The 116,880-nt window shown below is 37.2% G+C and overlaps 9 protein-coding genes across 10 annotated transcripts; 6 read left to right on the plus strand and 3 right to left on the minus strand.

Annotated features, from left to right (window-relative positions):
• Window positions 1-278: 278 nt before the first annotated feature.
• Window positions 279-3,861, plus strand: rplp2l (ribosomal protein, large P2, like). The gene is made up of 5 exons (XM_038283703.1): window positions 279-370; window positions 2,280-2,403; window positions 2,492-2,540; window positions 3,402-3,494; window positions 3,742-3,861. Exons 2-5 carry the CDS (start codon window positions 2,281-2,283, stop codon window positions 3,819-3,821), a joined length of 345 nt encoding a protein of 114 aa, XP_038139631.1. The 5' UTR covers window positions 279-370; window position 2,280; the 3' UTR covers window positions 3,822-3,861.
• A 3,741-nt stretch (window positions 3,862-7,602) lies between these two features.
• Window positions 7,603-9,740, plus strand: LOC119782788 (ferritin, heavy subunit). Its single transcript, XM_038283938.1, has 5 exons — window positions 7,603-7,840; window positions 8,209-8,314; window positions 8,754-8,900; window positions 9,143-9,268; window positions 9,368-9,740. The coding sequence occupies exons 2-5, from the start codon at window positions 8,213-8,215 to the stop codon at window positions 9,524-9,526; spliced, it is 534 nt and encodes a 177-aa protein (XP_038139866.1). The 5' UTR covers window positions 7,603-7,840; window positions 8,209-8,212; the 3' UTR covers window positions 9,527-9,740.
• A 2,917-nt stretch (window positions 9,741-12,657) lies between these two features.
• mcee (methylmalonyl CoA epimerase) lies at window positions 12,658-17,321 on the minus strand. The gene is made up of 3 exons (XM_038283862.1): window positions 17,237-17,321; window positions 15,847-16,187; window positions 12,658-13,045 (listed from the first exon to the last, which is right to left on the minus strand). The coding sequence occupies exons 1-3, from the start codon at window positions 17,262-17,264 to the stop codon at window positions 12,893-12,895; spliced, it is 522 nt and encodes a 173-aa protein (XP_038139790.1). The 5' UTR covers window positions 17,265-17,321; the 3' UTR covers window positions 12,658-12,892.
• Window positions 17,322-17,361: 40 nt separating this feature from the next.
• On the plus strand, window positions 17,362-24,449 carry mphosph10 (M-phase phosphoprotein 10 (U3 small nucleolar ribonucleoprotein)). The gene is made up of 11 exons (XM_038283860.1): window positions 17,362-17,447; window positions 19,687-20,359; window positions 20,436-20,599; window positions 20,688-20,871; window positions 22,476-22,617; window positions 22,754-22,821; window positions 22,908-23,045; window positions 23,129-23,239; window positions 23,400-23,507; window positions 23,596-23,826; window positions 24,215-24,449. Exons 1-11 carry the CDS (start codon window positions 17,362-17,364, stop codon window positions 24,362-24,364), a joined length of 2,055 nt encoding a protein of 684 aa, XP_038139788.1. The 3' UTR covers window positions 24,365-24,449.
• Window positions 24,450-25,297: 848 nt separating this feature from the next.
• On the plus strand, window positions 25,298-31,390 carry ist1 (IST1 factor associated with ESCRT-III). 2 transcript variants are annotated; one of them, XM_038283819.1, is made up of 10 exons: window positions 25,298-25,421; window positions 25,921-26,017; window positions 26,120-26,300; window positions 26,382-26,469; window positions 26,665-26,748; window positions 26,872-26,982; window positions 27,081-27,269; window positions 28,116-28,217; window positions 30,056-30,101; window positions 30,333-31,390. In XM_038283819.1, the coding sequence occupies exons 2-10, from the start codon at window positions 25,930-25,932 to the stop codon at window positions 30,500-30,502; spliced, it is 1,059 nt and encodes a 352-aa protein (XP_038139747.1). In that variant the 5' UTR covers window positions 25,298-25,421; window positions 25,921-25,929; the 3' UTR covers window positions 30,503-31,390. The 2 variants fall into 2 exon arrangements, with proteins under 2 accessions (XP_038139747.1, XP_038139748.1); XM_038283820.1 differs by having other exon boundaries at window positions 30,095-30,101.
• Window positions 31,391-33,580: 2,190 nt separating this feature from the next.
• LOC119782663 (polycystic kidney disease protein 1-like 2) lies at window positions 33,581-53,650 on the minus strand. The gene is made up of 23 exons (XM_038283709.1): window positions 53,269-53,650; window positions 50,841-50,957; window positions 50,682-50,707; window positions 50,566-50,599; window positions 46,785-46,849; window positions 46,626-46,685; window positions 46,380-46,535; window positions 44,564-44,667; window positions 44,363-44,483; window positions 44,141-44,263; window positions 42,869-43,088; window positions 42,607-42,788; window positions 42,291-42,521; window positions 42,059-42,160; window positions 39,669-39,847; window positions 39,370-39,516; window positions 39,089-39,291; window positions 37,453-37,640; window positions 37,239-37,371; window positions 36,219-36,414; window positions 35,824-36,043; window positions 35,599-35,683; window positions 33,581-34,541 (listed from the first exon to the last, which is right to left on the minus strand). Exons 1-23 carry the CDS (start codon window positions 53,588-53,590, stop codon window positions 34,495-34,497), a joined length of 3,261 nt encoding a protein of 1,086 aa, XP_038139637.1. The 5' UTR covers window positions 53,591-53,650; the 3' UTR covers window positions 33,581-34,494.
• Window positions 53,651-55,488: 1,838 nt separating this feature from the next.
• dhodh (dihydroorotate dehydrogenase) lies at window positions 55,489-70,349 on the plus strand. The gene is made up of 9 exons (XM_038283702.1): window positions 55,489-55,598; window positions 57,898-58,110; window positions 60,650-60,849; window positions 61,861-61,943; window positions 62,282-62,469; window positions 64,570-64,683; window positions 67,984-68,137; window positions 68,224-68,383; window positions 70,085-70,349. The coding sequence occupies exons 1-9, from the start codon at window positions 55,581-55,583 to the stop codon at window positions 70,152-70,154; spliced, it is 1,200 nt and encodes a 399-aa protein (XP_038139630.1). The 5' UTR covers window positions 55,489-55,580; the 3' UTR covers window positions 70,155-70,349.
• An 18,278-nt stretch (window positions 70,350-88,627) lies between these two features.
• LOC119782789 (trace amine-associated receptor 13c-like) lies at window positions 88,628-103,531 on the minus strand. The gene is made up of 4 exons (XM_038283939.1): window positions 103,416-103,531; window positions 101,137-101,202; window positions 90,057-90,419; window positions 88,628-89,947 (listed from the first exon to the last, which is right to left on the minus strand). Exons 3-4 carry the CDS (start codon window positions 90,337-90,339, stop codon window positions 89,070-89,072), a joined length of 1,161 nt encoding a protein of 386 aa, XP_038139867.1. The 5' UTR covers window positions 90,340-90,419; window positions 101,137-101,202; window positions 103,416-103,531; the 3' UTR covers window positions 88,628-89,069.
• A 3,467-nt stretch (window positions 103,532-106,998) lies between these two features.
• Window positions 106,999-114,439, plus strand: LOC119782792 (haptoglobin). Its single transcript, XM_038283941.1, has 4 exons — window positions 106,999-107,252; window positions 107,602-107,673; window positions 112,478-112,745; window positions 113,308-114,439. The coding sequence occupies exons 1-4, from the start codon at window positions 107,233-107,235 to the stop codon at window positions 113,860-113,862; spliced, it is 915 nt and encodes a 304-aa protein (XP_038139869.1). The 5' UTR covers window positions 106,999-107,232; the 3' UTR covers window positions 113,863-114,439.
• The last annotated feature ends 2,441 nt before the right edge of the window (window positions 114,440-116,880 follow it).

A 116,880-nucleotide genomic window follows, 5' to 3' on the forward strand; every position in this document is an offset into this window, starting at 1 on the left:
AAAGGGTAATGGGGAGTTCAGTAAAGATGGCAGATTTATTAGGGAAGCATCAATCAGATAAGATAATTAAAGCACTTATTAAATATTTAAAAGATACAGAATTAGCTGGGAGAATTTAGTGTGTGTATGTGCGTGTGTGTAAGTATAGATAGAATTTAGTTTCATGAAGATATAAAGATATACAGACATTATATTTCTGAATTACATCTCCGTCCAGTTGATGGCGGTAATGCACACAGGATGCAAACTGCCAGAAAACTCAATAGAAGAAGAAGAAGAAGAAAGCTTTTTCCGCATTTTTCCAATGACGTAACTTCCTTTCTGTGTGTGCCTGCCGCGTAGTGAACACGCGTTATCCTTCTTAGCTCAAGTAAGTGGATCGATTTTAAACCAAAACCTGCCTTATTCTTTAATTAAACATTCCCGGTATCTAAATAAACAGAGAATCTTCCAGCACCAGCAGATTCGGGGCAGTTTTGATGGCTATTTTCACCTTATTTTCTGTATTTTACTGTGAGCTTATCTATTGCTCAGTTAGCTTATAGCAGCGAAAGGGGATGGCATGGTTGTAAAAATGAAAGTTTTATTTAAGACACTATTTTCCAGATTTTCCTTACACAAGTTTTTACAGATTGGCCTGTTCTACCATATATCGATATAAAGCGGATAACTGCTCATGTTGACAGATCTCAAAGTCACCCAGTCTGAAAAGCCCGTTAAAAATGAGAGTTAAGTCACTATTTGTTGAATTGTAGGTATTAATATATTTGTTTTGATGGGTAACCGATAATGAGGGTTTTTAAACTTAAGTTAGACTCTGTTCTCCCCGCCGACTTCCTTTAGTTCTTTCTCGAGCTTTCACTGCAGTAAAGTGATTTATTTGTTAATGATTTATTCTACTAAACAGACTCCTCTCCACAACCACAGCAAGGCAGTGTGTTTTTGTTTAACGTTGAATAAATGAAAAATGGCTTTGCTGGTCCATTTGATGTATGCATCCTACAAAACGTCAAATATCTTTAGTTGCACAACTTGTTAATGACAATTCACTGAGAAAGATATATCATTTGGTTCTTTAATAATAAAGAAAGTAAGTATGTTCCATTGTTTTGAACAGTTATAGTTTTACCAGCAGGGTGAGTGATGTATACAGTGATTTTAATGAGACTAAAGTTCATAATAGTGTAGTTATTGATAATTTATTCAAATAAAAATTCCCCCAAAATATAAAAAAGTATATAATTGATATAATAACAGTTATAGTATCACCAGGAGGATGTGACTGATGTATACAGTGATTTTGGTGGGGCTAAAGTTCAGTGTAGTTATTGATAATTATATACACCATATCATACCGTACCAACATCTTTTATGAAGCACTTTATACACTGGACAGGACTTAAGGGCTGTACACAATCATAAAATACAATGCAAGTATAAAATAGAAAAGATGGGTATAAAATACGTATTAGTATACAAACAGAATAAAATAAAGTAAAACCTCTCAAATTGTCCCACAAGCCAAGGAAAAAAGATGAGTCTTAAGAAGGGACTTAAAAATAGCAAGAGAAGAGGCCTGTCTTATGCTCAAAGGCAGATCATTCCATAGCTTAGGAGCTGCCACAGAAAAAGCACGGTCTCCTCTGAGCTTGCATTTTGTCTTTGTGACCCTCAGAAGCAACTGATCAGCTGACCTGAGGGAACGGGAGGGTGTGTAAGAAATGATATGCTTGTAATAACAATGAAAAAATCTAAAAAAAATAGTTTAGCAAATTTTCCCAAAGTAAGAGTTGTCTGAACTAGATGAGGCTATCTATGCGTGCTACAAGTTTGGAGGCACTACAGTGATCTATAGTGTAGTCGTTGCTCATTTTATACTTATTCTAATAATAAAATAGAGGTGCCATTTGTCATTAGGGCTTTGGGAAATTCTTCAAAATAAATATTATTTTTGAATCCAGCAATTATTTAGTATGAAAGACATGAGATACACATGAAATTAATTTGGTGGTAATCCACCTCTCCTTGGTGACGCTTTTGAATATTTCTCTCAGATTATTTTTATGGTGTTGCAACTTGCAGACTGTCCGTCTGTTTGGTAGAATAAATCATCCGCCAATGAGTTATTCGGAAAAGCCAAATCTGTGAATATGTTAATAACTTTACTGCAGTCCTTCTTCCCTCAAGAGGTTTCGTTCTCTGGAAAATGTGTTGAGATGAGGGGGGGAAAAAAATCATGAAAATATAGATCAATATCTAAATTAAAGCTTGTGTTTTAGGATGCGTTACGTCGCTGCTTACCTGCTCTCTGCCCTGGGAGGCAATGAAAACCCAGAAGCCAGTGACATCAAGAAGATCTTGGAGAGTGTTGGCATTGAGGCTGATGACACCCGTCTGAACAAGGTACTTCTCTTTCCCCTTGGCAACATCTCTTTGGTTTCCCCAGCAGCTGGACACAGCTTCAGTAATTGTTGTTTTCTGTTTCTAATAGGTCGTCTCAGAACTCAAAGGGAAGAATGTCAATGACGTGATTGCCACTGGTACATGTTTTACTTTAAAACATTTTTGTTTAAAATGTGGTGTTTGGAAGTTTTATGCAAATATTATTTGACTGGGTTTTAATTTTTCTTACTGTAGTTAAAATGTGGCTGTAACTTGTTCTGATCAGTGGTATAAGAACTAATTTAATAAGCAATCGTTAAATGGAGTATAGAGACTGTAGATCATGCCTTTAGCTGACAGAGCGACCATCTCAGAGCAGTAATTATATCAAATTGTTTAAAAAAACTAAAACATTTTGCGTTTAATATAAAAAAAGAAAAAAAAAGTTTTAATCTGTCATTATGCTCTATCCAAAACTCAAGTGGAAAAGTTTAAGTTTCACCTGGTTTAATTTCGTAAAAAAAATCTGTAAGGAACCTTTGGCAATCCAATTAGTCATTTATTAATTAAAAAAATTATTCAACAGATGAATCAATTTACAAAATAATTATTAGTGGCTGCCCTAATAGGTACCAATAAGAGTAAGTTGATGACAATAACCAATAGACATGTTAATAGGATTTTATTTACCTGTTTTATGAATGATTTCTGTTTAGATAATTTTGAAATGTCAAGGTTTAAGTAAAGAACGGTCCAGTTGTACAGTGTCTTAAATAACATGATCGATTTTTTCTTAACAGCAATTTATTAAATTACATACATTGAATGAAATACCCTTACATTTTTAATACTGTTTAGTCTTTTGTTAACCTAATAATTTTACATTAAATAGGTCTCAGAAACAACCAACAATCTATCATCTATGGAAATGCTGGATAATGCCCTGTGAAAGACGTGTTCTGTTGTTTTGCTGTCTTATGGTTAACATATCCTTTGTTTCTCTACATTTCTTTGTTTAGGTTATAGCAAGCTGGCCAGCGTGCCATCAGGTGGCGCTGTAGCTGTTGCCAGCTCTGCAGCTGCTGGCTCAGGTGGAGCAGCAGCTCCTGCAGGTGAGCATTTTACCTTCTTGCCTTTTTGGTTCATTCTGTTTAGACTTGGCACAAAAGCAGTATTAAATATAAGAAATGCATGGTCCCAAATTAGTTTGATATATTTATTAACTTTGGAAGATTATCAAATTTACGGGGTTGGTGTTATTTGGAAAATTGAAGTCATGTTTATTTTTGTTGTATTTTGATAACCTATAGAAAAACAGTTTGGTGTGTCTTTAAACATTCTTTTTTTTTTGTTTTGCAGCTGCCGAAGAGAAGAAGGAAGAGAAGAAAGAAGAGTCTGAGGAGTCTGATGACGACATGGGATTTGGCCTCTTTGACTAAAGTTTTAAGTCATAAATAAAAGCTGTAAAAACTAAACATATTTCCTGTCTCTTTGGTGAAATTTTCTTAGAAATCTAATTGTATTCCATTGGTTAACTAAATTAAAATGTAATGCTATAGTTGCAACTGGAATTTAAGCAACTGATAAAATGGCTAACAGCAAAGTGTTAACTGATCTACAGGTCTCAAGATATTAGCATGTTGTGATTAAGTTCATTATTTTCCATAATATAATGATAAAACTTGAACATTAATATACACTATATTGCCAAAAGTATTTGCTCACCCATCCAAATTATTGGAATCAGGTGTTCCAATCACTTCCATGGCCACAGGTGTATAAATTCAAGCACCTAGGCATGCAGACTGTTTTTACAAACATTTGTGAAAGAATGGGTCGCTCTCAGGAGCTCAGTGAATTCCAGCGTGGAACTGTGATAGGATGCCACCTGTGCAACAAATCCAGTCGTGAAATTTCCTCGCTCCTAAATATTCCACAGTCAACTGTCAGCTGTATTATAAGAAAATGGAAGTGTTTGGGAACGACAGCAACTCAGCCACGAAGTGGTAGGCCACGTAAACTGACGGAGCGGGGTCAGCGGATGCTGACGCGCATAGTGCGAAGAGGTCGCCAACTTTCTGCAGAGTCAATCACTACAGACCTCCAAACTTCATGTGGCCTTCAGATTAGCTCAAGAACAGTGCGCAGAGAGCTTCATGGAATGGGTTTCCATGGTCGAGCAGCTGCATCCAAGCCATACATCACCAAGTGCAATGCAAAGCGTCGGATGCGGTGGTGTAAAGCACGCCGCCACTGGACTCTAGAGCAGTGGAGACGCGTTCTCTGGAGTGACGAATCGCGCTTCTCCATCTGGCAATCTGATGGACGGGTCTGGGTTTGGCGGTTGCCAGGAGAACGGTACTTGTCTGACTGCATTGTGCCAAGTGTAAAGTTTGGTGGAGGGGGGATTATGGTGTGGGGTTGTTTTTCAGGAGCTGGGCTTGGCCCCTTAGTTCCAGTGAAAGGAACTCTGAATGCTTCAGCATACCAAGACATTTTGGACAATTCCATGCTCCCAACTTTGTGGGAACAGTTTGGAGCTGGCCCCTTCCTCTTCCAACATGACTGTGCACCAGTGCACAAAGCAAGGTCCATAAAGACATGGATGACAGAGTCTGGTGTGGATGAACTTGACTGGCCTGCACAGAGTCCTGACCTCAACCCGATAGAACACCTTTGGGATGAATTAGAGCGGAGACTGAGAGCCAGGCCTTCTCGTCCAACATCAGTGTGCGACCTCACAAATGCGCTTCTGGAAGAATGGTCAAAAATTCCCATAAACACACTCCTAAACCTTGTGGACAGCCTTCCCAGAAGAGTTGAAGCTGTTCTAGCTGCAAAGGGTGGACCGACGTCATATTGAACCCTATGGATTAGGAACGGGATGTCACTTAAGCTCATATGTGAGTCAAGGCAGGTGAGCAAATACTTTTGGCAATATAGTGTATTTCAGATTCATTGCACACTAACTGAAATATTTCAGGTCTTTTGTCTTAATACAAATGATTTTGGCATCCAGCTCATGAAAACCCAAAATTCCTATCTCATGAAATTAGCATATTTCATCCGACCAATGAAAGAAAATTGTTCTTAATACAAAAAAGTCAAACTTCAAATAACTATGTACAGTTATGAACTCAATACTTGGTCGGGAATCCTTTTGCAGAAATGACTGCTTCAATGTGGCGTGGCGTGGAAGCAGTCAGCCTGTGGCACTGCTGAGGTGTTATGGAGGCCCAGGATGCTTCGATAGCGGCCTTTAGATCATCTACAGTGTTGGGTCTTGCATCTCTCAACTGTCTCTTCACAATATCCCACAGATTGTCTATGGGGTTCAGGTCAGGAGAGTTGGCAGGCCAATGAGCACAGTGATACCATGGTCAGTAAACCAGTGGTTTTGACACTGAGCAGGTGTCAGGTCGTGCTGAAAAATGAATTCTTCATCTCCATAAAGCTTTTCAGCAGATGGAAGTGCTCCAAAATCTGATAGCTAGCTGCATTGACCCTGCCCTTGATAAAACACAGTGGACCAACACCAGCAGCTGACATGGCACCCCAGACCGTCACTGACTGTGGGTACTTGACACTGGACTTCTGGCATTTTGGCATTCCCTTCTCCACAATCTTCCTCTGGGTCTGGTCACCTCTTTTTCCTTCCCACTGAGGTGCCTTGATACAGCACTCTGGGAACAGCCTATTCGTTCAGAAATATCTTTCTGTATCACACCCTTTTGCTTCAGGGTGTCAATGATGGCCTTCTGGACAGCAGTCAGGTCGGCTTTCTTACCCATGATTGGGGTTTTGAGTGATGAACCAGGCTGGGATTTTTAAAGGCCTCAGGAATCTTTTGCAGGTGTTTAGAGTTAATTTGTTGATTCAGATGATTAGGTGCATAGCTCGTTTAGTGAGATAGAAATTTTGGGTTTTCATGAGCTGTATGCCAAAATCATCCGTATTAAGGCAATAAAAGACCTCAAATATTTCGGTTAGTGTGCAATGAATCTAAAATATATGAATGTTCAAGTTTTATCATTACATTATGGAAAATAATGAACATTATTACAATATGCTAATTTTTGAGAAGGACCTGTATACTAAAGCATACAGGAATACTTGGTTGACAGTAGGTGGCATGTTTTGGACACTTCCAATTTCTGTTGAATAAAACCTACTTCATTAAGATAAAGATTTTTTATATATATATTCTTACCAGAAGGCAAAATTGTAGTTTAAAAACTGTTCGCTCTTCAAAGCATGCCAATAAGTGAGTGTTGAAATAAAATATGCCACATTTGGTTCTAGAACAATCATTACCATTGGTTTATGCTGCTGAAATTGCAAAAGCAAAGTTGTATGATGAACCATAGTGGACCTTTCACAACTTAATGAAAAAACATCTGGAATTATGAAATTTATGGAAATATTGTTGAAATATTTCTACTAGATCTGACCCAGGTAACCTTATCTATGGGTGCGTGGACATGCTACTCTAAGGTCAGGCCTGTGGTAGGAGCTTCACTGCTTTTGAAGTCAAACGGCCCTCTTGAGTAATTTCAGTACAAAAAGAAACAATTGAATTAAGTTAGACCTCACATATAAGCCTAAATCTAGACTTTGCTTTGTATGCAGACCTGTGAACTTTAACATTTAATTTGTATTCTGTCTTTACAAAGGACATTTTTCCATTTGTCAATCAGCTGTAATTCCCCTGTTGTATTTGGACATACATTTATTATTAACCAAATAAGTAAAAAAAATATATATATATATTTCGTGATTAAACGAAACTCTTCAAATCCATGATTGTTTAAATGAGTAAACGCCATTGTTACACAAACCTAACCTTACATCATCTGAGCAGTCTCACGTGTTGAGTCGTCAGAAATGTGTCATTAGATTATTCAACAAAAATAAAATAAAGACAGCAGAGATCAAGGATCTAAAAGAAAGAATTAAGCTAAACTAAAAAAAAAACTTTAAGGAACTTTTGACGCCATTCAGAGTATTTTTTTTCTCAAAATATATAAATATATAATTTTATGTTTAAACTTGTGAAAATACATTTTTAATCAAACATTAATATTGTAATAATTATACTTTTTCCAAAGGTGTGTGTCAAAGATACCATTTTTGCGCTATTTTTGTTTTCATAAGTAAAAAAAAAACAACAAAAAATACGTCACTAACAGAAAAGCTCCGCCCCTCCGGGACGTTCCAGCTTTATTTACTGACGCTCATCACGTACGCTTACAGTCGATCATCGTTAGCAGACAGTGAAGGTTACCTGCTTCAACAGTGCTTGAACGGCAACCTTACAACTGTCTAAAAAGTCATTTATTTAAAAAATAGCATATTTTCAGCTTTCCATCGAGAAACTGCGAAGTTATCCAGCACGCTTTGCTTAGAGCTAATTGTTTTGCTAACAACGCAACCAACCGAAGGACACCACCGCAGTACGGTAAGGGTAGATTAGCCATTTGATTTTAATCCTTGTTGACTTTATTGTTAATGTTGGTTTGTTTTCCAGAAAGCAAATATATCCACTTTTATTTTTTTTTCCACATTGGCGCTGCTCATGTGGCATTTGGCGCAGTAGCGGTTTTACGACGCCCACAGCAGTTTATGGCGCACAAGAGCCTGGCTTGTTGTTTTATTTTTTTTTCTGTTTCTCCCTATTAAGGGAGATTTATTCTTAGTCATCACTTTTAATTTTTTTTCACAAATTATTAACAAATATAACTGCATTTAATTTTTATTTTAAACGCCCTAATTCCTACAAATATGTTGAGTTGATTGTAAATTAAACTTTTTTTTTTTTTTTCTCAGAACCATGACTTCCCAGGTGAGGCAAAACTACCACCAGGACTGCGAGGCTGCCATCAACAGGCAGATCAACCTGGAGCTGTACGCCTCCTATGTCTACCTGTCTATGGTGAGAGTCTACCAGATGAACTGAGGAAATAAAAAGCATCTGCTTTGTGGGGAAAGTTTGTGGAACAGGTGCTTTAACATATGGGGAACAATTACCTGAAAGAGGAACTGTAAACCAGCATTGTTTCCAGTTGAAAGGAAAAAAAAAATCCTCCTTTGTTGAGATGTTTTAGTGCAAATGTTAGACAAAAAAGTTTGATAGATTTAAATATGCAATAGACCAGAATTTAAGAATTATGTGACTTTATCTTTTAAACCAAAGGTTAAAGGTTTGAGATTGTGTTCTAAGGTGTGTTTTTTGCCAACCATGGTAAGATTTTGATCAATTTGACGCAAACGTTTTCATTTGCCATTGTCTGGATTAATTATGTCTTGGAAGACTTAATTCTAAATATTGAAACAAGAAATGTGTTAATTTGTATTTTCTTTTATATTTAAAGGGTTACTACTTTGACCGGGATGATCAGGCATTGCACAACTTTGCCAAGTTCTTCCGTGATCAGTCCCACGAGGAGCGTGAGCATGCTGAAAAGCTAATGAAACTGCAGAACCAGAGGGGAGGAAGGATCTTCCTGCAGGACATCAAGGTATAAAGCAGTGGGGGGGGGACAAATTCTGGTCTTTTTAAGGACGTTAGATAACGTGTTTGTAAAATGTCATTTGAGGAGTGGTAAAAGATAAATAAGGGTGGGAGAAGCTTATCTTGTCTGGCCACTCAAAGCAAACCCAAGTAAAACGTTGAACTGCAGAGTTTGAGGAGACTGACTCGTCTTGAGCTCTTCGAGAAGGTCTCCCGTGTTTATGACCGTCACACTGCATTGTTTTACAGAAGCCCGACAGGGACGAGTGGGGTAGCGGAGTCGAAGCTCTTGAATGTGCCCTCCAGCTGGAGAAGAGTGTGAACCAGTCACTGCTGGACTTGCACAAGCTCTGCTCCACTCACAATGACCCACATGTGAGTTTTTCAACACTAAATAAAATTTGGATGCCTCCCTCATCTAACAGAAAGTTTGAATATTTTAAAAACTTAATGTTCTGTCTAATTGTCTTTCAGCTGTGCGATTTCATCGAGACTCATTACCTTGATGAGCAGGTGAAGTCCATCAAAGAATTGGGAGACTGGGTGAGCAACCTGCGCCGCATGGGAGCTCCTCAGAACGGCATGGCAGAGTACCTGTTTGACAAACACACTCTGGGCAAAGAAAGCAGCTAAATCCGTCCAGAACGTTGCAAAGGCTCCCATCTATGGACATTTATATCTTGCTTAAGTTTTATAACAACTGCTGCTTGAAATTGGCCATTATATTCACATTGTAGCTCAACAGTTATTTGAAACACCTTTTGGATTTGTAGATGTAGTCGCTGCATGTTTGCTGTCTTGTTTTAAACAAAGTGAGATCAAATAAATCCAACCCTCTGGATTTTCACTTGTCTGGTTTATTTTATTCACTGTCACGAGTTAAGGGTTTGATTTACACTTAAATATACTAATCTATAAACCTTTCATATGGGGGCAGGGGTTTATTTTATGTTTTCATAGCGGTCTAAAAATAGAGGATCATGTTACTGAATTTGTTTGAAAATAAAATATAATCTCAGTCTGAAGTTTAGACCAATTCGTCATCGGTCTAAGGACTCAAAGTGTTGCTGCATAATTGCTGTTTACTTTCTCACTTCAAATCTCAAGTACAGACTTCAGCTCTAATGATCAACCTGCAGCGAGACTAATAACCATTTGACAATGGTCTTAAGTGCTATGGTCTAGTTCTGGTAATTGCTTCAAAATATCCCCTTTAACACATGACTTGTAGTTAAAGCTAATCCAAACTGAAAATGCCTATCATTAAGTTTCTAAAATATCAGTCCCATTGATTATTAGGTTCATTACTGGATGTTGGAAGGGCTATGAGGTGCAGTCTAATTCTGCACTATACATTCAATTTATTGTAGAAGAATTAAGTGAGCTGATCTGCTATAAATATAAGTTAATTATACAAAGGCAATAAATCCATGCTATTTACCTGTAAATCTCAGATTATAAACAATTTTGCTTGGGGTTTAGGTTTTTTATTTCCTTTTTATATTCACACTTCTATAAATTTTTCGCAACCCAGATTTCTACCATTATGGGCAACAAAAATGCTGCTCAATTAAATGCATTCGTCTTGTATCCTGCAACCTTCAGTGTTTCCAAGAAACATTTTTAAAACTTTAAGAAACCAGGACTAGGATTGTCTGTATAAACACATGTGGCTGCTGTTATCTTCACATTTCTGTTCAAAATGGTTTCCTTTTTGAATTCTTTTTGGACACTAGTGTTTAGCCTGTAACACGACTCTTGGTGTGTAATCATGTGGTTTGAAGGTAAAACTTAGCCTTTAACTACTCGTTCAAAGTCTAAAGAAGTTCAAATGTGTTCCACGTGAAACAAATGTCTTTATGACATTGTTTTCTATTGAAAAAAACCTTATAATGAACATGTTCCCTTTTTTGGGGGGGGGGGGGGAGGGGGTGGAAGCTGACTCTAAACATTTATCCCGCTGTTATGTAAAGGTTAGGTCATCGGGGAACTTCCAAGTCATCCAAAGAAACATTTTGCAGGAAATGTCTCAGCTGTAGCATGTGTCACCAGACTAGTGTTTTGCAATCTGATCTGTTGTTTTCCCCTCCAGAAACCTAAGCTGCTTTCTCCATTGGTGATTCAACAAAATTGTAATAAAAACCTATTGCATAGAAACTGGGAACAAATATATCAATAGAAGAAAGGGGTTTCTCTGGTGGAATAAAGTTTGTGAAACTGATTTAAAAATTCACACCAATTACAAACCTATATTTTATCAATCATGACACTCATTTATAGGTATGCTTTACAAAAACAAACACCCTGTTGAATCCTGTGAGGGAGGTTTTAGTGACACATTGTCACTGTCAGCTGAGCAGAGTCCCTCCCCTACAATCTCAGATTCTGAAAGTATTTAGATTAAAACTAGTACAAAGGGATTTATACAGAAAATGGTTTAAAATCATAGTGACACTTCATGATCATGTTAATAAACACCAAAAAATATATTGGCCTAAATTACATTTTTACCAAATTCAATGATTTAAATGGCAACTTAATAAATGCTTCGTTTTTTTTACTTCACTCACACAATGCAAATACTGGTCTTCCAGGCCTGTATAGGTTAGGATAAAACCATTTGAATCCACAAGTACCACTGACAAAAGAAACTCTCCGTGTTGCCAAACGGTGCTTCTTAACTAGACACTCCCTTCTTCTTGACTTGTATAAGAAATATGTTATACGTAAGGTTCTCTTCATATCCTTACATTATTATGTTTTCAAGGTCAGGCTAAAATCTTGGGTCTTGTTTGATTTTGAATTTCTTGTTTAAACATTCATTGATTATTTGTGACATTTGGTTGGTATTTAATTATTTTGCTTTGGATAAAATAATGTGAAACAGAAGGCCATTTTATCTAGACACTGTTTTGGGTGGTAACCTATATTTATCTTGCCAAGTGAGAAGGATTACAAAGACAAAAGAAACAGGGTATTAGAAAATTACAGGCTAGACTGCCCTTTGTTGCCCATTCATCATAAATTACACTCGACTTTTAGCTAGATGAGACAAGAATAAATTAACATACATTTCAGGTGTGTTTGAGGTAAAACAGGACTTATTAAACTCTGTTAGGTATGGAGGAGGATCAGTGATGCTGTGGGCCTGTCTCTCTACTCAGGAGGATGCAAATACCATATGTATAATGTATACTGATTTAAACATTCAGCCAAATCAACATTGAAAAGGGTCACCAGCCACAAATCCAACCTTCTTGCCTGGTTATCGATGCATATAACCAGGCAATATATATACCGGTATATATATATCCTGCAGAACCTTTGCAGAGTATCTAAGCTAGATAGATTATTTGGAGGGGTTAAAGAAGTTTGTTTGTGTCCTTCAAACTTGTGAAATAAATTAAAGATAAAATAAAAGATTTTTTTTTTTTACCCAGTTTACAGCTACATACAAAATAGGTGTCAAAAAATGTATTATACCAAAGCAATATAGTAGAAACTGAAACAAGGTTTTCAGGGTGGTCAAAATTCTGAGCGGTGCTGGTTTTAATTTTAACCATTTTCAGTTGAAAAATATTCTATAATGGCCGTATAGGATTGTTGGATGCTACCACTCAGATAAATCAGTGGAAGCATATGTTTGCCAGATGAAGTGGTGCAGCTCTCTGAATTACACCAAGATGTTAAACGTGTGGGTGTTTTCTGTTTTGCCAGGTACTATTGGCTGCAAACTTTAGATCGTTGTTTTCTTTTAGAAAAAAAAAAAAAAAACAGTATTAAAAGAGTAACTAAGTTGTTAGTATGAATTAGCTTTATGGAAACTGCCAAAAGTCCCCACCATTTTAAATGACTTAGAAAAAAAAAAAGAGTGGAAAACAGTTCCTGAAACTACAGGTGCTTTACAGAACAACACTGTTATCACTGTGTTATCAGAGTCACTGAGGGACATGTAGATGAACCAGAGACCCTCTAACAGTTCATCTAAAGCAGAGATGTTCATGCTTCTTCTAGCTCCACCAGCACACCATCACAGTCTTTAGGATGAAGGAACATGACAGGTTTCCCATGAGCGCCTATCCTTGGCTCCGCCGACAGGGTTCTGATGTTCTTTGACTTCAGCTCAGCCACTGCGGCGTTAATGTCGTCCACCTGCAGATAGGATTCAAATCTCTGTTAATCATTCATCTGCGGTTGGTTTATCGTAAACTTTACCCTGCTGTACCATAAACTGAGCGAGTACAGAATCGCCTCTGTCAATCATCTTCACTTATGCACAGTTTATTTATTTTTTTTTTAAGTAAAATTTAAGTGAGCAAACACAATGTGAACAAACACGGATTTCAGTAACATTGTACGTTCACATTAAGGTTTCTAATTATCTTCACTATTATTAAGAGATTGTTTTAAGTATTGAGATAAAAAAGGTGAAGCTGTTTGAGGTGGTTTTCTTTAACCTTCGGTTCCAGCTCCTGAATATCAAATAGTCACAAAGCTCCATACAATAGCAACCTAATCTCTAATGCTATAAATATTTACATGCTACTTATCATAACGAATTGTAACATTAAATTCATTTCAATGTTAACTTTTATTCTCCTGATTAGCAAAGTAAAGCAAATAAGTTAGACCTGTATCTTCATTTATTAAGAAAAACACAAACATGTGTAATGTTTGTTCTTAAGGAAACCTCAGAGAGTATTTGTTATAGAATGTATTCCCTAGGTTTGGCCTGTATAGCCAACAGCAATGCAGTTATCTGCACTGTACCATTACAGCAAGAGGGCTCTGGGTTACACTCCTGTCTATATGCACTTTACATGTTCTCCCTCTATAGACCAGGGTTCTTAATGGGTATTTAAACATTTATAGGCCACCTAAAAATATACAAGTTGGATTGATTAGTTATGAGAGCTTGAAAGAAGCTACTTTTAAAGCATGACAAGTCTAAATCTTTATCAAGTAAAAAATGAAAAATATGTTGAACTATCTGTACAGGAATGTCAGATGCTGTGGGCCTTGAATTGATAAAACTGAGGGAAGTTGCTTTTTCTGACTTTACTTTTTCACATCTGGTTGAAACAGCATATTGTGCAGATGATACAAAGCAAAATGAGGGTAAAGGGTATGTAGTGGAAAGGGAGGAGGTCTAAGACCTAAAAGCTATCGCTAACAGATAAAGGGTCCTTCTCTATGAAACCAGAAACAAAAAAATAAGCAAAGGCCTAACAGGACCTCGAGATGCAGTTTTAGAGATTTGGAAACCATTTGTCTTAACATCAGGCTGTTGTGATAAGCTTCTATAATCTAAAATGGGTTCTTAGTTTTTTTCTCATGTGATTTAACAAAACAAGAATATTTTGTCTTCAGAGGTCTCTGTATGCCTATTGGTGGTTCAGACCAGAAGCGGTATCCACGGCGATTGCAGGTGGATTCAGATAGAATTCCTATACAGACTGCACAGGGAAGGACAGTGAAATGGCAAATGGTGAACTCCACGTGATGAGAGAGTTCCCAGCCCCCCTTTTTTTATGGTGTGAATAGATAGAACCAAGTTGTTGTCAAAAAGCCGCACCGCATGGAGAGAGCAGAGCGGTGATTGCTGAAGTTGAAACGAGCTGAACTTTTCTATAAAATCGCATCACAGCAGCCAATCAGGAACTGGTTGTAGGTGAAGCTTTTTTCTCTTAAAATGGAATACGGAGAAAAAAATAAGGAATGCTCTGAAGAGGTTTTAGTCGGTTTAAAAAAATTTTTTTTTCATTTAGTTGTAGAAAGATTGTTAATCATCCTCCCTTACCTCCAGCACAGAGCCCGGTCTGTCCCTGTCCAATGCCCAGCATCAGTGCTTTCTGAGGGGGGTAGATTTACAGGGAAGTTTTCAGTGTTTTTTGAGCTTTTCAAAAAATGTATGGTCTCCCCAAGTTGATTCAAAAGTTTTTCACAAGGCACAATTTAGCAGCAGTCCATGATGTTAAGTTTCACCTGTGCTTTTGTTGTCAAATGCGGACAGACAGCGATACCTTGACAGGAAATGCTATGGGATTGTCAGGGTAACAGCAGGTCAAAAACAGAGGGTCTTGGAGGCTGGTGATTTACTAAATATTAAACATTCATTCCAGCCACTACATAAAAATGCCCGCCGACATATTCAATGCCAGCACAGGAATAACATGTGATGTTATGCAGTAACTTTATATCAGGAAAAGAGCGTGTCTGCTGGGATGGCGACATCGTCGACCATAAATAAAAATAGTTCTATCTTAAAAACCAAAGCAGCACATAATAGTTTTACCTGCACAAATCAAGTAGCACTGAAAAAGCGGTCTAGATAATTTTCATTTAATTCAGAGCTTAATGGGAGATAGTTGGCCTCTGGATGACCTAAAAAATGATCCTTATTGTATCTTATCTTACATTATATCTCTGAAACAACAGTAACATAATCTTTTTTGTTTTTGTTTTATTTTAACAAATGATCATGCTTGCTGAGTTTTTTGTCAGCTTCACGTAGCTGAAAATCCTATTTGCTGACGGCATTCAGGGTGTAAACACTTAGCATTTGAATTACAGGGCGGTGAACTCCCCACGGTGTTCGCCAAAATCCACCCAAAAACTGCGTTTGGTCTGAACGCACCATGAAAGATTTAAATGTCTGCTTCCTAAAAAAAGCAGCTTTTTGAAATTAAAATCTAAAATAAAGAAATAAAAAAAAAGTAATACTTCCAAAAATAACTCAATAAGAGAAAGTCCTGATATTAGCAATCAAAACAGCTTAAAATTATGGAAAAGTCTTCTTGGTTGACATTAATAAAAGGAATAATTCAAGTTTTTCTTTCCAAAATGTTCTAATAATAGTCACCTGCTTTGAAATATAACTATAATCTTTGTTATGAGCTTTATGGATCAAACTAAAAGTGTGTTTATTGAAATCAATATCAGTTTGATTTTACCTCAATACAAATGTGGTGCATGCCTCCTGACTTGTTTTTCTGTAGGAACCCAGAGATGGGGCTCTTTTCCCCGAGAGGATGGAGCAGCTCCAGCTTGGTGTTTCCCAGTTCCACAAACACAGTGTAGACGCCGTGCTCTGGCAGGGGGACCTTTTCGCTAACGGTAGCACCCAGCACATCTCGATACAGAGCAGTGGCCTTTTCCATGTCGGGGACGGCGATGGCTATGTGGTTCAGCTTCCCCAGCTTCCACAGGGATCCAGGAACACCCCCTTGGAGGGGGGTTGATGTTGAACAGGCTCTAAGGAGGGTGACACGAGAACATCTCGAAATGCCTGCCACTGAACAAACAGAGAATGATGATGAGAGCTGGCAGAAACTTAAAAACTGGCTTTCATCAAATGAGTTAAAACTGAGTTTCTCCATTAATGGTTCGTCATTTTCTTTTAATAAATTAAGGTAAAATTGAAGTCATTGCTGAAGATGGAAAAAAATTATAAACCTAGTCCATTATCTTTAGATCTAAACTAAAGGGGAAAAAAGCTTGCATTAATATCAGTTTGTCAAGTACTTATAAAAGGTATACCCTGCACTCAGAAGTCACAATTCTGAGAAAAAAAGTCAGAATTCTGAGATTAAAGTCAGAATTCGGAGATTAAAGTCAGAATTCGGAGATTAAAGTCAGAATTCTGATAAAAAGGTAAAAATTCTGAGATTAAAGTCAGAATTCTCTTAAAAAAGTCAGAATTCAGAGAGAAGTACGAATTCTGAGACTAAAGTCAGGATTTTGATTTAAAAAAGTCAGTATTCTGAGATTAGAGTCAGAATTCTGAAGGAAAAGTCAGAATTCTGAGATTAAGTCAGAATTTTGCAATTAAAGTCAGAATTATGACTTTTTTCTCACATTATACTGAAATAAAATTTAAGTCAGTTAACTTTTTTTTATTTTTCTCAGTGGCCCTAATCCTCTTCCGTAGTTGACCAATAGAATTTAGGAAGGCTTGCTAATTAGTTACAAATTATCAAAAATTGTAAATATTTACAAATATTTGGTCTAAAGACAATGTATGCTTTTGTCAAAAATATATTTCAGTTTTCTTGCATTATTTGACGTTTGAAATTAGGTGAATGCGTTGCTCTGCATATTAAAACAAATAAAAGCTGATGTTGGTTTGCTTCATTAAAATGCTTCCGAAGCGACCTTATGAAAATGCCTTCTTTTAGACAAACTACTGATGGAACCTGATTATAGTTCTGTCCAGCTATCATAAAGTTAATTTACTGTCACTAGAAACGTGGGAGGGAAAGCCCCATAAATTACATTAAGGTAGCAACAATAACAGAGCAGTGCACTTCTTGGTGTTTAACAATAATCAGCGTAAACACGAACCTGCAACCTTCAGCATAGCGGACGCCATGTTTGTTCCGCGGAACCAAAACGCTGCAGCAACGGAAGGGTTTCAGAGAGAGTATATTTACCTGTGACACTCTCACGGGGTACACATGTGAGGGAAAATGGCTAACATAGAAATGAGAAGAGCTCTGGAAGACTGTCTCCAGATAATAAACGACAACACTTCCCAGCCAGAAAACTTTCTGAGGCAAGTACCTTGTGCCGGTGAAAGAGCCGTTGTATAAAGTTCCGCTATTTAAATTAAACGTTTACCCCGCTAACGCAAGGCTAAAGCTAAATGCTCTTGAGTGTAGCATTATCGAGTTAAAATGTAGATGTATTGCAACAAAAATGCGTAACGTGGGAGCAAAATACAGTCGATTGAAGCAAAATTAGTTCGGTTCCACGAAGCAACATGCATATTAGTATGCAATATAGTATGCATAGAGGAATTTGTGTTCCTATAAATTATTTACATTCTATTTGAAGAGTGTGTATGTACACTATATTGCCAAAAGTATTTGCTCACCTGCCTTGACTCACATATGAGCTTAAGTGACATCCCGTTCCTAATCCATAGGGTTCAATATGACGTCGGTCCACCCTTTGCAGCTAGAACAGCTTCAACTCTTCTGGGAAGGCTGTCCACAAGGTTTAGGAGTGTGTTTATGGGAATTTTTGACCATTCTTCCAGAAGCGCATTTGTGAGGTCGCACACTGATGTTGGACGAGAAGGCCTGGCTCTCAGTCTCCGCTCTAATTCATCCCAAAGGTGTTCTATCGGGTTGAGGTCAGGACTCTGTGCAGGCCAGTCAAGTTCATCCACACCAGACTCTGTCATCCATGTCTTTATGGACCTTGCTTTGTGCACTGGTGCACAGTCATGTTGGAAGAGGAAGGGGCCAGCTCCAAACTGTTCCCACAAAGTTGGGAGCATGGAATTGTCCAAAATGTCTTGGTATGCTGAAGCATTCAGAGTTCCTTTCACTGGAACTAAGGGGCCAAGCCCAGCTCCTGAAAAACAACCCCACACCATAATCCCCCCTCCACCAAACTTTACACTTGGCACAATGCAGTCAGACAAGTACCGTTCTCCTGGCAACCGCCAAACCAAGACCCGTCCATCAGATTGCCAGATGGAGAAGCGCGATTCGTCACTCCAGAGAACGCGTCTCCACTGCTCTAGAGTCCAGTGGCGGCGTGCTTTACACCACCGCATCCGACGCTTTGCATTGCACTTGGTGATGTATGGCTTGGATGCAGCTGCTCGCCCATGGAAACCCATTCCATGAAGCTCTCTGCGCACTGTTCTTGAGCTACATGAAGTTTGGAGGTCTGTAGTGATTGACTCTGCAGAAAGTTGGCGACCTCTTCGCACTATGCGCGTCAGCATCCGCTGACCCCGCTCCGTCAGTTTACGTGGCCTACCACTTCGTGGCTGAGTTGCTGTCGTTCCCAAACACTTCCATTTTCTTATAATACAGCTGACAGTTGACTGTGGAATATTTAGGAGCGAGGAAATTTCACGACTGGATTTGTTGCACAGGTGGCATCCTATCACAGTTCCACGCTGGAATTCACTGAGCTCCTGAGAGCGACCCATTCTTTCACAAATGTTTGTAAAAACAGTCTGCATGCCTAGGTGCTTGAATTTATACACCTGTGGCCATGGAAGTGATTGGAACACCTGATTCCAATAATTTGGATGGGTGAGCAAATACTTTTGGCAATATAGTGTATGTATGTATGTATGTATGTATGTATGTATGTATGTATGTATGTATGTATGTATGTATGTATGTATGTATGTGTATGTATATATATATATATATATATATAGACAGATTGTTTGTTTGGGTTGTGCCTTTGCATGATTATGTCATTATTTACAGTTTTATCTTGGCTAAGATTACATTATATGAGGAAAATATGCAGTTGTGATTTTCTGTCAAAACAATGTCCCTGCTACTGAATTCAAAGTGCTTGAATCTATGACATTTTACTCTGTAGTCATAAGTCTGCTGTGACGGTTTACTGCCTGAGACCTTTCTGGCGCATGAAAAACACCAGTTTATAATACTTCTTGGAATATTAGTTGTCAGTTGTTGCACTCTAATCAGTTCTTTGCATTAAATGTGCACAAACTGATATTGCAATGATATACATCTTTGATGTTGTGCATCAGTATATAATGAACACCTGTTTAGTTGCTTGGTTTTATTCTAAAAGTCTGTGAGCCAAGAAGTTTTGGAATAATTTAAATGAAAGTTCAGAATTAAACTTTAGTTTTGAATGTTTTATTTATTTTTTTTGTGTGTGTGTTTGGGATCACAAACTTGCTGTTTTACTGATGTGATTTGCTCAGGTAAAATATACCCATTTAAAATGTATAACTTTAACAGTGTTTCTAGATCTAACGGATTTTACATTTGCTTAAACTTTTACAGTCTTCAAGATGGACCTGCAGCTAAATTTACTTCCCTCACCAAGACCCTGTATGACCTCCAGAAATCTCAGGAGCCGGCAGGATACAAGGGCAGCCCGCTAGCTCAGTTGGTTGTGGAAAACTTTGATGAGGAGCAGATTTGGCAGGAGCTGGAGCTGCAGAACAATGCTGTAATGAAGCATTTTAAAAATGCCATTGATGAGGCTTTAGTTAACAAACTTACTTTGCTGTCAGATGATGATGATGAAGAAGAAGAAGAGGAGGAACATGACGAAGAAGAGGAGAATGGAAAGGAGGAAGGAGAGACGGATGAAGAAAGTGACACTAAACAGTCTTCTAAACAACAAAACAAAAAGCTGGCAGAGAGAGAAAGAGACTCTGATGATGAAGATTCTGATATAGATTTTGATATGGATGCTCTTGAGAAACGAGAAAAGCAAAAGAAGCAAGGCCTGAGGACTGGGCCCAAAGGGAAAGTTGTTCCCTCTGAGGTCGATGATAAATTCTTCAAACTGTCAGAGATGGAGTCCTTTCTCGATGAGATGGACAAACAGGAGGAAAAGGAAGAGGGAGAGGATGATATTAACTACTTTCAGGACCTTCCTTCCGATGAGGATGATGATGATTTGGACTTGGAAGAGATAATGTCCTCCAAAAAGAAAAAGAAAAACACCGTATGTACATCACACTCTACATCAGGGCACGGTGATGCAGATGAGGAAAATGTATTGATTCAGATTTTCTTGGCAGGCAAAGAGCTCCAGGGATCTCAAGTACACTGACTTCTTTGATGCGGTGGACAGTGAAGCAGCTAAAACTGATGAGCAGTCTGATGGAGAGGATGACGAGATGGCGGATAGCCAAGATGATGATGAAGAAGATGATTATGATGATGAAGATGAGGCTGATGTTGAGTAAGTGAAAGCAGAGGTATTTGATGTTTTAACCATATGTCACAGAAACACTTTAGATTGATGGCTGCATGTCTGTGTTCTATGATAGAGACGAGAATAGAGGTTCAACTAAAGCATCTCAAAAGAAGGTGACTTTTGACCTTTCTGTGGAAGAGGACGAGGAGGAGGAAGAAGACAGCGAGGGAGAGGACATAGAAGAAATACTTGGAGGAAAGAGTACGAACTCTGAGAAGTCAGAAGTCAAGTCATCTTATGAGAAGCGACAGGAGAAGGTAACGAAGCTTCTAGGGATGGGACGATTTATGAAAACCATCAGAATCGTTCGGTTCGACTGTCTCGGTTCGGTTCGACTGTGTTTCGTTCGGTTCATGCGCTGTTCCTTTTTCTCATAGAGGAAGAGATTACACTCCAGAGCAGAAGGTGGCAGTGCTGCGACCAAAGCCAACCGCCAGTAGTAAACAAGAAGAAGAAGAAGCGAAGCAGCGTAGCCGGGTGTAGCAGAAAAAAATCAGTTGTTGTGGAGAATTGTGTCGGACTGGCGAGTGGGAAAGAACAGGAGTTGGAAGACACGCCAGCAGCACTTTATAGGGCTGCTGTATGGGAGCGCTTTGCATTTAGAGTGACCTACGATGACGGCGGAAAGAAAGTTGTGGATAAAAGTGCAACAGTGTGCAAGCATTGTGCAACACGTTTTGTTTATGCTAACAGCAACATGTCATGCTAACCCCGAAATCCGTCATACACCGTCAGCAACCCCCGCTCCGCCCCGCTGCGCTCCAGAACGGCTGCTCAAAGCAAAGCCTACAGCCTCCACTGTGGCTTCGTCTGCTCCCCTCTGAGTACCTTGGAGATGGTAGAGAGCATGCGCGAGATGATTAAATTCAAAGCAGCAAAACATACGGAAATGATCCAGAGTTTCTGCGGATCATTTAAAATAATTACAATCGATTATTTTTGGGGGGATTTTTTCATTAATTTCATAAATTTTTATGGGATTTCGGTGTAACAATCAACATGTATCGAATCGAACCGAAAACCGTGAATCGAACCGAACCGTGGATTTTGTGAATCGTTCCACCCCTAGAAGCTTCAGATGCTGATTTGATTTATTACTAATTTTGACATCCATTTCTGGTACCATAGGTTAGATTTTTGAAATAAGGCAACATCAAAGCTGTAGAATAGACATGTTGAGTCTAGAGCTGCCACTAACGGTTACTTTGCTAATTGATTAATTGGTCTTCGGATAACAAAAGGTTCCTCAAAGATTTTTTTTTGACAGAATTAAACCAGGTGAAACTAAAATGTTCAATTTGAAGAGTTCTGGATAGATCATATTGACAGACAAAAGCTTTTTTTTGTTTTTATTTTTACCATTTTGGTATAATTACTGCTCTAAGTGGGTAACTCTGACAGCTAAAGACATGTTTTACTGTCTCTATACTCCAGTTAACAATTAATCGATTACTGATTAAGTTGGTGATTATTTTGATACTTGATTAATCATGCTTAATCCGATTGTTTTTGCCCTTGTTGAATCGGAAGGTTTTCCATGTCAATTTTTACGTTTTTTTTTTCTTTTTTTGCTGTTTCTGTATCCTGTGATGACAACACGTTTTGAATCATTCCTTGGACAGAAAACGCTTGATCACTACAAGTTACCCCATCTCTTTACAATTAATTTAAATTCAAAGGAGTTTTCCATTTGGTTTTAATATACAGAGCCAATTCAGAACATTTCGTTTCAATGCACTTTCAAAAAAAAGTAATAAAAAAAAAAAGAATGGATTCAACATAAGTCATATTTTTAGAAGAATATGTGAAAGAATGTTCACTGTAATTTGCTAATGGTGATTACTGGTCTTCTACCTTGCAGATGTCCCAAAAGATCCAAGAGCTGGAGAACGCAGCTCTGGCAGAGAAACCATGGCAGCTATCTGGAGAGGTAACGGCGCAGACCCGTCCAGAAAACAGTATGCTGGAGGAAGATGTGGAGTTTGATCAGGCATCAAGAATGGGTGAGTGAGCATTTACCTGCTTTCGGATATGTAGAACTATAATCAGTTACTGTGTCACCAACATGCGATATACAGCAGTTTAAGTTGCAAACCTTTAAGATAAACCATATAATGTATTTTGTTTTGCTTTTTTTAGCCCCTTCCATCACTGAAGAGACCACCCTCCTGCTTGAAGACATTATCAAACAGAGAATCAAAGACCAAGTCAGTCAAAGAAGCGTTTGGCTACCTTCTCAGTTTTATTATTATCCTGTTTATCAAACTCTATCTTTATCTTGTGTTCATATCAGGCATTTGATGATGTAGAGCGTAAAGAAAAGCCTAAGGAGGAAGTTTTTCAATACAAAAAGCGACTGACTTTGGACCATGAAAAGAGCAAGCAGAGTCTAGCAGAAATCTATGAGCAAGAATACATCAAACAGACTCAGGTTTGACCTTAAGCTTATTCACATTTGTGCTCTATCACATACAAACAAACAGCATCCATGGTATCATTGTTTTTATTTATCAGAATAAGACAGAGCAGGAGGAGAACCCATCTCATGTAGAGATTCAAACGCTAATGGACACCCTCTTCTTGAAGCTGGATGCCCTTTCCAACTTCCACTTCACCCCAAAACCAGTGAGTTTTTATTTTTGTCTGTTTAAAAAGATGCCATCTAAACTAAAATATAATTTATTTCAATATGAAATAAATGTAATTAAATAAAAAGAAATATTTTAATGAATAGCAGAACATTGTAGATGCTAATGATGCTAACCATATTTGTTTTCTCTAACAGCCTGTTCCAGAAGTCAAGGTGGTATCTAACCTCCCATCCATTACTATGGAGGAGGTGGCTCCAGTCAGCACTAGTGATGCTACTCTCCTTGCACCAGAAGAAGTCAAGGTTTGCCATCTTCAATACATTAAGAAACCTTTATTTTCACACCAGATTTTTTGTTGTTACATTTTATAACTGTTTTGGTTCACAACAGGAGAAGAATAAGGCTGGAGACTTACTGGGCGATACTGAGAAGACATCAACCGACAAGAAGCGTGAGAGACGGCACAAGAAGAAAGTGAAGCACCTGAAGATTAAGGAGAAGGAGAAGAGGTTAAAGCTCAAAGAGGCCAGCAAAACCGGGGAGAACAAAAAGCCATCGAAGGCTGAAGTCACTGAAAACCTAAAGAAACTCACAAAGGGAGGCAAAGCCACAATACTAAAGGTTGGTTACTCTACTTGATTCTACTTTGCATGAATCAGCTTTTCTGAGATTTATTTCTTAATGTGAACAAATCTTCTAAAGACATTGCTCTATTTTTTATTTTGCAATAACTTGCACTCCTCATGCTTGTAAATAAGGAATCTTTTGTATCAAACCCACTAAGAGCAGAAGCCACTGAAAAAAAAGTTATTCATTGATCAGCACATTTTTTTTACCTGCATACCATTTTTTTGACTGTCTATTTTTAGCATTTGTTCTGGCAGCTTACTCATGTTCCTTTCATACAGGTTGAACCACACCTATTGGATTCCAAACTAAACAATTACCCTTGAATAGTTCTATGTGTTTCTGAAGTAACTTAGCTGATGCTTTCTTTTATTTCTTTCAGGATGAAGGAAAGGACAAGGCTCTGCGGTCCTCTCAAGCCTTCTTCTCTCAGCTACAGGACCAGGTCAAAAGTCAGATCAAAAGTGCAAAGGAGCAGTCTTCAAAGAAGAAGAAGAAAAAGGATGTCTCTGTCAGCAAACTCAAGCTGTAATGACGGATGTCTTTTTTTATGTTGACCCTTTTTTTTATTGTACAGTTTATTTTTATTAAACAGTTGCAATACACCAAACCTAAAAGTCTGTATAATTTTTTTTCTGCTTGTATTAAAATGTATACATTGGTCAAATGTCTTTGTGTTTATTCATCAAAAAATCAATTTCTATTTTTTTATGTATATCTTATATTAATGTGCTGCAGTAAGAATAAGTGGAGCCTTGATTTGGGTTGTGGGTCTGCCTGTTTAATAAGATTCTCTCAGCAAAGGTTAATTTTCAGTCTTAACTTTTTTTTTTAGCCTTGATTTATTGAGATCATTATTATAAAATAGATAATGCAATCTTACTGTCTCCATTGTCTGCAGCATGAAACTGACATCAAAGCAGTCTGTCATGTAAAAAAAATCAAAAATGGCTAGTAAAGCTTCACAATCATTGATATATATATGTGTGTGTGTGTCTATATATATGGTCTTGCTTTAACTACAATGTGAGGGAAGTATTTTGTAAAATATCCTACATGCGAAGACTTACAGGTACATATGGGGACATTCAACTGGTTCCTATAAAGTTCTGTTTGAGTTGGGGTTAGGTTTAGGACTAAGGCGTGAATTCAGTTTAGGTTAGGATTAGGTACATCTTGGTAATAGGGTAAGGGTCTGAGTTAGGCCATATAAAATGAATGCAACTCAATGAAATGTCCCCATATGTCATTAAAACAAAGCTGTGTGTAAATATGTGTATGTATATATATGTGTGTGTGTATATGTATGTATGTTTAAATATATATACTTCTGGATTAGTTGGCACAATGGCTACTTGAGATGTAAACACGGAGACGATATTCTTCAGTTCTGACTGCATATTGGAAAAAAGAAATCCAACATTGAATTGTAATCAAATATCCAATCGGACTGCCATATCGCGACCCCGCCTCTAAGGTAAAATCCCATGACGTAAACCCTAACCATTACGGAAGTGAACCAGGCGACGAAACTAACAAATCCAAACAAGTGGCGTGTGTTTTCTTGACCAACGGGTACTGATTTCCAGGTGAGTCTTTTCTCAATCGTTTTTAATGTCGGTTAGTGTAAAAAAGAAGTTTATCTAAAGTACGTGAGTTGGAGTCAGTTTTCTTTATATTGAAGGCGTTTACTAAAGGCTAATAGTTAGAAGCTAACCAACGCAGAGCAGCTAAGTAATAACTGGAAATTGGTAAACAATTAGGTCTAAGTTGAAGGTAAACCACTGTAATACTGAGATACAATAAATGGATTTGAAAATAAAACATGTAATATACTGTCAGTCCGAAAGTATCAAAGTTTTTAGTTAGCTTGTGTTAAGCTAAAGCTAACTGAGTTTAGCATAACCATAGCGAATAGTTACAATTATAGCTTGATATCGGCTCGTAATTTCCACTGTGTTAACATGTATATTTAAATTAGTTAGGGGCTTGAAGTGATTGGTCATTTAGTCATTTCTCCCATGATGAGGTGAGTCACTGCATCAGATGTTTCCGTGTTTTCTGATCACCTGATTCTCCTCTGTTCAGATTGTCGTCATGTTGGGAGGAGGATTCAAAGGAGAGAGGCTCAGAGTTAACCTCCGCCTGGTCATAAACAGACTTAAACTCCTAGAAAAGAAGAAATGTGAGTGGATTGAATTTGTCAAATAAGCTGGATTAATTTCCTCTTCTTTTTGCATGTTGTGACAGTTCACTCTTAACCCATCTCTCCATATTTCAAATGAAGCTGAGCTTGCCCAAAAGGCAAGGAAGGAGATTGCAGATTACCTGTCCTCTGGTAAAGATGAGCGGGCCCGGATTCGTGTTGAGCACATCATCAGAGAGGACTACCTGGTTGAAGCAATGGAGATCCTGGAGCTTTACTGTGACTTGTTGCTCACTCGTTTTGGACTTATCCAGTCCATGAAGTGAGTATTGAAACAGTCCACGGTGACTTTATTAACCTGTCACAATGCTCATTCAATTCTTTTTTTTTTTGTGCCTGCCAGGGAACTAGATCCGGGCTTGCAAGAGGCAGTGTCTACGCTCATCTGGGCAGCACCACGCCTGCAGTCAGAGGTGAACGAACTGAAGATTGTAAGTGCCTCTTAACTTTCCGACAAATACAATGATGCACATTAGGATGGCTGTATGTTGACAGCACAGTGGAACAAAATTCAGATTCCTTGTGTGTGTAAACCTGGCTAGGTCTGATATGAAATAAGACTTGCAATTTTCCCAGTGAGTTGTTTACTTATATCAAGTCAGTCTTATCAGTTGTGCTTTCTTCAGGTTTCTGAACAGCTCTGTGCGAAATACAGCAAGGAGTATGGCAAGCTGTGCAGGACAAACCAGATCGGCACAGTCAATGACAGGGTAGGCTATATATATATATATATATATATATAATATATATATATATATATATATATAATAATTTTTTTTTATTTGTCAAAGGTTTAAATAAGAGTGTTGAGTAACTATCTTATATGTTTGCAGCTGATGCACAAACTGAGTGTGGAGGCCCCTCCCAAGATCTTAGTGGAGCGTTATCTGATAGAGATTGCCAAGAACTATAATGTGCCATATGAGCCTGACGCCATGGTCCGGGTATGCTGTTGTCTTTCCTTTATACATTTTTCTTTTTGACTGTAAATGAAGGCTGAAGTGAAGAGATTTGATTATTTACTTGCACTGTCTCTGGCTAGCCTGAAGTGTGTCCCGGAGAAGAGGCAGACCTCATTGATGTGAATGCAGACAGGAAGAATGGAGGTGGAGGAGGAGGTGGAGGAGGAGGTTTCTCTGCTCCTCCTGCCACAGCTATGCATATGCCCATGCCTATGCCAATGCCCATGCCCATGCCATCAGCGTTTAACTACCCACCTCCAAAAGGAGCCGTAAGGAATTTCTAGTTTTCTTTTAACTAGTTCTGCTGCAATTAATAGATTTTTAACAGCTTTACGATGTCTTAAATAGTAGGAAATTCGCTTTAAACCATTTTCCAGTTCTGAATTTTAGAATTTATTACTATTTATTTTAACGTAAAATTGAAGATTCTCTGAAAATATTAACTGGAGGTATTTTTAACCTGATATCAATATATGGATCCATTTTTACCATTTTATCTAAAGACAACTCACAGATGTTGGATACTTTTAGGTTTTTTTCCTCTTTTCCTAACCCTTTTTAGTTTGGATGTTCAGTTATAGCAAACATTTAATAAACACATACTAAATGTTTTAATTAGAAAAAAAATGCTAAAAATTACTAAATTAGTTAGTACAATTTTATTAAAACCTGACAGTTGTAATAAAATCTAAATTTACAGAGCATTTTTCTTCTCTGTTTTTGTTTAGCACTCAGGCACTATTATTTTACCTGCTTTGTAAAGTGTCTTTTTTAACATGTCGATTGTTTTATTGACTAGGTCTTCTTTTTAATAACCGCTTACTTGCATGAATATAGTTTGTTATAAATTAGGTGTATTATTAATGTTATAAGCATTGACAGTAGCCAATATGAGACACATTCAGTGTCTTATTGCCCTTAGCTGAACATAAAAAAGTATTTTGTGCTTTGAACCTTTGATTTATACCAAAATCTTATATTTAGAAACTGTCTTTGTTGGACTAATAATATACTTTTTATATATGATATATATTGCAACATATCCATTGTCTGTAATGAAGAGTACGATTTTAAGGAATATAATTACCCAATGTTTTTCACTTTTTTTCCTTCAGGAACCTTATAACCCTTCAGTTGGAACCTACAACAGCTTCCCGCCCCCAGGGGTAGGAGGGCAGCCCCCTCAGCTGCCTACTTCTCCCCCCACCTACGAGTCTGTAAGTGACTGAACCCTTCACCTCAATGCCTCCCCACCCCTCAGCCCCTCCCCTTCCCCTCAGATGGACAGACGGACAGAGCAGAGAAGCTCTCAGGGAAGGACGGTTTATTTGGCTTGTTTGCAGTTTTGCCTGCCTTCCATACTTGCATATTTTTCCTAATTTCGGCTGCTTCATCTATGTTTATAAATGTAGTTAGGTCCGTATCTAACTAGACATGGGCACAGTCCTTGTATTCTTTAAGTGTTCAGAAAATATAATTAACTAACAGCTATGTGCTGGAAGTGAGATTGGAGTGCAGACTCAATTTTGGGTAATACAACTTTTTAGGCGTATGTAGTGCAAAATTACAGCTAAAGTAATCCTAAAGTACTTTACACAACAAAACATGGCCAGTCTTTGTATGTTTTGTAATAGAATTGAATTAGGTAAAATGTAATAAATAGAAAAATCCAGTGGATTGCATCTACTAAATAACTTTGCAGCCGCCCTTCGCATTAAGATCGCTGTCCGTTTAAAACAAAAATTCCCTTATCTTTATATTTGTTACGACCTCTTTTTTCTTCTTCTTTTTTTGAGTTTTTACGGCACTAGTGGCTCGTTTTTCTGAAAGTAAAGGGGGTATGAGAGAGGGGGAGAGACATGCGGCAAAAGAACACAGGTCCAATTCAAACCAGGGTGCGTACATGGGTCGTGCACACACCCATTTGTTAGGACTTCTATTAAATTGAGATATTTTTTTTTGTACTAATTTACCAATAAAAGTCTAGAGCTGATTTCGGTTGTGACCTTTGTTTTTTAAAGCCACAGCTTTTGACTGAGAACATGCTGCCCTAATCATTGTTAATATTTTTAATCAGGGACATAGTTATTTATATATATTTTTTAAAAGTCTAAGAAAAATAAAACAATTTTGCCAATTCAGAGAGTTAAACTTAAAGTATAAATGTAGTAAGCAAAGAGTAGATCAGACTGACTTTAAGAAATACTGTTACCCTGGTTTAGTGATCCTCATATTTTATTTACACCTTTGGATCAACTAAAAGGACACAGACTAGTGATGGAAGTCTACCATAACATGTAGAATCTGTAGGTGCACACAGAATGGCGGCTTTACGTCACCTTCCTGGTTCGATCTGATGGAAAAAATATTTTGATCAGTAGATCTGATACAGATAACATGCTGAGGATGTGCACAAACAACTGGTCACAAGTTTGATGCTGTAGGATGTTTTCTACTCCTGTTTCTCTAAATGCAGCAAAGATGACTCGCAAAGCAGGTGTCAAAATAAGTATAACCATATTATTAAAGCAGCTGTAAAGCTTGATTGCGTGATTTGATATTCTAGTGTCCCGGTTAGTTAAAAAATGTATCATCCAAACACAAATCGAACAAAAGAAGAACAACTAAAGCGCAAGGATCATGTTTTTTAGGGTGTTCTAAAGATGGAAGCCAGACTTCAGCCCTTTTAACTGAGACTGAGTCTGCACCTGATTTGATTTTCAGTTGTTTCCATGAAAAATAAACTTATTTTGACCCGTCACTGTGCATGTGTTTTCCACAACCCCTTTTTATTGTAAATAGCATCTGCTTTAACTAACACGAGACGATGCATTGCTCTGATGGGCCTAAGTCAATTTGATTTCTAAATCAGAAGTAAAGCTGCCTCTCCTCTAACATCTGCTTGAAAGGGTGATGGTTTCTTTTGCAAACCATGCAGCACAGATGCATTTTTGTCTGTTTTATACTCCTGTCTTGTGAGCACTAACAAATACAGTTTCTATAGTAGAATGATGATGATGATTTTATCTGTAATAGATTTTTCTAAATGTTTTAGATCGATGACCTCAATGAAAAACCCTCTGTTCCCTCTCAGACTGTAGGTAAGTTTCATCTGGAGCTTTATCATTCACAAATCCACCCTCCAGATCATGTTTTTTTTTTATTTACAAACATTTGTTAATATTTTTTCTTGATGTACCTTGTTTCTTCATGCATTTTTTGTGCAGTGTTGGTAGAAAAGTTCTGCTTACCTACAGTTTCTATAGAATCTCAGCCCCTTCTGTATTTTGGCTGTTTGGACAAAAAGACAACGAACTGTCTGTTCCCCTCAGGTCCTTCTCCTGCACCTCGTCGCTCGTATGACCACAACAATCTACCAGAACTTCCCTCCGTTCCAGACACACTCCCCACCTCCTCCATTGGTGGACACACCACTAACTCTGATGACATCGACTTTGACGATTTGACACGACGTTTCGAGGAGCTGAAAAAGAAGACCTAATGTAACACAATTGATCTGTTTTCTTTTTGTTTTGTTTTTTTCGCTCACAGGCCTGTGTCATCACTTACACAAGCCAGAACATTAAATTGGGCAAATGGTTAAGGTTTTGAATCAGATTTGGGTAGTTCTCCTCCATCCCCTCATCCTTATAAAGCAATTTTACAAAGATTTTAAAAGAAAATATACATATATTCTTACCTCCTTTACGCAAGTACGACCTACTAACTGAAGGTGTGGATGCTCACCCACCAACACCGTCTGCTAGGAAATGTCTTCTCTCTTTCTGGATGCGAATGCTACATGATTTTTTTTCCCCATTTTAAATGGCAACAAATATTTAAACCTATATATATTCTGAATTACATTCATCTGAAAACTGAGCCCCTTCCACTTGTTTCCATTCAAATACACACTGTCTTAACTAGCCTGAACAATTAAATTACTTAAAACTAGATTTCATTTGTTTTTCATGTGGTTTCATGTTTGACTAACATTTACGGTCCCTGCCTTGGTTGACTCTTCAGCATGAGCAGTCAAACAAGCCCGACAGGTTTCCCCACTGTGACAAGATGCATTTAATAACATATCCTCTCACTATAGGTTCTTGCACTCAGCAGTTAAAGCAACTAAACACAGACAAAAGCCTTTTATCTACAGTGTGTGGTGCAGTCTGTAGTTTTCCTGCTTTTGAACTAAGGTTGTCTGATCTGCAACCCACACTGAGCTACTTTAATACCTGGAAAAAAGTGTGTTGCCTTGAGAAAAAAGTTGGAAAATGTTGAAACCCATGAGTCAGTGAATCAGATTTTGTCATTAAAAAATACAATACCTTCCAAAAAAAAACATTTTCATTGATGTAGATAATAACTTTCTCAACTAATTTATCGGGACATTAAAAGACATTTGGCAGCAGGCTCATTGCTTATTATTTGAAGAGTACGTTTCTAATCAATCCCTCTGAAAAATACCTCCCTGAATGCCAGTTTTACCAAATGCTTGTACTTTTAAGATGTATGATTACCTAATTCAAAAGCACTCCCTTCTTCGAACCCATTGGATATGACTTGATGTGGTGTTTTACCCCAGCAGTGATAGTTTTATGTTGTCTCCTGGAATGTGTGCACTGCTGCATTTGCCTTAGCTGTTGTATTTCATCTGAGGCCTTGCCAGTCTGTGACCGGACTAAACAATTGTCATCCATCAAGACTGGAGTCATGTTACCTGTGTTGAGTGTTTGTTTGCTTTTATGTAACAAATGAAAAGTATTCTTTCTTAAATTACAAGATAAAATCATACTTTTATTAAATTAGACTCTGCTCTGTCTAGAGGAATGGGGTTCATTTTGAAAATGTAAAATGGGTTGAGGGTTTTATCTTTGTGCAGACGTGACGCATCCCTGTAACCTTACCACATGATTCAGCAGTTTCTGGAGAGACAAAGAATGGCTTTCAGTCTGGATTATAAACATTGTTATTTCCAATTAATATGTTTTGTAGGATATAAAATGAGATCGACACTACAGAGCTGTGATCTGCTCCGTATTTATTTTTTTTTTTATGTTCAATGTCTTATTAAATGCTTATGACATTTATGCTTATACTGTTTATGTCATTCTGTTTCTTTAGGCACAGGAATGTGTCAGGTTGAAAGAGTTTAGCAGTTTCTTTCCACAATGTAGCATACATTGTGGAATATGAACATTTAATAAAAGACTATTTGGAACTGGATCTACTTCTGAGTTTATTTTCTGTTTGAATTTATTGTAATATCACTGATGTCCAGCAGGGGTCCCTGGCGGATTTTAAAACAATTTTGTGTATTGGTCGGACACCTTCGGGTTCATTTAAAAATGTTTTTTAATTAAGTTAAAAAACATTAGCCTTTGTATAGTCATTTTTTCTGTTTACGCATATCACAGTGAAAACCCCAAATTCAAAAATGGGGGTTTGGGACCAACAGCAAATAGAGTAATCTTTTATCAATGCTTACACAATCATAGTTGTGACTTCTGATTTATGCCTGTAACACTCCCCAAAAGGTGAGCAAGACCTTAATGCTAAAGAAACTAGTTATTCACAGAATGCTGTATCAGATATTCTCGTTAAGTGGAAGAAAGTTTGCACAGGAAAAGGTAATAACCATAGCCTTCTGAGGATTATGCTGCAAAACCCATTCAAGAGGTGTGGGGCTATACATTGTATAAACGGCTGTTGATGTCTGCTTCGACAGCCCCCATGCAAATCTCATAATTTATATCAATGCTCTCATCCATTCAAAAGGAGGCCCAACCAAGTATTAAATGTAGATGCTGTACAGACAATTCCATATTAAATGTCAATTTATGGATGAGCCATAATAATTAAAATGACCAAAAAATACAACTTAGAGGTACATCACTCTGTATAAGATCCACCTATAAATTGTATAACTAAAATAAAAAAAAATGTATTGCTAATTATTTAAATGCACCAGTACACATAAGTAAAGTGTTAAACTATTTTTGTTTTTTTGTCTGTTTTTATGGCTGGGGTAGCCTATGGTTTAGTTATCAAACTCCTCTCCTGTGGAACCAATGGAAACAACCACCAGTTTTAGTCCATGAGACAGACATCCTGTGTACTTTTAAGACTAGACTTAAAACATTCCTTTTTTTTGATAAAGCTTATAGTTAGAGCTGCTATCTGTTATGCTGCTATAGGCTTAGACTGCTGGAAGACACAGGGACCCCTTTTCATCATTCTGCTCTATTCTATAATTCTGCAGTATTTGTTAGTTCAACACATAATTTTATGTTCTGGTTCTCTGATTTTTCTCGTCATAGTAGTTTCATCTGGTCTGTTCCTGTGTGGCTGTGACATCATCCTGGAAAGAAATATCAGCAGGACATCTCCCATCAACACCTTTTGGTAATAGACAATAGAGTTGGGCCTGTGTTTTAGTGTTTAGATCTGTTTATCTACCTTACATAGATAAATTTAGCTACGACCTTAACTTGTACTGTGACAGGTGATTTTTTTTCTTGTCCGAGTAGAGGGTCCTTTAGTGTTTGGTGATTTTCTGCCACAAATAAAAACAAAGTTGAGAGAAATTATTTTATTTAAATTCACACATTCAATTGTAACAGAAAAGGAATTAAGATCTTTTAATCCCGCTAGAATCGTAACATGTCTAACACAAAATGTTGAGATGTCTACAGGAGAAACATGCATTTCCAAACTAGAGGCAACGACACAAACGCACTTAAGTCAATGTCATAAATCATTCAGAGAAGAACCCACCAACGATAGAAAAAAAAAGAAAAAAAATCCAAATCCCCTTATCAGCAGGCATTACACGGATGAAAGTGAAATGAAAAAGGTGATCAATTATCCATTAGTTCCCATATGTGCAATTATATAAGTGTACCCTTCCACTAGTCCCCAAAGAAACTTTTATTTTAAGTTACACACTGACACATGCTGAAAGAAACATGTTTCTGAAACAAATTTACTAATTTATCATTACTTACCCTGCATTATTTTTTGCCTAGTTGCCCTGAATTTATTAGAGCTTTTCAAATTAAAACAAGGACAATATTAGTTTATTTTACAATAATTTTAAGCAGTTCAAAATAATTCTGATACTTGAATTTAATCAATCAATTGAATTAATATCGGACTATTAAAAATATGCTTCTTCTGTAAAAAAAAAAACAAACTTTTTATTACCTACTTTCATTACTTTTTATAAGTAAAACTTCTACAAATTAATGATAGAGCAGTGACATACTTTGAGCATCAGTTTACATAAATATAGATACATACTTATCAGCATGTTTACATATTTGGTCAATCATGTCATTACTATTTACTTTGTCCCCACACTAAAGAAAGGCTGCACTTATGCAAACATAAGAATGCACTATTTTGGATATTTGTAGACTAGCTTGTGTTGGAGGAAAGCAGGGAGGAGGATGGTGCAGAACGCGGCCTGCCTGGCTGGGTGTTGCATCCTCACAGCATATCCCTGCCGGTGTATCGCCTGCATCTGTCTTGTTGAGCTGTAAAACAGAGAGGACACTACCTCAGCTCTCATAACACTTCAGTTTGCCTAGGAGCCAACTTAACACTAATACAATTCAACAGAGGGGATCAATTTGATGTGAATCAAGATGCTACAGTAAAATTGCCCATCAGTTTTATTCAGTTTTTTCAGTCAAATTTATGTAAGAGCACTCTAAATTCATTGTGTAACAACTTGTCATGGCAACCTCCGGTCTCTTTTTGAGTCGTGGATAAATAATTTGTAAGTCAAATTACATTCAGAAGGTATTTCAGGTCGGTTCAAAGCCAATTCTTGCATGACACGATGTCTATTTCAGTTTTCTTACATAAAGCAGTGCATATTTTATGAAAACATCCTCTCTGAAGTGAAAAACCAAAAATAGTTTGATATGAGGAGGACAGGTGAGGCTAGAGGCCCCTCCTACAGGAAAAGACATGCCATTTAGACTTCACACTGATATTAAAAAGGAAGGGACAGGAAAAAAGTAAAATTCTTTGTTTGTTCCCTGATCTTCATAGAATTGTAGGTACATACATACAGGCATCTATAATTTTTATGGGAACGTCTCAAGCTACATACATATATATATATATATATATATATATATATATATATATATATATATATATATATATATATATATATATATATATATATATATATATATATATATATATATATAATTTTTTTTATTTTATTTTTTTTTTTTAGATTTTATAGTTTTTGTTTGTGAAAGAAGAGTTATGCAGTAAGTACAGGAGTATGGGCTGTTTAATGATTGTTTTTGTCATCTCTGGAAATACATAAACATATGTAGTAAATTAATGAGCAAACAAAGGCCCGTATTATCATATTGGTGCATCCATAAAAAAATATAAAAACAATTGATAAAAGTTGCACATTTCAGGAAATAACATCATGGTGGGAGATGAACACTAAGAAATTAAAGGAATATCATTTATCTGATATGCAAGAATATAACCCTCACAGGTGCAGACACTATATGCTGTTATCCACAACAACTAGCCTTACTATATTACGCTCCATCTTACCTAGCAGCACCTGTGCTGCCTCCTCAGTTTCCTCCACAGCCACAGGCTTCAGCAGCAGGGCAAAGACCACAGCCACACCAATCACCTGAGAAACAAAACAAAAAAAACATATAAGTTAAATCCTTTAGAAGTCTTGTATTCACAGACAGGTGAAAAACTGGACAAAAAGTACACAACAAGTGCTACATTTTCTAACCAGAACATAATTCTCTTTAAAGAACCCACCTTCAGAGGCTGCAGTATGAAGATGCTCTCGAAGAGGGACAGTCCCAGAGACATGACCCATTTAATAGATTTCTCTTTTCCATACTGGAAGCCATACAGTAGGGTGAAGTAAGTGGATATACCACTGATGGAGATCAACAGGAACCAGCCAATGAACACACACCACCAGGGAAGCTTAAATCCAGCTGTTGCCTTCTTCTTCTTCCTCACAGGTGCTGGGCTGTTAAAACAAGAGAGGTAGAAATGAGAAATAAACGACAGAAAACATGGGTATGTTGGGTTTTTTTGTTTGTTTTTATGTACAGCACATTGGAATTTTTTTTTTTTAATGTTCTATATAAATAAAGTGGATTGGATGGGTGAGGAGATGTAAAAGAGGAAGTGAGTGGGCTGACCAGTTGGACAGATGACTGGTGAAAACCATCTCAGCCTTGCGAACCAGCAGGTTGGTGGTATTGAGAGCACTCTGGTATTCTTCTGGAGATGAGAAGTTTTTCGCATCCAGTTTTTCCAGGTTCATGTGGAGGTTGCACAGCCCGGCCAGGAGGAACTTGCTGCAGTAAACCCAGTGGTTGTCGCTCTCACTCTCACCTGTAGGGGAATAATATAAGGGCTAGCTTGACATTATGATTCTATCAGAGGCATGCAGACGCTGAGGTATTTAGTTTTATAGAGAATCAAACTGTAACTACATACACAGGCTGTTATGATGTAATAAATCCAGTTAAGAGTTACCATTTTAACCTTTATTGTCTTTAAAAATGATGCATACAATATGGCTAATTAAAAAACACCAATAACACAACAAAAAACAAAACAAAAGAAATGTAAAAAGTAATGCATATATTGTGCGATATGGGTTTTTAGGTCTGCCTTATTGCAGATTTATAAATTTAATGGCACTTTTATCTATTTTTTTCCACAAGAATAGGGATGTAAATGGTCCTTATGAGGTAATGAGAGATGTGCATCTCCTGGAGGGACACATTCCTCCCTTTTCCTCATTAGATTTACCACAGCTCTCTCTGTTTTGGTGGAGTTTAGGTCATAATATTGAAACACATTGTTGTTCCTGTAGTGCATTCAGCCAAAAAACCTACATAAAACATTTTTTTTTTTGCTTTGTGTGAAAATTTTCTTTTATGGCAGATGAAATTTTTCTTAAAGACTTAGGTACACATAATATGTGCTTGAAATGCTTCTTTCTAAATTATTTGCTAACATCAGTAACTTTAGTTAACAGCTTTGTTTATTTTCTTGGGGTTGTTAGATTTATTTATTTTTTTATTTCATTGTCTGCCTTTCTAGAAGCTCATCTAGTTTTATTTAAACCTAAACGTAATTTAGCACGTTTCTTCCCTTTAATTACATACAATGTGTTTTATAGTTTGTTTTTTTCAGGCTACAATCTATACCTTGAATATACTGGATAAGGATATGAAGCCTTTCCAAAGCTGGTACGAGGTCACAGGAGGCTTCAAGCTTGAGCATCTCGGACATCTTGTTCCTGGGATTCATGCTCACAAGAGAAATCAGATGCTCGGTTTCCTGCAATAAAATATATTTTTTTATTATCTGCGCTCAACTGTCTAACAATTTTTAAATCTGATCTTAAAAAACAAAAGTCACCCTCAGAATAGTTGGTATGGTGACAATGGGAGGTTTGAAGATCTCATCAGGGTTGTCGTTTTTGGATTGTGACACAATGCGAGGTCGAATGCTCCGGAAGATGGTTATGATGAGGATGTTGATGGGGAACATGAGGAGGCCACACTGCACACCAACCATGAGGTCCTGCCAAGTCATCTGGATGGACCCTGGAGTGAAAATAATAAGACATTGTCAGCCAGAAGTAATTCAAAGCGTCTCACATGAAAGCTTTTAATGTAGTAAAACAAATTGCCCTTTACTTTTCGTTAATTTATTTTAAAAATGGATCAGACAAAAGTACTGCTACGTTCTTTAACATTATTGTAAAAGAAAAAAACTATGTTTTTTACCTGATAGTGCAATATTACAGCTCAGAGCTTAAATGGGCTAAGTACAGTGAGATCTACAGACTATGCCACAAACCTAGGCGTAGTTAAGGACTATTCAATTTTGCTAACCTTATTTAGTTTAAAACTGAACCAGCCTATCAACCATCTTAAGAATTGCAAGAACGGGGATTTTTTTCTGAATAAAACACTGAAAAAAAACGGAGCCTCCTCAAATCACTGATGTCTTTGGAGGTAGTCGAGGGTCTAAATAAATTTGAAAGATAATTCTGTGTTATAAACTGCTCACATCTCCCTTGTTTTTACAAAGCTGCCAAATATGTTCAATGCATCTTTTATTTCAGTGTATCTTTATTTTTTCTTCATAAATTTGCATTTTAAACAAATTTTTTATATCATGGTAACATTTCCAATGTGTGTGATGTATTTTTTGTCTTCATATGTATTTTTCTTTCAGTGTACTGATATGATATTTATTAAGACATTATAAAAGTTCTAAAAGTATGAATGGGACAATCTAAATTCACCTATACTGGATTGGATTGAATTAATATATTACTACCATTATTTTAATCTAACATAAAATCAGATGATACTATAAAAATACACTTTGATGAATGTTTGGTGTTCCTTTTTTCGTTTTGTATTAGATGAACAGGGTATATTTTACTTCAGGTAAAATCCTTTTATAAAGGGTCTAAAAGAAAATCTAGAATAATTTTACAATAAATTTCTATATTTATCAACACATTTTTGTTTATTCTAACATTGCTTTCAGTTTTGCATTAGCTACAAAGATCAGAATTGTCTATTTTAAGAAATCTTTACTCTATCAACACAATCAGAAGTTATATGAATATGACTGTATAAATTTCAAAGCTTCAAATAAAACATATAATGTGCCACTGGAAATAATTAGTATTTGGCATTTTCATCCAGTGCCTATTGTTCTGTTATTGTTTATGAGTAAATAACGTCTTTCTCATGTTTTTTTTTAAGTTAAGAAAACAAGGATTTTCGTTTTGGTCTATTTTTGTGTCTTGTTTTGATATTGTTGGAGCAGTTTCTTTGAACGTCTCAGTGGTTCTAATTCCTAATTTGTTTAGGCAAATTTATTGTAAACACTACCCATACATCCCAATAGAAACAAGATTTGAATGATTTTAAACCTCTCTAAAGTATTCATTTAGTGTTCAAATGTTTTTCTTAGTGCATAAAACGTTTCTCCTCAGATCATCAAGATATTTAGATGAAAAGTTTGCAGTCACCCATTGAAAAGAGCACACTAGAGTTTGGATCTAAAGGAATGTTCCAGAAGGCAATGTTGATGGCCATGGTGCACAGGAGCAAGCACATGCAGCAGGAAACCCTCTGAGCTCGAGTAAATGGACTGCGGGAGGGGGGATCAACAATTGACACCCAGATGTGTTCATCCCTAAAACCAGTTGACGTTCGACTCGTGAAAATGTTCCTATAAAAACAAGATAACAGTTAAATCAAGCCTTGCCAAAAGGTAGGAACGGGATCAAAGAAAGACGAAGATTCTGACCTAAAGCTGGCGATCTCATTGGTTTTTGCAGAATTGAACGTTTTCTTGGTCATACCATCTCCTTGGTCAGAACTCAGCCAGCAGTTACAGAAAAAGTGCCAAACATTTTTTGTTTGCAGGTCTTGTATAGTCACTTTGCTGACATACCTTAACATGTGAAAAGAAATAATAAAATAATGAGTTATAGGTAAAGTGCTATAAAAGAAAAAAACATGTAAATTTTTTTTTTTTTTTTTTTGCTGCTTTAGTATGAATGAGCATTGAAAGCTTCATTGTTTCAAAAGCGATATCTCATTTACCATGATGGGTGACCTCCTGAGTTGTCCTGCTGCAGACGCAGGGTTTTAAGTTCTCCAAGTGGGAAAGGTGTGGACAAAAGGAACATATCAAAAGATCCTCTCTCAAACACTGGCTTGTCTGGATCCGTGAGAGTATGTATGGTACTGTCTGCTTCGGTGCCAGTCAGCTTAATTGTGACCTGCAGGACAGAAATAAGAACTGATTGACAGCACATAAATGAAGCAACAATGATGCACGTAAAAGAACGACATGACATAAAAGAACTAGCATATATATATATATATATATATATATATATATATATATATATATATATATATATATATATATATATATATATATATATATATATATATATATATATATATATATATATATATATACATAGTAATTTTGTGTTAGATTACACTACACTGTGGTAGTAAACAGCAGATTTTGTTGTAAAGGAATAAAGATACATTTGCCATATAAGAAAAATTTCACAATCAAAACATAATATGTGCTGACTGGAGATTCAGGGCCGGATTTATAAAGATCCAATTTTGCGTGCAGTAATTTGCGCTCGCAAACTGGAATTTTGCGCGAGGGGCTGAACCATGGTTTGCCGGTGATTTAACAAGAGCGATTGTGTAACTGGTGGCAGGTGCAAAACTGTTGGAGACGCCCTATTTAAATGATGGTTTTGCGCGTTTTGTGGTTTCGAGTTTGGACAGCAGAAGGCGCAAAAGGAAATTTGACCCCATGGAAATGGAGGTATTGGTGGATGAAGCCAACAAACATTTAAGTGAGCTACAGCAAAGAAGTGTGCCTGTCACACAGAGGAACGCTATATGTGAACAAATCTGTAATAAAGTAAACGCTGTTGGTGAAACCTTGCGAACAGTTGATGAAGTAAAAAGAAGATACCAGGATATTAGAAGGCGAACCAAAGAAAAACTGGCATATAACAAAACATCTGCGAACAAAACAGGAGGGGGCACAGTAGATGAGATGCCTCTGACCAGCATTGAGGAACAAGTACAGCTGACGCTCTGTGATAGCCTGGGTGCCAGTCAGAACTTAGCCCCGCCCACAAGGTTTGAGTTCGGGGAAGTTCGGTCTGGCTCTGCTCCATAGTAGCGCGAGTATTATCGCCCAGTGTCAGGCGATCCAATCAAATTGTCAGGGCGGACTTTATACGATGATGAACAGATGATCAAGAGTAACGTAATCAACCACGTGACCAAAGCGCGCTACGGTGACAACAATAATGGCTGCCGCTGGAGCGTTTGGGTGAGTAGATTCTGCTATTAGGTCTGTTCTAGAAGATATCGACAGCAAATTAATTTTAAAAGAGGAACAGAGAAACGCGATCAAGTCTCATCTTCTTATTCTAGGCGTGAAACTGCACGCTTTGATTTTTGTGGACAACAACTATGCCTCGATTAACATACGTCACGCACTCCGTTGCTCTTATTGGTTGTAGGTCTATCCAATTGAGTGCAGAGGCATTTTTTATTTCCTGGTTCGTTAGAAACACGCCCCATAATCACAGCTCTATGGAGCAGTATCAGACTCATATTCTGACTAGAATTGAGTCGGACTACGTCAGGCTAGCTCTGTGAGGAGCAAATCACTGGAATTGCAGCTTTAAAATGGCATTGCTGGATAAACGAAATGTTTTGATGATCGTTTCCTCGTTCATTCCAAAAATATTCACACGGAGTGAAAAAATGCGTTCTCTGCGTCTCCTTGCTTCATTTCGATGTCTCCTTCTTGCGACAATAACCGCTGCCATGTGTGCGCAATTACGCATACAGACCATTTGCACCTTCTTTTGAAACGTGTTAAATATAGAGTCAGATACCGTTAGCAAAAATGCTTTCAGGTTTAGTAAATCACTTTGCGAGTGCTAAATTAATATATTTACATGTTCTCCTCCCACAAGACGCGCTTTTGCGTGTAAACACCCCATATTGCATATTCATAGCAGAAAAAGTACTAAATGGATAAGAGGCGCTATTTAGCACGTTTTAAAGACCAAATCCTTTTAGCACGCTGTTGATAGATCAGTTTGTACAGTTTGTACATTTTTTAGCGTGCACAGTGAAATAGCTCACGTTTTTATACACGCAAACCTTTGATAGATCCGGCCCTCAGTCCCTAGTATTAGAATGAGATAAAAGCGCTGTGATCACTGACTTGCTTTATTTACATTAAACTGTAAAATACCTCAGTTTCTCACAAAGTTTGGCTAGCTCCGTGAGCTTAAAAATACAAAATAGGGTTAATATTATTTTAAAATACTGTTTCATCTATATATTGTTTGGAAACACATAGTGTATGACAACATCAAATAGTAAAAAAACACAGCAATGCAAAATTCTGTCTGTTAATTGATAAGTCTTACATTAGCAGAAGTGCCAGCACCCCTGCGATGTCCTGTCTGGATCCCAATCAGGTAGTTGTAATGAGCTCCTGGGTGACTGTCCTCTAGCAGTGTTATCTTCCTCTGTAGAATATACAGTTTAGAATGCAATTATATGAGCTAGAAGAAGCTCTTTATTCCAATTGAAATGAGTTATTTAACAACACACAGAATGTAAAATCTTAAGTACGTATTGTTTGCATGGATGTCTGACCTTAGAGCTTGCTCTGCGGTCAGCATAGCAGGCCCACATCAGCGTGATCAGATAAAGACCATAGAAAGCACACAACAGGGCCAAAACCACATAGTTCTCATTCACGGTGGCAAACAGCTCAGCTGTTCGAGACACATCGACGTAGTTTGGCATCACAAAGAAGGAGCTCCCAAAGAGAGTCATGTGGTTACACAAACATTGTGTCAGCTCTGGAGTACTTTTCTCCCCCACCTGCATCACACAGAAACATGTATAATTGCTCAGTAGGATGTGCATCAACTGCTGATACCTATGTAGATCTAAAATGTAAGCATACCCTGCAGCCCTCGTCGCTCCATTCCAGTTTCTCAGTGTGCCAGTAGAGGCACCTGCTAAAATATGTGTTGATGTTTAGTGTCACTTCAGTTTCCAACGTGAAGTTTAGAAGGCTGGTTTCCAAGTACCAAGCCCCTTGAGTCTTCTGCAACATCTCTGGGGTTATCAACCAGCGATAGTCATCTAAAACCAAAATAAATCTGTCCATCACCAAAACTGAAACACACACAGCAAAAGTTAGTGAAGATTATAACGATTGTTACCTGTGTAGTTCAAAATGGTTTTGTTGTGGTAATATGTGGAGTTGGGAGGTGATCCGTAAGACAAGAAAACGGCTAATGACACGTTGATGCTGGGTTCCACGTGAAATAAGATGGTCATCTCAGTGTCAGAGATATTAATCTGAGACAAAGACCTTGTGTCTTTAGTCATCACGACAGTGCTGTTGGTCAGACCTGAACTACTAGGGCGGGGCAAAAAGATCTAAGGAAACCAGAGGTAGAAAAGGCATTTACTTGATAAATTTTCAACAGCCAGCAATAATTAAAGTTTAGACAAATTAGGTTCATGTTTTATTAATACTGTGTTATTGGGGAGATGAATACACTTGTTGATAATTGACCTAAAAGCTGTAGATAATCAACCCGTATAAAGAAAAACTTTTGATTTTATTCAGTTGAAAGGTTATTAGCTCTCAGTAGATTTGCAGGTTCAGTTAAAACTATTTCATGAATAAGTAAAACATCAAGTCTTCCCTTAAACAGTTGATTCCTTTTGTGTTGCCTTTGCAATAGATAATCATTCTTGCTGAATAAGCTTTAAAAAAACTTCTTCCAGTAATTTTTTAAAAGGAGAAAGTTATTGCTATAGACTGCACCCTACTTTTGTGTTTAGTGATAATCAGTCCAGCTGCATATTAATAATATTAATAGTGAAGTCAATAAAAAGGTTACCAAGAACAGGTAAGATATTAAATATTCATAGCTACTTAATAGTAACCTGACAAAAGCCAGATGCATGTCTCGCTCCGCCTAGCTCCGCTCACATGTGAGTGGAGCTGGGCATCCAAACATCCAAATCTCTGCACCCCATCCATCCATCCATCCATCCATCCATCCATCCATCCATCCATCCATCCATCCATCCATCCATCCATCCATCCATCCATCCATCCATCCATCCATCCATCCATCCATCCATCCATCCACCTGTATCTTTGATCATAATTATCAGCTCACCAGTGAGTTAGAATGTAGACAGACTTGTAAATATAGGACCTCATATTTTTTGAAAATTGTTGAAACATAGGGGGTGTTCTGAATATTTCCCCAGAATTTCAAAGTACTTTCAGATCATAGCTATGAATATAGAAATTGCTCTTCTTATATGAATATTATTATTTGAGCAGCTTTGTCTCAAGTAAACTTCTAAATACTCTAATTTACACGGATTTATCTGTATTTAATGCACAGGTATTGAGAGTAAAACATTCAAGCTGGTTCCTAAATTACATTAAAACAGATTTGTTTTCGCACCTCAATCATCTCAGACAGATTTTTCATCAAAATCTCAGATTTTCCATCACTGAGTACAATGTTGCAAACTCGCCCTGATATGTTGTCTGCAGAGGGGTGGGGGTTGGATGAGAATGTAGCCACCTAAAAATGAGACAGAATATAATTTAGAAAGGCTGCATTTACCAGAAAAGAAAAAACAAACAAACATCAACAATATATATCATACAAGCTCACACAGACCTGGGCAATGATTTCGTCATAATGTCCAATCAGTGATTCCATTGCTGAAAATGAGGGGAGTTTAACATATCCATCTTCCTCTGAACCCAGCACTGAGTGAGCGAGTTCATTAGGTTTGCGGCTGATTGAAGATAATTAAATTTTGTAAAATTAGACAAGAAAAAAAAAAACCCAAACAAATAAAACAGAAAGGAAACTTACGCGCTTGTGTAGACAGTGGCTGATGGGGTCTTAGTGATCCTTTCTTTGTCCACCCCTTTTAGAGAAGCTGCTTTAGTGATCTCAAATATCCTCTCAAACAAGTCCTGGAAAAAAGGGGGAAGCAATAATATCTGACCTACTATGGCATAAGCCATGATGAAGCTTTATATATTATATATTCTGTATATATATACATACTGTACTTATCATCTTTAATGTTAGTATATTGATGTGTATAATAAACCACAGTGTTTTTGTTCTCAAGTAACTCTTAATATAAGAAAAATGTAAACGTTTTGAACATTCCACTTGAGAGTATTGCTGCTGCCACCATCTGTATCAGAGGGAAGAAAACGATAGAGGTGGCCACAGGGGTGGCCAATGATTGGCTAAGAGTGGCCATGGCCACCACTGGCCCCACATGTAGCTCCACCCCTGCTATCCAACAACACGGTCTGGGGAAAGCTTTCCTGAACTTTCAACACGCCTCACTTTCCCAAGAGGGAGATCAGCATAGGTTAAATGTCTGGAAAAGTTAGAAAAAAGAATTTTCCACTAAACATTTTGGTTTTCTGATTTTTGTTTATCATTCTTTGTGTTGACTATTGTGTAACGGTGACTGTGTAGTACCCACTGTTTACATGTTTTGAGCTTTTGTTTCAGCTTCAGCTTTTTCATTTTTAATTTTTTTAATAGTCATTGCACTGCCACAAGTACAGAGCAACAAAATGAACTCTCTGCATTAAACCCATCCCCTTGGGGAGCAGTAGGCTGCCATTGTGCGGTGCCCGGGGAGCAGTGTGGGGTTAAGGGTCTTAGCTCAGGGATGCAGAGTGGCAGTCCATAGGAGTGGGGCTCAAACTCAGAACCTTAGGATTCCAAGCGCAATGCCCTAACCACTAGGCCACACTCCCCAAGTTTATAGAGCTAAAACATACTTTATTTCACAAAGGGTTTAAACACTAATGCATTAACTTTTATGTGTCTCCTGATATGCTCATTACAATATATTTCATTTCTATATTGGAGAAACCAAACAACAACTACATAAAAGCATGACATAGTATAGGAGAGCCAGTAGCTCTGGGCAAGATTCAGCCGTACACTTGCACCTCAAAAAAAAGGGGCACACCTTTGAAGACCAAAGTGTTCAGATTCTGGACAGAGAAGACAGGTGATTTGGGAGAGGGGTGAAGGAAACCTTTTTTGTGAAAAGAGAAAACCACTCACTGAACAGAGGGGGAGGATTGCACAGGAGGATATTGCTTTCACCTTCCAAGCACTTAAAATTCAGTCATTGCACTCATTCCAAAGAAATTACATAAGCAATCCCATTATGATGGAAAAGACCAATCACACAGCTCATACACAAGAAAAGAACAAGGAGTTGCTATTAAATTTGCATCTGATTTGGAATGTTTGCAGGAGGACGGACCTCCATGCTGCTTAAATACATCAGTGCCTACTGACACCTACTGCTATAAAGGTTTTCCTTTTTTTTGTCTTCTTAGTAGCTTAGATTCACTTGATTAATTAAGAGTTTTTACCTAAATGTTTTTGATGTGGAGTTGAATTATTTTGTTAATAAATTCTTAAATGTTGAATGGATGTTGTTTTCAGTTTATTCCGTCTGTTTGCAAAGTTATCTGTTTGAGCTTGATTCACGCTCAGAAACACAGACAGTGAGGCGTGTGTTCACAGAACAACATATGACAGTCCGAAAATGATTTGATCAAATAACATAGCCTATTTGCTAATATTCACCAAAACAGTTACACAACATTGATGTGTTTAAATGATAGCACACCCAACTTACTTTATTTTCATTGTCTTCAAAATCGCATTCCTGTGACACCAGACTCCAGAGGGCATTGCTACACTTGATGATCCTGTCGATGATCCCAGGGTTTTCCAAAGCAAAAGATCGATTTAAGTTATTTGTGCCATCTAACAAATATTCAATAAATTTGTCCTATGAGAAAAAAAACAACAATGATTGACATATTGTAAAACATTGTAATGAAATTAGGCTTTTATAAAGTAGGTCAACAAAGGCTCCCACCATGCTTTCTTTAGGCTCTCTGACAGTTGTTTCCATGTGTCGCAGCTTTTTCTCTGCATGCTACCTCAGAAACACAGCATATATATTTCAATGTGAAATTTAGGAAATATTTGCACTTTTATCTCAAGCTCATTTCTTGTCTTCAGATCTTTGCCTCACCGTTAGTAGAACAGTAATGTTGTCAACGTTTAGTCCCATATTATGTACTAAATCTCTTTTGCTCCCTGAAATAATAAATAATTATTAGATTTTTCAGCCAGGTTTGGAATCAACACACTGTCATAATTCTATGGAGGACCAATTCTGCCATAATTAAAAATTAAATACAGACATAAATAAATGCTCCAAAAATAAATAAGCATACAACTAATTCCCCCCCAAAACATAATAAACAAATAAATAAATGTATATACCGTATTTTCACGACCATAAGGCGCACCGTACTAAAAGGCGCAGTCTCAGTTATGTGTGCCATTTCTGTATTTAACACACACATAAGGCGCACCGGACTATAGGGCGCATTTTTTATATACAGGTACATGTCCTCTACTACCTTTAAATAGCTCTACTGCGTATTTTAAAAATACAGCGGGCCCAAAACTGAGTATGACTGTGCTTTATTCATGTATTTATTACAAAGTATTAATCAAACCTGCGAGCTGGCCGTGAGACAGACAGTGATGGGACTAACGCCGTTGAAAGTAACGGCGTTACTAACGCCGTTACCTTGTTTTAGTAACGACTAATCTAACTAATTACTTTGACTGTAACTATAACGCAGTTACCATTGCATACACCCCGTTACTGCGCGTTACTCAGGTCGCACAATGAACCTTTTTTCATGCTAGGACTCGCGCGCAGCTGCGTGAAGCTGACACCACACCCACGTCAAAAAACTCTGCAAATAGACTGAATGGTTAGTGCAACGTCAGTGCAGATAAAAATATTGTTTGTGCTACTTTTGTTTGAGAGATATTAAAGATTATTTTTTAGGTCATCCAGAGGTGTGCGCCTTGTCATGAGAGAGGGGAGGATGAGAATGGCTGATGTATAGTGAGATTCCGTCTGTCAGTTGGGTGTTTCTGCTGGCGGGTGTTAACGTACAGCACACACAGAGAGATGGAGAGTGAGGAGGATCCAGCAGCAAAACAGCGTTTTCCACGTGGAAATACTGGTGTTACGTCGAGCTGCGTTTCCCCATCAGATAAAGGTTTCCCCTGCATCTCCGCACAGCGCAGGCGGCACGAGTCACCGCGCAAGCAACAGGAAACGCGCATGCTCGCTAAAGGCGCGTAACAGTCGCCCTGTGCTCGCGCCACAGGAGAACTATGGAGAGCGTGAACGATCAAATGAAAGGGAGAAATCTGGATGGAGGGATGGATGGATGGATGGATGGATGATGGATGGACGGATGGATACTCTGACTTTTCAACCTACTGTATTTTTTATTTTAAACATTATTTGATGGCCTTTGTGGCAGGGATGGAGATCCAAATTTTATGTCACACACAGAGTATACATCTAGAGATGATAGATAGATGTTGCAGTATCTATAACAACCCAAACCAAAGGATTTCAGAATTAGACATCCCCAGTTATTAATTTCATAAACTCACCAGATCTGAATGCCCTGTTAAAAAAATTCACATAGCGTTCCCCCCTGATTTAATTTACATTGAGTTACAAGAAATGCAAAACTCTCTGCAGGTTCTTGTCTTTGTCGTCCGCTCTATTCAGCTGGCTTTGGAAACACACGGCGAGAAGGTGGGGGCTGGGTGGTGAGGGTTACGGGGGCGAGAAACGCAAAAGTAACGCAATAGTTACTTTTACTAGTAACTAGTTACTTTTATTGTGGAGTAACTCAGTTAGTAACTCAGTTACTTTTTGGGAGAAGTAACTAGTAACTATAACTAATTACTTTTTCAAAGTAACGTGCCCAACACTGGAGACAGACACATCGCAGATGACAGAGCTGTGATGACTCCTAAATTAACTTAAAATCCTGAAACCTGCCGACGGAATATGTTCGCTTTTATTGCCGGTATCCTGGTGCCTGCAGTTTAAATTATTTAGATGAAAAACACCTGCCAGCTGCCAAGGTGAGGCTGCTGTTGAATGGATTTCTGCTGTCGGTGCACCGCTGGTATGTGGGGGTCTGAGCGCCTCCGACAGAAATAGATAATCTGGATGAACTGACTGCAATTAAGTTTTCAGGTGGCCTTTCTCACTTAAAAACATATTAAAACTACTTTATTCCCACTGATCACAGCAAATATAGCTGCAAGATTTAGATTATTTAGATGAAAAAACACCTGCCAGCCACCGCGGTGAAGAGGAGGAGACCCGCCCAGAGGCTGCTGTTGCATTAAGTTTTCAGGTAGAAAAATAGAGCGGGAGCAAAACTGAGTATGTTTGTGCTTTATTCATGTATTTATTACAAAGTATTAATCAAACCCATCAAAGTCATCATCCTCTGTTTCTGAATTAAACAGCTGCGCTAAATCAGACATGCCAGTTTCCCCTTCTTCGCTGTCAGAGTCACTTTCCGTGCAGCGCAGCTCCTCAGAAATAATGCCGGCTTTTGCAAAAGCTTGAACAACAGAGCCAGCAGACACGTTAGTCCAAGCATCTACAATCCATCCGCTAAAGGTGGCGTAACTTGCCCGGCGCTGCCTTCCACTTATCCTGAAACTGTGGTCTCCGTCGGTCATCCATCGCTCCCACGCCGCTCACAGCCTTACTTTGAACGGCCGCTTCACACTGAGTGTCGAGCGGTTGAAGCTCCTTTGTCAGACCCCCAGGATAACGGCGAGCACAGCATTCATTTGATTCATCTTTTTTTTTCACATCGGCTGTGAGATGGGCACGCAGAGATGGTGATGCGTGGAAAAAAGCACCTGGTCTCCTCACATACACCTGCCTTTCATCATCTCCTCACCCATCCAGCCCGTTTCATTTGTGTTAATATCATATGTCATCAGAGCGCTGTGTCTGTCTCGCTGTCAGCTCCCAGATCAGCTTCTCTGATTGGTTGATGCGGCGCGTCCAGCAGCAAAACTTCAATTTTTCCATCTCGAGCAGCAGCAGCGCGTTGGCGGTGCGTCAGATACTTAAACGCTCCCGAGGCGCTGCGGCTGCTGCTCAAAACGCGCTTTTTGCTGCACCTATACGCGCGTCATTGACTTTGCATGTAAACTCGCTGCTTCTGCTGCACCTGCTGGGTCGGTTGAACAGCGGTTGAACAGCGAGCACAGCGTTAATTTGTTTCCCCATGTTTTTCACATCAGCTGTGAGATGGGCACGCATGGAGTCACATATTAACAGCGATGGTGATGAGTGGAAAAAAACACCTGGTCTCCATACATTCAGCCACTCTTTCATCATCTCCTCAATGAGGTGGTCTCAAAAGTCGCAGTTACAACACACATAGGGCGCACCGCACCAAAGGGCGCACCGCACATTTTGAGGGAAAAAAAGACGTTTAAGTGCGCCTTATAGTCGTGAAAATATGGTAGAAGTTAAATTATACAGCGAGACATAAATGTATATATCTCTTTTAATTAGCTTCTTTAATTTTTTGCCTTTTGTAATAATTACCTTATTTATTTACCTTATTCATTGTGTTTTATAATCTTCAACTTTATTTATTGGAAGAATATATATTTTTTTTAATAAAAAAAGTTGAAGATCATAAAGGACAATAAATAAGGTAATTATTACAAAGGCAAAAAAAAACAAAGAAGCGTCATCACTGTATAATTTAATTTTTATATATATTTATTTGTTTATTGTATTTTTTGAGGGGCAATTAATTGTATGCTTATTTATTTTTGGAGCATTTACTTATTTCTGTATTTATTTTTAATTATGGCAGGATTATCCTCAATATACTTCAGCCTATCAAGGTTTACATCAAAAGTAGCAAAATAAGCAAACTTACGATGTCCAACTGTATCCATGGGTTTTCTTATATTCTGAAAGAAAATGTGAACGAACAAAAACATCAATGTTGGTCTCTGCAGTGTTTTATCATTTATTATGAGATATATCTCTTACCTCCAAACTTGATGGAGAGACTAAAGCTTTAGAGTCAGAAGGAGATATTAGCATTTTGAATACAGTGTAAAAGAAATTCATTGGTGATAAACAATATTTCAAGGCAGCTGCGAGAAAGTGCAGAAATGAAGTTTTAATTATCTGGAAGCCTCCACTTACTATGACTGCATAGAAATCTTCGTCTTCTTTTGCAGTCAGAGGTTCGGAGCTGAAGAGGATTGAGCTTCAGGTATGTGCATGGTTCCTTTAAAGCTTTACCTTTGCTTGACTTAAGACCTGACAGAAGAAATTATAGTCAGAAATTCAAACTTTTGGGATTATACCTTCAACTATTTGCTTTTAACAAAAATATTGTTTCAATGATTGTAATTTTTTTTTATATAAGTGATATAAGTGATAATATTGATATAGAAAATATAACATTCAGTTCCAAAAGGAGTACCAAAAAAACTCCTTACTAATTCCCCTTTAAATGAGTGTAGGATTTAATTCTATATGTAGTACTACGATTTTCCTCCAGAGAGCAGAATACAAGTAGGCTATAAGACTGGGTGCAGTACCTTACCAGCTTTGAGGTCAAGGGATTAAGTGTAAAAAAAAAAATAAATAAATAAAGAAATACATTTTAGCTTAAAATACTATTTGATTTAGGTTTCTTAAAATAGTTTCATTTAAACCTGCATCTTTAAACAAATGCTCTGGAGTGGATTTTAGTTATGTGGCGACCAAAGGATTAGGGCAATCATAGGAAGACTTTTAAACCTCAACACATCATCAAACTAAAAGATAAACTTTCAAAACTCTATTTAGCAGTTATAATAAGGGTTTATCTCAACTTAGAGTTTAAATGCACATATATACATTTTGGCATGCCATAAAAAAAGAATAAACAGAGATAAATTAAGATATTTAAAAAAAATGCACCTGTTATGCTTTAAATAAACTTTACTTAGTTTTAAATATAATTTACCAACAAAGTGGAGGCTGTGAGCCAGCTTTCTACCTGTCTGGTTTACATTATTATTATATAACACCGCATTGCTGTTTCGTTCAAACCTACGTCTTTTTTTGTAAACAGCTTTAAAGCTATGCACATTATTGTTGTATGACAAGTTTATTCTTTAGATAATTGACCTTTTTCTTAAACTTTGGAGAAACATATTTAGGAAGATAAATTCACTTCATTTAGTTGAATATATTGTACTGATTGTGAGTCTGATCCGTGTTTGTGCTTGCTAACTATTATGTAATATGAGAGATTATGACTCCTGATTGAAAATCCAGATTTACAAACAGCTGCTAAATATGTTCAATTTGGGTGCTGGGTACTACGACCTGGCACACAGTCAAACCAAAACGAAACTGCCAGTTAACAGAATTTTAAATTGGTAAAATGCCAAACATCCTTCATGTAAAATGAAATGTAACACTGAAAAAAAGTGATAAATAAATGTACACTTAAATTATTATAACATCAAAGTACGGAATACATGTTAGTCCCCTTTTAGTCTCTTTAAATTGTCTTGTCAGAAACATTGACGAGCTCAAAATTTAACAGTATCTAAACCTTTAAGTCAGTTTCCATGAATGATACTAAAAAAATACAATGAAACAACACATGGATATATAACTGCAATGTCTCTGAAAGGGTATTTTACTAATTTATACAATGCACTTTAGAGGTATTTACAGCGCCAAATGCAATATATTTGTATATTTTATGTATTTATAAACACCTGAATCCGAACACCTGTGGGAGTAGGTCCCTGTGTAAATAAGGATTCCCCATAAGAATGCCCAATAGGAGGTGTGAGGAGCCACAGACCAGCCAGCCATACACACAAAACATAACAACATAAATCCTCTGAATAAAAATACTTTGGAATTCAGGCTTGTTAAACCTATTTGGACAACCTTAAATATTTTTAACGATATTTATATAAGTATGCAATTATTATCTGGACATCTTTAATTTTTATTTCTCATTTAAGTATTATTTCAATAAAATAAAATATCTTTATAAAGCAGTTACTTGCTCACTGGGATTTTGTTTCAGTTTCATTAGAATGTAAAAAAAAAAAAAAGTGTCTTGTTATTTTTCTCAGTTTATTAAGGAGAGTGCTTGGTTTTCACTCATAAACTGTGACGTAAAGACCTTTGGTAGGAAAAAGTATTCAAAATATTTAAATCAATTGTCTTAGACAGAAAATTCAAATGAGACTCTTACATGCACTTTCCAAAAGCAAAGGCAGCCACCTCCTTTATTGTTTCCATGATCTCATAGCAATCCTATGAACAGTCAACCTTAAGGTTTTTCATGTTTTGTGGAGATCTTTGGCTATGCTCTTTGTAATTTTAACAAACTACCAATCTGACTTCACCATTATTACATTAATACTTACGCAGTCGATTTTGTGGAGTTTGAAGACCAGATTATAAATAAATTATACTGAATTTGACCATTGGTGTAGGTGTGAAAACATATTTGACAGCCCATTTTCACAATACTATATGTAAAGGCTAGAATATCTATTTTTCATTTTAAAGATGGAATAAAGTACAATGAAGCGAAACTAATTTTACTCACTTGTGGTGGGATCCCTGTGAGGAGTTTGGACCCCATTTTCCACCCACCATGTAAAAGTGCTGGTGTTTTTCTCTCTGGTAATGTTACTCAGGAACATTTTGATTGAACTATTCCGCACATTTAGTAGCTTCCCTCCTCTCTCCTCACAGCTGCTCCTTGCTTGGTACCAGGTTTCTGTCTCTTCCACAAACTCCAAGCAGACATTTCTCCAAAAAAACTCACATGTCACCGCCAGTTTTTCCCCTAAGCAGGTCTCACACTTTTCAGTTAAAGACAGGCATCCTGCTGAAATCCACAACAAGATAAACACCTGGGATAACATTTCTGATGTTATGCTGCTGGTACTGTGGCTGGACCGTCTACTGAGCCAAGTGCCTTCAGTTTTTCATTTGAAAAAAATAGAACCTCCTCCAGGGAACAGAAAAAAACAACTCTGCATATGTTCTTAATACTTTAAGAAAATCAGTGCAGTCACTCAAACAAGATGCAAAGTGAAGGAGTCCCTTGTTGTGACTCAAGGTGACTCATTTTTCCTTTAAGCAACCCTATATCAACACTATCTTTTAATAGATTTATTTATTTATTTATTTTGAGAACATATCACTGAGTCCGATAAAAGTCACGAGAAATAACAAATTTTATATTCAATTCTACAAATATGTAGCACCTTCTTGAGGATAACCTCGGGATGTGGATGGTCGTTTGGTGCATGGCGCGTGTTTTGAAGCTGCTTATGGAGAAATGTCTTGGGCCGTGAGTAGTGAGGAAACAGGAAGCGATTCTTGTGGGATGGAAGAGGGAAATAGTGACAATGAAGGGTGGAAGATAGCAACATCAAAAAATGAGAAAAAGCGGAAAAAACAGAGATCAGTTCAAGGGGAATCTAGTTCAGAACAATCCAGTGATGATCATTCCATACATTCCACAGCACAACAAAATGAATTCAAAGTCATATTCAAAGTCGTTAATCAGGCAGACTCTTTTACAAATTGGAATCCGGTTCACTTAACAAAAACCATCAATAAACTTGTCGGAGAAGTCAGAGGTGCCAGAATTCTGTACAGTGGAGACCTGCTAATTAACTGCAGAGACAGCGCCCAGCAAGGCAAAGCAATACGGATCAACAAAATTGACGGGATAAGAGTTCAGTGCAGCCTAATGGAGAACAAAAAGATCAGCAGGGGAGTCATTGGAGGAGTTCCTCTAAAAATTTCTGAAAAAGAGATTCTGGAAAACATAAGCGGTGCAAAAGTAAAAGAAGTAAAACGGTTAAAAACAACAAGAAACGGAGAAAGATCTGACAGTTTATCAGTGCTAATTAAATTTGAGGAAGAGCAATTACCAAGCAAAGTATTCATCGGTTACATAAGCTATAATGTCAAAATCTACAATCCTCCACCATTGAGATGTTTCAAATGCCAAAAATTCGGTCACATTGCAGCAGTTTGTAAAGGGAAACAGAGGTGTGGAAGGTGTGCAGGAGAACACGAATATGGTAAATGTGGAAAAGAAGCTATAATAAAATGCTGTAATTGTGGTGGAGAACATACTGCTGCTTATCGCGGCTGTGAAGCAAGCAAAAGGTCTGAGGAAATTAAAAAAATGAAATTTGAGCTCGGAATAACCTACGCTGAAGCTGCAAAAAGGATCCCATCTCAGTCAGAAAAACCCAAACCTACAGTTCAACACACGGCAAATTCCAAACCTCTAGAGAATCAAAAAATTGATGAAGACTCACTTATTGTTAAAAAGACAAATTTTGTTCTTTTCATGGTAGAAGTAATTAATTGTACTGCACAGACAACAAAAAAAACGGAAAAAAATCAAAATAATAGTGAAGGCTGCAGAAAAATATCTGGACATTAAAGATTTGAACTGGGAGATGGTTGGAAGTATGATGGGAGGACCGATGGGACCATCAGAAACTGGCAGAGTTAAGATGACCTAGAGTAAATTAAAAATTATATGGGCAAATGTGATTTAGTATTATGTTGGTTTAAGTTACACAGGTTTTTTTTTTTTTTTTTTTTTTTTTTTTTTTTTTTTTTTTTTTTTTTTTTTTTGGGGGGGGGGGGGGGTGAATCGTTTTCTGTTTTCTTGCTTTACTCCATATCAGTTGGTGGCGGTAATGCACAATTCACAAGTCTGCCAACCGCCATAAAACCCCATAAGAAGAAGAAGAAGAGGATAACCTCAGCAGGTCAAGCTTAGGGAAGTATCGCGAGAAGATGTGGATGACGCGAGAGTGTTTTTGTAACGTTTAGGAAATAGAACCGCGCGGTGCCCTTTGCAGCTGTGAAACAGTTGCGTCCATGGCGGGACGATTAAAGGTAAATTTACACAGTGTAGCAAAATATGTGCGAGTGTGTTGTTTGTTTTTTTGTGATTGAAATAGTTGTTTCTGAATTACACACGTGTTTCCGTTCGTCGTCCTCTGTCTTTGCACCAAAGCAGCAATAAAGCAGTGAATGCAGCCCCATTGCTCAGTTTTGGCTTTAAAAAAAGAGTTCTATATGTTTATTTAGCAGCTTTTATTTAGCGCCTATTAGTTAAAACATGAAGGTCTAGAGTTAAAGACTTAAAAATTATCCGAGCTATTATTCAAAGAAAAAAAAAAGAACTTACATTATAGGAAACTACAATATTGCTTCCTTTATAAGTCATCTGTATGATAATCATTACTTGATCTGAGAGACTCTGATCTCATCTTCAAAGTTCCATTAATTGAATAATAAATTTCTCATTGGACACTTAAAAAAACATAAGAAGGTTAAAGACAGTTTTGCCCTTAAAATCTGCCTTTTGGTTGTGCTGTTTAATGTGGTGTAGATGTTATTGATATAAGATGTATAGCTTTGACTAGTCTGGGTTGCACATTAATCTACTTTCAAAGTGGTCTTGATCAATAATTCCCCAGGCTTTTCGCTGGACTTTGCTTGTTTTTTTGTTTTGTTTAAAAAAATAAACAAGATATAGACATGAGGTAAATCAATCAGGCAGGTTGTTTCCCCTTGCTCAGCATTTAAACCATCTTTATCAAACTTAAACTTATTTCAAGTCAATGTACCGTATAATAAGCTAGAAATGCTCTCATTTTCCATGGGATTTAAAATCACTACCTTTATCAATGTGCCTGCAGCATTTTTCTCTTATGTGTTTTAGTCCATTGAAATAAAAGGCATCTAAATTAACAGATCAAGTCCTAAAGAAACCAGACATTGGTATCAGCAACACCATATCTGCCCTTTTCTGAGTTTATTTCAATGTTGTAGTGTTTGTTAAAGGCTTTAACTGAGCCAGTTTTGGTTTTAACAGGAAACTAAGGAATAAATCCCTTCTAAATGCATATTGTTAGAGATGTAACAGTGTTACAAAGTCATAGTTCAATACGTTTTTGGTGCGCTTTGATCTGATCTATATTTTTATTACTTAAAGATTGCTTTGTAATGAACTGACTGAAAATTTGGAGTGATGAGTTTTAAAGAATTAAGGATAATTAAATGTAGTCAACGTTTATGAGACTAAAGCATCCACTGTGTAACCAGGTAGTCAGCAGCACAGGAGCACCACAGGGGATGGTACTCTCGCAATTTCTTTTTCCTCCGAGTTCTAGTTAAATACAGACTGCTGTCCTCTGATGAAATACTTGGATGACGCTGTGATCATTGGGAGCATCAGAGTTGGACAAGAAGCTGAGAAGGGGGAGCTTGTGGACCACAATGTGGCATGGTTTGGAAACAGTAATCTGATCCTGAATGCAAACAAAAAAATGGAGATGATTGTAGAAACAGGAAGAGCTATTAACATCAAAGGAGAAGGAGTGGAAGTTGTGGAGGACCTCGGTGTTCACATTAGGGCTGCAACTAACAATTATTTTGCAAATCGGTTTTTCCGATTAATTGATGACTAAACAAATAGCAAAATGATGTTTTATGAAATTGAACCAAGTGAAACTAAAGCTTTTCCACTTGAGGAGTTATGGATAGAGCATATTGACAGACGGAAATGTTTCTTTATCGAAAATGCTAAATGTTTACAGTTTTTATTTTTTACAAGTTTGGTAGAACTGCTGCTCAAAGTCGGTTGCTATGTCAGTGTCTGGTTAAGGATTAATCGATTACTAAATTAGTTGATGATTATTTCAATAACCGATAAATCTGATTAATAGTTTCAGCCCTAGTTGACATGGACATCAAACTCAACTGGAGACAGAAATATTAAGATGTCTACAAGAACCAGAGCAGATTATAGTAATAAATTTAGCTTAGTTCCTTCAGTGTTTGTAGCAAGATGCTGTAAAGCTTCTATAAGTCTGTCATGGAGAATAAGGTGTAACCTACCATCATCTGCTGGGCTAATAGGATCAGATTACTTATAAAAGCTAAATAAGCTGTTAAAGAAGGCAGGCTCTGTTCTACGAACTCTGAAACTTCAGTCAAAGACTTCTCCAGATCCAGAGGAGGACAGACTGCTATTGAAGAATTAATGCAGTAACACATTGGTACTCTGTGTCCTTACGTTACTTTTAGCCCAGAAAAAAATTATAAATGTAATTGTTATTGTAAGTTGATTAAAATCAGTTTAATCTGAGAGCTATTTGAATTAGTTTTGTGCTGCTTTCTTTTACAGAAACAGCTGAAAGAGGCAGTAAGGATCATCGGCTCAGGCAGCCTTTTGTTTGCTTCCTACCTCACGGTGGTTGGAGATGAGCGCTTCTATGCCAACCACCTGATGCCTCTGCTGCAGAGGCTTGTGGGTGCAGAAACAGCACATGTGTTGGCAGTGAAGTTAATAGGACTGGGTCTGGTTCCTCTAAACCGCTACCAGGACCCTGCATCACTGGTAAGCAAGTCATAAGCCCCATTTACGCTACCCTTTTGAAACTGTACCGAGAGCGGTCCGAGCACGGTAACCTAGATAACTGTTGAGTGTAAATGTAAACAGACCTTGGCAGACACAGCCGAACCTCGCTAAACCAGTACTAATTCGTCAGTAGGGCTCAGTAAGGTTCAGTTGTGGCTCGGTTCTCTGATAACAAAGAGAGCATGAGCAGACTCTGCAACTCCTTGTACTTCTTGCGGAGGATGAGGAGAGCCCACCGGCCCCCAACCATCCTCCCAACCTTCTACAGAAGCACCATAGAGAGCGTTCTGACCAGCTGTCTCACTGTGTGGTGTGGAGGCTGCAGCACTACAGACTGGAAGAAGGTGAGGAGAGTGGCGAGAAGAGCAGAGAGATCATCAGGGTTCCTCTTCCTGCCATAAGACATTTCATCCCAGCGCTGCTTGTCCCGAGCCCGTAACATCATCAATGACCCCTCACACCCCCACCATGAACTGTTCTCTCTGCTGCCCTCTAGGAAGAGGCTTTGCAGCATTCGATACAGGTCCAGCAGGTTCCAAAACAGCTTCTTCCCCACTGCCATCAGACAGCTGAACTGTTGAAAAAACTCAAAATCATGTAACAGACTGACACCAAATCAAAACACTGCTAAATTGCACCATATATATTAAATGCTCTGAAATTCCATATAATTGTGTTTATTTGCACCATTTTTTTTCTTCCACACTGTTTACATTTGATCACTGCTGCACATTAAGAAATGGAAATGTCATGAGAGCTGAACAAAACAAAATTTCATTTTGTATACATAATAGGGTTGGGAATTGATGAGATTTTCACGATTCCGATTCCCTTATCGATTCTGTGAAACAATGAACTTGGTAAGTGCACAGTGACATTCGTCTACCTTTGCCTGGGACATTCTATGGGAGCTGCCAGCCTCTGAGCCAGCCATGCTATCCGTATCGTCACAGTCATCTAAATCTAATGGAAACTGCATACGTTTAATGAAAAAGCATTACTGTTCTGTTTCGGGAAATAAACTCATCTCCACCTTTCTTTCAGTTCCTGAACTGCGAAGCAACTTCGTAGCATGTTTAATAACCCCAAAGAGAGGTAGGAAATGGGTTTATTTCTGGAAATGGCATATGATTTACTAGGAACCACATTAAGCGCAGCCAGTGATGTAAAACTAGCTACTTACCACTACAGTTGCCTTCCATGCTGGTCGTAACTTTAGCTTCTGTCCGGAAGCATCAAAAACACGGCATTTGTTAAAATGTATGCCATGTTGTGTGCGCAGGTGTTTCTGCATGTTGAATGTATTTCCTCTGGCGGATGTAATTGCCACTTTGCAATGATTGCAAAGCACCTTGTTGCCATCTTTCTCTTCCGTAAAATGAATCCAAACTTTCAATCGCTTTGAGCGCTTTAGTTTTGCTTTTCTAGACTTACGCCTGGTCATGTTGTAACTGCTTACTGAATGCCGTGTGCGTAACTTGCTTAAAAACGTGACGTAAGTTGTGCTGCCCAGAGCGGCTCTGATGCTGCCTGGAATTGTTAGGGGAACCGTTAAGTGAGCTGCCAAACAGTGCTATTGAACTGGAACACATAGAACCGGTTCTGCACAGGAACCGGTTTTCGATTCCCATCCCTAAGACAGAATGACAATAAAATCTGTCTGAAGAAGAACTGTAAACAACAATCTTCTCAACTCTACATTTTATGAAATGGCTTCAAAAAAGTGTGGTGCGACCAAAGGCTGCCTTCTTCACCTGACTCTCTGCAAACAAGTATCACAACTATTACCAAACATAAATTCCTGAATGTTTCGGGCACTGCCATTGTGATTTGCTTGATTCCCTCCTTCAATCCATAGCAGTAGTACCATAGATCGTCACAAGGAGCCGAGGAACTGTGCTAGCATGATGTTTAAATGCTCGTAAGGAACCAAGCTTGGCACAGTTAACTGATCCAAAATCGGTCCGAACTTGGCATGGATCGGTTTCATAGGGATAGTGTAAATGGGGCATATGGGATGCCTTCTCTCTAAAGTTGGCTACCTTCTGGTGTGGCCCTGTTTGCCTAAAGAGTTGTAAGACACCAAGTGGGGGGGCTAAGAAAACGGATTTCAATAATAATGTGATACTTAAGGTATATGAAAGCTCAAAATCAACATGAACTTTAAATATATTATGAATTAAGTATATGTAATGTCAATTTGTATAATAAATGACCCAAATATTATATATATATACCTTTAAATTGTAAAATGCACAAATAAATAATGAAATGTCCTATTTTGTAATTAAAAATGCATTAGGAATGAATGAATAAATGATTAAATTTTTTTAAAAACTGAATATAATAATACTTATTATATGTATAATTAAATATAAACTGAAGTGTTATGTATTTTTAGGGGATCAACAGTCTGTTGTATAATTGTTTTTCGGGTCACAGGCTGAAATGTTTTGTTAACCCTTGCTCTTGGAGACTGATCTAAAATATAATTCTTTTTGCTGCTGTTGGTCTACAGGAAGTAAATGTACTTGGACTCAAGTTCAGAAACCCTGTTGGGATTGCAGCAGGCTTTGATAAGAACGGCGAGGCTGTTGATGGCTTATTCAAATTGGGTTTTGGTTTTGTTGAAGTTGGTACCATCACTCCGAAACCTCAGGAGGGGAATCCTAAACCGCGTGTGTTTCGTCTCCCTGCAGATCAGGCAATTATCAACAGGTATGTATGAAAAGCACCCATGTAAAACATGTAGCAGCACCCATGTAAAACATGTACTGTGTGATATAGATTTAATACAGATTTCACCTGGGCTTATGCATCTCTGCAAAGAGAAAATGCAAAAAAACTTAATTTAAACTAAACACACTACAACACTTAAAGGTGTGGAGGATGATCTTTTATTTATGGATGGATGATCTAAATAAGTGGCCCTCCTAATTGTCAATCATTCTGGTGATGTGTTTACATAATGTCCTATGTGCTTGTCTGCAGTTAGCTATCTTTTTCTGCGCCTTTTCGCTTTCAGAAGTCTATGTGTGAGCTACGGTTTCAGACAATCACTGAAGCTCACCTTTCTCACCACGGTTGTTTTAAAATGGTCAAGGTTTATTAGAGGAAAAAGCTTCAAAGCGTATGAGAAGAGAAGAAAGGCCTCAGAAGAGGCAAATATATCCCAGAAAGCTTTGCCTGGAAAACCTCTCCTCGCAATACCTCTCCTATATAGTCCCCGCTCTATATAGTGATTGAGGGTTTTAGGGGTTAGGGCAGACGTTCGGACACAGTGAGCTTGTATGAGCTATGAGAACAGCAACTTATAACCGAGTGTGCACGAAGAGAAATTGTCTCATGCACGTTTTCACACGCGTTTAATACTGCGGGTACAGGATTGTGCATGTGCACTTTTTTGTGATTTGTGAAAATCCTCCACAATACCTTTAAATGTGTTTAGATTGAGTACTATACACAGGTTTATACATCAGATTATTTGGTGCAAAAATATATATTGTTATTTTTTACAGGTTACTTCCAAAAATTTCCTTTTGTAGCATAATAACTTGAGGTGCATTTCAATTTTTTTTATATGTGTATAAATAAGTCGTGTTCAGTTAGAAGTTATTAAAAAAATGAACAGGATTATGTCTCATTGCTGTTTAAATATCCAAATGGGTTGGTTTTTAGCAGTAAACTTGCATTAAGTAAGTAATGTTTTGTGTGCGTGTATTTTTTTAGGTACGGATTCAACAGCTGTGGTTTGTCTGAAGTCCACACAAGGCTAAAGGCTAGGGGGGAAACGCAGCAGGAGCACAGTAACAGTAAGTAGTTTTGTCTTTAGGTTACTTTAAAATCAATTAAACCTGTTTGGAACAAGAATACAGCATGCAAGGCAGCATTTTAATGCCTCATGATGGTGTGATTGTGATCTTTGAAGAGTGTTGGGGAGGTTTAGCACAGGATTATGGAGCGTCCTTTTCTTTCCTAATGTTTGTTGTGTTCAAATATTCCTGACCTCACCTTATTTTCACTTTTTATTGCCTTCATTCTTATTTAACACATCAGCACTCTCTGGCCCCAGTTGAGTCAGGCGCATGATGATCCAGCTGTTTTGTGTGTTGTGTTTACCCAAACCTGCACACGTTTCTTTTGTTTATAGCCGGCCTGCCCCTTGGCATCAACCTGGGGAAGAACAAGCATTCCCAGGATGCTGCTGCAGATTACTCTGAAGGGGTGAGAGCTCTGGGCCCACTTGCTGACTATCTGGTGGTCAACGTCAGCAGCCCCAATACGCCAGGTCTGCGAGATCTGCAGGGGAAGGCTGAACTTCGCCAGCTTTTACGCACGGTAGGCATCACTGGATATTTAAGAGATTCAAACCTTAATTGGCCAGATTGAAAAAGATCAAATTGAAGTTTAGTTTATAGTAAAGCTGCACAATTATTGAGTCACAGTGGGCATCACAGTATTGTCGTTTTTAAAAGGTTAGTTATGATTAGAGATAATAATAATAATACATTTTATTTAACAGTGCCTTTCTTGACACTCAAGATCACTTTACAAAAAATACAAAGATAAATAAAAAAGATGAAAATACAAAATACAGATACAGGAACATAAAAACAATTATTGATAGGGAAAGGAGCAGTGTATTCACAGATAAGCGAGCTGGAACAGATGCACCAGTCCTCTACTTGGATCGGATATTGGGAATTTGATATTGGAGATCCAATCCATTGAATTTACATGGAACTGTTATTTCTTTCTCTCAGCTGCTTATTTGTTAATAAATAGCATAAAGTACATTTTTATCTGTTACATTTTTTAACAATGTTTATTTCAAGGCTAAAGCCTTCAATCACATGGCACCATATAATGTTCATTCGTTCAACCTTTGTATAAGATCAGTATCAGATATTGCTTCAGCCTAGGTAATGTATCGGATAAAACTGAATTGATGCTTCACTAGTATTAATGCGGTGTTTAAAAGGCAATACTTTCAGACTGAGTTACAAATGAAAGCTTTTCCTCTGCAGAAATTTACGCAAGTTCTTTTTGTAACAGTAACACCCCTAAGAAACTTTCATTTATTCATTCTAAATTCTACTTTTACCCATTTTTTTATGTTAGCTGTATGTTTGTCAATGCGAAGCACATTTCTTATTAAAACAAATTTGTTGTATGTAAAAATCTATTTGGCAATTATGGTTTTTATCTGATTATGATTCTGTGCTTGTCAAAAATACGATTATGGTTGCTCAGCAGAACATATCAATAATTATTTATGTTGATGTCTATACCAGATTAAGATTATAGTGAGTGAGATAAATGGATTGATGCAGACATTGTGATGACTTCAAAAAAAACGGGGAAAAAACAGAAGAGGGTTTGATCACAATATTATCACAGCATTAAACACTGATGTCATCATTTTATGCTAATATTAAACAGCTCGCCTTAAAACACAAAGGTTTTGAGTTGTTTTGCCTTTTCTTTCTAAACAGCCCTCTGATGTAGTTTATCAAAACTCATAGATTTGCTAAACCACAGTAAGGCTTGAGCTCTCTCATATGTGATGGAAAAAAGAGCAACCTCCTTATCTTTCAATGGAGGATTATGTATAAAGGGTTCTGATTTTTTGTTGTTGCTGAGATTAAATGCAAACCGTGGTTTGATTATCCTCACAGAATAACTCAGGAAAAAAAAACTCATGCCATTGGCTCATCTCATTCACATCTTAAATCAACTAGTGGCTCTGGAAAAACTATTTTGATGTTTGGAAAAACAGGCTGCAGTGATTGGATGTACTTCTGATATCATCAACATTAATCTTTTCCAAAAGTGCTGAGTGAAAGACAATTTTAGTAACATCAGAAGTATAGATTTGCAAATGCAGCCGTGCCATCCAGCCTGTTGCAGTGTCAAACGGAATCTTAATTGTGATCTGCATCTGTTTATTTCGTGCAAATGTTTGATAAGGGTGCAGAACAGATTCAGCAGCATATGTTGATTACGATTACTACATACAGCTGACAGCTAAAGGACAAGGGCAGGGTTAATGAATGCCACTCTCTAGTGTCGATATGTGTGATAAAAGCCCTTTAGCCAATATTCTCAAGCTTGCTAACTTTTCTATTAATAATGATTGAAAAAATAAATAGTACATTTTTAACCAGATCAGCCATAAGCACAGTTATTTAACCTGGAATCAGTTTTGAATAAATTCCTTGAAATAATTACTTTATGCTAAAAAAAGGCTTTTTTATTATACTTTTTTGTTTTTATTTTTTATATGCGTGTGAACCACTCTGAACCGTGCTTGTTGTTCAGAAACAAGTTAAAGAACTGATCTTTTAATACTTCCAGTTCTCAATATTTTAGGTCTTTCATTGAAGTTATTTAAAATTCCTTCAGCCATTTTACCGCATGCTAATGCTCTCTGCTCAGGTGTTGAAAGAGCGTGATGGTCTGCAGGAAGAACGCAAACCTCCAGTCCTGGTTAAGATCGCTCCTGACCTCTCCGCCCAGGACAAGCAGGACATTGCAGATGTTGTTGCTGAGGTTTGTTTTTTCCCCTGATATTTAAATCTCCATTAGGATTGTTTTTTTGTTTTTTTTTTATTGAATGGAATTGAATTTGGAAGAAATTTTAGTGGAAACTCAAATTCTTTTGTAAAAGCATTGGTGGCGGCCTAGTGGTTAGGGCATAGAGCTTGAAAACCTGAGGTTTGAGTTCGAGCCCCACTCCCAAGGACTGCCACTCTGCGTCCCTGAGCAAGACCCTTAACCCCACACTGCTCCCCGGCCGCCGCACAATGGCATCCCACTGCTCCCCAAGAGGATGGGTTTAATGCAGAGTTCATTTCGTTGCTCTGTACTTGTGAAAATTAGGGAAATAATTGGTCTTTGGAGTTTTAAAGCTACAGTGTGTAATAATTACAGGCATATAAATTCAGAAATTTAATATATTATACATAACTATGTTATTTATCATCACCTATGAGCTCAGCCTTTTAACCATAACATTTGCGTTGCCTTAGAATTCGTTATTTATAATTACATAGGAGCGGGTCTCGCAGCCATGGAGGCTGACATCTTTGCGCTACGGCAGCGCAGAGGCAACAAACTAGCGATTGCGAGATCTCCCATGACGCTCGAAAATAACTACGGCAAGTTGAGAGAGATGAACTGAGACGGTACTGAACAGTAGATGGCAGTATTATGCCTGAGAAGCGTTTAGTCTGCCTGAAACCAAAGAAGAAGAAGAAGCAGGTATACTGCGCCTCGGTAACAAGAAAGGTAAACAAGGCGGCAGGCGTGAGTGACTTTGCAAACTGTTTGGCACTGTGTGGCCAAACATCAGACGAATGGAGGATCATGCCTACTCTGTATCACAACGAAAAGCGGCGGACACCGAACCCCCGTCATCTAAGAAGCGGAAACACGACGAGAATAAACGCAAGAGTGACAAGAAACGACAAAAAACACGGATCAACATTGGCACGGCATTTACACGATGGAAGTCACTGATGGAGGAAAAAGGTTTTCAAAGTGACGCTCAAGTTGCCAGTTTTCTCTTGGACAGGTAATTAATCCTATACACACAATTGTCTAATATCACTGCAGTTTTTGGAGTACAGGATGCTCAGACCTGTCTAAAACAATAACATGCTGCGTGATGATGCTGTTACTCTCCAGTATACTTATTCAGCAACGTCCCTGACGTTTCACAGGTAATGATTCAGTAATTTTCTGTAAAATAATTTTCTGGATATATACCTCGGTTACTTCTCTCCGGCTCCTTTGGAGATCTTCAAGCCTTTCCTTCTCTGCTCTCACCCCGCTGGCTCCCCTCTCTCGCCTGGCCCCAGCTGCACGCTCACCCCGGCCTCTCTGCCCTCTTCCTTTCCCTCTTCCTTGCCTTGTAACCCCCGTGCCACAAACAAGACTTGGACTCTGTAAACGGGGAATATATATTCTTCCAGCGAACACAATCTCGCTGTTAAACTAATGACTACAATTACTTCGTCTGTTTATATCACCATGCAAAGCAGCTCACCAAAACGTCACAACGACGTAGAAAAAATAACGGGTATATTTATTATCTTAAGTCTACATGAAATCTATACCCTACACAGACTAATGAAATACTATCTGTAAAATTATCTATGTAAACAAACCTCATCACTTGAGAAGGTAGGTGATGCGGACGTCGTGGAAGACATTTTGTCCCGTAACGCTCGCCGTACTGTTGGGGGGGAGAAGCGGTGGGGGGGAGACGTTCATGTTGCTGCAGTCTGCAGTCTGACCGCTAGATGTCGCTGAAAATTACACACTGTAGCTTTAATAAAAAAACAAAACAACAACAATCAGTTAAATATTCTTTTCTTTAGTATCTTAATTTCTTTGCACCCACCATCTTAGATGTGTCAGTCTTTAAGGTCAAATTTACCCATGCATACTGCACACCCCCTTTAGCAAAGCTGCAGCCATTTACACTGCTGATAATACAGTTTCCGTTTGTTTTTTGCTCGTATATAATCAATTTTTCAGGGTCTTCTCATTAACAAATCAAATAAAATGGTCATGATTTTAATTTGTTATATTAATGTAAAAACTTTCCTAGTTACACAAGTATTCATTTTGTTTTGGGGGTTTTTTAACTTCCCATTGCCAATTTTTTTAAAATCATCAATCATACAGTCATAGGAAAAAACTAAGGAGATACTGTTATATATGAACTACCTTTAGCAGCAATATCTTGAAGTTATTTTCTCTTCAGTTTTAACTTTTATCATCACATAGAGCAATTGCTTCTCTAACTCCGCTACTGATGCTTTTCCTTTTAGACACTGTGACTACACCTGAATGCTTGAGGTCAGCAAAGCTGCTGTTTTTACAGATGTGGTCATACTATGGGGGTTTTGAAATAATAACAGGAATTTGTTAACTTCTACTTTGTTAACTACTTTGTCTCTTTAATCTTATAACAGGAAGGTGTACTTAGCTTTTTCAAATATCTATATTTCTGGCTCGTTTGAATCCTAAAACAAAACCAGTGTTAACTATAACTATATATTTTTTCTAATAATACTGAAGAATGTTATCAGTAGGACAGCAGTTCATTGACTGGGATGTACATTAAATCAGAGGAAGAGAAACTCCCGTGAAACCAAAAGAAAATCCACTGCTGGCCAGATAAAGAGGCACCTGAATGACTTCCAGAACAGGCAAAGCAAAACTTTAAATAAATATAAAAGTGACATGGAAGTTTTTTCCCAAGAAAACCCAGGATTGAATCCTGTTAATTTTTATTCCAAATTATTTGCCTCTTGAAATGTAATACAATGGTAAAGGCTGACTTTCCCTTTATATAAAAGGTGATACATTTCTAAGATCTTTAACCTTAAAGCCTCTTATGCAACAGCAACCTATTTAAAAAGCATGCTTGAAAGGCTATAATATTTAAATAATTTACCACTCAGTCAACACTGAGAAAAAAACTTGATAAAAACACTTGATAAAATAAGTGTAAAGGTATGTGAATCGAAAAAGGATATAGAGTTACTGCGACTGCTGACATGGATCCAAACTAATTTAGAGCATCTTCTCACTAAATAAAACCCTGTTTCATGGTCATGAAAAAAAAAAATCTTTGGCATTGAAAAATCTTTCAAACATTTCAAGTAGGTCTACAACTTAAAGCGTCTTTTTGACTTTAAAATTGATTATGATGAAGTTAATGGGTAAATATCTCTTTTTTTATACAAGGTCAACTCTTTTTCATTCAGCAGTGCTTCTCTGAAGGCCAGAAATCAGAGCCTTTACTTTTTGTCTTTGTTTCTCCTTGTTTTCTTGTAGTTGGCAGTGGATGGTGTGATGGTGTCTAACACCACTGTGTCCAGACCAGAGGCACTTCAGGACCCACACAAGTCTGAGACTGGTGGGCTAAGTGGCCAGCCCCTTAAAGACCTCTCCACTAGGACTGTCAGCGAAATGTACAACCTAACCAAAGGTTGCTGTCTGCATCTTTTTTCCATTGCAATTTCTTTTTAGAATAATCGAAGGAATCATGTGAAGGAAAGTTTGGTTTGGTTTTAGGCAAAGTACCCATCATTGGAATTGGTGGCGTGGCCAGTGGGCAGGATGCAATGGATAAGATTCGTGCCGGTGCTTCTCTGGTGCAACTTTATACTGCTTTGACCTATCAGGGTCCACCTGTAGTGAAGAAGATAAAGCGAGAACTGGAGCAGCTTCTTAAGTAAGTATAAACATTAAAGGGGGCTATTACAAAATCCCAAAGGAGAAAACAGTATTCTACCTGTTTTAATCTAAAGAAAACAGACGTACAAAGTGCCATACAGAAAATTAGCATTTATTGACAGTTCACCTGCAGGCTAGTTGTGGGTTTTTCAGTCCAAATAACTTAAAGTTGCTTCTTCCCAGTTGGGGGGGGGGGGGGGGGGGGGGGGGGGGGGGGGATTTATAGTTTAGACTAGACTGAATAGCCAACATTTGGTTGAGTTTAGCAGAGTGTTCTACAGTATTCAAAGAAACGCCTACATTTTAAAGAACAACAAAAGCTAAAGCATCTCAATAATGCTAACTTAGAAAAATGAAAAGCGGATTGGATCTGCTGCAACTGTTTTAATTCCCCTTTTCCATTTTTGGATCTGGTTTCTGATTACACCGTTTTTAATGGCAACTTAAAAGACAAAACCATTTAACAGGGAGAGACGAGCAGAATTGGAGAATCGAGTTCCCAGACTTGGACTCGGACTCGAGTCATTGATTTTTTTAGTGACTTTGGACTCAAATTAACAAAGAAATGCTCTGAGACTTGTGAAATGACTTGGACTTGTACATCAGCCACTAATGACTTGAATAGGAATTGAACCTGTTCATTTGAAAATATTGTATTTTTACCTAAAATTCAAAGTTTATAAGCAGCTTATTAGCAAATGTTCAGTTTCGCTGGTTTCACTTCATGTTTAGATAAATGCAGATAAAAAAAAAAAAAAAGTCAAAGTAGTCACTTGTGTTAGTGTTAGTGCTGAGTAAGATTGTTGACCAAGACATCATCACTCGCCTTATACATCCCTCTTACCTGCTTTTATATGTCTGTCCTTTCTTACATTGTTAATGCACCACTGTAGAACTTTTAGCCACGGGGGACACTTGACCTGTGAGTTCTAAGTTTACCCAGCCTAAAGACCACACCGTTGCAGTTAGTCTCTCTTCTGTGATTTGACTTAGACAACTTTTAATGTAATTTTGTATACACAGAGTGTATACAAAATGTAGTATTTTGGTTTGGGGGTTATCAGTGTGATGCAGTGTCTGTCACTTGATTTAGAGTTTTCTCAACAGCGCAGCTGTCTGATGGCAGTGGAGAAGAAGAAGCTGTTGCAGAACCTGCCTTTTCCCAGAGGGCAGCAGGGAGAACAGTCCTTGGTGTGGGTGTGAGGGATCATCATGACCCCTCACACCCCCACCATTTGCAGCATTTGGAAAATGATAGCGGACCACTCCTTCAAATTAAAGCCATAGAGTCATAAATACCATCCTACAGTAAATCCTAAATCAGATGACTAAATATATCCCTGATCAGCCAAGTGTCATCATTGTTTTGTTGCTAATCAACAACCTATAGCGTAATTAGCTCTGATGTTTAAGAGGAGCTCAGATTGCCATAAAGTGATGTTTTGGGTCATATAACGCATGACTCTGTGTCACAAGACAGCTTTTTGAAATTCTGCATGGAGCATTAATATCCACAAAATGCTGTATATTAAACTTAAAATAATTGAATATAGATTTCAAATGAAGCTAATTTGTGAGCCAACAGTTACGCATTGTTGCTTTTATAGTTGCCTTCTCTCTATTTGTACTGATCGAGAAAAACTGGAGGTTACTTTCTATTACTGATATGCTGATGATCCATTCCTTTGTGTGTTTGTAGAGATCAAGGTTTCAGCTGTGTATCCGAGGCTGTCGGCGCAGATCACAGGCAAAAAGAAAAGAAATCCTAGCACACACTCCCAAGGCTCTGCAACACGTGTACCTGTCTCTTCCATCAAAGCTAAATAATCAGCCTTCTGTCATATACTTGTATTAACTTCTATCATTTGTTTTTCCATTCTGATTTTCAGGATGGCAAATGAATGATCTGTTTTTTTATTTAGGTTCAAAGTTTGAATAAATTAAATGAACACCTTTACAATACATCTTCAATACTTTACTTTGTTTTTTTTGTTGTTTGTTTTGTTTACAGTATTAAAAAGCTGATTTGCACTGCAAAAAAATGAGAAGTCAAATATTCAAATGTGTATTTGCACTTTGTTTTTGCAGGCAGGTGAAATCATCTGCCAGTAGAATAATGTGGCCTCTAAAATCAAATAATATGCTGGAGCTAACATAAGATGACAAATTTGTTTTTGTTTTTTCTTTATTTTAAGTTAATAAATATTCAATTGGAAGATCATTTTACTTGGCTTCTCAAATTAAGTGCTGATAGACTTATTTCAAGAACTTTTTAAATACTTTTTCTGCAGTGTGCTACCTGATTGTAGCAGGTCATGTTTTGTTACAGTATAGCAGCAGTTAGTGTAAAGAACAAAATTGCCATGATTATGTTCTAATAAACAAAACTTGATGGAATTATTAAATATAATTGGAAAACAGATTTTCACATGGCTCCTTCTTTTCAAATATCATCAGTTATATCTGGCAAAATGTGAAAACTGTAATACTGCGGTTAAAACTAAATCCTAACTAACCTCATTCATTTTGTAACGAACAAGGTGACTCCTGCTTGAGGTTCAGTATTGCAAAACTGATTTAGTTCCACTATCATGGGATGGTTCATTTGTTAAATTGATTTCCAAGATTTCCAGCAGTGAATTCTGTTTTTGTATTTGGGTTTTTATTTTCAATAAATCCTATTTTGCCTACAATAGCGTAAAAAAAAAAAAGTGTATTTGCTCGTAATTTGAGCAGTAAAATGATCTCCCAATGGGTAGATAGTTTTAATATTTGTCCCCCTAAAGTAAGAGACTTGGATCATACATATAATGCCCTTAAAACAAGATAATGGAGATTTTTTTAGAAAATAAGAAGTAGTCGAGATGAATTCTCAAGTATTAGATTGCTTTTACTAGAGTGACTTATTAGTTGGAGTCAAGTGACCTAAAGCATTCGTAGGTGCAAAGAGCAAAATCCCCCCTAAAATAATTTAAATGAGTATATTGTGCTAAACTTTCTGTTCCATGTACTACAAAGAAAACGGTTGTAACAGAGAAGAACTTGGTTAAGGGTAAAGGTCATGCAGAAAAACGTTATCGTTTTACGTGTTATGGAACACTTTGCAAGCAAATTTCTGAAGATTGCAATATATTGAATACTGATTGGAAAAAAAAAACATTGAAGCAGCAGTGAATTTTTTTTAACATTATGATTGGTAGATTGGTAAAGTTCAGTCTTGATGACTTTGATCTATAACTGCAGCAACTGAGGAAGTTAGACATAGTTTTGGGGTGTGATGACCAGACAACAGGATAACAGACAAAAGGCTGCTTTTAGAAATAATATTGGCCTTTCATCACTTATCAACACATTGAAAAGCTCATAAAGTTCCCAGAATAGAATGTATTTATCAGTCCTGTCCTCGTCTGTGAAGCCAGCAGTACTGTGAGGATCAGCTGTGAGCTGCTCCTTCATCTCCTGAGGCCAGGTCCTGACTGTCTCATCCCATATGTGGTGTCAGAAGAAGGGGGGGAACGGCCAGACAAGAAGACTAAACTGATTGCCACATGGATATCTGGGTTCTTTGAAAAACTTCTGTCATTGCTGGGAGGCAGCAGTTGTGATTGCACAGCTTCTCGTCTTGAGGCTAGGCGTGTGTGCATGGGAGGGAGTGTTATTTGATTTTAGACCTTAGAGATTTCAGGAAATGAAAAAGCTCCACTATATACAGTATTTTTGAGTGGTATATATGTAAAATAATCCATGGGTTTTGTGAACTAAAAGTAATTCTGTACATATTCATATTGTAGAGCGAAAGAGACTGCAGTACAAATACATCGGAGAAATTTGCAAGTGAGGATGAGTTAGCACCAATAATTATTAACTTAATTCACTAACTGATGTAGTTATGTAAAGCTGATGTTTTAAAGCATAATTTATTCTGTTAATTTTGATGATTCCTCCCTTAATGATATTTGAAACTAGAATATTACATCACATCAATAGAATATAAAGTCAGTTTCTTGTCCCACAATGGGACAATAAAAAAATATAGCAAAAAATTATCACAAATGTGGATCTTAAAAAAATGTATAAGAACAACATATTAGTGAAGAGTTAAAATATAAACAAAATACTTTACTGTAAAGTGTTTTAACAATATATTTACAGTGCACCTGGAGAATAAATAACCAATATACAGCTATGGACATTTTTACAGCAATGGATATTTGACAAAAGCAGAAACATCAGAGATGTGCAAAATGACTGCAGCATGGGATTTAACTGACTAAGGTAGAAACTGCAAAATCAGCATGAGTGTAACAACTTATTGAGGTTGTTGGGAGCAGTGGTGGTTATAAAGTTTTACAGCTGCTGGGAGGAAGGATCTGTCATAGCGCTCCCTGATGCATTTAGGGTGCAGCAGTCTGTCACTGAAGGAGCTTCATGCATGGTGTGAGAGACATTATCCAACAGAGATGTTAATTTAGTTAGGATCCTTTTGTTTCCCACCCCCTGCACTGTTTCCAGAGGGCATCCAATCACAGAGCTAAAGACACATTATTAGTGAAATGTGGGCTTAAAAGGATATTTAATGTTTACCTAAGGGTTATCTTTAAAATATGCTTTTTATATGACAAAGAAATCTCATGAGATGCATATCCTAACTTATTAAAATCTATCTGTATAATAGTTCACATGTCACATAGAGCTGTGCAATTTGGCCAAAAACTACTTTGGTATAAGCCTTCAGGTCGGTCAATATCGATAATTTTTAATAAGGATAAGTGGAAAAGCCACAGTTTAAATTGTAACCCTATTTAAATGTAACCTTCAAAAATAGATCAGCCCTCCCACCAACATAGTTTAGTTTGGCTACAAGAGGTAAGAGGTTCCCTCTGCCTACATATCCCTGAATGCCATGAGGTTCTGGATTTCAATAGAATTAATGAACATTTCATCAGATTTATTGTATTCTGATAATGATTACCGTAGGTTTTTATTGCAATATATATGTATTTATTGTCCAGCCCTATTGTCACATTTCTTTTTGAAATTCACAGTTCTTAGGTTATTCTTTTTTCTGTGTTTATTTTCTTTCTCCTGTTTTCTGCCAACTAGTTTTCTTTGCATGCATGTAAATTCTTAAAGTAAATGTAAATATGCAATGGGACTAAGAAAAGGGTTTATGTGGACAGCGGAGAGCTTTCTATGTGCTGCATTTGTGGTTTTATACTCCTTACACTTTCTGCTTTACTTCTCAGTCTTTACTCTTTTATTTGCTTATCCCCGTTTTAACACTGTATTGAGCTGAGGATGTTTTCAGGTAGAAGACAACATTACAATTATCTGTGCACTCATGGAAGAAATCGTAATTGGTGATACAATGCAGGTATGTGACCCAGTGGTGTCAAAAGTACACACAGAAGTATAGATACTGCAGTTTAAAAACACTCCGGTAAAAGTTGAAGCATCATTTTGACCTCTTTACTCAAAAGTGAAAAAGTATGTGCTCCAAAAAAGTATAAAAGTCTAAAGTAAACTTTAAAAAAACCAAACCAGATGCCACTACATGAATTGAAAGCTCAATTTTACAACTATTTCAAAAATTCTTTGAGATAGGCCTTTAATTGTGACCTTTATTTAAACTGGTATGTCAAATTGAGATTACAAGCCTCTTTTACAGGAGAGACCTGGGCAAACCCAACTTACCAATGATAAATCAAAACTATATTTATTACATAGACCTGCAAACAGCTCCAAACTTCTTATTTTTACCCATTGCTGTCATATTCCAATATTTGAACGTTATGCATTACACTCGATAATGCAGGGGTCACCAAAGTGGGGCCCTCAAGGACCACATGGGGTGCCCTCAGCGTCTTCTGACAACAGAACTACTCACCAGTGGACTAAGTTTGAAATTTTATTTTATGCTGCTTATAAAATTAATAGGGATTTCAAAAAGACAATATCTAAAAACAGATTAGCAATGAAAAGAAACAGAAGAAATATGTCTATTTATGAAGTTTAGGTGAATGCTGACTCCTCCAGTTCATAGGTTTATATTGGTAGCCTGTCCTATGACTCAGTACCCATGAAGTAGCCCTCAGTCTTTAAAAGGTTGGTGACCTCTGCTATAGAGGGTTGAAAAATGAGGTCAGCCGACATGAAAGTTGCAATGCATTTTGGTATTTTAGGACTTGAGGACAGAGATGGGTTGACAGCGCAGTTTTGGTGCATTAATCCAACAACATATTATTTAAGAATAAATATCTGTAGTGTTACCAAGTTACACAAGTATTCTCACAACCAGAGGGGAAGTCATACTGCTAATATCGCCTTAGCATGGTAGTACCACATTACAACACAGGTTGCATTTAAATTATGATAAATATTCTATATCCAAATGAAATTAATGTCTTACAATTATTATGAGACACACGTGACAATAGTGATTTGGTCTGCAAAGCTCCACTGACCAACATAATATAGTCTAAAAGGGGTATCGTGTAACCTTCCTTTTTTACTGCCTGAAATCGATGAATGTATTTACACATGTATTATTATTGGTGTATTATTACCTCCAGTAATATTCATATTTTTGTAAGCAAATAATTAATATTAGTTTATATATAAGGCTGCTCACCCATTTGCTAAAGCCAGGTATATACTGTCTGATTTTTTACACTTTTCAAGCCGATTCTCCAGCCATGCAAAAATGTTTCGATGGGGCTGACTTTCAGCCTGATTGTGCGTTGTGTAGTGTACAGGGGGTAACGAGGGGCGATAAACTTCTCACGACCAATTCCCTACCAGGAATCGTACGGTTGGGAGAAAATCGAACATGTTTGAAATTCAGTTGGCCGTCATAAGGTGGTCGTGGGCAAATCACTCAGACGAAAACAGAGAAGCATGGCGGGAGTGCGAGCGAAAAGGAATTATTTCTGTAAAATTGACAGACTGTAGCAGCCGCATTTGCCCAAATGCGTCGTTGCCTTTTCTTTTTAGGGCTTTCAACACACAAATTGCCAAGGCAGCGTGTTTAACTCAAGTGAGCTTCATATTCCTGGTTTAGCTTCTGGATAGAAGAGTCCCAGTAGTGCCATCTCACTGCGGAGCCTAGTTGGACGTTGTTTTTTTAGACGTACAGTGTGAGCAGGTAGATCGCATCAGAGCGTCAGGGCACACAGTGTGAGAATTTACATCGTGAGCTGTGAACTCACACTGTACGACGAAACCCTGTTGTTTCGTCGTACAGTGTGAGCTGTAGCTGCGTGCAACTGTTGAAAAAATCGTACTCTGTATGCCCGGCTTAAGCAGCATGACAGTCTGCCATCTTGAAAGTACAGACACCAGCGAGGGATAAAATAGTACTAATACGTGGAATAAGAAAGCATTTCCCCTCGCTGGCATTTCAGTGTGATTTTGAGACGGTGGTGAAGATCAATTGGAGCTCCTAACGCAACAACTGAAAGTCTTCCATTCTGCAGCACAATGCAGGACAATGCATATGAGGAGCAGCGCAAGAAACTGTTTCACCATTCCCAAGAAAGGACAACAAAACAGGAAACATCAAAAAACAAGAATAAACACTAGGCAAGCCTCCTCCAAGTAGAATAAGTCAATGAAGGAGAAATATTTTAAAAGGGAAGTTTTTACCATGTTACCCTGTTTCTCATTGACAGCTAAGTACTGCCTAAATTAGATTAAAGCTAACACTTTTCAATTGTTTTAATTGGATGGTGTTGCTCATTAGCATAGAAAGCATACTAGTAAATCCTGCAAACATATACCAATTTTATTGCTGTAGATTTCCATTCAATTCAAAATAAATAAATACTTTATTAAAAAACGTTGTATTCATTATTAACTGTGCTGTATTCTTTTCCTTTCGAAGATTTTTTTTCCTCATTTTTTACCTTACATATTTTTATTTTTGTGTTCATGTAAGCTTTCTTCTGCCTTAAGTGTTGCTGCTACAGCCTCACCTGAATTTCTCCGCAGTGTTTCTATTGTATTCTATTCTATTCTATTGTATTGTATTCTATTCTATTCTATTCTATTCTATTCTATTCTATTCTATTCTATTCTATTCTATACATGATTCATTCATAAACCATAGAAGTTATTGAATATGAATGACTGTTCACATTCATAAATGACTGAATTAATATTTACTGACTTTTGTTGTTTTTGCTGTCTTTAAAGCATCTAGCAATGTCCAAAAGAACATAAAAAAATCGAGGCTTTCAATCTGCATTTACTTTGAAGCTGCTGTCCGTGTTGTTCTTTGGGGAAGGCTTATCTCAAAAAACAGAAATGAAAATAAATAAAAAAATAAATAATTAAAAACAAAGAATACACAACAGAATAAACAGCAATGCCAAACACTTGAGATCTGTGCTGCCTTTTTTCCCCTTACAGGAGCCTGTATTATGCACCGTAATAAACAGTCAAAGGCTAATCCCTGTTCATTAAAATTAATTGATTGAATCTTTTTTTTCTCAGTTGAATTCAACATGGAAGCCTTTTGAGCATTCATATACACCTTTATTACCCTTTGCATTATTCAACAAGGGGCCAACTCATCCTCACTTGCAAATCGGTCCTGAGACTACCTTCCCAGTTCACCTGACTTTCTCACACATCACTGCTTTACTAAGTTCAATAACTTTGAACTTAGCACAGCTAAGCTGTGCTGAAGCTTGAGCTTATTACTAGCACAGCTGAAGCTTGAGCTTATTACTAGAAAAAAAAGGGGGGATCATCCAAAAAAGAAAATGAAAGATAATTACTGGAAGTACAACCTGATGTATTCTTGAATATTATAATGCCACATATATAGGTACATTTTTTAAAATAAAAATGTAAAGAAGCCAGAATCAAAAAGGTTCCCAGTGAATGGGCGTATTTCTCATGAATCACAAAGCATTGTCATTTTAAACTGACATGCTTTTATGAAGTAATAAAATATATATTTTTAAAAATTCCAACAAAAGTTTTTTTCTGGATTGCATTACTCTCTTGTTTAGTGGTATGAAATAAAATGGCAGACCTGTAACATTTACCGGGGAATGACATAATAGGAGAAAAGATCCAGCATTGTAACTACAGCTCACTAACTCTAAACATATGTTTCAACGCAATTAATTATTTACTGAGAGTTTTTTCATTGATAATTTTACAGATTTGTTGCTTGGCAGAATGATATCAATCGCTTAAAGATCATAGTGAAATCGACATAAAGCTGACTGGATGATGTAATAGGGAATGCACCAGGTGCAATCTGAGATATTTTACTTGCCTGAAGGTACAGGGGTAACATCTGTGAGCCTTTGAGCCTCAGGTCATCAAATAGGCACAAATGTTCTTCCTCAATCCAGGGCTTGATGAATTATGTTTGGTTTTTTTTGTGTTAAACTGTATTTGGTTAAGCTCAATTAAAAAGTAGAGACAGATAAAAATAGGATACGTTAGTAAGGTTTCTGAACACCTAAACTGGAAAAAATGACTGAACTGAGAAGACAACTAAAATAGAAACCTTTCTAATATCTAAACAGAATGTATTTTTTAAATTTTTAATTCATTTTATATATTAAGAACATTTATGGCCGTGTTTTTGTTTTTCTTTTCAAGGTTTTGGCTCATATTTGTTTTCATCAGCTTAGGTGAGGTGTACACCTCTGGTATGGTGTGTGTGTCTTCAGGTTTGATTATGACATATTAGTGTCACTTTTTTCAGCAAAATTAAAGTCCATTTGGTTTATTAACATGCCATCTCAAGACACGTTGCAGAGAGAGTTCAAACAGATCATACATTCAGATTGGCTCACAGTTTTTTATCTAAGGAAAACCAGCTGATTGCATTGACTCACTGACTTGAAGGCAATCCCTCACATCAAGCATGCATATATTGACAGTGGAGAGATAAACTCAATTTTAAAAGGAATAATTAAATTATTAAATTAAAAACAGAGATACAACATGCAACTGTCAACCAATAACAAAGGTGGCCCTGTCCAGGAAAAAATCATCCAAGCAGATGAGCTCCAAGCCAGCTCACATGTCAGAGGATGAAAGAGACCACATGCCATAGTCATAGTGAGAGAAACAGGATTACACTGAAAAACAGGCCAAGCTCCAACATCTATAAACAAAGGGGTCTATGGGAGTAGCAAAGCTGATATTTCTCTCCAGGATGGAAAAGTTGTTAGGCAGTGAAATATTCTCTGAAAAGAAACTTGGACTTAACCAGAATGTTTAAACTGTGTATGCATATAGCACATTTTAGGTAAAATGTTTCATCATTTGAAGGAAGCATTCGTGCTTTGAAAAATAAAAAATGGTGAAATGACAGAAACCCCCCTTGTTTCTGATTTTTACACCTATCCTTTTCATTTGAATTTCAGTTATTTATATTGCTTTGTTTAAAGTGCTAAATTATTTTCTGCCCTGTTTTCCTATTGACATCTAAAGTCTTAAACTTATTGGCTACTCTGATCTAAAAGGATTCAGATGTTCTTATTAAATTCCCATTTGATTTTTTTTTTTTTTTGCAAAACAAAAAATGTGCTACCATGAGAAACTATATTAAAAATCCCTTCCTACCCCTTTTTCCAAAAAATATATTTCAAAAACTCTGATAGTGACCATCTGCATCTGATGCTCTCTAATGATAGCAAGCTGCACAAGTGTCACCAATAGGACACACCTTTTTCATCTTTTATGCACAATTACACCTGACAAATACAAATGATGACCAATTTTAAATCGGTTTCGAACTGAAACTATGGTAAACATTAGGAATAATCATGTAAGACAAACCAGATGTATACAGGAGTTAGAAATCTACTGTTTCAGACTGTAGTTTAATGTCAAATCCACCTAATTGTTGTTCAATGAGAAACATTTCTCATTCGAAAATCCAGATCCTGATGGAGATTTACGTGTCCCCTGTGCAAGTTGACTGCAGGCTACAGAGAAGAGTCCATCTGCAGATTGTTGATATGGAAGTAGAGTGAAGCCCCAGGCTAAAGGAAGTCACAGGTGTGATGAAGGCATGCGTAAAGCCGCACACCACCCTGCCTAAACTCATTAGCAGTGATGGGCGAGTGAGCCCATATAGAAAATTAAAATGACGGAGCAGCAGAATTGAGCACCAAGGTACTTTCAAAGATTTCAGCAGTTGAAGGGACAGAACTTTGAATAGAAAGTTTTAATAATTTTGTTAAAATTATGATTTTGTGTTATTTCATTGAAGTTCATTACATTATAAATCTAATTTAAGTAGCATTCATTGTAGTAGAAATATTGGATATTAGTTTTTCTTTTCTGTTTTAGTATCACCTTGGTAATTCAGATATACTTTGCTATATTGTTCAGATTATTATCATTATATTATATGTAAAACACAGAAATAGATAAAAGTAAAGTATATGAAATGATGCAGTTTTTATTTTTGTTTGTCCTATGTTAATGGAAGGCCCAAGATGAAGTAAACAAACATGCTGAAAAACCTGAAGAGTTGTTTGGTAAATATAAACTCTATAATAACATGCAGGTTCATCTCATAAAAAGCAGATACTGTGTGAATAAGACAAAAGTACATTGATTTTATTTTATTTTATTTTTTCAGGAACACTGCTTCTAGCTAAAATAAGAAACTGGGTTTTTTCATATTTATTAAGGAGGGATTTGTATTTGTCTTATTTAGCTAGAAATGATAAGCCTGTTCTTATATCCTGACCTTTAGAGATGTCACAGTGACACCTTCTCTCAGATACTGTGAAACCTCCAGTGATAAATATTAAAGCTGAAACCTCTTAGCATGACGACAGGCTGCAGTGATAGAAACACTCCAGCTAAGTGCAGCAGGAGGTTGATGTAAAGACATTGGGTGAACTGTGTGTATTTGTAGCAGACAGCATAAGCAGAGACCTTAGATAGATCTGACACTGTGCCCACAGTCATTTCCTCAACCTAGGAGTCAGTGCTAGGCAGGGGGCATCATTGAGATCACTCTCTGATTAAAGATGGATAACTGAACTGACATATCTTGAAACAGTGAGACTTCAAATTGTGGTGGGCAAAGATGGAGCCACTACTCTTTTGTTTAGATTATCTGATGAGATTCAGAACTCTCTATGGGCTTTCATGAGAAGCATGACTCATATCAACCAATGTTTCCTGCTTCTTTGTGCACATAATGCTCATCCTTTTTTAAAAGCATGAGTTAGAATATTTATGAGAATGGGCATTTAATGACAAGCACACAAACATTGTTTGGCTTCTTGAGTGTTTTGAAGCAAAGTTTAAGAAGCTGGATACAGATTTTATGCATTTGTTTTTATTGGATTTGCTCTGGAATAGTTAGCTGTTAAAAAAGAGACAAAAGAATCATTCTAAATTTACTAAACCTGAAGATTTTCTTCTCAATAAAGTGCTGTAAAAAAAAAAAAACTTTTAAGATGGAATCCATCTTCAGATTCACTTTGAATAAAATATGTCTTGTTCTAACGTCAGATGTTGCTATAAAAACAAATGACACAACTGTGCAAATGAGATACAAAGATTTAGAAATTAAAAGTTTAAAAAATAGTATATGCATGCCACCGTAGCAGGAAGTTTTATTGACATTTTAGAGACGTTTAACATTTATTGGTAAATGTCTCTGTAATATCTGTATGTGTATTTTTGTATAGTAAAGCTATTGAAAGGGTATTTTCAGTCAGATTAAGTGGTTTGCATGGAAGTAGAGGGAGAGTGGTATCTATCTATTCCCTGTGTGAATAATTATCAGTTTCAGTGTAAATAACAAAACATTGCAGGAATGCTTGCTTGCTTTTTCATGATTATATATTGACTAGTGATGCAAGCAATCATGAAAAAATATGCTTTTTTTTGCATAAAGCCTGAAGAATACAATAAAAAACGAAAATAAGAAAAAAAATGTGGTCTAATTTTTTTTTCATCACTATAGTTGTTTATAAGAGAGCCTAAACGTAATTTACAGAAATGATTTGGAGATTGGAGGTGGTGTTAGAAGTGAGTTTGCTTTGGTCCTAGCCTCTCTTTTCCAAGCTCAATCTGCAGGGAGAAACAAGTCTGGGTTTACACCAAGTTATGATGCCATGAGAGTTAAGATATTAGTTTCTCACTACCTTACTTTAACCATCTTAAACTATGTCTTAACGGCTGAAATGTATAGTACCTCTTTTATTTGTGTTTTGTGATGGTTACCAAAGTAAAAAGAAAGCAGTATAATAAGATGGCCATGGTAGGAAGCTGAGAAAGAGATCACGTGGATTTGTTGGAATAGTGCAAACCTGCACCCCTCACGGCCATCTCTGCCTTTGTCCTTTCCTTTGTTGGGCCAAAAACAAATATCAGCCATAGGTGGTCTGTGTGTTATCAGTTGTGACACAAATCTTGCCTTGGGAGCTTAGAGAGAATTAAAAATTCATAAGGACATCTAAATGAGAGGGGATAAAAAAAAACAAATAGGATAAAAATAATGCATAACCTTGCTGAGGCTGCTAAGTTCTCTGACCTATTAACTACAATGTCTCTTGCTGAAGGCTTCATTCTGCCTGCAAATGTGTGGTTGTGATATCAGTAAAAGAAAGAAATAAAAAAAAAAAATGGAATAGCGTGGCATAGTATAGTTCATCTCCACGATACAACTGGTTAAAGCAATGTAGTCTTGCACATTAGCGTCAGAGATTTGCCAACATGTAAATCATTCTGACTAACAAATAACCTCTTATTTGTTTACCTGCAAATCAGTTTTTGTGCTGCCTGTCCAAAGCCAATACCTCCCACGTTACGAAATACATCTGCAGTATTGTTGTACTGAGCTGGAACCCACTTTAGCACATTAAAAACAGACTAACTTCTTCCTTTAAAAAAAAAATTTTTTTTACCTCTTGCTTGCTTATATTGTGACATGAAAAGTACCATGCTAATTTACGTATGTGTAATGAGTGTGTATAAGGGCTGAGGTCTATTTTATATCAAGAGTTTATTAAAGGAAAAAATGATTAGTGAACAGAGTTTTCAGCTCAGAAACTCTAACAATCCTAGTTTATACTGAAATACACATCCCAAAGTATTGGTTATTCCATTCCACATTCAAAGGCCAATCACCTTCAGACAGGTTAGAGAAAAGTGAAACCTCGGATAAAGTGTGCACACAGAGTTTGCATATAGATAAGAAAGTAAATATTTGTTTAGTTCCTGTAAGCTGCAATCTAATATGTAGGATTTCACCAACAGCAAAACACATGCGCACATTTTTCTGATGTTAAAAGATGCTCCATGCTTTTTGTGTGTTGTTCATAAAGTATTTGTTGCCTTAAACTCAAGATCGGTATTTTATAAAAAAAAAATCTTTGGCAAGTGAGAAGATGAAAAATATGATATTGTACTGTTTATCTTTTTTTTAATGCACAGTTCTTTATTCATTACAGGGTGATAAAATGTCAGTATGAAAAAGGAAAACTCCTTCAAGTGTGCAGTGTGTCCTCAGGTGGCCTTTTACACGCCTCCAGATCTTGGTGACAGTAAAAATGTCAATGTTTGAAGTGGATTTTTCACCATTGATTGTGCATTTAAAATTACTTATTTTCTAAAGGAAAACATTATGGCTGCAATTAATGAATCAATTCAATTACTTTTATGCCTGGGTGTATTGAAAATATATTTTTTTTACTACAAATCTATGTTTTCTATCTATGTTTTCGTTAAATTAATCTTAATTTCACATTAAGAAAGTAATTAGAAAACTAGTTTCCATAATAAATTCAATCAATCTCTTTCACCGCAATAAGATTTTCCAACCTAACTATAGATGTTCCCTTACACCTTTTACTAGTTTACCACTAATTCATTTTATAAACATAAAATTAATTCATGAATTTAGCAAACGGTGAAACAAAAACCAAAAATGTTAGAAAAATATGTTTATTTTTGCAAATATGTAATATCCAACCATGCAAACAGTGTTGTTTTAATATGGTGATGTGTTTTAATGGGACATTCAAAGTTTTATAAGAGGTTTTTTTTCTAAATCAGTATCAGAGGTAATTAATTCTATCCAGCGAGTAAAACATTTTAAGTGTAATCTCAGTATTTTGTTGGTTTACAAGAATAATACTATCTCTAATAATAATAGTTTTAAACAAAGTTACAAGGCTGTTATTCCGATTATTTTGTAGTCTAAGGCATCAGGTATCACTACTGAGAATATTTGCATGTTTCTTAGCAGACCTACAGAGTTTATAGAGTTTGAGCTTTCTATTAGCTGCTTTTGTGTTTTACACCTGAGTTTATCCAAACCTTTTCTAATAGATTGTCTTCTGCAGGTAAACAGATTGCTTCACTTAACTTCTTCAAAATCAAACCTTCAAAAATATAATTTAAAGTTGATGCCTTTTACTGAAATGGTTCTGCATCACACCTGCAGGGGAAAGACAGCAACAGCTGAGAGGACATGGAGGCTCTTGGCTATAGCCAGTGTATGTGAATCTGAACGTGTCATCCATACCATGGGTTCCTTAGATGTTGCTCTCACATCTCTCAGCTGCTCGCTCTCTTATTAATTATTAATTGGAAATGTTTCCTAAAGGTGGTTGAAAAGCCTGTCAAGACTTTTTCAGCTGAATTTACAGAACCACCTCTTACTGCCTACTGAATATGCTGGTGTTATTTCTTTTAAAGTTCAGGTGAAAGCTTGTTCCCACTGTGGACCTCTGGAGTGGGTTTGCCAACCCCGCCATCCTTCATCCTTCTTCAACTTCTTTTCAGATCATTCTCAGCCTTTATTACCCTTTATGTCCTTGTGAATCTTTCCAGTAGACTCCACTGAAGTAAGAAATGTCAGTAGGGAATTGTTGTCAGACTGTTTTGTTTCTTTGTTATAGGTTTTATTATAATTTTTCTGTTGAGTGACTTAACGCAGAACATTTCTAAATCATCTTTAGAATATAAACAAGGGTGACAATACTTGTTGTTTATCATTCCAATGTAAGAATTTTAATCAGAAAATATGGTACAGGTTTTCAGTTCTTTTTGGCAAAATGCAGAAGAAGTATATTTAAACATAAGAGAGCGTCATGATTTTTGGGAGACAGAGTTTTCTTGAGATAAGCATGTAAAAAGCACGGCTCTCTTGTCTTGTCTTAAGCTTCTCTTGTAAAATAAAGCTAAATAGGGAATTGAACAAATTTCAGCATTTCTCAGAATAAAAGTGGAAGTAAGTATTAAATACATTGTTTTTCTTACAGTGTATTTTCTGGTTAATTGAAATTAGAGAAAAAAGTAATAGTTGCGAAAAGGCTTAAGTTTTTAGACAATCATCTTTCCTCCTGTTTCCTGGACGGGGCCGCCTTCTCTGCTTCTGTCTCCTTGAACCCCAGTCGGCCTCAATAGCTGGCCGCTCACTCTGAGCCTGGTTCTGCTGGAGGTCTCTTCCTGTTAAAAGGGAGTTTTTCCTCTCCACTGTCGCTACAAGCATGCGTCGTTTGACGGATTGCATACGTGTCAATGAGTCGATGCAATCAACTGGTTTTCCTGAGATAGAAAACTTTGAATCAATTTGACTGTATGATCTGGTAAACTGTAAAGTGCCTTGAGATGACATGTGTTGTGAATTGGCGCTATATAATTAAAACTGAAACCCTACTGTTGTAGTCTAAACTGATGCCCTTTAAAAGGTTTCTCATTATAAAGGTAATGCAAAAGAAGTATTGCATGATGGGTAGAAGCAATGTGCTCTCTTAAAACCTTAAAATCCTTATTTATGCAAAACCTACTTATGACATTAAATGCCTAATGCAAAACATGATAAAAAATGATCATATATGAACATTTTACACCACGGTGACATATTTCTGAATTTTGTCCTTTTGAGCACAAATGAGGCTAAAATTTAGAGGTGCAAAGAACTGAATCTCATAAATAGCCCATCCACAGACAAGTTCTCCTTATGGGATTTCTGACAGAGAAGAAATAATAATAGATCTCTATTGACCTCACATCAGCATTTAACCCATCCCCTTGTAGAGCAGTGGGCTGCCATTGCGGCGCCTGGGGAGCAGTGTATCCGGAGTGTCAGTCTGTGGGGTGGGACTTGAACTCAGAACCTCTGGATTCCAATCGCAATGCCCCAAACACTATGCCTCACCCCACATTTTTTGTTGTATGTTGAAATACTTGTTAGAAAAAGTATCTACTAAGTGAAGAAGTTGACAGGTTCAGTACTTATGTCCCCATGGGGTGAAAAAGGTTTCATTACACAAAAACAATAATTCATATAGGTCACCTGTTATGTTTGTTTTCTGTTTAAATTTACTTCAACATGCAATATATTTTAGTACTAGACATGAACAAACAATGCTTTATTGTGGTTTTATATGATATTTTATTCTTCAATATTCTCTAAAGTCATTGATACCTTTTATCATACAGTCAATCTGAACAGCACAGCACCACACATGATTCATAGACATCGCTTAGTGCTACAGATACAGTATACCCCGTAGAGACAGACTGCACAGTACAAAGGTCTGATCTGACCATAATCTCTCACTATAGAATACATCTGTGGCTGCTAACCCATTCATTTAGTCATAAATATACTGATCATTTAAATTATGCTGATGAAAAAAATAATGAATAATAAAAAAGAAACTTAACTAAAACCTGTTAAGCATGATATCAAAGCGCAATACAAACAGCAGAAATAGGTAAGTGTGCTTGTGACATAAATTTTGCAGATTATTTAAAATGTAGAGTAAAATCAGAGGCTTAAAATCTATAAATGTTGCACAGTAGGATTAAATTTAAAACTGTAAACAAAAATGGTAAAGTAGAGGCGGCAGCATGATTTCCACACACAGGAAGAAAAAATAAATGAGGTCAGTTTCTGATGAAGTGCTTGTAGTTTCAATCTTTAAATGAATCTGAAAAATACTAAGAGCATGTACATTTTTGTGGCAGTAGAGCAGCTCCTTGAACTGATTTCTATTTATTCACCGGATTGCTAATAGCCCGAAAATATTCCCCACTCTCATGGAGAGGCGCCATAAAAATGCCTTTGTGTGTAGCATTTGGCTGCAAAAATAAGCAGTTTGCCAGCTGTGGGAAGATGCTTCACAGGTAATTCTATTGTCAGTGGATGTACCAACCAAGAAAATCTACATATGCACCAATGTATCCTATAGTAGCTATAGTATGTAGCCTAACATTATTCTGGCTATCTCTGACCGACTCGACGACATTGATTGAGTTAGCTATCGACATTGTGTCTAATGTTAGAAAATAGAAAGCAGAGTAAATAGAAAGTAATTCACTGTGTTATGGTTTTTGTAGTGTATGGTATATTTCTCATTTGAATATATATATATATATATATATATATATATATATACATATATATATATATATATATATATATATATATATATATATATATATATATATATATATATATATATATATATATATATATATATATATATATATATATATATATATATATATATATATATATATATATATATATATATATATAACTTGATTTTTGCTGTGCATTTTAGAAAAACATCTCAATATTTTTTGCAGATAGTATATGGAATGAAGCATTGTTTGACTGTAAATTGACATTTTAAAATAGCAAAGAAATAAGATAGACATTAGTTGGACAAATCTATTAAGTAATGTATTTTTTTTAATCCACTTATGAAGCTCAGTGTCTTTTTGTCTCTTCACCATTTGTTGCAACTATTTCATGCCCACATTTTTGGTTTTAATCCAGCCATTCCCACTTAATGATTAATGATTGCAAGGTGGGGCAAACCCACCCAATCAGTCTCTCACAGAAATGAGCAACCGCACACAAATGAAAACACTTTTTCTCACTAAAGCTGATAAAGACCATGTGTTGACTCCCATTAACTTTAACACTGATGTCATTTGAGGTTGATCTTTAACAAATCCTACCTCAAAGTTATATTAAATTCCCCCTGTAGAAACCATATGGTGTATCTATCTCTATATTAATAGCTGTGTGATTCCTAAAAACAAGTTTTCTTTTCTTTATTTAGGGAGCCAATTGGCACTTGGGCTCACTAAAAGTCTGCACTACTCATAATACATCCGTTTAGTCAGAGTCCAAATTTTCATCTTTGAAAGAAGAACAGTAAGGGGCGCTTTGGGCAAATACTGTAGATCTAAATTTAGATGCTAAGCGTTATCATTCAGGTGCCTACACAATTCTCATTTGTTGCCTTGATTGTCAAGAACCAAACTTTGTTTAGTGGACACTAAGTGTTGCTTTGCCCAATCAGACCAGAAAGCTCTGCCAAATGTAGCCTCCTTTCCCCCAGCAAACTCAACAAGAGCAGGCCTGGAGTTATAATGTGTAGAACTAAATCAATCAATGTGGCTTGTAAGGTTAACCTGAGTCAATACAAAATACATGAAGCTCAGAAAATACATGAAAGTCTGTCACACAGGAAAAAGTTATTTTTTTAGTTTTCAAGATAATCATCTGAATGTACAGTTTTTGACTGCTGGGTTGTTCTATCATGAATTTACTGCGATATAAAGCATTCCATCGTATCTCTAGCTGTATATGTAAAAGCTTGTTTTCCTGCCCAACAGCTGCCCTTAAACCCTATTCTGCAGTCCTTTAGAGGATGTTTTTTTCTTCAACTTCCCTGGATTTAACACCATCTATGCTTCTGTCCCTGCTGCCCGAATAGAAATACATCCCCACAGCATGGTAATGCCAGTTCTGAGTATGATGGTGATTATGACGTATTCAAGGGGATATGATGGCATCTTGGCGACAAAACAAAACTTAAAGTTTTGCAACTGTTTTGTCACAATAGAGCACTAACATGTTTCTTGTTTGGTCTGAGGAAAACTCTAAACTGCATTTTCAGAGATTCTTTTTTTTTTTTTTTTACAATGGCTTCCCTCTTCCATAAAGGGCATATTTGTGAAATACACAATGATTTGCACTAATTAGTTGTGCAATTGAATATCTAAATGAACAAACATCCTTGCTGTTTTTGTCTTTTTCAGGACCCTGAAAGCCTGACTGGTTTTACTCCAGTCTGGTATGTTTCTTGGTTTTAAATGTGCTGTTCATCTCCTGCAATTAAATTTAGATTTGATCTAAAATGGCATTACCTCTCCACTTATTTAGTTTTTTATCCCAAAAAAACTTCCATCTTAAATGTGTTTATGACATGAATATGGTTGAAAAACTTCCAGGTGTATTGATACCTTTTAAAGGAATGTCAACAAATTACTTAAACTGCTTATAAAATTTGCATCCAGTGGCTATTTAGTGGGCTGCAGTTTTTGCCACTTTTACACTGAAAATCCCTTTGGAATGGATGAGATCCCAGTCAGAGCAACAAGTACATCTGTTCCAAGGTTTTGGATTATTTTTTTTAATTTTCATAGTCCTCTTTGTTCAAAGGGCATTGGCTTAATTAATCCAGTTTAACACATATTCAAAACTTCCTCTCTTTCTGCAAAGCTTTGACATTGTGCAAATACAAGCAGAGAATTGATTCTCATGTGCATAAAAATAATGCAATTATTATTAAATATGAACAAAAACTAACATTTTGGACATCAGTTACAATAACATGAGCATGTTAAACCTGAATGAGTCCTTTTGGCCCTCAGGTCTTCTCACCACGAGGGGGAGACTGCTCTCTTTGAAAAAGCAGGGTCACACCTTTCCTGAAGCGGTGGTCCCTCACGCTGTAGATGATGACATTACAGCAGCTGTTTCCTGTCAGGATCCAGAAGGCAACAAAAGAAAAGTTGCACCACTCATATCCGACCACGTTTCCAAGCACAAACACAGCAATAGGAGAAAAAGATGCTGTAAAGGCAAATGTCAGTATGCCGATTGTCTTTGCAGCCTTAATGTCTGAAAATGATGGTCTGTGGGAGCATCCTCCCCCTCCTCGCCCTCCATCACTCAGACTCCCTACTGAGAGCAGTTTGCGTTTCCGGGTGTACTGGCGAATGCTTGTGAAGGACACAATATTGACTGCTAATGTGCCACCCAAAAGTGTGAAGTCAAATGCTGGGAACAACAGCAATATGTTGGCATCAGGCGGGAGCCGGCCTTCAAATAACAGTGGGGTGTAGTTACACATGCGACTGCACTCATTGTACTCCAACGTAAAGTTGCTGCTGAAGATAAGAGGTGCGAGAGCCAACAGGAAGCTGGCTGCCCAAGACAGCAGGATGAGGAGCAGCGTTCGTCTTCTGGTCACCAGAGAGTCCTTGTGCAGCGGCCACAGAATGGCCACGCTGCGCTCCAAGGTCATCAGGAAGATGGTGCTGATGGAGACGAAGGTGCATCCTGCAAACACGGGACCTATTAGCATGCAGGGCTGCCAAGGGCTCCCCAGATCATTGAAGGACGAAGATGTACCACCCTGGTACCAGATTGGAGGAGCGTTGGTCACCATCAGGGAGATTTCAGTGTAGACAGAGAAAGGAACCACAAGAACACCCACCATCATGTCCGCTACGGCCAGAGATACTGTGGAAAAGATTTAAAAAGGAAAAAGGGTTTCAGAATGAAGAGACCATTTGAGAGTCAAGTTTCAGTTAAATCTTTAAAAAAGAGAAAATCTTCATAATAAAGTTACCTTTTAAGTATCCTTGTGGTGTTCTTGACTGCCTGGTTTGCACAAACACTGTTAGAGTGACTACGTTTCCAATCACAACTGCGAATGCCAGGGTGACCATGAATGCCACAGCTAGGATGCGGTTGAGAACTCCACAGCAGCAGAGGGTGCAGAGTGGTGGGAGTGACTGGGCCGAGCCATGTCCCAACTGTGAAGCCGCAGTCAGGTTCAACAGATAGTCAGAGGTCAAAAGTAGAGCTGATGCGCTCCCGGGAATGCTGGTGTTTGGAAGAGGTGCAGTCATGGCCCAAAAGGGTAATGATCCCTGGGATGCTTTGGCGGAAGAGATGCTCAGGAAACCATGATCAGACGTGATAGGCCTTCCTAGTAAAAATAGCAACAAAAAAAAAGAAAACAAAGAATGTTTTTAGTTACAGATATTGAGTATTTTTTTTAAATCATTTATTAAACAGGAGCAGCTCTGAGCTGCCCAATTTTATTCTCACTTGTTCCATTTTGTTGGGTGTCTTTTCAGATCTTGATCATTTAAAAAAATATTTATGTGATATTAATCAGACCTACTTCTTTGTAAAACAAATTCTAGTTAAATCAATCTTCCAGAAAATTCTAATGTTGTATAATTAGAAACTATTAACATTAACTGAAGTCAGAATCTATGTTCAAATTTAGCTTTCCATCATTTCCGTCTAAACTTTTTCCAACTCCATGCCTCATCTTTTGCAATGTCTTACCACAAACATGATATTTATTCATTAAAGAACACAAAGCACATTCACCATCACTCAAAAAAGCTTTGTGAGAGAAATCTAAAACTATTCAGGCACATTTTTCAGTTGAAGCAAATGTTTGATAAATGTTTATCTGTTTTATAAAGTACCGGTATTGGTGTTGGAAACTTAAAAAAGCTTCACAAAGACAGCAGCAGCAAAGGAGACTGGATCAAATCAATGATTGTTTTTGATCAGACGGCTACATTGATCTCATTTAAATCATATCTATTAAAAACAGTTTAATTATACTTTTTGCCATTTGTCATTGTTTTTAACCAATTTTTGGATAAATATTATTTTCTGCTTTAACTGTAATACTAGCATGTTTACATAAATGCAGAGATATATTTACTTTTTTGTTACAGACCAGTTTCAAACTGAAATGTGCTGTCAAACTGTTTCCTATCTGGTTATGCAGTGCAGTTTATATAGAAAAAGAATTACATTAGTCTAAATGAGAGGAAATTAAATAAATTAGGAGAAATTTAATTTACTTTAAAGTCTTAAAATAACTTTCTAAGCTCCACTGTTCCAATACATGCATACTCTGAAGGCGTGTTTGTGTTTACTGAGGTTTTTTTGGTAGGACTGCATGCGTGAAATTTCAATGCTATAATAGTGCCCCCTTCAGGTCAAATTCTTTATTTAAACAATCTCTCAATCTGAAAACTGCAAATTGTAGCTCCTAACTCCTGTTCTTTCAGCGTTCGCCGGATCACCAGTAAGAACACTATACTGGGTAGGACAGGAACTCCAAGCTGCTGTTCTAAATCCAGGCAGCCTTCAGTCTTACAGAAGTCATTGTGTGAAACGCACATGGATGATGCTTGTGAAAATATTGCTTACAAAAGCAACTAGAAAAACAAAAGTTACACAAATGTGGCAACCAGCTTAAGATCTCCGTTATATACTGAGTTGCTTTTGTTAATCACTTTGAGGTGGGTTGCGTCCAGATGCAAAGGATTGTGGGAATCCATATAGATCCAAAGCAACTGATGGGAACATTGAAAGGCCTGTATGCTGAATGAACATTAATGGTGATAGCTTATGCACATTTTCTTTGACTGGAGTGTTTTTAATGATTTTCCCGATTCACATATTGCCTCAGTCAGCTGGTTCTGACCACACTCACTTCACTAGCTCAGTTAAAAGTTAGACTCACAGCGAGCCAGGTTCACGAAATCCAAATGACAACAAAATAAGCCCGACTTGGCCAACTAAGTCTGGTTTATGGACCAAGCCAGTTTTATAAAACACCAATCTGGTTTTTTGAGGTAGAATAACTCACTTATTTCTCTACAAACAGACTAAGACCACAAAGAGACAGAGTTTCTTGTTATTTAGCTTTATTAAAAGTATAGAGGATGAGCTTTTAGTTCCGGGTGGATCATTTAAATAAGTGGTTATCTTATTGTCAATCATTCTGTTGATATGTTTACGTAAGGCCATCCTACGTGATCATCCTGTTTGTTATGTTGTTCTGCGCGTGCTAATTTCATGACAGTTTTCAGATAGTAATTGAAGCTCACCTTTCTCACCACGGTTGTTTGAAAATGGCAGAGGGTGTATGAGAAGAAGAGAAAGCCCTCAAAAGAGGCAGATATATCCTGGAATGCTTTGCGAGGAAAGCTTTATTCGCAACGCATTATGATATTTGCTGTCACAATGTTACTACCCATAACTAATAACAAAGATGGCGCAGGCACCGCACAGTGGAGACAGAGTTACGTGACCAACGGAGCAAAAAGCAGTGATCATCTGTCCGAACGCTCAGTTAACTGAGTTCACCATATAGTCCACTATATAGTCCCCGCTCTATATAGTAATTGAGCGATTTACACTTAGACTTAGACAGATTTTATTTTTTCAATTTGTACACACAAGTGTAAACAAAAATAAATTTCATTAAGTACAGCTCTCTAGACTATATATTTTTTTTAAATGCAGCCTTGATAAGTTAAGCAGCAGTGATAAAAACATTGTGATGAAAAACAGTTATGTAAACATATGAATGTATAGTTACAGTTCTAACATTCAGTTTTTTGTTGTTTTTTTTATAAACCCATTTTACACAGCAGTTCAACAGTGGGGAAGAAACTGTTCTGGAATCTGCTGGACCTGCATCAGAAGCTTCAAAGCCTCTTCCCAGAGGACAGCAGGAAGAACAGTCCATGGTGGGGGTGTGAGGGGCCATTTATGATATTTCGGGCTCGAGACACGCAGCGCTGGGATGAAATGTCTTTAATGGAGGAGCCCTGATGATCCTCTCTGCTGTTCTCTCCACTCTTCTCACCTTCTTCCAGTCTGAGGCGCTGCAGCCTCAGCACCACAAAGTGGCAAAGCTGGTCAGAATGTTCTCTATGGTGCTTCTGTAGAAGGTGGGGAGGATGGGTGGGGACAGGTGGGCTCTTATCATCCTCCCCAGGAAGTACATGCGCTTTTGTGCCCTTTTGACCAGTGAGGTGGTGTTTACAGTCCAGGTGAGGGTATCTGTGATGTGCACCACCAGGAATTTAGTGCTGTTGACCACCTCTACAGCTGAGCTGTTGATGACCAGTGTAGCGCGGTTAGGCCGGTTCTTCCTGAAGACCTAGATGATCTCCTTCATCTTCTCCACGTTCAGGATCAGGCTGTTATCTTTGCACCAGTCCAACAGCTGGTCCACTTCCTCTCATTTAGGGGTTAGGGTTGTGCATGTGCCTTTTTTTTTTTTTTAAAGTGGAGAGGGCTAGACTTTTAAAAAAATCATGAAAATCCTCCACAATACCTTTAATTGTTATATCATTGTGATTCTTTATTTGATGAGAGGGTTCTGAAGTAAAATAATCTTTTTCAAATCCTTACACCATAATATTTCTTTAGTACCAAATGTCTTTTGCAAATGACAACTAAATACACAAGTGCACATAAAAAAACACACATAGTAAAGGACTGGGCTTATTCTCACCAAGAGAAGAACTGAACCAATGTTCATAGATTGGCTTTGGCTGCAAGAAGAACTAGACCACACTCAAATATCTACAGCATTAGAGTTCAGTCAATCGAGTGTAAATGCACTTGATTGTGCTTATGATGAAATATGTTTTATATTCTATCAAAACCCAGAAAGCAGCTTATATAATTTTTTAACATACAACAAAGCCATGGAGCAAATTAAGAATTGCAAAAGAAGAGGAAGTGATTTAGTAATAACATAACATTAAAATTATTTCATAGTTACAGGAAATGTTAGTAAAAATGTGTCTGTATCAATTAGTTTGACTCTAATGCATTTTTTTTCCTAATAAATGATCTCAATATGTATAAGCTAGTTCTCACAATACATCCTGTGTCAATGTTTGACAGATTGCTGTCTAGTGACATAAAATATGAAATTTACCTTTTCCATAGCTCAGATGCTAAGAGAGAAAATGGCACCAATATGATAATAAAAATAGATTTTTTTTTTTACATTTCATTCCCATTAAATAGCCATTAAATATCAGATTATTTTTTTGCATTTCTTTTGTTTTCTTAAATTGTAGTTTTCTAGTCCTGCAAAAAACCCTTCAGATTTTTGAGATGCAAGACTGAATAATGCTGGTTATCGGATTTGCAACATGTATCAAAGGATTTATGCAATTACCAGATCAAAGGTCAAATAACAGACAAATCAGTACATCTATCTTTAAAATAGTTTCACTGCAGTTGTGTTATCATTCTCAGAAGGCAGAGCTCAGATGAATGAGGTGTTGATATGAAGCCAAGAAAATTCCCCAAGTAAATTAGCAGTAAAAGCCAATAACTATGTATTTCTCTGCATGTTATGTATTCAAACACAGAACACACATCTTAATAAATAGGTCATGCAGATGTCTTCCTCTGATGTTAAATTTTAATGCTGGTTTGATGTTTATTTGTCAGTTACTCAGCTAGTGTTTGACAAGATGAGCAGCTGCATTTTATTATTCAGAATGCAACTCAAGGAAACAGTCTCATATTAAGATAAAAAATAAAAAAACATTTCACTACTGCATCAACATAAATAGCATACGGTTGAATTTTTTCCTTGTCAGACTCTTGCATTTAAAGAACATGGTCCTCCTATTCTGAGACATTTTGTTATTATGAGAAAACCCTAAGTTTCTCTTAAACAAATCTGGCCATTTGATTATCTTACTTTACTTCTCTTTAAGTATTTTATTTTTCCTAATACATTTAATCATCAGACAAATTATATTATAAAAGACCCAGAAGTCATGGAGTTACTTGTAAAAAAAAAAAAAAAGGCAGCAGCATCCACCCCTCTAGCCTCTTAACATCCACCTCATTTTGGGGAATTCTTGCCTATATTGCATACCCAAATGGAAAAGCAAATAAATTAGGAACTGTAAGCCCAAATTACATGTGTGAATCATTATTTGAAGGATAACGCCTTCTAGTTCCTGAATATAAATATGCAAATTGGGTGAGTAAAACACAGCCCATGCTGCATCAGTTCAAACATGACTCAAAGTTGTTTGTTTTATTCTCGAAAATGATAGGTCTTTTTTCAACAACAGTAATAAAGAAATGCTTGCTTTTTGTGGCTGCTTTGTCTGTTTACATTTTGACATGCTGCTATATCTGTGTTAATTGTGCTTTGGTGCTCGCTGTGTCCATAAAATGAACTACGTGGTTGAATTGTGGAGAATCTAAGCATTCCAACTAAGTCTAACATACACTATATTGCCAAAAGTATTTGCTCACCCATCCAAATTATTGGAATCAGGTGTTCCAATCACTTCCATGGCCACAGGTGTATAAATTCAAGCACCTAGGCATGCAGACTGTTTTTACAAACATTTGTGAAAGAATGGGTCGCTCTCAGGAGCTCAGTGAATTCCAGCGTGGAACTGTGATAGGATGCCACCTGTGCAACAAATCCAGTCGTGAAATTTCCTCGCTCCTAAATATTCCACAGTCAACTGTCAGCTGTATTATAAGAAAATGGAAGTGTTTGGGAACGACAGCAACTCAGCCACGAAGTGGTAGGCCACGTAAACTGACGGAGCGGGGTCAGCGGATGCTGACGCGCATAGTGCGAAGAGGTCGCCAACTTTCTGCAGAGTCAATCACTACAGACCTCCAAACTTCATGTGGCCTTCAGATTAGCTCAAGAACAGTGCGCAGAGAGCTTCATGGAATGGGTTTCCATGGTCGAGCAGCTGCATCCAAGCCATACATCACCAAGTGCAATGCAAAGCGTCGGATGCGGTGGTGTAAAGCACGCCGCCACTGGACTCTAGAGCAGTGGAGACGCGTTCTCTGGAGTGACGAATCGCGCTTCTCCATCTGGCAATCTGATGGACGGGTCTGGGTTTGGCGGTTGCCAGGAGAACGGTACTTGTCTGACTGCATTGTGCCAAGTGTAAAGTTTGGTGGAGGGGGGATTATGGTGTGGGGTTGTTTTTCAGGAGCTGGGCTTGGCCCCTTAGTTCCAGTGAAAGGAACTCTGAATGCTTCAGCATACCAAGACATTTTGGACAATTCCATGCTCCCAACTTTGTGGGAACAGTTTGGAGCTGGCCCCTTCCTCTTCCAACATGACTGTGCACCAGTGCACAAAGCAAGGTCCATAAAGACATGGATGACAGAGTCTGGTGTGGATGAACTTGACTGGCCTGCACAGAGTCCTGACCTCAACCCGATAGAACACCTTTGGGATGAATTAGAGCGGAGACTGAGAGCCAGGCCTTCTCGTCCAACATCAGTGTGCGACCTCACAAATGCGCTTCTGGAAGAATGGTCAAAAATTCCCATAAACACACTCCTAAACCTTGTGGACAGCCTTCCCAGAAGAGTTGAAGCTGTTCTAGCTGCAAAGGGTGGACCGACGTCATATTGAACCCTATGGATTAGGAACGGGATGTCACTTAAGCTCATATGTGAGTCAAGGCAGGTGAGCAAATACTTTTGGCAATATAGTGTATCTATATTGTTACACAGTGTAATTTTCATGCATTATGTGTTGTTAGTTGTAAATGCTTTAAAATGGTGGGGTTTGAGAGGCTAGATTAAATATTACTTCAGAGAATCAAAGATATATCTGACCAGAAATGTGTCATATCTGTTTTGCTGCCTACCTATAACTTTTAGTTTAGTTAGTTTTCGTGTTTAAAGGAAGCTCAGACTGCCGTAAAGAGTTGCTCTGGGTCACATGACTGATTTAGTGACAGATTGGACCCTTTCAAGTTACACAGCTGAGTTTTTCAGATGAGCAGGCTGCACAAAGCATTGATGCATAGATGCTGTATATTGACACGAAAAAATTATCTGAGATATCTGAAATGAAGCCTAAAGCGTGTAAAACTAATGCAGTTTTTTAAAATAGTTCAATTAGGGGAACCATTGCACAGATTATCTTATCCCAAAAGCCTTCCAGTCCTCCTCTGAGACTCAAGGAGACACCTCATACATTTGTCTGGATGTTATTTGTGAACATCAGCACTGTATTTCACACTCTCATCCTTTACAAACCGGTACCCAAACTACTCCTCAGAGATTAGAGTTCAATGCTTTTCCCACTATTCTAACATGACGACAATTCCATCTTCCCTTCATTATAAACAGTAAAGTAAAATATGCAAATTATACTACAGTTGTGGGTCTGATTTTAGAAGATGAGATGTCCTGATTGTATCGTCGCATTCAGAAGGGATGCACTTGTAGGCATTGTTATCACCCTCCAAAAGAGGATCACATACCTCCTCCAGATTTCTGGGAATATGGTGAAAGATTTGGATAACCCGAAGTTTCCGGGACATGTGAATAATAGTGTGACAAACCAGTTGGTCAGGAGAGCCCAGTAGTTTTCCAAAGGAAACTGAGGCAACCTACAACCAAAACCTTCCTCAAAGTCTACAAAAGCATATAGTCCAGCAGCCAGCTGCACAGCGACAGATTGCTGCAGCTTCCATCAATGGATTTTTTTCTGTTTTATATTTTTAAGACTTGCCAAAATGAGTATTAATTTAATAAAGTAATTTATTTTATATAATTAGACTAAGTGCCTGATTCAATTCATGTTCGTGACTATGAGTTTGTTTAAATAGTCCTATTAAATCTAAGGAATCATAACATTTAAGATTATTTCCAGTTTAATTCACATTTTCTAGAGTTTTGGGCCTTTTTAGACATTTAACTGAAATGTTTGACATGCTTTTAAATGATGTTGTGTTGCCATAACATGAATTGCATTCACACTTTGGTTACATTTTCATTGTATTTAACTATTCATTAATCTGTGTTTCAATTAGCCAAGTGTTATTTTTTTTTTCTAAAGGAGTAATGCATTTTTTAAGGGAATACTATGACTTTGGTGGCTTAAAGTTTCTTGTACTTAAAGATGCAATCAGTGCATACACCATCAAATAGGTTTAACATCTATCATGACAGGCATTCTTTAGTACTATCAGGCATTGGGGTTTAAAGGAAAACATTTTATTTTTAATAAGTATTTAAGTTAATATCAGTGTTGAAGATCAAGCAGTTAAGTGGAAACAGGTGCCTTCTTAGTTTTCTAGTTGCTTTTTCACACTTGTTTTTATATTTTCAGGTTGCAAAATCCCAAAATGGTCAGGAAATAACACATCACACCTAAGCAGCTTTGTAGCGGCCTAGGGTGGGATTATATAGGACCTGTGTGAAATCACTTACTGATTGCCTGATTGACTGGTCTAATTTTCTATAGCCCCTAGGTTGTTGGATTGATTTACTTCTCATCACTGGGGCATTCAGAGAAGACAGCATGAAATTCTACAGCTTTCTAAAGACTCCTTCGCTTGGTCTCCTGAAGGAGAAATCCATATGCTGAGGTTTTGGTAAATATGCATCTCATGTAAAGAACGCACACAGCTGAGACTAATTAAAGAGAAGAAATACTCATATCTAATTCATCTTACATTTGCCTATTTCAGAATTGCCCCCAGTTAGAAATGTGCAAGGTTTTTTCTATTTTCTATTATTGTTATAATGCCAATTCTGAAAGATCATTTAAACCTTAACACTATATGCATTCTGAGGACTTTTATGGGTTATTTTGTTTTGAAGGCACAGATAAGTTTTGTTATATTTTCCTTTTTTGTCATAGCAAGGAATTAATAAAGAAGTTGATAAAGTTAGGATTCTGTGAAAGTGCTAAAATACTTTTTCATTTACAGCTCACAAAATAAATAAATTGATTTCTTAGTGTTTTTTTACTTGTTATGTCAGAGCAAAAAAGATCAAGCGTTATTTAGTACTTAATAAACCGAGTTTCCAAGTCATACCACTGAGCAAACGCTGTCAAGCAGTCACAATGAAAAAAAAAAACCCCATCAAGGCCAGGTCTTACAAGAGTTGGTTTTAAATACCCACACAGTGGAAAAAGAACCTCCTGAACTCATGAAAAGCTTGTAGTGGGTGGGAGGGGGAGGCCTTGCAGTTTGACGTCAAATCAGTTTTTGACTGATTCACATTTTTTTTGAAGGGGTTATATTATTTATGAATCATTTTACATAAATAAAAAATGTATAAATGCACGTTTTATACATTATATAATGTATAAAATGTACATCTGGTGCTAATTTCCTCTATTTTGGGGATTCTTGCAGCTTTTTCTTTACTTCTCTTCAAGTATTTTGTTTACCCTGATACATTTAAAGCTACAGTGTGTAATAATTACAGGGATATAAAGTCAGAAATTTAATATATTATACATAACTATGTTATTTATCATCACCTATGAGCTCAGCCTTTTAACCATAATATTTGCGTTGCCTTAGAATTCGTTATTTATAATTACATAGGAGCGGGTCTCGCAGCCATGGAGGCTGACATCTTTGCGCTACGGCAAGCGCAGAGGCAACAAACTAGCGATTGCGAGATCTCCCATGACGCTCAAAAATAACTACGGCAAGTTGAGAGAGATGAACTGAGACGGTACTGAACAGTAGATGGCAGTATTATGCCTGAGAAGCGTTTAGTCTGCCTGAAACCAAAGAAGAAGAAGAAGAAGCAGGTATACTGCGCCTCAGTAACAAGAAAGGTGAACAAGGCGGCAGGCGTGAGTGACTTTGCAAACTGTTTGGCACTGTGTGGCCAAACATCAGACGAATGGAGGATCATGCCTACTCTGTATCACAACGAAAAGCGGCGGACACCGAACCCCCGTCATCTAAGAAGCGGAAACACGACGAGAATAAACGCAAGCGTGACAAGAAACGGCAAAAAACACGGATCAACATTGGCACGGCATTTACACGATGGAAGTCACTGATGGAGGAAAAAGGTTTTCAAAGTGACGCTCAAGTTGCCAGTTTTCTCTTGGACAGGTAATTAATCCTATACACACAATTGTCTAATATCACTGCAGTTTTTGGAGTACAGGATGCTCAGACCTGTCTAAAACAATAACATGCTGCGTGATGATGCTGTTACTCTCCAGTATACTTATTCAGCAACGTCCCTGACGTTTCATAGGTAATGATTCAGTAATTTTCTGTAAAATAATTTTCTGGATATATACCTCGGTTACTTCTCTCCGGCTCCTTTGGAGATCTTCAAGCCTTTCCTCCTCTGCTCTCACCCCGCTGGCACCCCTCACTCGCCTGGCCCTAGCTGCACGGCCTCCCTGCCCTCGCCCTCGTCCTCTCCCTCTTCCTCGCGTTGTAACCCCCGTGCCACCAAAATGACTTAGACTCTGTAAACGGGGAATATATATTCTTCCAGCGAACACAATCTCGCTGTTAAACTAATGACTACAATTACTTCGTCTGTTTATATCACCATGCAAAGCAGCTCACCAAAACGTCACAACGATGTAGAAAAAATAACGGGTATATTTATTATCTTAAGTCTACATGAAATCTATACCCTACTCAGACTAATGAAATACTATCTGTAAAATTTTCTATGTAAACAAACCTCATCACTTGAGAAGGTAGGTGATGTGGACGTCGTGGAAGAAATTTTGTCCCGTAACGCTCGCCGTACTGTTGGGGGGGAGAAGCGGTGGGGGGGAGATGTTCATGTTGCTGCGGTCTGCAGTCTGACCGCTAGATGTCGCTGAAAATTACACACTGTAGCTTTAAGGTTGCTTGAGTGGAGGAGAAAAAAAGATAATTACTTGTAAGAGGACAGACGATGAGCCTTATTTTTTTTAGAATTTTCAGCATCTTTAGGTTTTTTTCTTTACTTTCCATTGAGTATTTTGTTTACCCTAACCCATTTAAGGCTGTTTGAGTGGAGGAAAGAAAAAAAAGATAATTACTTATAAGAGGACGGACGATGAGCCTTATTTTGAGAATTACCTTGAGTGAAGATGACAAGCGGAAGTCATCCCTGCAGCCGGACCTCAGGCGTGGCAACACCAGGAGCTAACAGCAGGAGAAGAAACACACAGGTATAAACACACAACACAAGCCATGCAGTCTTTACAACCACTGGACAGACAGTGATTTAACTGCGATCGGCCGACAAGAAAAATGCAACATTTATTACAGCTTATGGGGATTCAAAACAGTGAAGAAATTCCTAACATGAAATTTGTAGAAAAAATAGGTTTGAATGTGTTCAGCTGTGCAACATTCCTGATATACATACTTTTTTCCTGCAACTTCCTGCAATTTCCTGCAATAAGTAATTACGCTATTACTAATTCATCTGAAAACGTTCTTTTCTGATGTCATGAATTAGTTTTCAATGTTGTACTTGTAGAGTGTTACAATATTTGCTTCCTTGAACTAGAAAGGACTGGATCTTAAAATAGAATTTGTTGTTTTTTGAAGAACTTTCTGGTTGAATATATGTTGTTTTTTTTTCATGCATGCAGTGAATTAGATTTGACAGAGCTGTATCCCTGACTGATGGGTTCGGCCATCTGTAGGAGGACCGATGGGGACAGGTCAGGACTCTTCGGCCAGGTCGCCGACAAACACACAGAGGTCACGTGCAGTAATAATTGTGCTGGATGGAGGCTGCTCTGAACCGCCTGAGGCTTCTTCTGCTGCGGCACACAGGCACCATCTAGATTTTCTTGGCCTGTCATCCTGTCTGTGCTGATTCCCTTTGTGTTTGTTTGACAAGTGCACGCATACGTAGAGTAGCTTTCATGTTGTGCTATCTGTCACCATTTATGGACAACGTATTAAACATAATTAATGTTCTCCCTCTTTATATAGACTATATTGCCTCTATGATCCACAGAGTTGATTTCTTTCTTCATATTAGTGCTCAAATAATGCTTCTTCTGAAAGCCTGAGGGTTAGAAATGTATACAGAAACATATACAAGGAATCTGTAGACGTAGAGTAGCTACGTCTACGCATGAAAGCTACGTAGAGTAGCTTTCATGTTGTGCTATCTGTCACCATTTATGGACAACGTATTAAACATAATTAATGTTCTCCCTCTTTATATAGACTATATTGCCTCTATGATCCACAGAGTTGATTTCTTTCTTCATATTAGTGCTCAAATAATGCTTCTTCTGAAAGCCTGAGAGTTAGAAATGTATACAGAAACATATACAAGGAATCTGTCTGAAAATACTAATAGGGACAAGACTATAGTTCATATTTATGTTGAATTTTATTTTCATTACCTACTTTATTACTCAGAATTTTTGTATTCACTCGTTTCCACATAAATAAACAAATGAGGCAAAAATGTAACTGTTATAGATTTCACCTGATGCAGGGAAAGTCTTTTGATGTTTTTTTATACACACCTGATATATTATTCCACATCTCAACAATTTGATATTAATATCAATACATGTATAACAAAATTATTCACAACTGACAAAACTAAAACTACAAATAAAGTTGGATCAGAATTGTTTTTTAATCAAATAATTTTTAAGAGTGTATTTTTTTTTGACAGATTAAGTGTGTTTCTATTTAGAATGTTCGCATTCACAGGTTTATAAATAAATAAAACTGAAATTGTAAAATAAATACTGGAATGTATCATAATCCAGAAAAATACAGTACTATTTGTTCTAATGCAATGAAAACTGCTATTATTTCATCCACCAAGCATCTCCTAATGATTACTAAGTATTTATAAAACTGATTTAGGTCATAAATATTCAAACATTAACTTGCAGCTACAAACGAACCCCCCTGAAATTAGTTGACATGTTTTCACAAAGGATATACATGCACTAATTTCTTCCTATCAATGATTCCCAGTTTATTAAACAATATTGCACTTCATCACGGTGTCAAGAGCTGCTACATGACTCAATGATTCTGCATTATACAAACTCCACCCAGCAGTTTCACAGGTGAAACAGGATTACTTTTGAAGAGAGTTGTTTCCTAAGTCAAAATAAATCAGCAAAAATGTAAATGAAAAAAAATTGGCTTTTTAATACCCAGCCTTTCAGCCTTAAGCTAATACTACCAATGGTTACACTCTTAATACTTAGTATTCAAACAGTAGACTATGATGTATGCAGTTGTTGAAAACAAATCCTATTTTGATCTGCTTTCATAAAAACATATTAGAAGCATTTAAACCTTTTGGTAAAAAGAAATCACATGATGATTTAAAATTACTAATATATCCAACTGGACAATCTTACCAGCATTTTCACAGACTTCAGTTGTTGATCATTTATGCAGAAAAAGGTGTAACAGAGGAAAAACAATCCAGGTTTAAATGTTGACTTTTTGGAAGTTAAATCCAGTTAAAAGCGTTCCGGTTGCAGGCAGAATTGAAGCTTCTTTCTCCAGAGGAGCACAGATCCTCCCAGACACTCCAGCTCTCTGCTTCTGTAATTCAGCATCTGCCATCTCCCTCCTCCACCTCTCTCTCCAGCCACAGCTTCCTTCTCTCCTCCTCACTCACCTCCTCAACAAACACCAACACACATTCAACTTAAGCTACAAGCATTTTTCTCTCCGTTCTCTTTCCAGGAATCACTTTCTGATGTGCACCTCTCCATTTTCATCTCCACTCAAAAATGTGCCATGTTTGGTGTCTTTGAGGCTTAAATCCTACTTTTACTTTAAGCACACCATTTCTTATAAATACCTGACTCTTAACCTTGGCTGTTTGTTCTTAGGCTTGTTTAGGAAAATACTTGTCTCTTTTCTGCAAACTTTTTTTATTTGTCCAAAGCATATAAATGAAAAACAGAAACAGTAAATTCACCAACTAACGAGAGTTGACGGGTGTAAAAATGCATCCACCCTGTCTCTGGGGCATTTGTCCAGCTCATTTGTCCTTTGCCAGTGTCCGTCCTTTGTGTCGTTACCTCCAGGCAGCAGAGGTAACCATATATCTATGCGCTTCTGTCTATAAAAGCAACTGGAACACTGGAAAAAACATCCAGGAAACTCTTTCTAAAAATAACAGTACAACAGCAGTGTGTTGAGGCAAAGGAAGGGATGTTTGAAAGCTTAGGAAATTATGTGGCCAGAGCAAAGCAACATGGGCATTACCCATCCAGAGCAATATTATGTAACCTCTATCCGCAAAGGTTTTGTAAACCTGCCAGACAAATAACCATAGGACATGCAGAACAAGGGTCATACTGTATATATGATTCTGTTTTTTTAAGAAGATATGAGCTGGCCTCTTATTTTAAACATAAAGAAGATCAGAAGCGTATATGTTTTTCTATTATGGCTGCAGGCACATCTTGGTAGCCTTCTGCAAAAACAGCCCAGCACAAGTTCTTGTTAAAAGTCATAGTAGGATAAATTTAATACAAAACAGGGAACATTTAGCTGAATGAATTATGGCTGAAGCTCTGGTGGCAGCTGTGGTTTATAATACTTGTGAGTCTTTTCAAAATAGTTATAATAAAAACCCCAAACTAGCATAAAAAATATAGAAATGTATGACTGTCTTTAGTGCATGGATCTAGGACACATGTTGATGTGCAGCCTGTTCAGTCTGTTCTTTTAGTTAAGAAAGTCATATTTAGAAGATTTCTTGTCAAAATTGTTGATATTCCTGCCTGGGAAAAATATTCTGCACTTTTGCAAATTTTATATATTTAAGAAAAAAATCTTCATTCAATCTGTCTGAGCTTGAGCCATGAAATTTGAGCAAACTTTTCTGTCTCTAAATGTGGGCATGCAATATATAATATATAATAAATGCATGCAATATTTTCTTACTTTCTCCCTCTGTTGAAATCCTGAAAACATGAAAGTCCACAAGAATTTGTGTGTTGGTTTCATTTGTCTTCCATTCCAGCCATTTCTGGTTTTAGTTTTGCAAAGGTAAGGTCGTGCCATTGGTTGCTTATTATTGTGGATTTTAACATTGTGTTTCTTTGTATTTAGGTTTTTCAGTCATTATTATTGTAATTATTTCCTGGGTTTTTTTCATCTACATATTTTGGTTTGTTCTCTTATGTTGGTTTCAGGCTTTTAAGTCTTGGTTCAACTCCCTTTGTGTTGATTACTGTCTCTCCTATTTCCTCGCCCTCATTTGTTTTTAATTTTCTGCCTTTTCTTCAGTACTTAAGCTCCTTTTTTTAAATTTCTCGTTAACAGATTCTTCTATCAAACTGTTTGTTCTCTATGTCCTGCTTTTCCTGTGATCACCGTGTAGGTTCTCTTGTTATTTATTATTAAAAGCTCTGTTTTTGCCATATTCAGTCTCTGCATTTGAGTCCTTCACTAACCTGCAAACAAGACAAAGCTCCGTTGACATTTTCCTTCCTCTATCATTTATTATGTGAAAGCGAAGACAGGCATTGTTTTTTATCTTCTTAACACTTAACCACTTACTTTGCTTGAGATAAAGCAAAGCATCATTTAGATAAGAGATGAGTCTACTTTTGAAATTCTCATTCATAGCTAACCAAATGGTAGGAAACTTTACAAAAAACAAAAATCTATGTCGATGTGGTCGGAAAAAATCTATTTCCTATCAAATCCCTTTATAATATTTTCCTATGAGAAGTGACTTATTTTTTTTTATTAAAGTAACCTTTGCAGTTGTTTCCAGGCTTCTTAAGTAGTTAGGGAAAACCTATGTGATTCAGAATAGGCAGGAGGATTTTTTTTTCTGTCAACAGGCAGCTACAGTATGTGTGGAAATGCAAGAAATGTATGACTACAACATACTCCTAACGTCCTTCTCAGGCTAAACCACTTTAACCATTTTTGTCCATAAACATAAGAGTTTCAGAGACATGAGGGAATTTACAAATGAAGAGCTCCTGCTAAAAAAAAAATGGCTGGGAGTGTTTCTGCCTCAGGTCAACCATGACTGCAATGATTATCTAGAACGAAATGACTTAATTTGAGATGAGTGTCTGATTTCAAAGATTCTCATTACCAGTCAAGAGCTAAGGCTAAAAACTGGGAAAAATAAATAAATAAAACATCCTCTATTTAAAAGAGCATGTAATAAATCTTCTCCCTCAGTTAAAACTCCTATTTGCATTTAGTCCCTCTCTTTACATGTGAGTTAAATTGAGTTTTACAGTACTGAAGAAAAACTTCTGACCTCTGTACATAATGTGACTGCTTAACTCATCGCTGGTGATGGTCTGCTGATAGGCATACTATTAGCTCTGCACTCTAGAAAAAAAAAATATATATATGTATATATATATATGTATATATATATATTTTACAGCTGCATTTCAGTCTTTATTCATTACATTTGCATATTATGGCATTCCATTTCAACTGGATTATTCTCCACTACTCTTGAAATCATAAAATCCTTCCATATCCCTTTGTAAATCAATATGCTGAGCAGGACGGCTGGACTTTCAACTTTGCAGCACCGGTCTATCAGACGGCTGCCATGCTTAAATAGTGCCACAGAAATCAAAACAGATTCTGCTGCTGTTTCTTCAGGAACGGTCTAATGAGTTAATATTTGCTTTGTGTTTCATAAATACAGCGAAAATGCACAGTGACCGGCAACCTGTCACTCTGACATCATTAGAGTTTGTTACTGGTTTTCATTTTCAGTAAGCCTGGATGCCAAACCAGAATATAAATAGCACACGTGTCCATTTAACATTCAGTGGAAGGAGGTGAACTAAAACACAGAATAAAACAAGAATTATAGCCTTGTGAGAATCTTGTATTGTTTTTATTTCTGTTTTTTTTTTTTTTTTTTTTTTAGATTAAGCAACACTATTGCTGCTTTATATAAAACCAGAAGCTTTTATTGTAAAACCTAACATCTTTCTATTTCCCTTTTTTCTGATTCAGATTTTTTGGACACTAACAGACAGAGCAAACAATTTGTTGCAAGATTTCGTAATTAGCTCATTTTGAAATGCAGGGATTCCTGTTTTCATGAGCCAAGCAGAAATTTCCAGATCAGAGCATTTGTTTTTAAGCAGATATAAATATACCAACAGCTTGAATGCAAAACACACTTAAGAAGAGAGACTAAAACCATCAAAAGGGAAAGACATGATTGCTGTCAACAAGAGGTAAGATAAAATATTTATAGCTTTGCTACACAGATTAAATCTGAATGCTGTTTTCTACAACAGGAAAAAGTACTAGAATAAAATCATTCAAAGACAAAATAAAATGAGGTTATTTAATTTATAACTATTAAGGATTTTTTTTTTGTAAACTTGTTTAGTATAAAGTTGCTCCTGAATCCAATGAACACAATCCAATGATCTTTCACTTAAAATTATTTTATTAGCAATTATAACACTTGATTTTTAAGAAAGTTGTGTCTAGGTATTTTTTGATATGTCCAGATTGTATTCTCAGCTGATCATTAATGAATCTAGTGAATGCAAACCTTTTGGTTGACTGTGTTTGAAGGTTCTCCCTTGTTTTGGTCCTGCTGGCCTTGTGGACCATTCTGGCAGAGGCGAGGATCAAAGCCTCTGTTTTAGGTAATGCCAACATTTACTATCAACATCTTGCAAAATGGTCAGTTCAGTTTTGACAAAGACAGTAAACAATAGTTATGGTTAAAGTGACTTTTACAGTCAGTTTTCAGATATAAGCATGATAGCTTCATGAACATACAGTTTAATATACTTTTAGTATCTGTAAGGTTTGTAGACATTCATAAAGTATCTAAGTTTATTCTTCTTATTATACATTTTTATGACTGTTAAAATTAATCTTAATTATCTCTTATATCCAAATGTTTTAGGAAAACACTCAGGCTTCAAATGGTTTTCCAACTTTTTCAATATAACTGTCTCTTTATCTTATTGTTTATATTTGCTTGCTCAAAATTATTTCAGAAGACCTTTGTTAATTAGTAGATGTGTTTGCAGTCTGGGTTAGTTCCAAATTAGTTTGCCGGAACATGATCCCTCTGGAGTTTCGAATCAAGGCACAGATATTTTCAGCAGAAAGACATTTAATCATAAAACGGAATGGCATTTCAGACTGTAGTGAACTTCTTGAATAATATAGATATACTCTTTATTACCCTGTCGTGGTGAAATTCAGGTGTTTCAACAACAGAGCAAATAGGCAAATCAAATATTATTTGATCTGGAGACAGAAATGATGTATATGTAAAACCTGGGCTCTGATTTATCAAGCTTGCGTATGCAGTAAATGAGGACTAAATCTTTTTCAGCACTTTTTATTGTCATTACAGTGGACAATAAAAGTGAGCAGTGGGCTGCCATGGTGCGGCACCTGGGGAGGAGTGTGTCTTTTTTCCCCCCCAGCGTTTTGTCATAACACTGTCACAAGTACAGAGAAACTCTTTGCATTTAACCCATCCCATTGGGGAGCAGTCGGCTCCTACTGTGCAGCGCCTGGGGAGCAGTTTGGGGGATACGGATCCACACTGGCAACTCATTCCCCCCAGATGGGATAAGAACCCAGGCTTCCTGTTTGCAGGATGGGTGACTTAGCACTTCAGCTAGCCAGCCGCTCTTGCATACTGTAAGTCATTTTTCCTTTAGATGATGTGATTTATCATATATAAACTTGGACTTGTTTGGGGTCTCTCTCACACCAGCTCTAACCAATGCATAAAGTTACACATATCTTGGAGATGTAAGGAGAAGAACTGAAGCAAGATTAGACCTTTAATATCCCTTGATATAAAAAATAAATTATAGATCAAGAATGAAATGTCTTACTGATTTGTGCTTGCACTGGTGAACCAAAACTATATACAGTAACATGTACAACTCATGAAATGAGCAGGTCATATCCTTTATCAGAAGACAATATTTAAGCACTTCATTAACCCCATAGTCCTCCCCCTAGTGTTCACCAGGGTGAGTCGTATAAGTTGGCATTTTTGCTAACTGCTGTTTATACCTCTGTGACACCTGTGTTATGGTGCTTTGCTGGAGAATGTTGAACAAAGGAGAATTAGGAGAAAATACCTTTTCGGGATCACCAAGATGTCCTGACCTATGATTATAGTTGGTTTAGCAGCAAATCAGACTCCCTGGAGTATTGCTCCTACATCTATGTGCTGAACAGGGTGGCTACCGAACATATTTCTACAATTCTCCACCAAAACACATTTTTCTGAATTCGTTTAACCCTTTCTTTAATTTCGCTCTTTTCCCCTTGGTTGCCAATGTTAACAATCAAATAACATTGATCCTATGGCTCATTGAAACACAGTGGCATTCATACAGTGCTTTGCATGGTCAATTTATGGTGAAATGTGGGCGGGTAGAGGGCAGAACAGTAGGTGGAGCCTTGGATGCCAACTTGTGCACACAAGTGTGATTTATCAAAGAAATGTGCTTGTTTTTGTGTGTGCTCATGGTTTAATCAATCTGAAATGTATTTGTGTAAGCCATTTTTGGCCTTTGGGCATACATACACATTGTGTTGAAATCCCACACAATCTTTGATCAATTAGACCAGTGTTTCCCAACCTTTTTAGACTTGCGTACCTGTTTGGGCATTTTGTCTTACCATGAGTACCCCTCTCAGTCAAAAGGGATGATTGTCCAAAAGTGGAACGTACAATAACTGATAATAGAATAAAAACAACTTATTTAATCTTTTAAATTAAAAACATCTAATTCTAAGGCATTTTATTCCATCCATCCATCCATTTTCTTCACGCTTTCTCCCAAGTGGGGTTGCAAGGGGTGCCAGTGCCTATCTCCAGCTGTCAATGGAGATTGAGGCGGGGTTCACCCTGGACAGGTCGCCAGTCCATCGCAGGCATTTTATTCCTTCCATTTCCAATAAAAAAAACAGTTTTCAATAAATATGTTGTTTTCAGACTTCAAAAACCTTTATATACATTCCAGATGTATTTATCAATGGAACCTTTAATACTAAAACCTGCATGTTAGCAGTAGGAGCATCATTATAACAGATGTAGGTCGCTGAATTCAACCATTTTAAGTTAGAAGGTGAATGAATGAAACTATCTAATTATGTTTTTCCTGCAAAATGAAAAGAGGAATGTGACCTTTGAATCTATTTGAGATTTATTTATTCATGCTCTGCTTAATTTAAAATATTCATATTTGGAATACCTACTAAAGGACTAAACAAAAAAAAAACATCTTAAAGGTGTAGTGTGTAATAATTACAGGGATTTAATGACATAGATATAATATATTATCTATATCTATATATTTATTGTCACCTGTGACTAAAACTCTCAATCTTTGTTTGCCTTGCCTTAGAAAAAGCTATTTGTAATTAAAAAGCAGTTTGTTCCCATTTGTGGAGAAAGACATCTCTGCGGTACGGCAGAACAGAGCAGACAAAATAGAAACTGTAGAGATCATTATGTTTTAATGGGTCAGAGGCAAGTTAGGCCTATATGAAATCTCTATCAGACTAATAAAGTACTACTTCTAAAATGATCTAACTAAACTATAAACACTAGCCATGACAGGCAACCACCCAGTGATTATAAAGCTGACCGTTTTCAAAACATTTCTCTTGCCCTCAGTCCATACTCATCTCCTTCACTGGAACAGTGGTCAATTCACGATACTTTCTTATTTCCTAATTTGTATACAACATTGTTGTCTCAAGTACCTTTACAACACAGCTGTCACCATCACTTGACAAGATACCATCAGTATAGGTAGATCGGATGTTGCTGAAGCCTTTTTGTACCATGAAGGCCTCCGTATTGTTGGAGGATAGAGGCAGTGTGGGAAAGATGTCGCTGAAAATGACACATTGCAGCTTTATTAAAAGTCTGGTGATCAATGATCAATTCTAAAGATACATTTTGAGAATTTAAATTAATTTTCTTTTTTTTTTATACTTGATAAAAGGTCTGGCATTGCCATAATCCTAATTAACCGGTAACCTAAGATATATATTACTTTATGTTTTGTGATCTATTTACATAGCAACATGATAACATGATGGCATACCCATACAGAAATTATTGAGAGAGAGAAGTCTGAACCAAAGTGATGGATGGACACATTCAGAGCTCCTTATGAAGATTGCACACATACAAGTAGTAAAACAGTCTTGGAATAGAAATTGAAATTAACCTTGCAATAAGCCTCTTAAGCTTTTTGATAACTGATGAGCTCCACTAGTCGTACTTATGTCTCCTGCAGTATTTGACTGATCCTTTCAAATATCATTCATAAAACTAGTGTCTGAAAAAAACCCAGCAACATTCTGATTTATTGATTTAGAAAAGAAACAAAATCTGTCAGGAAATATTTCACCTCACTCTGTAGACTTGTTGAAAAGATTGTGTTGTGCAAACGACAGTTATCTTCTGTGAGGATTAAATGATAAAAGAGCCCCCCCTCCTAAAATCCTCAAGTTTTGCCTCAAGCTACTGATTAATTGTTTAATAACTGTTGAACAATGTCTACTGCTTTGATATCTGAAGAATAACCTTTAGTGAGGAACAAAGACACACTTAATGATTTGTAGAAAATATTCAAGATGTTGCCAAAACCATAAGGAGACAATCACTTCAAACTTGATTATTCACAAAAGAGAAGAGGATCAAACGCATAGAGATCACATTTGCTTCCTCATTTCTGTGTAGTAAGAAAAAAATACAATTAAGCGTTACAAAGCTTTGTATCTGAAGGTTTTAAATTTACAATTAATTAAGAGATCCATGTGATTAATCATTGAAAAGGCATTGCATCAGGAAGGATTATATAGAAGTTTTCAATAAAACCCTGATATATGAGCTTATACTCAAAGTTTCAACAAACAATGTGAATCACTTTGAATTTAAAGTGTTCTAGACTCTGGAGGATTTTAATCACAATTAAAATCATGCAAAGTTGCTGTTTTTTTTATGAATGTTCTGCATATTGTCTATATCATTCTGTGTGTGAACCTGGTTATTTTATGTCTTTATAGCATGTGCCAATATGCAGTGTTAAATGTCTTTTCATTAAGTTTCCTGTGTCACATTCTTGTTAGTTTTTACTAGATTTTACCAGTATTGTTTGTCTGTACAACTATGTTATATTTCGTACATTTGGCTTAAGTTAGCCTTTTTACCTTAACTGTTGTTTTTCAGATTTCCATTTCATGCATCTGGTTATGGATCCATTGCAACTTTTTTAACAAAGAGCCTTTTGGCTTCTGATCCTGTGCTTCATTAGCTGCTTTTAAAGGCTCAGAGTGCTAAAGCATGATCTGAGAAATCTTACTTTATAATTAGCCTTTACTCAGCATTTTTAATTGAAAAACAAAATGAAATGAAATTAATAAAGTTGATTTCATGTAATATTTCTTCCCCTCGTTCGAAGCGAATGGTTGGAGGAACCTTGGCTCCTCTAGTCCCCTGGCAAGCCATGATCTACCTCTCTGACAGTGTCCTGGATGGTGGGTATGCAGGGGGAGCTCTAATATCTGACCGGTGGGTTTTGACAGCTGGAAGAAACCTCTTCATTAAAAAGAGTCGACAGGATATTCAGGGGAAAGATCCTTCCATCCCAAAAGTATACTTAGGAATCTCACAGAGGAGAGAAGCTGATGCCTCCACAGAAGCTGCTGTAGAAAAGGTAAGGAATGGGCATCTTGGTTACGAAAATGCTAAATACAAATAAATAATGTATTAAATACAGTGATTGTAGATAGAATAAAGGCAAGAAAAAAATGCATTGACCATCATGTCAATCTTTTTTTATCAATGCTTTCGCCCTTAATAGATTCCTCTCGTCTTTTGATGCATTTCATTTTAGAATGAATAAAAAGACTTGATTTTTAGCTTCAGGGTTTGCCAGACAAATTACATCTAGAAGTGGTGACAGTGATTTATGAAAGGAAGAGCAACATTTTTCACTTTCCTTCTCTGTTATTTCATCTTTTTCAATGCCATCTGAAATATGTTGCCCTTCAATTTCTTTAGGCATTCAAGGTTTGTTATGAAAGAGGAAATTAGTCTCATTTTAACACGCTCGAAACTCGTTCACCCTATAAAAACACTCAGATTGAGACGTTGCTTTGGGTAACAAAGCACAGTTAGATTTGATAGCTTTGAAAAAATAACTTTTTATTACATTTTCTTATGTAAAGGATGAGAGGGGAGATTAAAAAGGTGATATTTATACTCTCCTCCTGCAGGTTTATCTTCATCCTGGCTTCCAGAACCAATCTGACTGGGATAATGACCTAGCTCTCATCAAACTTAAAGAGTCTGTGATTATGAGTGATAAGGTCACTCCAATCTCCCTCCCAGAGAGAGGCCAGGACCTGGACACTATTAGGGGTGGGTCTGGGGTAATCGCTGGCTGGGGCTGGGGGATCCACCTGACCCTATCAACGTCTCTCAAATACCTCACTCTTCCTCTGGCCAATCACTCTGACTGTAAATCTGAATATGAACAGACTTCACACACACCCATGGTGGATGTCAATATGTTCTGCACTGGACCCACAGGCTATGGGGAAAATGTTTGTTTTGGGGATGCGGGAGGAGCTCTCGCAGTCAGGGATGTGCAAACAGGGGATGTATACGCTGCAGGGATCCTTTCCTATGACAAATCCTGCAACCGGTACCACTACGGTGTCTACATGAAGATTTCTTCATATTTGCCTTGGATCCACAGCATCATTAGGGGAGATACAGAGAAATCATCTGCTCTGCGCTCTGATGCAATGTCTAAAATGTATCCATGACAGACATAGAGCTTAAGGCTCTCATGTTTTGATAGATGGAGAGAAATTATTGCACTGTGTTGTGTCAGTAAATGGCTTCTATTCAGTTGCTGTCATGTCTGTGAGGACTAAATAATGTGATGAGTTAAATGTTGGATTAGGTTTACAGTCTTATCATGGACTCAAATAATTATGAATATTCCACATTTTAGTGCCTTTCTCCTTTAAAGTTAGTAAGTAAAATGTACATGTTTGATAAATTTCTCAAATGTTAAAAAGAGGTTCATATTTAAGTAAATATGTAAAAGTATACATAGTGCAGAAATAATAAACAGACACAATCCAACAATGAATTGTTTACTTTTTGCCTGAAAGAGTATTAACTAGGCTAAGAAAACTGAAAGGTGAAGAGAAAAGCACAGGTCAGAGCTTCTATTAATCTTTCCTTGAGTGACCCAAAGTCCAAGGTTAAGACTAGTCACGTGTTGTTGGAAAATTTAGATTTCTCTTTTATTATATATTAATTTATCCTATTTACTCACTATAAAAGTTTTCACTCAGTCTGTTTCACTTTCAAGGCCACACAATGCTCTGCAGGATGGTGTTTGTAGACCAGACAGAGCTTCTTCCCATAACAAATCAGATTATTTCTCAAGGTTTATTCATAACATGTTACTGTTTAATAAAAGTTTCTGTAATTTGTTTTGACTCAGACTACTTTTCCATTATTGTAAGTAAGGGGGTACGAATGCTGCTCATGCAGAACAGGGCAGAATGCTGTGCCATAAGGGCTGTATGATGAACTGTTCTCTCTTTGCAAAGATATGAATAAATGTGCCGACTGAGTGAAATCCATCAATCTCCATTTATTTAACGACACACCCAAGCTATTCTAATTTAATCAGAGGAGAAAAGGGTTCAAAAACTGACCAGCAACGGTGTACATTCCAGAGACAAAGTTCACAAAGGCTGAATTCAGAAACTCCAGATTAAGAGATCAAGTTAATAGCAACATTTACGCTACCCTTTTGAAACCGTGCTGAGAATTGTCCGAGCATGGTAACCGAGATAACTGTTCAGAGTAAATGGAATGTGACTGAACTGGACCGTGCCAGACACAACCAAACCGCACTATTTCTAGTACTAGTTCAACCGTAGGGCTCGGCACGGTTCAGTTGTGGCTCGGTTCTCTGATAACAAAGAGCACATGGGCAGACCATGTCCTATTTACAGTCAGACTCATTTCATGGGTTTTCCGGCATATCTGGCTTTACAATTCACAGATCTATTCTCCTGTTCACAACATTAACTTCTTCTCAGCCTATTAACAATAAATAGCATAAAAAGAGCATGGTGCGACCTGGGATGGTGCCGAGACCGAGGCTCTCATTGACATGTTTGCGTAATTCCCGCCTTGAGAGCATTAGTATTATGGACCGCCGATAGGAGGCGAGGAACTGTATTAGCCTGATGTGTAAATGGTCGTAAGAACCTAGCTCGGCACAGTTAACTGATCCAACCTCGGTCTGAATTTGGCACAGATTGGTTTCAGAGCGGTAGTGTAAATGGGGCAAATGTGATCAGTGGATCCTGGCTTCACCTGTATTAGAAAGGCAAAGCCAGGCATAAGAGATGCAGCTAGTAATCAAACTAAATGCAGGTTTAACAGGTTTCTTTAAGAGGTCAATCATAGATGCATGGATTCAACAGGTAGCAGATTGAAACATTTCCCAAACACTTCTCTTAACTGAAAATGTCATAATTTAAACAAATACAAGATGGAATAAACCAAACTAAAAAGGGTTAGGTTTTACGTTATGTACAACACTTTCCCCTAGACTCAATTATAACAATAAGAAAACTTAAAAGTAATATGAGAAAGGCTTTGGCTGGAAAGATGTTGACCTTGATGTTCTAATTTTGTGACACATTATAAGACAATTTTAGGTTCTAAATAAAAATAAAGCTTAAGTGAAAATTCCATCTGAAAGATTCTTATCAGCTTCACCTGAACCACCTGCGATGTCACCCATTCAACTTCGCCTTCTCCAAAACCAATTAAGATAAACCTGACAAGATCTCCTTCATTTGGCTCCTGCAGAGCTTCTCTGTCTGCACGCCAGGTTTCTTCCTGTTAAAAGTATCAAGTGTTGCAGGCTACCAAAAGACCTTATCGTCTCCCCATCCCTAAGGGGGGACCTTTTCTTCTGGTTTGCATGTTTTCAAAGCCAAAAAAGGCTTTGTTTGGGCTACTCTATAAAGCTTGGAACTCAACGCTAATTCTGAAATTTTGAGTTTAAAAAGCTTTCTGGATTGGAAGTGAAACTTCTTTAAATTATGAAAACAAAGTCCAGTGGATTGTTTTTAACCTTTTTGGAATTCCTGTTAAGAGGGAGTTTGCCTCTCCACTGTCGCTACATACATGCTCGGTGTCAGAGATTGCTGAGAGTAAATGATTTCATGCAATCAGCTGGTTTTCCTTAGGTAGAACAATCTGTCTCTGTTACTTGTATAAATAAATTGAATTGAAAAAAAAACATATCTAGTTACAGTTTTTCTGTCTCCTCGGATTGAAATGGGATGAGATTTAGCGAGTTCCCAAAAGTAAACAACTGTGTCCACATGAAGTGTTTCACACAGACAACTCTAAAAGCTCCAACATTAAAACAGCCTTACATCATATGCTGCCCAGAACATGAAAGGAAAAGTTAACAATGACTTAAGAGGGGCCGACACAACTCTGAACCTGTGGGTTTTGACTGTTGCCTTTAGGAGCACGGCTTCAAAGACGTTTCTGTCAGGCAGGTGTGTCCACTCTGCCATAGATAATGAACTGTCTCAACAACAGATACCCAGGAAGGTGTTGTGATGACAGCTGCCTGTCCACTTGAAACATTTTGATTGGAGAAGATAAGAGGGAGACAAAAAAAAATCAAAGTGGGGGCTGGTTCCACCTCCTTTCAGTATTATGTAAAGGCAAGTGAGCTTGGGGCATAAGGATGCAGATGGTCTTTGTTGTTGTGACTTTTCTAATCTGTT

This window comes from Cyprinodon tularosa, unplaced genomic scaffold (assembly GCF_016077235.1).
Source record: "Cyprinodon tularosa strain WSP-4 unplaced genomic scaffold, ASM1607723v1 ctg197, whole genome shotgun sequence".
Lineage (NCBI taxonomy): Eukaryota > Metazoa > Chordata > Actinopteri > Cyprinodontiformes > Cyprinodontidae > Cyprinodon > Cyprinodon tularosa.

What these genes read in the sequence shown, in the direction of transcription:
- rplp2l (XM_038283703.1), top strand. Translation starts at nt 2,281, where the DNA reads ATGCGTTACGTCGCTGCTTACCTGCTCTCTGCCCTGGGAGGCAATGAA. An exon ending in CAATGACGTGATTGCCACTG is followed by an intron (nt 2,541 to 3,401) that starts GTACATGTTTTA and finishes TTCTTTGTTTAG; the next exon opens with GTTATAGCAAGCTGGCCAGC. An exon ending in TGGAGCAGCAGCTCCTGCAG is followed by an intron (nt 3,495 to 3,741) that starts GTGAGCATTTTA and finishes TTTGTTTTGCAG; the next exon opens with CTGCCGAAGAGAAGAAGGAA.
- LOC119782788 (XM_038283938.1), top strand. Translation starts at nt 8,213, where the DNA reads ATGACTTCCCAGGTGAGGCAAAACTACCACCAGGACTGCGAGGCTGCC. An exon ending in TCTTCCTGCAGGACATCAAG is followed by an intron (nt 8,901 to 9,142) that starts GTATAAAGCAGT and finishes ATTGTTTTACAG; the next exon opens with AAGCCCGACAGGGACGAGTG. An exon ending in CCACTCACAATGACCCACAT is followed by an intron (nt 9,269 to 9,367) that starts GTGAGTTTTTCA and finishes ATTGTCTTTCAG; the next exon opens with CTGTGCGATTTCATCGAGAC.
- mcee (XM_038283862.1), bottom strand. Translation starts at nt 17,264, where the DNA reads ATGGCGTCCGCTATGCTGAAGGTTGCAG. An exon ending in CGCTATGCTGAAGGTTGCAG is followed by an intron (nt 16,188 to 17,236) that starts GTTCGTGTTTAC and finishes CTGTTTGTTCAG; the next exon opens with TGGCAGGCATTTCGAGATGT. An exon ending in TGCACCACATTTGTATTGAG is followed by an intron (nt 13,046 to 15,846) that starts GTAAAATCAAAC and finishes TCCTATCTGCAG; the next exon opens with GTGGACGACATTAACGCCGC.
- mphosph10 (XM_038283860.1), top strand. Translation starts at nt 17,362, where the DNA reads ATGGCTAACATAGAAATGAGAAGAGCTCTGGAAGACTGTCTCCAGATA. An exon ending in ATGAGAAGCGACAGGAGAAG is followed by an intron (nt 20,872 to 22,475) that starts GTAACGAAGCTT and finishes TCTACCTTGCAG; the next exon opens with ATGTCCCAAAAGATCCAAGA. An exon ending in TTGCACCAGAAGAAGTCAAG is followed by an intron (nt 23,508 to 23,595) that starts GTTTGCCATCTT and finishes GGTTCACAACAG; the next exon opens with GAGAAGAATAAGGCTGGAGA.
- ist1 (XM_038283819.1), top strand. Translation starts at nt 25,930, where the DNA reads ATGTTGGGAGGAGGATTCAAAGGAGAGAGGCTCAGAGTTAACCTCCGC. An exon ending in AGCCTGACGCCATGGTCCGG is followed by an intron (nt 26,983 to 27,080) that starts GTATGCTGTTGT and finishes GTCTCTGGCTAG; the next exon opens with CCTGAAGTGTGTCCCGGAGA. An exon ending in ACCCACCTCCAAAAGGAGCC is followed by an intron (nt 27,270 to 28,115) that starts GTAAGGAATTTC and finishes TTTTTCCTTCAG; the next exon opens with GAACCTTATAACCCTTCAGT.
- LOC119782663 (XM_038283709.1), bottom strand. Translation starts at nt 53,590, where the DNA reads ATGTTATCCCAGGTGTTTATCTTGTTGTGGATTTCAGCAGGATGCCTG. An exon ending in AAGATTTCTATGCAGTCATA is followed by an intron (nt 50,708 to 50,840) that starts GTAAGTGGAGGC and finishes CTGACTCTAAAG; the next exon opens with CTTTAGTCTCTCCATCAAGT. An exon ending in GAGAGCCTAAAGAAAGCATG is followed by an intron (nt 46,536 to 46,625) that starts GTGGGAGCCTTT and finishes TTTTTCTCATAG; the next exon opens with GACAAATTTATTGAATATTT.
- dhodh (XM_038283702.1), top strand. An exon ending in TTCGCCAGCTTTTACGCACG is followed by an intron (nt 62,470 to 64,569) that starts GTAGGCATCACT and finishes CTCTCTGCTCAG; the next exon opens with GTGTTGAAAGAGCGTGATGG. An exon ending in TTGCAGATGTTGTTGCTGAG is followed by an intron (nt 64,684 to 67,983) that starts GTTTGTTTTTTC and finishes GTTTTCTTGTAG; the next exon opens with TTGGCAGTGGATGGTGTGAT.
- LOC119782789 (XM_038283939.1), bottom strand. Translation starts at nt 90,339, where the DNA reads ATGACTGCACCTCTTCCAAACACCAGCATTCCCGGGAGCGCATCAGCT. An exon ending in ACCACAAGGATACTTAAAAG is followed by an intron (nt 89,948 to 90,056) that starts GTAACTTTATTA and finishes TCTTTTCCACAG; the next exon opens with TATCTCTGGCCGTAGCGGAC.
- LOC119782792 (XM_038283941.1), top strand. Translation starts at nt 107,233, where the DNA reads ATGATTGCTGTCAACAAGAG. An exon ending in ATGATTGCTGTCAACAAGAG is followed by an intron (nt 107,253 to 107,601) that starts GTAAGATAAAAT and finishes CTGTGTTTGAAG; the next exon opens with GTTCTCCCTTGTTTTGGTCC. An exon ending in CAGAAGCTGCTGTAGAAAAG is followed by an intron (nt 112,746 to 113,307) that starts GTAAGGAATGGG and finishes CTCCTCCTGCAG; the next exon opens with GTTTATCTTCATCCTGGCTT.